At 40.4% G+C, this 134,946-nt stretch overlaps 12 protein-coding genes and 1 pseudogene across 28 annotated transcripts; 11 read left to right on the forward strand and 2 right to left on the reverse strand.

The window, feature by feature from the left end:
- The first annotated feature begins 4,490 nt into the window (after positions 1 to 4,490).
- Positions 4,491 to 11,479, forward strand: LOC4333719 (phosphomethylpyrimidine synthase, chloroplastic). Of its 12 annotated transcripts, none has more exons than XR_001544821.3 (7): positions 4,491 to 4,622; positions 5,729 to 6,021; positions 6,130 to 6,257; positions 6,882 to 7,708; positions 8,528 to 9,203; positions 10,000 to 10,091; positions 10,253 to 11,479. XR_001544821.3 is itself a non-coding variant. In XM_066309015.1 (6 exons), exons 2-5 carry the CDS (start codon positions 5,732 to 5,734, stop codon positions 9,200 to 9,202), a joined length of 1,920 nt encoding a protein of 639 aa, XP_066165112.1. In that variant the 5' UTR covers positions 4,491 to 4,622; positions 5,729 to 5,731; the 3' UTR covers position 9,203; positions 9,898 to 10,208. The 12 variants fall into 12 exon arrangements, 3 of the variants coding, with proteins under 3 accessions (XP_066165112.1, XP_015632972.1, XP_015632971.1); XR_001544819.3 differs by having other exon boundaries at positions 10,018 to 10,091; XR_001544820.3 differs by having other exon boundaries at positions 10,018 to 10,091; positions 10,281 to 11,479.
- Positions 11,480 to 14,764: 3,285 nt separating this feature from the next.
- LOC4333720 (uncharacterized) lies at positions 14,765 to 22,905 on the forward strand. 3 transcript variants are annotated; one of them, XM_026023751.2, is made up of 11 exons: positions 14,765 to 15,405; positions 15,539 to 15,613; positions 16,377 to 16,544; positions 17,495 to 17,626; positions 18,050 to 18,189; positions 18,837 to 18,947; positions 19,366 to 19,485; positions 20,733 to 20,834; positions 22,118 to 22,288; positions 22,375 to 22,454; positions 22,629 to 22,905. In XM_026023751.2, exons 1-11 carry the CDS (start codon positions 15,180 to 15,182, stop codon positions 22,690 to 22,692), a joined length of 1,389 nt encoding a protein of 462 aa, XP_025879536.2. In that variant the 5' UTR covers positions 14,765 to 15,179; the 3' UTR covers positions 22,693 to 22,905. The 3 variants fall into 3 exon arrangements, with proteins under 3 accessions (XP_025879536.2, XP_066165113.1, XP_066165114.1); XM_066309016.1 differs by having other exon boundaries at positions 15,051 to 15,405; positions 18,116 to 18,189; XM_066309017.1 differs by lacking the exons at positions 22,375 to 22,454; positions 22,629 to 22,905 and having other exon boundaries at positions 15,051 to 15,405; positions 22,050 to 22,184.
- An 8,280-nt stretch (positions 22,906 to 31,185) lies between these two features.
- On the forward strand, positions 31,186 to 38,823 carry LOC107275267 (uncharacterized). The gene is made up of 11 exons (XM_066309018.1): positions 31,186 to 31,314; positions 31,460 to 31,534; positions 32,291 to 32,447; positions 33,379 to 33,510; positions 33,942 to 34,081; positions 34,723 to 34,833; positions 35,200 to 35,322; positions 36,676 to 36,777; positions 37,923 to 38,093; positions 38,184 to 38,263; positions 38,486 to 38,823. Exons 4-11 carry the CDS (start codon positions 33,381 to 33,383, stop codon positions 38,547 to 38,549), a joined length of 921 nt encoding a protein of 306 aa, XP_066165115.1. The 5' UTR covers positions 31,186 to 31,314; positions 31,460 to 31,534; positions 32,291 to 32,447; positions 33,379 to 33,380; the 3' UTR covers positions 38,550 to 38,823.
- A 1,959-nt stretch (positions 38,824 to 40,782) lies between these two features.
- LOC4333723 (uncharacterized) lies at positions 40,783 to 47,968 on the forward strand. The gene is made up of 12 exons (XM_015774593.3): positions 40,783 to 40,969; positions 41,145 to 41,213; positions 41,865 to 42,038; positions 42,857 to 42,988; positions 44,240 to 44,379; positions 44,476 to 44,583; positions 44,732 to 44,857; positions 45,079 to 45,243; positions 45,595 to 45,696; positions 47,029 to 47,199; positions 47,283 to 47,362; positions 47,640 to 47,968. Exons 1-12 carry the CDS (start codon positions 40,882 to 40,884, stop codon positions 47,701 to 47,703), a joined length of 1,419 nt encoding a protein of 472 aa, XP_015630079.1. The 5' UTR covers positions 40,783 to 40,881; the 3' UTR covers positions 47,704 to 47,968.
- Positions 47,969 to 49,684: 1,716 nt separating this feature from the next.
- On the forward strand, positions 49,685 to 58,831 carry LOC107276668 (uncharacterized; annotated as a pseudogene).
- Positions 58,832 to 63,182: 4,351 nt separating this feature from the next.
- Positions 63,183 to 64,878, forward strand: LOC136355680 (uncharacterized). The gene is made up of 3 exons (XM_066308503.1): positions 63,183 to 63,295; positions 63,424 to 63,501; positions 64,688 to 64,878. Exons 1-3 carry the CDS (start codon positions 63,220 to 63,222, stop codon positions 64,876 to 64,878), a joined length of 345 nt encoding a protein of 114 aa, XP_066164600.1. The 5' UTR covers positions 63,183 to 63,219.
- A 1,093-nt stretch (positions 64,879 to 65,971) lies between these two features.
- Positions 65,972 to 73,458, forward strand: LOC4333724 (uncharacterized). Its single transcript, XM_066308968.1, has 9 exons — positions 65,972 to 66,098; positions 66,703 to 66,842; positions 68,533 to 68,643; positions 68,922 to 69,047; positions 69,444 to 69,596; positions 71,569 to 71,682; positions 72,391 to 72,561; positions 72,649 to 72,728; positions 73,157 to 73,458. The coding sequence occupies exons 4-9, from the start codon at positions 68,997 to 68,999 to the stop codon at positions 73,293 to 73,295; spliced, it is 708 nt and encodes a 235-aa protein (XP_066165065.1). The 5' UTR covers positions 65,972 to 66,098; positions 66,703 to 66,842; positions 68,533 to 68,643; positions 68,922 to 68,996; the 3' UTR covers positions 73,296 to 73,458.
- A 788-nt stretch (positions 73,459 to 74,246) lies between these two features.
- On the forward strand, positions 74,247 to 81,298 carry LOC112936131 (uncharacterized). The gene is given in 10 exon segments (XM_066308504.1): positions 74,247 to 74,376; positions 74,532 to 74,693; positions 75,054 to 75,185; positions 75,904 to 76,043; positions 76,776 to 76,886; positions 76,967 to 77,065; positions 79,659 to 79,751; positions 80,517 to 80,687; positions 80,772 to 80,851; positions 80,999 to 81,298. Coding segments are annotated over 10 exon segments (1,182 nt in total). The 3' UTR covers positions 81,063 to 81,298.
- A 1,615-nt stretch (positions 81,299 to 82,913) lies between these two features.
- On the forward strand, positions 82,914 to 85,591 carry LOC136355681 (uncharacterized). The gene is made up of 6 exons (XM_066308505.1): positions 82,914 to 83,076; positions 83,206 to 83,274; positions 83,808 to 83,972; positions 84,592 to 84,723; positions 85,347 to 85,486; positions 85,574 to 85,591. Exons 1-6 carry the CDS (start codon positions 83,004 to 83,006, stop codon positions 85,589 to 85,591), a joined length of 597 nt encoding a protein of 198 aa, XP_066164602.1. The 5' UTR covers positions 82,914 to 83,003.
- Positions 85,592 to 88,471: 2,880 nt separating this feature from the next.
- Positions 88,472 to 89,449, forward strand: LOC136355682 (uncharacterized). Its single transcript, XM_066308506.1, has one exon. It carries the CDS (start codon positions 88,472 to 88,474, stop codon positions 89,447 to 89,449), a length of 978 nt encoding a protein of 325 aa, XP_066164603.1.
- A 7,136-nt stretch (positions 89,450 to 96,585) lies between these two features.
- Positions 96,586 to 102,862, forward strand: LOC9268515 (uncharacterized). Its single transcript, XM_066308507.1, is given in 12 exon segments — positions 96,586 to 96,705; positions 97,088 to 97,292; positions 97,443 to 97,574; positions 98,027 to 98,166; positions 99,180 to 99,271; positions 99,273 to 99,288; positions 99,369 to 99,494; positions 99,966 to 100,133; positions 100,997 to 101,161; positions 101,944 to 102,105; positions 102,193 to 102,272; positions 102,486 to 102,862. Coding segments are annotated over 12 exon segments (1,470 nt in total). The 3' UTR covers positions 102,550 to 102,862.
- Positions 102,863 to 103,380: 518 nt separating this feature from the next.
- Positions 103,381 to 106,472, reverse strand: LOC9270221 (BEL1-like homeodomain protein 11). 2 transcript variants are annotated; one of them, XM_026023633.2, is made up of 5 exons: positions 106,370 to 106,472; positions 105,460 to 105,979; positions 104,930 to 105,333; positions 104,096 to 104,156; positions 103,381 to 104,006 (listed from the first exon to the last, which is right to left on the reverse strand). In XM_026023633.2, the coding sequence occupies exons 2-5, from the start codon at positions 105,907 to 105,909 to the stop codon at positions 103,881 to 103,883; spliced, it is 1,041 nt and encodes a 346-aa protein (XP_025879418.1). In that variant the 5' UTR covers positions 105,910 to 105,979; positions 106,370 to 106,472; the 3' UTR covers positions 103,381 to 103,880. The 2 variants fall into 2 exon arrangements, with proteins under 2 accessions (XP_025879418.1, XP_066165099.1); XM_066309002.1 differs by having other exon boundaries at positions 106,318 to 106,472.
- Positions 106,473 to 110,034: 3,562 nt separating this feature from the next.
- Positions 110,035 to 115,864, reverse strand: LOC4333726 (BEL1-like homeodomain protein 7). Of its 3 annotated transcripts, none has more exons than XM_015775514.3 (6): positions 115,662 to 115,864; positions 114,424 to 114,527; positions 112,825 to 113,771; positions 111,692 to 112,068; positions 111,552 to 111,612; positions 110,035 to 111,035 (listed from the first exon to the last, which is right to left on the reverse strand). In XM_015775514.3, exons 3-6 carry the CDS (start codon positions 113,665 to 113,667, stop codon positions 110,388 to 110,390), a joined length of 1,929 nt encoding a protein of 642 aa, XP_015631000.1. In that variant the 5' UTR covers positions 113,668 to 113,771; positions 114,424 to 114,527; positions 115,662 to 115,864; the 3' UTR covers positions 110,035 to 110,387. The 3 variants fall into 3 exon arrangements, with proteins under 3 accessions (XP_015631000.1, XP_066165100.1, XP_025879417.1); XM_066309003.1 differs by having other exon boundaries at positions 112,825 to 114,341; XM_026023632.2 differs by lacking the exon at positions 115,662 to 115,864 and adding an exon at positions 115,205 to 115,377.
- Positions 115,865 to 134,946: the final 19,082 nt, after the last annotated feature.

Below are 134,946 nucleotides of genomic sequence, written 5' to 3' on the forward strand. Positions count from 1 at the left end.
GGGAAAATTTTAATTCTCCCATTATTTCACTTGATTAAATTGATTTAACTTTTATTTAATTTCTAGAAAATGCATTATTTAATGATTTTTAAACCCGAACGAAAATCGGGGCGTTACACCGTCCTCCCCCGTCGCCCGCGGGCGGCGATGTCGCGGATCCTCTGACCTCCCCGAGCGCCTCTCCCCGCCCAAGATTTCGGCGAGAGGGGACGGTGGGGTGCGAGCCCGACGGCGCGGGTTCTGCTCCCCGTCGTCACCGCTAGCGTTCGGAGAGAGGTTGTGCGCCACTGCCCGTTCGGCCATTGGGCTGAGCGGGAGAAGCTTGGCGCACACGAAAGAGGACGAGGGCTTAGAAAGACACGCGCGCCCCCTACCTGGCGCGCCAGATGACGGAGCGTGGGGCTCCTCACCGGGAGACCGCGCAGGCCCCCCTTTGCCGGTTCGGCCGGGGGCGCTAAGTGAGGTTCTTCGCCCTCGATCTGAGGAATGTCAGCGAGAGAGGAAGCGCACAAGACACGGGCGACGTAGACAGGTTCGGGCCGCTGAGAAGCGTAACACCCTACTCCTGTGTTCTGGTGGATCTGTGTGTGAAGGAATTACCGAGAGCCGGAGAGCCAGAGAGAGTTCCGCTCCAGCACCCTCTTTTTCTTCTCTCTTTCTTAGGCCTGGGCCTCCTTTTTATCTGGTTAGGGGTCACCACATGGGCCTCTTACTGCCTAAGAAAGGAAACATGCTTTTTACAATGAGGGCTAGTCTACAGCCGGAAGTGACCTCTGACAAGCAGAGCACACGCCTTCTGCTCCGCTCGTTCGCTCTCCCGGTGGACGCCCGTTTCAACCTTCATTTAATGGCCAGCGACTTCCTTGCTATACTTGCGCTGAAGCCTGGAATGGATCTGACCGGGACTGACATACCAACTCCAGGAGTTAGCACGCTGGCTCCGGCTAGGGACAAGAGCCAGGAAGCTCTCATCATTCCGACGAGACGGGGCGAGGCGTGCGACAGGCCGCCTGTTGCCACCTAACCCGCGATCTGACCGGTCTGTGACCGGTCACACCCTGCGACCGGTCATGGACCGGATAAGCATGCGCTGCGCCGCATTGAATGCGGCGTGGCGCGCGCGTCTGACCCGCTATAAATGCGGTTAGGTGAGCGCCGCTGTGCTCACCTAACCCACACACGTGGCGCCAACACCACAGGGGGTCGGGGCGCCCCAGCCCTCGGGGCCGAAACGGGAGCGGCCCGACCCCTCGGGGAGACAGAGGGAGGGAGGGGTGGCCACGTCACCCTCGGGCCCGACCCCCCCGAGGGGGTCAGGCCACGTGGGTGACCGTGGCTCCCCAAGCCTCTAGTCATGATACCCCCCGGCCCCATGTCACCGACAACGCCGTTCACCGAAATTCCAAAAATCCCTAAAATTATTTCTTTAAATCCTTTTCACCCATTGTTGCACTTTGTGGTACTATTTTCTTTTGGTTGTCTTTATTTTTCTGTTATTTTATTGTGGTGATGATTGTTGCGTAAATAGAAAGCATTGACGTTGGTCCGGTAGTCGGAGCAAGTGAAATCTCCGCGCCAGGAGGAGATGGTTTGTACGACTACATCGAGCCCGAAGGTTGCAAGACATGCACCCTCCCTTGAACAATTTAATCCCAGTAGTTAGAGAGTTATTTTGGTAGCGTACTTGTCCTTTGGAGTACGATAGACTGCACGAATTCTTTTAAATTAATTATATTACTATTATTGCATTATATTTTCTGTTGTTGTTATAAACACCTTAATGAGCCTTAGAGTCTAACAAACTTAGGATAAAATTTGAGAAACACCTAAGCAAATGGTTCATTATTTAACATGCTATTGATTTAATATGGATATTATTATTGCATATGAAAACATGCTTATGGAACTATTTATGGCTATATGCTAAGAACTGTTGACACCGCATGTGAGCGGGTGGTACACATGATAGAGTTCATGTGTTTGGTTTTATGGACCTGTTTATGGTCGTGATGGATATATGGATATATTTATGGTTATTTCTTATTTAAAATTGATATAATAATCAACCCCCTTTGTCAATAAGAATGATATAGTTTCGCCCATCCACAGGATCGATTTGTCGAACCTGGCCGTATATTGCTCCAATTGATTGAACTTCTGCAGGCCTTTCGGTGTACTGGCCATTAGCTTTCAAGTGTGTGAAGCAAAGTGACATGGTTCATGTTTATATGATTTATATATGTAGGCTCGATGGGCCCCGAGAGTTCAGAACTGCCCTATGGGCCCATGAAGTTCTGGGCTGCCCATCGAGTAACGAACAATGGTAAGTGGATGCGGAGGTAGGTTGGTACACACCTCAGACCGGATCACTCCGAGCAACATCCCGAGCATCCTTTAACTTACTAGGTAGAAGGGAGAGATATATGGAGCAATATTACACCTTGTTACTTTTCAGCCCGGCCAGCTGTGGGTATCGTGTGGGTAAAGCTGGGCAAACACTGCAGAGTCGTTGAGTATTCGAATACGCCGTGCTCCCGGTTAATGGAGATGTGTCTATGGGTGATTCCAGATTATGGGCACAAGTTAAACTAAATGGCTATTAATTAATATGGTTAATTTATTTATTACTTGATGTTCTATTCAAGTTATTTATAGGTAACATTTATATTTTTATGCTCGTTATTATTGTTTAAATTAAATGTTCAATACTGTTGTTTATATCAAATGCTTATTAAGATAGGCTCTATGAAATAACTGTTAAGGTTAGGGTTTAAACCTTCCAGCTCTTAATACTGCATGTTTTATATTGCAATTACTGCATTTGCTATCATAAGCATGTTTTGCTGAGTACCTTTTGTACTCATAAATGGGTTCAGATCATGAGGAGGATGCTTGTGAAGATCCTGTTGACCCGTTAGAGTGGGACAGCTATGGTTTCTAGGTCATCCTACGCTCAGGCAGTTCCTGTGGTGAAGTCTAGCAGTTTATCTGTTTGTAGAAATAAGGCTTTATAGGCCATATATGTAATGGTTTGTATTTATGTTGTGTTGTGAATTAAGTGACTTAAGTACTATATAATCGAAGTTTATGCTTTTATATCATTTCATGCGTAACTGAACATCCTGGGCAGTTACGTATTCGTGGGACACCATGACTTTATCGGGTGTCCCCACAATTTCATATTATAAATTATTTGGTTTTTTTTCCTAGTCAAACTTTATTAAGTTTGACCAACTTTACAGAAAAATAGCAACATCTAAAATATCAAATTAGTTTCATTTAATGTAACATTGAATATATTTTAACAATATATTTATTTTGAGTTGAAATACTAACATATTTTTCTATAAACTTAAGTAAAACTAAAAAAAAGTCAAACAACTTAGTAATATGAAATGGAGGGAGTAGTTATTTTCTCATGTATTTCCCTGTATTCGTCACTTGAAACGATGATTTAGACCCTATATACACAGTGAAAAAGGCTTTGTCCATTTCTCTCGGCGAACAAAACAATCCATGTCCCGTGGGATTATATTCTTAGCACAATACCGTCCCCACCGGTACAGTATCATCCGTCATATAGCATATCAAACACTAACATACAACACCCGAGGTTCGGTAGAGGATAGCACGACAATACCACCTCAACCAACGAACAAAGGGTTTGTTCGAATTGGTGCCAAATAAACCTTATCAAAATTTGAAAATTCTAAAATTTTATAAATCGACAATATTATCAAAATTTTGATAGGATTGGCTTAATAATGTTGTCAAAATTCTATACACATTACCAATATTTAGTAACAAACTAAATATATTCATATAATTATCAATTTTACTAAAGAGTAAATTGCAATTTGGACCACCTTTTATTACCCAAGTTTCAAGTTTCAATTTGGATCACCCTTAAACATATCTTTTCAATTTGGACCGGGTAAATTTATCATTATTACGGTTTGAACTATCATGAACAACTTTTCTCGTCACGTCTAACTTCTCTTTTGGCAAACATATGAACCATACATAGAAGAGTTCGGCTGTATACTAGAGCTGATGTGCTTAAGGTCGTTGTTTGTACTGAAAAAATCGTTCGTGGTGGTCCAAATTATAACAATAGCAAATTTATCCGGTTCAAAGTGAAAAGATATGTTTAAGGGTGGTCCAAAATAAAACTTAGGTAATAAAATCTGGCCCAAAACGTAATTCAATCTTTACTAAATAATTGTATGGCTGAAAACGTCATCAATAAACAGGCCCAAAATTAACCGTCCCCATACTACTGCAAACGCCACGCCATCATCCCTCCTGTCCTAATCAATTCTCTTTTTCGGACCGTTGGAAGCGTCCGCTGGCGCAGAGAAAGTATCTGTGGTGGCCGGACAGAAATATCTCCCCTCCCGTCGGCCGTCGCTTTTGGCCGTCCGTTCTCTCTTTTGGCCACCCGTCCGCTATCCTCCCCCCAAATCTGCAATCCCCCGCGCGCCCCCCGCTATAAAAATATCTTCCGCCCTTGCACCCCTCCCCCCCATCCCGCTCACGAGTTCCTCACTTCCTCCTCCGCCCGCGTCGCCCCTCCTCTCCTCTCCCTCCCGGCTCCCGGCTACCGCCGCCGCCGCCCCGAGGTGAGAGAACCTTTCCTTCCGCTCTCCGGCATTCGTTTCGATCAGAACGAACGGGGGATTTGCCTCGTCGGAATCCGTGGGGGATCTCGCGCGGCCGACGGGCCGGGGTTGCGGTTTTGGATGCTGCTTCTAGCGGTAGCATCGTAGGTTTCTGGATGCGTTGTGGATTAGGGGGGTAAGGATTTTGGCTGGTCTCGCTTTGCTTGCCTGCGTCTTTGCGGGTGTGATTTCCGTATGATACGGTTGATGCTTGATAGATCGTGCGCGCGTGGTGAAGGCCTCTGTTGCTACCGTGGTTATCTAGTTCTCGATCGTATTGGTACATGGGGGGCCTCTTTGATTCTGGACGCTAGTTTTTCCACATGGGTATATGCTCTATGCTCTTGTTCGGTGCAGTGCACACGGGAGAGGGGAGACACAAGTTCCACAACTCCTTTGTAAGGCATGTTTCATCTGAGATGTAGAGTAGTATAGAAGGAAGTGTATTTTTGTCCCTCAAGGGGACATCCCATCGTTTTGTGCATAGCGTTCAAAAAGTTATCAAAAAATTTGAAAAGAAATTGTCAAGATAGATCATTATACGATATATCTTTTTCAAACATGCAAGTTAAAATTCGACTTATACAATTTGAAACAAAAATAACAAATTTAACCGTGAATTACACGTTCTATTCATAGTTAAATTTGTTATTTTTGTTTTTACTTATATAAGTTGAATTTGAATATGCATGTTTGTGAAGTTACATATCACATATTGATCTATCTTACTAAATTATTTTAAATTTTTTGATGACTTTTTAAGTGACATGCAAAAATGAGGGGATATCCCCTTAAGGGATGAATAGAGTTCTCCAGTATAGAATTGAAATATGAATCATTTTTTCAATCAAAACCAGTTCATCAGGCATCATGAATGAACTCTGAATATTAAAGGCATCAGAGCTAGAGGGGTTATTTCGACTGCTACATGCATTTGTCGTCATCTTCAGATAGCCTACATGGAGATAAGATTAGGACTGTAGTTTTCTGCAAGTGCAGATATAAAGCTTTTGAGTTGATAGCGTTGCACTGTCTTTAATCATTAATTTTTCTCTACCTTTGGACAGGAAATGGCTGCCCTGCAACCCTCATTCTCTTCAGCAATGGCTATGAAAAGTCTGAAGTTACCCAAAACTGCAGTTTTACCTGGATTTGGTGGTATTGCACGTCCTCAAGATGTGCAGGACAGGAGCGCTAACTTCACTTGTTCAAGGCCTAGAGCAGCTTCAGTGACTGACCAGTCAACAGCAGAGCCAGCAAAACCCAGGCAAAACAAGCACACTGTTGATCCTTCTGCTCCAGAATTTCTGCCACTCCCATCATTTGAAGAATGCTTTCCAAGGAGCACAAAAGAATCCAGGCAAGATTTACATTTCACTTTTCATTAAGAACTGTATTGGAATTACTTACATTCCGGTATGTTAACGCCTCCACTAAAGCTTATGTTGCCTGTGACTATGTTCTTCAGAGAAATTGTGCACGAGGAATCTGGCCATGTCCTCAAGATCCCATTTAGGAGAATCCATTTGACCGGAGATGAGAAGCATTTTGACACATACGACACCAGTGGTCCACAAAACATTAGTCCAAGGATTGGTAACTCACTGACCTCATTTCTCTTGTCAAACTAAACCCCCAAACCAAGCTAATGAACATAACATCTTACATTTTTTTATCAATCCTGCATGAAAGGAAAGATCAGCGGCTTAGTGGAAATTATTTCTTGTTCTTTTATGTTCACTCTAATGCAATTATGATACCTTATATTGTTTTGAACTCTTTTTGTTATTTTTATTTACAAATTTTATTTTTTTTATATTTCTGTACTATTTGCGGAGTTTTATTTTTCATTTATACCAATTTATTTCAAAACTAATAGAAATAATTTCCATAGGGAACATGGACGTATGATATTAGGTATCGTGCAGTTTGATACATGAATGTAATTGCATAGTTAATTTGATAGTACCAAAACGGCCAGTAAAAAGAGATGACACCAGAACAACTGAACTAATACTGTTAAACCAAAATGGTATACAAACCAGTGTTGACATCATGCAGTGCCTAGGCTACCTTTTCTCACATTTTCGCTACATAAGTAACTATGTCCAGTCCTCTCCATATTCAAATAACTATACTGATAGGATGGTTGAGGGTTCTTCCCTCTCTTTCCCCCTAACATATTTGACAATTTGCATAAGCATTTGAATTTTTTTGCAGGACTTCCAAAGATAAGGAAGGAATGGATTGACAGGAGGGAGAAGTTAGGTGGTCCTCGATACACACAAATGTATTACGCTAAGCAGGGAATCATAACAGAGGAGATGTTGTACTGTGCCACACGTGAGAACCTTAGTCCTGAATTTGTCCGGTCAGAGGTTGCCCGTGGACGAGCTATAATTCCTTCCAACAAGAGGCACCTGGAATTGGAACCCATGATTGTTGGACGAAACTTCCTTGTAAAAGTGAATGCAAACATTGGGAATTCTGCTGTTGTGAGCTCCATCGAGGAGGAAGTACACAAGCTCCAGTGGGCTACAATGTGGGGAGCTGATACTGTCATGGACCTTTCAACAGGGCGTCATATCCATGAGACCCGGGAATGGATCCTTCGTAATTCTTCAGTCCCTATTGGGACGGTGCCTATTTACCAAGCACTTGAGAAAGTTAATGGTATTGCTGAAAATCTAAGCTGGGAAGTCTTTAGAGATACTTTAATCGAACAAGCTGAGCAGGGTGTTGATTACTTCACAATCCATGCTGGCGTGCTTCTTCGTTACATTCCTCTTACGGCAAAGAGAATGACCGGCATAGTTTCACGTGGTGGCTCTATCCATGCAAAATGGTGCCTAACATATCATAAGGAGAACTTTGCCTATGAGCACTGGGATGAAATTCTTGATATTTGCAATCAGTATGATGTGGCATTATCCATTGGCGATGGTTTGAGACCAGGTTCTATTTATGATGCAAATGATAGTGCTCAGTTTGCAGAATTGCTGACTCAAGGGGAACTCACACGCCGAGCTTGGGCAAAAGATGTGCAGGTGAGAACAATGTGATCAATTAAATTACAAACTTTATGCATTTCATATCCTCGACACATTGTAATATACTCCGCCATAGTTTAATGTTCCAATTTTTCGTATATGAAACTGAGAACATGTATTGTGAATAAACTTATACAGTTGACTTATTGGTCTCTGATTTTGTCTGTTGACAAGAATATAGAACATCCTTGAAATAAGTATCGCCTGCTATCTATACTGAAACTATAGATGCAAATCCTATACTCGATATGCATATGGTTCTACTAAAAAAATGCATGAAATAAACGATGGCCTGTAGAGTATAGGGTCTCTAGAACTGGTCAGAAAGTAGAAGATATTTGCAAAGATCAGCGCTTAAAACTTATTCTTGTTCAAAATGTTAGTTTGGTGTAAATAGACTACAAATGAATAAATAGTAGAAATGAGCTGATTGCTAAATCTGCAGGCATTAATAATGTCACTTATTTTGGAAGTATTGTATTATACAACTACATGTTCAATTAATGCAATATAGTCTTCCTTAATCATTAAGCTTTTGCAGAAAGTATCTGTAGAAATTTACTTCTCTTCTTGCTTGTTACACTCTTTGTGAACTCATACAGATAAACATATGAGAAGATGTTAGAGATGTGGTTTTAAAACTCTTTATTGTAAATGACATGCTCTAAATGATGAATCGTTTTTGTTTCCCTAATAATTTGGTAGTAGAAACTTTGAACGGTGATGTGCCTGAATGATGATTTGTTTCCATTAGCTACACAATTCAATTTTTTTTAACCTTGTCAAGCAGTGTTTTTGACATTTCTCAATTTTTAGGTAATGAATGAAGGCCCAGGGCACATTCCGATGCATAAAATTCCTGAAAACATGGAGAAGCAACTGGAGTGGTGCAATGAAGCACCTTTCTACACACTGGGGCCACTGACAACTGATATTGCACCTGGTTATGATCACATCACCTCCGCCATTGGTGCTGCCAACATTGGGGCTCTTGGCACTGCACTTCTCTGTTATGTAACACCAAAGGAGCACCTTGGATTGCCTAACCGTGATGATGTTAAGACAGGCGTGATATCCTACAAAATTTCTGCTCATGCTGCTGATTTGGCAAAGGGCCATCCCTATGCACAAGCATGGGACGATACACTAAGCAAGGCAAGATTTGAGTTTAGATGGTTGGATCAATTTGCTCTATCTCTGGATCCTGTGACCGCTATGTCTTTCCATGATGAAACATTACCATCGGAGGGTGCCAAAGTGGCACATTTCTGCTCAATGTGTGGCCCAAAGTTTTGTTCGATGAAAATCACAGAGGATATTAGAAAATATGCTGATGAACATGGTTACGGGACAGTGGAGGAAGCGGTGATACAAGGAATGAATGCTATGAGTGCTGAGTTTTCAGCTGCAAGGAAAACAATCAGTGGGGAGCAACATGGTGAAGCTGGAGGGGAGATATATGTTCCAGAAAGCTATACAGCTCGCAAATAAGGTTGGTCTTTTTCTTATCATGTATAGTTCACCTTGTGGGAGATGTTTGGACTCTTTTGTTCTGAATATGTAGGGTTTTTAACTCAGTATGAAGCAATTAGTCATCTGGAGTAAAATGGTCTAGTGCCGTATTTCAATCAGTTTTACATAAATAAGCCATTAATGTGAGCTTACCGTCTTGAAACAGCTTTTCAGATGCCTTCTCTAGCACTTTTGTTGACCCAGTAACTTCATACATGCTACTAGTTATATAGCATTAGTGCTTGTTACAAATATTTCTGAATTATCTTGACTAAATAAATACTACTCGAGTACTATCTACCATTCAGTAAACATTCTGCTAATCCTTTTACTCCCTCCATCCCGAAAAAAATGAATCTAGGACTGGATGTGACACATTTAGTACAACGAATCTGGACAGAGGTATGTCTAGATTCATAGTACTAGGATGTGTCACACCAGTACTAGGTTGGTTTTTTATGGGACGGAGGGAGTACATCAGAAATTTTTCATAAATCTATGAGAACTGTTGTAATTTTGACTCCACACACTATCTTCAGTTATATTTCTTAAGGGAAAATTACTCTCACAGCAATCCTTTGAAATGGGTTTGCATGTACATTTGAAATTTGACACTAACTGTAATAGCACTGGATAGCTGCTCTGTTTTTATCAACTTCTACTTGTAATTTCAGGGACCTTAATAAACCTTTAGTGGCTTGGACTTGTATGTGCATTACTGCAAAGGCACTAACTTTTATATCACAATAACATGTTCTCGCCTTCTCGGAACTCAGAATACAATCTCCGTGCAGATCGTCTTGGTGTCCATCTACTCCGGGTGGAGCGTTTATCAGCAGCACTCCTCACCATCCTATGTTAGGAGGTGGTAAGCAGTATAAGTGCCTTGAATAAAGCTGGTGTTGCTTAGCTCAATTTGTTAATTCTGTCGTGGCTTGTAATAAAATTAAACTCTATATGTGATCCTTCCGTGTCATATTTTCTACTCTTTGCATCACTGTGGGTTGTTAGTAATGAAAGTTGCACCAGGGGTGCCTGTATTCTCAACGATCTGAAGGCCTCTTGGCCTGGATTGTTGTGAATTGGGCTGAGAAAGTCCCTTTGAACCTGAACAGGATAATGCCTGCGAAGGGAGTGTGCATTTCTACTTTTATGTTTCCAGGGAACTCTCAACACAACCCCTTTTTGGTGGGAGATCGAGCTATCCAATATGTTCCTGAACGTGTGAGCTCAGCAGCTGGATATACCTGTTTCTTACAACTGAGGTAACATGGTAATAATACTTCATTTGATAAGTGGCATGCTGACATTTCTCCAACAGGAGAGGATTTCTGCAGATACCACTTCGTAATGTCCCAGAACTGATTTAGTCATACATTTATTATCCGTGTAAATTTGCAAAGCGTTGGCCATGTCCTATGCAATTGATTTTAAACCATCTATCTGCACATATCTAATTAAAGTATAAAACAATTTATAAACTCTACATAATGGACATTTTAGCTGCATGCCACTTGTCAATTGAGCACACAATATACTGACTAAATTCAATTTAACTTGATCATGATTCATGTGGAAGGTGTTTATTAGGAATTAATTTATTGATATGGCCAGAGACTTGTTTATTTTTAGCTATTTATTTGTCTTTCCCATAGAAATGATCAAATTTTGTACTTGCACCTTGTGTAAGTATAATAGAATTATTTAGTCTGTTTTGGAGCATTCATTAATGCAATGATGCTCAGCCGCTCAGATCTTTGCGTAGCATTATCCAAGAAAACAAGTCTTTTTGTATCCCCTAGATAATTTGAAAGCACCCATACATGCACAATAGCATGTGAAAAAGAACTTTAGCTAGGTTCTGTTGACCGATTATGTTGTAGGATAGGAATCATCTGCCTGTAGAACATAATTTGGGCATTATCTTCTGATGTTATAATCATGTTTTTCTCAGCAAACTATTACTCCGCACTCCATTTTGTGTTTGCGATGTGGAATTATTTTACCTGTGATCCAATCCCATTATTTGACTGACGTGAAACGTTAAGTGAAATGACGTGTGGACAAAGTTGCTCGTGGCTGGAGTCTTTATGCTCGTGGTTAACAATTTGGAGATGAATTTTGCTCTGATTGTGCTCCTGCAATGTGTTTTTAATTTTCATCATAACGGATCTTGACACTATTTTCTATCAGATTGTTACCTGTTGTTCATTCCGAGTTCAGTACTACTATACAATGTCCGATCAAGTTCAGATATTATTATGAGTAAAGTCAATCACCGGTCCCTAAACTTGTACCGTTGTGTCATCCTGGTCCCTAAACTCGCAAATCGACCGTTCAGTTCCTCAAACTTGTTCGACTGTGTTATTCCGGTCCCTAAACTTGCAAATCACTCGTTTAGGTCCTCCAACTTGTTCAGTTGTGTCACCCTGGTCCCTAAACAGTACAGTCTAAAAATTTTATATCAAAAAATAATTCATAACTTTTTCATGTGAACTCTAATGAAGATGAACTTTATATCAAAATTGTAGCCCTCGACGTGACCTACAACTTTGTAGTTGAGAAGTTTTTGAATTAAAACTGTTTAGGGTCCCAAAATATTGTTGCATGTTTATAGATTTTGAAATTTTAATTTTAATATTACATTTTGGGACAAAAAATGACTTAAAACAAAAAAATTCAACTACAAAGTTGTAGATCGCGTCGAGGGCTACAAGTTTGATATAAAGTTTGTCTTCATTAGAGTTCACATGAAAAAGTTATGAATTATTTTTAAATATAAAGTCTTTACCGTCCTATTTGATCTATATGATATTCAAATCCAAGTTTAGGGACCGGAGTGACACAACTAAACAAGTTGGTAGACCTAAACGAGTGATCTGCAAGTTTAGGGACCGGGATGACACAATCGAACAAGTTTGAGGACCTGAACAGTCGATTTGTGAGTTTAGGGACCGGGATAACACAGCGGTACAAGTTTAGGGACCGGTGATGGACTTTACTCTATTATTATCATTAGTTGGTACTGAATGTATGTCTATGTAATTTGTATATGTTCATATTTATTTAACTTTTATGTATCGTTGTCACCTTATTATCATCGGGATTTAAATTTCAATCTCCATAAATATTACGCACACACAAATGTGTATAGTGATGGATGCGCGCACATGCGTTCTGTATAAAAAAAATCTATTAGACGTATTAACTCAGTATTGTCTTTTGAAAATTACATGAGTGATAACCGATTAATCACTCTTTAACTAAGTAATATCAGCACTTAATACCAAATTCTTTTTTTTTACTGTCTAGTACTACCTCCGTTTCAGTTATAAGACTTTATAGCATTACCCACAATCATATATATGTTAATGAATCTAGGCATACACATATGTCTAGATTCATTAATATATATATATATATATATGAAACGGAGGAAGTAGCAAATATTTGCTCAAAATTACAACTATTCAATTAACGGTCATCTCGAAAGTAGAATTTGTGAAGAACTCTAGTGCACGTCCATTACATAGCTACTGCAGAAAAAAATGTTAATATTAGTTCACCATATTTTCTTCGATATAATAATACTACACGTACGAAAAAAAATATTAACATGGGAAACACACACGTTTCTGGCCCACCCCATGCCATTTACGCTTAGGCCCTTCACAGTGTGTTTGCGTGGTGAGTTTCTTTGTGCCGCCAGCTCAAATGAATGCCTACGTGGCGAGTAATTGCGCATCCCTGCAGAGCATCTCACCTCCACGCAGGGAGATGAGTTTTCTCGCTCTTCGTGAGTCCACACATGGCCCACAAACGAATCGTGCCTGCGTTGTTGGGGTCGAGCCTCCATCTCGTCGTCTCCTCGCGCCACATCGAAAAACCTATTCCCAAAATCACCCTCCCGGCCATGGATTGATCCCTCCCATGCCACCGATTCCGTCACTCCCGCACAAACCTCGCCATCCCCTTCGGAGAAACGCACGGAGGCCAACGGAGCACCGTCGATGTGAGGTGGATCCTCGACTTCGCCGCTGGCGGGCTAGATGATGACGACGACTTCCTCTTCCACGCCACGGAGGAGTTGGAGTGGAGCCACTACAAGGCCAAGCGTCGCGCTTCTGCCTCACCGCCGCCGCCATGAGGCGGATCCTCAACTTCGTCGCCGGTGGGCTGGATGACGATGACAACTTCCTCATCCACACAGCGGAGGAAACGGAGTGGAGCCACTATGAGGCCAAGCGTCGCACTTTCATCCTGCCACCTCCGCCGTGAGGTGGATCCTTGACTTCGCCATCGACGGGCTGGACAACGACGGCAACTTCCTCTTCCACGCCCAGGAGACAGAGCGGAGCCATGTGCGGATGACGAGGAAGACGACGACGACTTCCTCTTCTTCGAGAAGTGGTGCATTTGCGGCCGTGACGCCTGGTTGAGAGAGGCGATGGCGATAGGGAGGAGAGAGGCGAAGGAGAGGGAGCTCAGGCGGTGGGCAACAGGTTGAGGGAGGCGATGCCGATAGGGAAGAGAGAGGAGAAGGGTAGCTGGGGGAATTAATTTATTGGGCTGGGGCACCTTCATTGTCTTGGTCACCTGTATTGTGAGCTTTGTAGTCTCGACACTAGCTCGCCCCAATCAAAGCCATGCAAAAGAAGTAACATGCACTGTGGAGTTGAATGGCCTTGGGCTGATTTCGTGTGTCACATAGGCTAGAGACACGCATAGCGTGGCTTGCATAGTTATTGCTTAAAGGCAAGGTCTGTGGCTTCGCAGTTGCAATCCTTTACTATGTGCACGCCACCTACTTACCCTAATCCCCTTAGCCCATATGCATATACTATCTCCGTCTCTAAATGAAGCTATTTTTAGCACAGTGTCTTGTCTCAAAATAAAGCTATTTCTCCACCTACCTCCTATCAACTAATCACAACCATTCTTCTTCAGCTGCTTTCTCTTTTCAACCAATTATGTATTTTCTCCAATTATTCTCACGGTCTCATCTACCTTCTTAATACTCGTGTCAACCTATAAAATGTATATATATTTTGGGACGGGCGAAGTATAAGGAAAGAAAAATCTCCGTACGCTGTTGTCTGGTGACGATCTCCAGTTATCCACTGTATATATAAAAGGAAAGTGAAGGATGAGCTCCACCATTCGGCAGCCTCATCATCATGCGTCTTCTTGCTCGACAAGCACCTTAATTAGATCGTAATCCCTCCATTAAAAAAAAAAGGAGGGCAACCTAGGAGGGGTGTGACCCCTCCCCAACGAATCTACACAAATTGGTTTTTTTTAGGGAGGGAATAGTTATTAGTAGTCACATCTGCCCAAAAAAAACTATTTTTGAAAGACCTGAATTTACAAAGAAAAACTCTGCAGCAAATGATTTCACAATTGGATCACAGAGAGAGAGAATCTTGAGCTTTATCCACTTGAGGAGAAATGCACGGCGAAGTGCAGGGCAGCGACCATCTCGTTGACGCTGGTATATATTTTGGTACACCTACCATTTTACACGCGGCACGTCCCACAATCTCCGCCCTCCGTCTCATGCGAGGCAAGGCCGCAGCTCCCCGCTCCATCTAGGCCGTCCGTACATACACGTGTCGGCCGATCGTGCCACTCCGGACTTTCTCTCTCCCTCCTCTCCCCCGCTGGGTCAGGCTCCTCTACCTTCAAAAGGTCGGTATGTATATGCCTTAGTCACTGACATGTGGTCCCGACGAACCATGGACCCACCTGTCAGTGACTAAAGGCAAGGTGCTTCGGAGGCGGCGGAGAGAGATGATCTCAATCCCTCCGCGCTGCGCTGCGATTAAAGCGGACGAGACGTGGCCACCTTCCTTCATTCTCCTAGAAGCCATCGCCTCGTCTCTCCGCTTCTCGCAAGCAAAACCCACATCGCCCATTCGCCCCCATCCCATTCTGCTCGCCGTGCTCGCTGAGCTCCATGGAGAAGAAGGATAAGGGAAGGCACCGCGGCCGCGACGGCGGAGGCGGAGGCGGCGGCGGCGGTGGTGGTGGTGGTGGTGGTGTGGATCGCGGCGGTGGAGGGAGCGGAGGAGGAGGGCCGGGAATGGGGCGGCGCGGGAGCGATGCGCGTGGCCAGCAGGCGGAGGCGGCGGCCGCGGCAATCAGCGGCATCGCCACCCGCCTTGGCTTCGGGTGCACCATCAGTACGTGCTAAGCGGCCGCTGTCCGCTGCTCCCCGATCGTTTCTGCTCGGGCTGATTCTGCTCTCCGGAAGGGATCTCTAATGGTGGGTTGGGTGGTGTTGTTCGTCGTGCGTGCGTGCGTGCGTGTTTGCAGATGTCGGCGGCGGGATGCCACCGCAGATGGAGTTCCTGATGGCGTGTACGGACGGCGACGTCGCGCGCCTCAAGGGTGAGATCCTACGGCTCTACCCCGCGCCCGTCTTACTCCCGAACTGCTCGTGCTTCTTCCTGGGATAGGGGTTTGGTTAGGGTTTTGAGGGCTTTTTTTTTTAGCTTCCGTGTGGTGGTGAACTGGTGATCGGGAACTTTTTTTCAGCATTTTCTGTGCCGGCTTTGTTGGGGGATATTCTACTCAAATGTGTTCTCCCATCTTTTTGTGCATTTGTGTAAACAATTGGATGAGATGGCTTTTAGCCTCATGCATCGTTTCTGGTTCCGTTACGATATGATCGTGTATACCCCGATCGTGCGTGTTGTTGATAGAAGTGTATGTGTGTTTAATGCGGCGGAGGGTTTTCCTGTCTATTTTTGGTTCAAATTGGTACTAATCTAGTAATCTGGATATGAATTTGTTTGTTTGCCATTATTCTTAATAGGGATTAATAATTACTAATAATACTTCTCTTTATGATGCCATATTTCTGTTAGAGGTCTCTTCCTCTTGGTTTTGTTTTCTTTTGATTAATAATTACTAATACTACTTATCTTTATGATGCCATATTTCTGTAAGAGATCTCTTCCACTTGGTTTTGTTTTCTTTTCTAAGTGCTTAGATGTGATTTTCGTGAGGTACTTGTGTCTCCATTTCTCTAGAACTTTGATCTTGTTTTATGCACATGCACACACAAAAAAAAACAACTTCTGCATGAACTAGAATTACAATTTGTGCAAATTTGCGCCTTACTTTTCTTTTGAAACTTTCGGTATTGAAGAGGTGGTTGATAGCATGGATGAGGATGATCGGCAATCGCTCACCTCTGTGAGGATGGAGGGGTATGAGCCACTGTTTGAGGCAGCAAGCTCGGGAAAAATTGATCTCTGCAAGTACTTGGTGGAGGAGCTTGGGTTCGATGTCAATGCCGAAGCTAATCATGATTCCGGTATGTGCCTTTCCAGGTTATTGCATTGTTTTATTATGCTTAGTGCATCTCCCGTGAGCAATGCAATTGTAATGGGAGCTGTTGTATGTGAGGAGGTTAGTCTTGATAGGGTCAGGAACTGTCTTTACCTTATCATGGAGACATTAACTATAGTGCTGACATGCTGCTATCTGAATTGGCACACCAATGTAACACTGCTATGTGAATAAATCCGTTTAGTACTATAATTTGATTCTTAAGTGTTGTTTCTTGACTAGTCACCTTTTTTAATGAAAACAAACAATTCTGTGGCACCTTTGGGACGTATGAATGTATGATGTCTTGTGAGGTAGTATTTTCTGAGGGAGTACTGCAAGAATTTCCCTGAAGAAAACTCAATTCCTGCACTAATCTAGTAATTTGTTTTTTGTAACGGGCCATAGATAATATAAGAAAACATCATCCAAGAAAGAATCACAATAGCAAAGTGTTGGTGATATGCCTTTTTATTCTTATTTGAAGGATTATCTCCTTCAGCCTTCCTTTTTATATTGCTTTTGCCTACTCTTGATTGGTACAGTTGTGTCTAGACAATGCATGCAGTTCACTTTGTGAAGCTCATCTATTATGCACTTGATTTTTCTTCTAGTTCCTTTTGCGTGGTATATACATGCCATCAAATTTTGGTTCTAAGAACTTGGGAAATGGGAGTTTTGTATAGTTTTAACTATAGTATTATCCTTGTTGATATGAACTTATTAAGTGGTGTTTCTGAATGATTCCATTGTTTAATATTGCATGTCATATAAATGCAGTCTGAGCTATAAGTATTTCATGAAGTGCTCCTTTGCATATTTGGAATTGTAGCAGCTAATATTTGTGCATTTGCAAAGCTGTTATACCACAACACTACCTGTATCGTTTTGTTGGAGTTATCTGATTAAATTTCTTGTTTGTAATGCCCTTGCTAGGTATGACACCTTTGTTTTGCGCTGTGTTGGATGGACAAGAGATTACTGTGAAGTATTTTCTTGACAAAGGTGCTGATCCGAATAAGAAAGATGCAGCAGGCTTTGCTCCTCTTCATGAAGCTGCAAAAAAAGGTAAGGTATCACTTCTTTTACATCTGTGCATGTGTACTACCTTTGTCATGTTTATGGTATGCGAAGCTTGCATTGTATAACTTTCCCTACAAAAGCTAAATGTAAAATCTATAATCCACTTATGTGTCTTATAGTAGGGGAAAACAGCTCAAGAGACAAATCCGCTTATCTGCCTCCTTTTATGTAAATCTTGCCATTTTGTTAGGTTTGTGCTTGCTTAGGTGGTTTTGGTCAATACTCGCAATAATACTTCTGATTTGTGACCTGAGAACACACTAGTTCTGAAACATACACTTTACTTTTGATTCAATATGTTAAGTCAGTTCTGGAATGAACAATTCCAAAATTAAGAATGTCTACAAAAAAAAAATTATTCTTCACTGTAACACAATTCCATGTTGCCCCCCCAACACTTGTTCTCAGGGCACGTTGGAATAGCACGACTGTTGTTATCTAAAGGAGCTAGTGTTGATGTATCTTCTTCTGAAGGGACACCTCTTCATGTTGCTGCCTCTAATGGAAAATCTAGCACTGTGCAGATTTTATTAGAGCACCGCGCAAATGTAAGTACCATAATTTATTTTATTTCATCTTTCCATGTCGTTTGGTTGAATTCAAGGCTCAATTTGTGATGGTACCAACCGCCTAATGTGTTGGTTTAGTTCTTGGCAAAATATGGACCAAGTTTTTTTTGCTCCTGCTGCACCTTTTTTGTGGATATGTAGATTCAACGATCACAAGTTGATGCAAAAAGCTTTCGAAACAGGGTCCAAGTGTTCTATGTACCTGCTTTGGTTTGCTACTGTCTTACCTTCTGACTTCGTTGCTACATTGTTCTTGTGTTTGTCGTTTATGATGCCCATATGTTTCCTAGTATGGGCTGTTCTAGGTCATGCTGGTTGTAAATAGTCGTTAGGCTTCTTATGATGCTTTTTAGATAGTTTATTCATGATTTCATGCCTTGCAATTTGCAAATGAATGTGTTGCATTTTCCTTGTGCCTTACTTCCATGTTCATTATTGTACTGAGGGCTGGCTGATATCTTGGTGACTTTATCTTTGTCCAGATATTGTGTTATGAACTGTTTGTTCTTAGTTTCAGGAATTTATACAGAAGATATTTCTAATTTCTGGATTTGTATTGACTTGCTCCTTTTACCTGCTAATTATATGCATTTACTTGGGAATAACTTTGGTTTCTAAAAATGCAGCCAAACGTGATATTACCAGATTGTTATACACCATTGACCGCAGTTCTTTCTGCCACTCCTGAAATAGTGAATGAATCTGAGTGTTTGAAGTGCATGAAACTCCTTGTGAAGGTTTGATACCCAATCGATCCTCTCTGTATCTCTATTTCCAAAGTCTCACGTGAAAAAAAGTATATCTATACTCCTTTAAAAGACTCCAATGATGGTGCTGAAGGGTGAATCTGCATTCAGCCCTTCACCTATCCCCACTATCTCCTGACTTGTGGAACCATCAAAACTGTGACCAAAGTAATGTGACCTACCGTGTTACACATAAAAAAAACAATAATAAAGTGAGTTATATACAGAGAAAGGGGAAGATACCAAATTCCAACCATTATGTGATTTCTTGAATATTTGAAATTGTAATGATGTGATTTTTTTTTTATAATCCATAGCTACGCACGGGCATTCACTACTAAATTCCTATGTTTTATGTGAGATATTATGTCAACAACATATTGTTGTGTCATGTAACATTTATCTGCAGGCTGGTGCTATTTATAATCTTGCAACTCCTGATACTCCATTGAAGATAGCAACTAGAAATGGCTTAACTGAGTGTGTTGCATACTTGCTGGAGATCACCACAGTTAAACTAAGTGAACATGTGAGTAACTCTTGCTAATTTGGTGCTTTTACTTTGTTTTTCTCCTAGGACTTGTTGAACCTATAAACTTGTGGCAATTATTTTCTTTCAAATGTAAAGGAAAGCTCTCTCTCTCTCTCTCTCTCTCTCTCTCTCTCTCTCTCTCTCTGTGTGTGTGTTTGTGTCTATCCTTATTTGTACTGTTTTATTGGATTTTTTTTCTTTGATCTGTTGGAAATGCCTTCCAAAACCCAACATTAGCACCAGTCACCAGTAGTCTGGTAGAACAAAACTATACCAGAGAGGAACAACACGAAAGCTTTTGGAGTTTGTTTGAATTTGCCTTGTTGGCACCCTGCGAAGGACGAGATAATTTGCATCCCATGTTTTTCTCTTTATGAGAATGAGAATACATTATCCAGGTGTAGAGCTTTACCAGTTCAAATGGTACATTATTACTTTACCAACCATCTAGACGTGGATTGAATCGGCCAGGGTCTTATAATTGATAACATTACAAGATTTAATCTGCTGTTTTCAACAGAACTGTTATCCTGTACTGGTTTTTATGCAATACAAAATAAATGGTGGAAGGGGACAATGGTAGAAACAAGTTTAGGAATGGGACGAGTTTATGATTGGACGTTTGTGCAACTAACCTATCTGTGTTTACAAAATAAGGAAGTATTTTTCCTTCTCCAAATTCTGGTATTTCCTCCAAAACATGTAGAAGGGGGTGAATCAGACATGTACCACCTCTTTAGTCTGTTTGGGACATCGACACAAATTTGCAATACAGATGTTTGATAATTACCTTTTCTAATCCTATATTAATTATTAAAATATAACGGCATGAGAGTGTTTTAATGAAAAATTTAATGTCATTTTCAATTATCAAATCTTAATATTGCTTATGTATTAATGAACTAAGATTTTGACGTTTACCTGAACATATTCTAAATCTAAAACATCGTCTATTTGAAAACAGGAGGAATTATTTTTTAGAACTAGAGGACATTGCACCTTGAAACTACTTTGTTGGTACATAATACATCTGTGTTCTTCACTACATGTATGTAATGCAAGCAACTAAAGGAGATGATTTATTCTCTGTGCTTTCGTTTGTAATCACCATGATTCAGTTCATTGTTAGAATGTTAGTGGTATTGGTCGTAGGAACACTGCATCTAGTATTCTGTCAATTTACAGATTTTCAGCTTCTATGTTTTTTCTCTTCTATCACTACTTATGTTTTCCTAATGATTTAGGACAAAGGAAGTGATGGAGACAGAAAATCTAAGCTGAAATTACATGGTGGAAAAGCATTTGAGGAGGGGGACTATGCTGGTGCAATCATATTTTACACCGAGGTATATAAATGTGCATTATATGATTTTACTTCCTTTTTGACTTATTACTGCTAAGCTGAAATTGCATAGTGGAAAATCAATAGGAATGTGCAGCTGCCCATGCTATCCTCATTATTGCTAAATGCTAATACATGATCTGTTAGCGGACATTAGCTGAAGACAGAACAAAAAGATTATCGCAATTTACAAACTCAGTTACACTGGTTCCAGTTCCTTGCATCTATTACTGCTCAGACCACTATAACTATTGTTTAACTTACGCAGTTTTTATACAAGTAATTTTATAGTTTTTTTTTCTCAAAAAGATAATACACATTTATTCCATTGTTATAGCTGGTTCACTGCAAAAAAAAGTTAAATGTAAACTTTGTGTTCAGCATTTACACTTTCAAGCCTACAGTTATTGATTCTTACGTACTGTTAAAAATAAAAGCTCTAATCCAAGAAATGCCGTTGACAAACACAACTTCCTGAAAATGCCATTCTACAAGCGTCTTTATCCCAGAAATGCCATCGCCGTTAGGTTTCTGTTAGTAGCCCTCCTTTTAAGTGCTATAAAAAGACCATTTTACCCCTACGAGTTGTTGAAAGATGATTAAAACTTATACTCTTTCAGTCAACGTACAATAATTTAGGCTGCGTTCTATTTCTCCAACTTCAATTTCAACTTCCTTGTTTTCCATTAGCATGCTTTTCAAACTTCAACTTTAACTTCCTTGTTTTCCATTAGTCAAAAATGGTCTTTTTATAGCACTTAACGGAGGGATGCTAATGGAAACCTAACGGCGATGGCATTTCTGGGACAAAAGTGCTTTGTATGATGGCATTTCTAGGAAGTTAGGTTTGTTGATGGCATTTCTTGGATTGGGGCGCTTATCAATGGCATTTTTTAGATTTTCTAAAAAAAAAAACCTTGCAATGATGATCACACTTAGTCATGGAACATCCATGGCCCTTGACACTCTTCTGTGAATACAGTCAGCGTGGAGGGTGGTCAAGTGCACTCTGGCAATGGGAAAATTGACATGTTCTTTACAGATATAATTTCTTCAATAATCCAAGCCCTAACTATAAGCAACAGAGATTATCACACGAGAACCCATCTCCACACATGCCACATCACAGAAGCATGACAGTCTCTGCATCCCAGTTGACAGTCTCTGCATCACAGAAGCATGACAGTCTCTACATACTATCATCACTTCTATTGTCTAGGTACTATGGCTGTGTTAACAAGGAAGTGGTGCAGCGCAGGAGGCTTATCACAGTTTGGTATGATGCAGGCAATGAAACTTGATCCTGCAGATGCCACACTGTATTCAAACAGGAGCCTTTGCCATCTGAGAAGTGGTGCAGCGCAGGAGGCTTTGCTGGATGCTAATGATTGCATAAAACTCAAGCCAGAGTGGACTAAAGGTCACTATCGCAAAGGATGTGCCCACATGGCACTCAAGGTCAGAAAAGAAAAAAAAATCCAAGTTTTTCGTTTTGTGATACATCATTTCCCTGTCATTATCTTATCTATGTTTTTATATTCCAGGAATACGAAGAAGCTTGTACTGCATTCATGGCTGGAACAAAGCTCAATCCTTTAAACGATGAAATGCAGGATGCATTTTGGTAATCTTTGTACCTATTTTACTTTATAACACAGATTTTCTTAAATGACCTCCGACACGGTTCCATGAATCAAAATATGCTAATTCATGAATTTTTTTCAGTTACTTGTATGCTGCGTGATATGTCAGTGATTATGCCTCTGACTGAAACCAACCCATATGTTGACATTTGCAGGGAGGCAGCTAAAGGAATGATGTATGAACATATGGCTGGAAAGCGCGTCAGCTCGGTTGATTAGAGGTCATCGGCGTGTTCGTGCTCTGTTCTGTTTCTTTTGGACCCGAATGTCAGCTTGGATGGTTTAATTTCGTGTTAGTACTTGTGTCTATATGATGTTTCTCGTTGGTTAAGGACACAGCGAATTGGTGGTGGAACAAGGGCTCGATTCCGCGTGGAACCGATGTTTTCACATAACATTTCTTGAAACTGTACTTAACGTTACCTGTTTGCATGAGCGTGTTCTTTGATGATTGTATCTTGGTGAGAACCATGCTGTATACGTCTTACTCCCTCCGTTTTAGGATATAATATGTTTTGACTTTGATCAAAGCTAAACTGTTTTAAATTTGACTAAGTTTATAAGAAAAGATAGTAATATTTTCTATCTAAGATAAATTTATTATAAAAATATATTTAATTATTAATTTAATAAACTAATTTGGTAATATAAATATTATACTATAATTTTATACTACAAAATATCTTATAATCTAAAACGGAGTCAAAATATCTTATAACCTGAAAACGTCCGCCGATCCAGTGCATCCCGCGCTCCGCCTCTACCCCCTCTCACCCATGTTCCCATAATAAAAGCAGCTTTGGCCGCGAGGCTTCTCCTGGAAGGAAGCCACTCTTTCCTCCACAAGTCCATAAGGACAGCGAGAAAACCCCAAAAAATTCCCAACCCCAAACCCTAATCCCCGCCGCAAGGAGAGAGTTTGCCCTCCATGCCGAGGGGGCGGAGCCTGCGCGTGCCTGGCGGCTCGACCGCCAACTTTAGCGCCCACCTCATCGCCGCCCAGCTCGGGAGAAGCTAAATAGATGGCCTAAAATAAAATCGAGTTTTATGAAAACAAATATTAGTTATTACTTCGAATGAAACTAAATCTTAGAGGGTAAGCATTTGATGTGGTGTAAGTCGTGGGTGTATGACTTTACCCATAAGGGTTTAAATTTCAGTCTCCATAAATATTACGCACACACAAGCGTGTGTTGTGGTAGATGCGCGCGCATGTGTTCTGTATAAAAAAATCTAATCTGTTAGATGTATTATCTCAGTATTGTCTCTTGAAAATTACATGGGTGATAACCGATGAATCACTCTTTAACTAAGTAAGTAATATCAGCACTTAAAACAAATTCTATTTTTTTACTGCCTAGTAGCAAATATTTGCTCAAAATTACAACTATTCAATTAACGGTCATCTCGAAAGTATAATTTGTGAAGAACTCTAGTGCACGTCCCTTCCATAGCTACTGCAGAAAAAAAATGTTAATATTAGTTCACTACATTTTCTTCGATATAATACTACACGTAGGAAAAAAAATATTAACATGGGAAACACATGTTTTTAGCCCACCCCATGCCATTTACGCTTAGGCCCTTCACAGTGTGCCTACGTGGCGAGTAATTGCGCACCCCTGCAAAGCATCTCACCTCCACACAGGGAGACGAGTTTTCTTGCTCATCGTGAGTCTACGCGCAGTCCACAAACGAATCGCGCCTGCATTGTTAGGGTCGAGCCTCCGTCTCGTCGTCCACTCGCGCCGCATCGAAAAACATTTTCCCAAAATCGCCCTCCTAGCAATGGATTGATCCCTCCCATGCCACCGATTATGTCACTCCCGCAGTCCCGCTCAAGCCTCACCATCCCCTCCGGAGAAACGCACGGAGGCCGATGGAACACCATCGCCGTGAGACCGATCCTCGACTTCACCGCCAACGTGCTGGACGATGACGACGACTTCCTCTTCCACGCTGCGGAGGAGCCGGAGTGGAGCCACTACGAGGCCAAGCATCGCACTTCCATCCCACCGCCACCGTCGTGAGGCGGGATCCTCAACTTCGTCGCCGGCGGGGTGGATGACGATGATGACTTCCTCTTTCACACCGCGGAGGAGACGGAGTGGACCCACTACGAGGCCAAGCGTCGCGCTTTCGTCCCGTCGGCGCCGTGAGGCGGATCCTCGACTTCGCTGTTGACGGGGTGGACGACAACGATGACTTCCTCTTCCACGCCGCGGAGGAGACGGAGTGGAGTCATGTGCAGATGACGAAGAAGATGTAAAATCCCGGGTTTTAGCAATAGTCTTAATCATGCTAATGGCTTAATCACACTAGCTGAGAGCAGTGTTGATTAAGCCACGATGCTGGCTAGGACCTATAAATATATTGATTGCTATTCTATTATGGATCTTAAATGATTTTTTGATCGTTTCCTTGTTATTTATTTATTAAGTCACATCCATGTGCATCATTGATTTATTGTTTGTTAGACTAAACCTGGTGAGGAGTGGGATCATTTAGTTTTGGTTAAATTATAGTGTAGATTAGTCGTCACGAAGCGAGGTACACATGTGCACAGTAGAAATCACACAGTTCTTTATTTACAATTTACCACTGCAGGTTTGCATACATAGATGCATATAATTGTACCCTAGAAATTTTATACAGTATGCATCCCATGTATTGTGCATATATACATGGTGCTTATAGATATAATACCATAAACTGAACCATCTCGTCAAAGATTCAATAATTATTTATTTTTCAGAAAAACTCTTGAGTTTTAGGGTAATTGCACATCAGTCTCTAAACTCATAGTAAACTCCAATTTCACTAAACTTGAGGGACTCAATTGCAAAAGCAACAAACATATCAGACATTACCAAATCTCCATTAATTGGGAAATTAGTATAGAGCTTTAGATTTATTCCACCGAGCATGCAAGAGTGAGGTGTCAAAGCTAGCAGCAGACATGTGGCCCAAGCAGGTGAATCAGCAGCACCAAATGCACTGAGATAAAGCATATCAATGTGAATTATCCAGAGTCAGGTAGAGCCAGCCTTGGTTGCAACGATAGACACCTAGCTGCAGCTAGCAACTCCCAGTAGTACAGCAGCCATAGTAGTAGTAAGATCCCAACAACAGCAAGCAGCCTCGGCTGGAAATCAGTGGAGATTGGGAGAAAGAGTGATAACCAACTAAAAGTTCTACATCTCAACCACACCACAGCTCAACTATAGCATCCGTGGTCAAGCAACCATAGAGAGGGAGGTCAGAGGAGTAAAAGGAGAAGAAGGGGTGTTCAGTTCCTACATGAACAGGGATTTCAGCTCTAGGAGGAGATGGTACTCCAGCTCAAGAAACAAGATGGATCAAGATGGATCAGTAACAGCAGAAGCAGGACAAGAAGAAAGAAATAGAGTAGGAGATGCTTGAGATCCAGGAGAAATAAGGAGCTTCAAATCAAGAAAGAAAGTAGGCAACTGTTGTAAATTGGATTAGGAGGTAAAATCAGCAAGAACAAGAAATCAAAGAAATCGGTAGCAAGTGTGCAAATCAAGTAGGAGGTACTTGAGCTTCAAGAAGAGAGGGGTTTCAGTTTCTGGAGGAGCAGGTGGTGCTTCAGCTCAAAGAGGAGAAATCAGAGTTCCATCAGGAGAACCCTTGAATCAGAGTCCAGAAGAGTAGCTGCAGAACCAGAGTAGGGAACCATATAATCACCTAAAATCATGGCAGGTAATCAGGAGATTGAAGCTGCAGAACCAGAGTAGTGAACCATATATCAGTCACCTAAAATCATGGCAGGTAATCAGGAGATTGAAATGAAAGTACAATTATATCATGAGATGATTCTTGAGTGATGCATATACTAGTATGTGTAGGAGTTGTGAGTTGCATTTGCATCCATTAGAAGATGAACAAGAATATTAAGTAATTTGAGCTGCAGAGTAGGAAGTGTAACCAGTAGGACATAAATATTTTTATTTAACTGATAAGTAAATAGGTTAATTCTAGTTTATAATTATTTGGGGTTAGTAACAAGAAACATTTTAGTTTGTCTAGAATCATTATGTAAATGCATTTAGGTAAACAGCTGCGCATGCATCTGTTTGGTGAATCCTGAAATTATAAATAGTTAGAATTTAGTTATAACTTAAATAAAATAACCTTCAGTACTGAAGAAGGGTTCACCTAATCTCACTTGTTCAGGTTATGTCAAGTAAAACATATACAGATCGTGCTGTAGTAGGTCAGTAAAGGAAATCAAATTGAATTGTTAGAATTAATGAGTAGAGTTATATGTCTCTATAGCAAAGCATCTAGAGCAAATGATTATAGATTAAAACATGGCATATATTAGTTCTGTAAGTATTAATCAATATAAATTGTATCCCACCGTGAGAAACATTAGCAGTCTTAAAAATCAATCAATGCATTTAGTTCTTAATACAAGTGATACTGAATCTATAGGATTAATCTGGATAGCTAGTGTACAAGTATATTTTTAGTTTGAATGAACCTAAACTTATGGGTCTCTACAGCAAGTCATCTAGAGAAGAGCATAATATCATAATCTGTTATAATCTGAACTTTAGTAGTTGATCAGCATAACCTTGCTAAGACCAATACCATAAAACACCATTATTTACTTGTGATTTCAGTAGTTAGTATACTTTGACATCAAGATCAAGATTTATAATTTTTAGGTCATTAAATCCCTTAAGTGATACTACCATGATGCATCATGCATGAATGAAATCATATTAATCCTCCGGATTACTGTTCAGCATGGCAACATAAGGATCTGATCATGTTAGTTTATTAGTTTGTAGCAAATTTCAATATTTCGATGGTCATTGCATAAGCATAATTAAGGATTTAATCATGCTAGTGTGATTTCTATTCATGTCAGCATTCATTCATCATGAACATATAGGCATCATCCATCTTAGCAAGCCAATTTCTCTAGAACCCTAGATCCAGTAAATACAACCCTAAAAGTATAATCATTCGGACAAATTCACAAGCATCACCCGTACATCACCGTTTATAAACAACACCATACAAGAGAGGACACCACACCAGTATATCACAATAGGGATCAGAGCTGGGAGGATGGAATAGGTAGCTCAGCTATGGAGGAGAGGGATGCAGCCACCGGAGTTGCCTGTGTTTCCACCGGCCATCTCCACGGCGGCTGCAGCGGCAGGAGACCGGTGGCTGGGGTTAGCTTAGGGGCAGAGAAGCGAGGAGCCAAGAAACCGATTCAGGCCGGCGACGGCTAGAGGGGTCGCCGGAGTGGGGTGTGGCAGCCGGCGCAGGGGAGAGCGACGGCACTGCCTGGGAAACGGCGGCGCTGGGACTGGGAGAGCGTGAGGGAGAGAAAGAGAACGGGAGAAAAGGAGAGAAGAGGAAGAAGGTGGGTTATGTTTTGTTGGGCTTTTGCTTATGGGCTGCATATGGGGGGAAAATTAAAGAAATTGTGTAATAGAACTATAATACAGGGGAAATCATTATTGAATATTTAAATTGGTTAAAACTCTTCAAAAATAAATTCTTGGAAATCCTGATGTATTATTACAGTCACTGTTTTATTCATTTTATAAACTTAAGTTATAGAATATCTTTGTAAGTACACACAAATACAACTTAACTTTGCAAATCATAATCCAAGTATTTCTTCAAAATATACTTTATAAATTATCTTATCAAGCAAACCTAAATGTATATACTAATTAAATAAATATACATGGATTTTATGGAATAAAATTCTCTCTAGCAAAGCAAATTTCTTCTAAGTAAAATAATTACTCTTTCTTAAAATAAAAGTTTAATAAAAGCAAGTCCATAACCTATATAAATCCAATATGTGCATTCGGGTTATACATATCAAGTGCATTGCATTCATATAAACATTCTTGTATTTAGTTGCATTTTATTTGTTTCTTTCAGTTGGGCGTTTATCTCGGATTTCTTGGAATTTTTCATTGATTTATGCGTCTTCAATTTCGGGTATCTCAGGCAAGTCCAACACCTTCGACTAACTCTTGTTATATTTTCGTAATTGCAATCTATATGTATACATTGCATTAAATTATACTTTCTATGATTAAAATAAATATGTTGATGGATTGGATTGACTGGTAGAGTAGTCGGTCATATTATAGGTGTATTCTGAACTTGCCATGGTGGTAGGGGTTCAGTTGCATATATTTATCATCATAAATTTATCATCATAAGGTTAAACAACAACGGTTATATGGCATTTCAAGAGTCGTAGCGATCGTGTCGACCACATGACCTAGAATGGGACAGGCTAGCTTAGTAGTTCTTTCTTAATGGCTTTATCCTGCGGGCTTAAGAACTTCCGCGAATCCCGTGAGCGTGGTCTAGCGATGAGGGTTGCCATTGTTGCGGAATTCGATTAGATGATGTGGATCGCCGTTGTTGCGGGATCCAATGATTCGCCGTTGTTGCGGGAATCACCCGCAGAGATAATTGACAGATTGGATTGATGAAAAGCTTGTGACCTTAGCCTTGCCGGCATACACCATGAAGTGTGCTTCAAGCGCCGACGGGCGTGGGCATTAAAAGGTTTAAGGCGTTTGTGGTAAGCAACACACATCTGCGGAGTGTATGAATTGTGATATGTCACTCCCTGTTTCGGGTAGAAACTGCGAACACTGCAGTAGAGGAACCTATCGGAGGTTCTAATACCTATGGTGCCTTATATGCAGTAAATTTTATAATTACTTAATATGAGCTTTTATTACATTGTTTTATGAACATGCATATGATTGCTTGTTGGATTATGGGATTTGGAGATATATGTATTATGCAGGTGGATTATGGGCATATATTTGTTGAATTGCTATAATTGGCTGGGGCACCTTGATTGTCTTGGTCACTAGTATTGTGGGCTTTGTGGCCTCGACAATAGCTCGCCCCAATCAAAGCCATGCAAAAGAAGTAACATGCACCGTGGAGTTGAATGGCCTTGGACTGATTTCGCAGTGTCACATGGGCTAGAGACACGTATAGCGTGGCTTGCATTGCTATTGCTTAAAGGCAAGGACCGTGGCTTCGCAGTCGCAATCCTTTACTACGTGAACATTGCACGCCACCTACTTACCTCTAATCTCCTTAGCCCATACGCATATATAAGGAAAGAAAATCTCCGTACACTGGTGATGATCTCCTGTTCTCCACTGTATATATAAAAGGGAACTGAAGGATGAGCTCCACCATACGGCAGCCTCACCGTCATGCGTCGTCTTGCTCGACAAGCACCTCGACCAACTACAACACCAATACAACTAAGGGCATCCACAATGAGGCCATAAGAATTAGCCTTATGACTTTTTTTTATGCTATATACATTGTGGATTTTTTTATTCTAAATACATTGTGGACATGGACATAAGACATTAAATGCTTAAAAACAACTCTAAGCTTATGGTTGAACTTAAGGGATTAAAAAATGATATCTACTAGGGCCTATCTGCATATGGTTGCGGATTGGTGGTATATTTCTTCTTTGATGGGACCTGGCTTATTTCTCACCCAAAGCCATAACCATTGTAGGGATAGATATAGGCCCTGTTTAGTTCTAAAGTTTTTTTTTCCAAACTTCCAACTTTCCATCATATCAAACATTTCATACACACAACTTTTCTATCACATCGTACCAATTTCAACCAAACCTCCAAACTTCAGCGTGAACTAAACACAGCCATAGTTAAAGCCATCTGCACATGGGCCCACCCTATTACTCATTCAGCAACCAACATTGAGGTTGCCCTAATGGCTTCATTTATGAACCGGTCAATACTCACCTTAATTAGATCTCTCCGTCCCATAAAAAAAACATGCATTCTACTACTAACAATCTGGATACTTTGTGTTCATATTCATTGTACTAGAATATATTATCCAATATTTTTTTACGGAGGGAGTAGTTATTAGTTGTCACATCTGCCAAAAAAAATATTTCTGAAAGACCTGAATTTACAAAGAAAAACTCTGCAGCAAATGATTTCACGATTGGATCACAGAGAGAGAATTTTGAGCTTTATCCGCTTGACGAGGAGAAATGCACGGCGAAGTGCAGGGCAGCGACCATTTCGTTGACGCTGGTATACATTTTGGTACACCTACCATTTTACGCGCAGCACGTCCCAAAATCTCCGCCCTCATGCGAGGCAAGGCCGCAGCTCCCCCGCTCCATCTCGGCCGTCCGTACCTACACGTGTAGGCCGATCGTGCCACCACTCTCTCTCTCTCTCCCTCCTCTCCCCCGCTGCGCTGGGTCAGGCTCCTCCTCTACCTTCAAAAGGTGGGTATGTACGTGTCCTGGTCACTGAAATGTGGTCCCAACAAACCATGGGCCCACATGTCAGTGACTAAAGGCAAAGGTGCTTCGAAGGCGGCGGGGAGAGATGATCTCAATCCCTCCGCGCTGCGCTGCGATTAAACCGGACGAGACGTCGCCACCTCCTTTCTTCCTTCCTTTCCTTCTCCTAGAAGCCACCGCCTCGTCTCTCCGCTTCTCGGCTCTCGCAAGCAAAACCCACATCGCCCCCATCCCATTCTGCTCGCCGTGCTCGCTGAGCTCCATGGGGAAGAAGGGTAAGGGAAGGCACCGCGGCCGCGGCGGCGGAGGCGGAGGCGGGGGTGGTGGTGGTGGTGGTGGTGGTGGTGGTGGTGTGGGTGGGGATCGCGGCGGTGGAGGGAGCGGAGGAGGAGGGCCGGGAATGGGGCGGCGCGGGAGCGATGCGCGTGCCCAGCAGGCGGCGGCGGCGGCGGCGGCAATCAGCGGCATCGCCACCCGCCTCGGGTTCGGGTGCACCGTCAGTACGTTGGCTAAGCGGCCGCTGCTCCCCGATCGTTTCTGCTTTTCTTTTTTTGGCTGATTTGGTTTCGTTTCTCTTCGTTGGGGTGGTGGTCTCTAATGGTGGAGTGGTGTTGTTCGTCGTTGTGCGTGCGTGCGTGTTTGCAGATGTCGGCGGCGGGATGCCACCGCAGATGGAGTTCCTCATGGCGTGTACGGACGGCGACGTCGCGCGCCTCAAGGGTGAGATCCTCCGGCTCTACCCCGAGCCCGTCTTACTCCCGAACTGCTGGTGCTTCTTCGTGGGATAGGGGTTTTGTTAGGGTTTTGAGGAGGCCGCGCGGTGGAGGGCTTTTTTTTAGCTTGTGTGTGGTGGTGAACTGGTGATTGTGAGTTTTTTTTTCAGCATTTTCTGTGCCGGCTTTGTGGGTAGATATTCTACACGAATGTGTTCTCCGATGTTTTTGTGCATTTGTGAAAACAATTGGATGAGATGGTTTTTAGCCTCATGCATCGTTTCTTGTTCCGTTACAATATGATCGTGTATGCCCGATTGCGCGTGTTGTTGATAGAAGTGTATGCGTGTTTAATGCGGGTGGAGGGTTTTCCTGTCTACTTTTGGTTCAAATTGGTACTATTCTGGATAGGAATTTATTTGTTTGCCATTATTCGTTATAGGGATTAATAATTACTAATAATACTTCTCTTTATGATGCCATATTTCTGTAAGAGATCTCTTCCTCTTGGTTTTGTTTACTTTTGATTAATAATTACTAATAATACTTACCTTTATGATGCCATATTTCTTTAAGAGATCTCTTCCTCTTGGTTTTGTTTTCTTCTTCTAAGTGCCCAGATGTGATTTTTGGGAGGTTATGTCTCCATTTGTCTAGAATTTTGATCTTGTTTTATGCACAAAAAGAAACTTCTGTAATAACTAGAATTGCAATTTGTGCAAATTTGAGCCTTACTTTTCTTTTGGAACTTTCGGTATTGAAGAGGTGGTTAATAGCATGGATGAGGATGATCGGGAATCGCTCGCCACTGTGAGGATGGAGGGGTATTTTGAGGCAGCAAGCTCGGGAAAAATTGATCTCTGCAAGTACTTTGGAGGAGCTCGGGTTCGATGTCAATGCTGAAGCTAGTCGTGATTCTGGTATGTGCCTTCCTAGATTATTGCATTGTTTTATTATGCTTAATGCATCTCCTATAGGCAATGCAATTGTAATGGGAGCTGTTGTATGTGAGGCTAGTCTTGATAGGGTCAGGAACCGTCTTTACCTTACCATGAAGAGTTTAACTATAGTTACAGCACTGGGTACGCTGATTTCTTGTTTTTTTTATTACACACATTTGTAGTGCTGGCATGCTGCTATCTGAATTGGTAAACCAATGTAACACCGCTATGTGATTAAATCCGTTAGTACTATAAATTGATTCTTAAGTGATGGTTCTTGACTAGTCACCTTTTTTATGAAAACAAACAATTATGTGGCACCTTTGAGACGTATGAATGTATGATGTCTTGTTAGGTAGGGTTTTCTGAGGGAGTACTGCAAGAATTTCCCTGAAGAAAACTCAATTCTTGCACTAATCTAGTAATTTGCTTTTTGTAATGGGCCATATAGGATTATATCCTTCAGCCTTTTTTATATTGCTTTTGCCTACCCTTGATGGTACAGTTGTGTCTAGACAATACATGCAGTTCACTTTGTGAAGCTCATCTATTATCTATTATGTAATACTACTTGATTTTTCTTCTAGTTCTTTTTGCGTGGTATATACATGCCATCAAAATTTGGTTCTAAGAACTTGGCAAATGGGAGTTTGTATTGTAGTTTTAACTATACTAGTACCCTTGTTGATATGCACTTATGAAGTGGTGTTTCTGCATGATTCCATTGTTTAATATTGCATCTCATATAAATACTGTCCAGGCAATAAGTATTTCATGAAGTTCTCCTTTGCATATTTGGAATTGTAGCTGCTAATATTTGTGCATTTGCAAAGCTGTTATACAGCAATACTCCTGTGTCGTTTTGTTGGAGTTATCTGATTAAATTGCTTGTTTGTAACGCCCTTGCTAGGTATGACGCCTTTGTTTTGCGCTGTGTTGGATGGACAAGAGATTACTGTGAAGTATTTTCTTGACAAAGGTGCTGATCCGAATAAGAAAGATGCAGAAGGCTTTGCTCCTCTTCATGAAGCCGCAAAAATAGGTAACATATCACTTCTTTTACATCTGTGCATGTGTACTGCCTTTGTCACGTTTACTGTTGGCGAATTTTGCACTGTATAACTTTCCCGACAAAAGCTAAGTGTAAAACCTATAATCCACTTATGTGTCTAAAATCTATAATCCACTTTTGTGTCTTATAGTAGGGGATAACAGCTCAAGGGACCAATTTGCTTATCTGTCTTCTTTTATGTAAATCTTGCCATTTTGTTAGGTTTGTGCTTGCTTAGGTGGTTTGGTCAACACTCACAATAAATACTCTGAACACACTAGTTCTGAAACATACACCTTACTTTCGATTCAATATGTTAAATCAGTTCTGGAATGAACAATTCCAAAATTAAGAATGTCTACAAAAAAAAAGCTTATTCTTCACTATAACACAATTCCATGTTTTCCCCCCCTTGTTCTCAGGGAACGTTGGAATAGCACGACTGTTGTTATCTAAAGGAGCTAGTGTTGATGTATCTTCTTCTGAAGGGACACCACTTCATGTTGCTGCCTCTAATGGAAAATCTAGCATTGTGCTGATTTTATTAGAGCACCATGCAAATGTAAGTACCATAATTTCTTTTATTTCATCTTTCCATGTCGTTTGATAGAATTAAAGGCTCAATTTGTGATGGTTCAGCACCCTCCCTCCAAACACCTAATGTGCTGGTTTAGTTCTTGGCACAATATGGACCAAGTTTTTTTTGCTCCAGCTGCACCTTTTTTGTGGATATATAGATTCAACGGTCACAAGTTGATGCAAAAAGCTTTCCAAACAGGGTCTAAGTGTTCTATATACCTGCTTTGGTTTGCTACTGTCTTACTTTCTGACTTCGTTGCCACACTGTTCTTATGTTTGCCGTTTATGATGCCCATATGTTTCCTAGTATGGGCTGTTCCAGGTCATGCTGGTTGTAAATAGTCGTTAGGCAACTTACGATGCTTTTTAGATAGTTTATTCATGATTTCATGCCTTGCAATTTGCAAATGATGTAATGCGTTGCATTTTTCTTGTGCCATACTTCCATGCTGATATCTTGTTGATTTTTTTCTTTGTCCAGAAACTGTGTTATTAACTGGTTTTCTTAGTTTCAGGAATTTATACATAAGATATTTCTATTTCTGGATTTGTATTGACTTTGCTCCTTTTACCAGCTAACTATATGCATTTGTGAGGAATAACTTTAGTTTTGAAACAATGCAGCCAAACGTGATGACGCCAGATTGTTATACACCACTGACTGCAGTTCTTTCTGCCACTCCTGAAATAGTGAATGAATCTGAGTGTTTGAAGTGCATGAAACTCCTTATCAAGGTTTGATACTCAATTGATCCTCTTTGCATCTCTGCTTCCCAAGTATCATGTGGAAAAAAAAAGTATATCTATACTCCTTTAAAAGACTCCAATGGTGGTGGTGAATGGTGAATCTGCATTCAGCCCTTCACCTATCCCCACTATCTCCTGACATGTGGACCATCAAAACTGTGACCAAAGTAATGTGACCTACTGTGTTTTATAAAAAGCATAATGTGATTTCTTGAATATTTGAAATTGTAATGACGTGAATATTTTTTTTTAAAATCCATCGCAGCGCATGGGCATTCGCTAGTAAATTCATATGTTTTATGTGAGATATCATATCAACAATATATTTTTGTGTCATGTAACATTTATCTGCAGGCTGGTGCTCATTATAAACTTGCAACTCCTGATACTCCATTGGAGATAGCAACTAGAAATGGCTTAACTGAGTGTGTTGCATACTTGTTGGAGATCAGCACTGTTGTTAGACTAAGTGAACATGTGAGTAACTCTTGCTAATTTGGTGCTTTTACTTTGTTTTTCTCCTAGGACTTGTTGAACCTATAACTTGTGGCAATGATGATTGCTCTGTGTTATCATTTCTTTGAAATGTAAAGGAAAGCTATATATATCCTTTTTTGTACTGTTTTATTGGATTATTTTTTTCTTTGATCTGTTGGACGTCTTCTGAAACCCAGCATTGGCATCAGTCACCAGTAGTCTGGTAGAGCAGAACTATACTAGAGAGGAACAACACGGAAGCTTTTATATAGAGTTTGTTTGAATTTGCCTTGTTGACAGCCTGCCTTTAATGCGCTATCTTGCTTTGTTATATGTAAAGTACTGAGGAGAATTCCAAGGTCTTGTGAAGGACGACATAATTTGCATCCCATGTTTTTCTCTTTATGAGACTGAGAATAAATTATCCAGGTCTAGAGCTATACCAGTTCAAACGGTACATTGTTACTTTACCAACCATCTAGACATGGTTTGAATCGGCCACAGCCTTATAATTGATAATATTATAAGATGCTTACTCCAGGATTTAATCTGCTGATTTCAAACAGAACTGTTATCCTGTACTGGTTTTTATTCAATACAAATAAATGGTGGAAGGGGCATTGCACTTGTGATTTTTGTACTGTTCCTCTGCTTAAGGCATTTTTGGAGTGGCAATGGTAGAAACAAGTTTAGGAATGGATGAGTTTATGATATGGACATTTGTACAACCAACCTATCTGTGTTTGCAAAATATGGAAGTATTTTCCTTTTCCAAATTCTGGTATTTGAAGTGGTGGTTGCTCCAAAGCATGTAGAAGGGGATGAATCAGACATGTTCCACGTCTAGTCTCTTTGGGACATCGACACAGTTTGCAATGCAGATGTTTGATCATTACCTTTTTCTAATCATATAATAATTAATAAATATATAACAGCATGAGAGTGTTTTAATGAAAAAATTAATGTCATTTTCAATTATCAAGTCTTAATATTGCTTATGTATTAATGATCTAAGATTTTGACGTTTACCTGAGCATATTCTAAACCTAAAACATCGTCTATTTGAGAATGGGAGGAATTATTTTTTAGAACTGGGGGACATTACACATTGAAACTACTTTTTTGGTACATAATACATCTGTGTGTTCTTCACTACATGTATATATGCAAGCAACTAAAGGAGGCTATTTATTCTCTATGCTTTTGTTTGTAATCACCATGATTCAGCTCATTGTTAGAATGTTAGTGGTATTAGTCGTAGGAACATTGCATCTAGTATTCTGTCAATTTACAGATTTTCAGCTTCTATGTTTTTTCTCTTCTATCACTACTTATGTTTTCCTAATGATTTAGGACAAAGGAAGTGATGGAGACAGAAAATCTAAGCTGAAATTACATGGTGGAAAAGCATTTGAGGAGGGTGACTATGCGGGTGCAATCATATTCTACACTGAGGTATATAGATGTGCATTATATGGTTTTACTTCCTGTTGGTCTTATTACTAGCTAAGCTGAAACTGCATGGTGGAAAATCAATAGGAATGTGCTGCTGCCTGTGCTATCCTCATTATTGCTAAATGCTAATACATGATCAAGTGGACATTACCGGAGGACAGAACAAAAAGATATATCTCAATTTACAAACTCAAGTCACACCTGTTGCAGTTCCTTGCATCTATTACTGCTCAAACCACTATAACTAAGTATTGTTTAACTTTTGCAGTTTTTATGCAAGTAATTTTATAGTTTTTTCTCAAAAATATATTAACACATTCATTCCTTTGTTATAGCTGGTTCACTGCAAAAAGTTAAATGCAAAAATACTTCAGCCAAACATTGTGTCCAGCATTTACACTTTTAAGCCTATAGTTATTGATTCTTACGTGCCTTTAAAAAAAATAAATCCTTGTGAGACAAATACATTGTGGAATTATAATACCTGGATGATGATCACACTACTACATAAAACATGCATGGCCCTTGACACTTTCTGCTATGAATGCAATTAGTGTGGAGAGTGGTCAAGTGCACACTGGCAATGGGAAAATTGACATGTTCTTTACAGATATAATTTCTTCAATAATCCAAGCCCGAACTATAAACAACAGAGATTAGCACAAAAGAACCCAACTCCACACATACCACATCGCAGAAGCATGGCAGTCTCTGCATCCCAGTTGACATCTAGGATACTATTATCACTTCTATTGTCTAGGAACTATTGCTGTGTTAACAAAGGAAGACTCAGTTTGAATTTCCAATGGCATTGCCATCATGTGGGGGATACACTTGTAAGTGGAGATGGTCTTGCCAGTTAAGTGTGGTAGGACAGTAGTCTATCTCTTAAGCCTAAAATAGATTATGAGATGTAGGTTGGTCGCAACCAATGCCAAGTAGTCCCACCTGTTGGTGAACTTAGAGTTGGAACTTGGGAGGCAAATTCCCTCTGTTGGTGAACTAGAAGAGTTGGAACTTGGGAGGCAAATTCCCTCTTCACGTCAGTGTCTGTAGATCAAATTGCGATTAATAGGGAACTGTTATTTTGTCTAGGTTAATTCTGGAATCACAGATTGGTCTTATCACAGTTTGGTATGATGCAGGCAATGAAACTTGATCCTGCAGATGCCACACTGTATTCAAACAGGAGCCTTTGCCATCTGAGAAGTGGTGCAGCGCAAGAGGCTTTGCTGGATGCTAATGATTGCATAAAACTCAAGCCTGAGTGGACTAAAGGTTACTATCGCAAAGGATGTGCCCACATGGCACTCAAGGTCAGAAAAGAAAAATAAAATTTTCCAAGTTTTTCATTTTGTGATACATCATTTCCTTGTCATTATCTTATCTATGTTTTTGTATTCCAGGAATACGAAGAAGCTTGTACTGCATTCATGGCTGGAACAAAGCTCGATCCTTTAAGCGATGAAATGCAGAATGCATTTTGGTAATCTTTGTACCTATTTTACTTTCATTTACTTTATAAACACAGATTTTCTTAAATGACCTCCGACACAGTTCTATGAATCAAAATATGCGAATTCATGTTTTTTTTCAGTTACTTGTATGCTGCGTGATATGTTAGTGATTCTTTTGCACGGAATGTTTACAAGAGAATAGTAAGCCGATTATGTCACTGACTGAAACCAACCCATGTTGACATTTTCAGGGAGGCAGCTAAAGCAATGAAGAATGAATATATGGCTGGAAGGCGCGTCAGCTCGGTTGATTAGAATCTAGGTCATCGGTGTGTTCGTGCCCTGTTCTGCTGTTTCTTTTGGACCCGAATGTCAGCTTGGATGGTTTACTTTCGTGTTAGTACTTGTGTCTATATGATGTTTCTCCTTGGTTAAGGACGGCGAAGTGGTGGTGGATCAAGTGCTCGATTCCACGTGGAACCTTTGTTTTGCCATAACAGTACTTACTATACTCCAGTACTTAACGTTGTTACCTGTTTGCCTGAGCGTGTTCTTTGATGATCGTAATTCGGTGATCTCTTTGGTGAGTCATATTGTATTGCGTCTTATTTCGTTTAGGTAGCCTATTGTACTACCTCTGTCTCATTATATGTCTCATTATAAGTGTGCTATAATTTGTTGTGTCCAACGTTTTGATTGTCCGTTTTATTTTTTAAAAAAATATTAAAAAATAAAAGTAAAGTTACGCATAAATTACTATTCATATTTTATCATTCAATAATAATACTAATATTAATCGTAAAAATATTTTAAATAAGACAGATGGTTAATTCATATTTTATCATTCAATAATAATACTAATATTAATCGTAAAAATATTTTAAATAAGACAGATGGTTAAAGTTTATTATGGGAGAACTCTCTCCAATAAAAAAAAAAGCATGTGACTCTTCTAGGACAACGAAGATCAAACGAAGATAAGAGCCAGTTTGGTTATAGATGTCTAGTTAGATGGAACGTTTGAGTAATATCCCTTGAAAAGTCTGTTGATGGTCTATATCATTAACTATGCTGATGGTTTTGATAGTTCAAGCAAAAGTATAATGTTTCGTTGTTTGAGGGGGCAAGCCAAATGAAATTCATTATGCCGCACACTATACTTCTAACCAATTTACATGTTGCCATTTTGTTTGATTTTACTTTCTTTTTAGAACTAATGATTTTAACCTTTAGAGGGCACACTGCCGTTCCTATATACTAGTCACTATTTAATTTATGTCATTTTGATTAGTATATCAATCAATACTTAGATTAGTACGTACATTTACTCCCAGTTTTGTTTTGAATTCGCCACTCATCAATTTTGTTGTGCTTGTACTCAATATTTCGAGAGGTACTTTCATTCCTAATTTTTAAATGTGCACGGATATTAAGGAAATATGTGAAAATGATAGGAGAAATGTTTTGTGATTGGTTGAGAAGAGAAAAAAAGATGAATAAATTAAATGGAAAATGATTGTGATTAGTTGAGAGAAGATAATAGGTGAAGAAATAGCAATGGTACAAGATATTACGGGCTTGTCTGGTAGAGCTCCAACTTCTAAATGTAGCGCCAGGAGTTAAGTCTGGAGTGGAGTTGTAGAGCTGTCGGGCTTGTCTGGTAGAGCTCCAACTCCTAAATGTAGCGCCAGGAGTTGGGTCTAGAGTGGAGTTGTAGAGCTGTCTAAACCCAGCTCTAACTTTATAGTTCATTATGTGAGAGAGCTGCACTAAGGCCTTGTTTAGTTTCCAAAACTTTTTCCCCAAAAACGTCACATCGAATCTTTAGATACATGCATGAAGTATTAAATATAGATAAAATGAAAAAATAATTGCACAGCTTGCATGGAAATCGCGAGACGAATCTTTTTAACCTAATTAGTTCATGATTAGCCATAAGTGCTACAATAACCCACATGCGCTAATGACGGATTAATTAGGCTTAATAAATTTGTCTCGTGGTTTCCAGGCAAGTTATGAAATTTGTTTTTTCATTTGTGTACGAAAACCCCTTCCGACATCTGGTCAAACGTCCGATGTGATACCCATAATTTTCTTTTCGCAAACTAAACAAGGTCTAAGCTTCGCTCATATTTTAAGTAGAATTGAACTTGTTTGGCTGATCTCCAACTCCAGGAAAAGTGAAGCTGGAGTTGGAGCTGTGCCGAACAGGCTACATTGTGCTAGAAATAACAAGGTTTACTTCGATATAATCAAACCGCGGCGAATAAAAAGAGGAACCTCCAGAAAAAAAAAACATAGACACAGCAGAAAGCAAGTTGGGTACGCGTACCAATTTCCGCTCCAAAACCGAGGGAAAGTAGCACGCGTTCACGGGTGCCGCGTAGCCGGAGGCTGCCCCCAGGTGGATCACAGCCGTCCGTACCGACACGCGTCCGCCGATCCAGTGCATCCCGCGCTCCGCCTCTCCCCTCACCCACACGTTCCCGCCTACTACCTCCCCCATCCCATCCCATAAATAAAAGCCGCTTGGTCGCGAGGCTTCTTCGCTCTCCAAACCAAAAGCAAAAGCTTCACTCTCTCCACAACGACAAGGACAGAGAGAAAAACCCCAAATTCCAATCCCAAACCCTAATCCCCGCACGCCATGCCGAGGGGGCGCGTGCCCGGCGGCTCGACCGCCAACTTCAGCACCCACCTCATCGCGGCCCAGCTCGGGATGCAGTGCCGCATGGGTACGTGCTCCGATCCGGGGCTTTCTTTTCTTTCCTTTTTTTTTCATTTTTTTGATCCGGTTTTCTCTGTATTCTGGCTGCTTCGCGCTTCGATCCGTCACGGGTTGGGGTTTCCTGCTTCGGAAAATCGCCTAATTTTGTTGTTGTTGCTTGCCGTGCCATGGCATGGATGCAGGTCCCGCGGCGGCGGAGCAGATGAGGCGCGTCATCGCGTCGTCGGACTGCGACACCGGCCGCGTCATGAGTGAGATCACCACCAGCCCACGCTCTCCTTTCCAGCTCCCGCCCCGGAAAAAGGGCTCCTTTTTTTATATAATATATATTTTTAAAAAAATTTTGGGCTAGGGTTTTGCTTGGGTTTTTGGCTACTGGAACATTTTGGCATGGCATGGGTAATGTTGGAGTGGTTTTCTACTTCCTCATGGAAGATTAGCGCGAAAGGCATGGTTATTTTAGGCTCCACTGTTCGTTTCCCGATCAGTTCGGATTTGGAAGATCGTGTTAGTAAGCACGCATGCGTGTTTGGTGGTTGGTTGAGGCCGAATCCTCGTGCCTGTATTAGCTAGTATTATAGGTGTAGTCCGATACTGTTTTGGGGGAAAAAAGAGTTTTTTTTATTCGTTCTAGTCAATGCTGGTTTACTATTCATATCATGCATCTAGTGTAGCTTGATGATATTGTAACCTCGTTGCTCGTTGTTCTGTCCCTTTGGTGAAACATTTTTTGTTCTCATTTTGTAATCAGTCAGTAGGCCTCTGGTGTGGTTTAGGAAATTCCCCCTTCTTGGCGACCTATTTATATCTTGGTTTACTCCATGGCATGTTGAGAAAAGATAATTAGACTGTTCAGCGATTATTTATCTTACTGTGTTTCTTCTTAAAATGGCTTGTTGAAGGGATGTTTGGTGCCATGGAAGGTGGCGACAGTGATTCTGATTCTGATGACTCTGCGGAGACGGAGAAAGTTGGGCCACTTCATGAGGCAGCAAGCGCAGGGAAAATGGATACTTGCAAACATTTGGTGGAGCAGCTTGGGTTTGACATCAATGCTGAAGCAAGTGATGATTTGGGTATGTTCCATCGCAGTTTACAACTTGAATGCTTTCATGTTTCTCCTAGGTACTATTTTGTGCACCATCTAATGTAAGCTTTTAGATGCAACACAAAGATCATTTGCGATGTAAATTGTTAACGAACATCATGAAGGGACCTTACCTTAACAGCTCCAGCACCGGAAGCTCTGGCTTCAAATGCCACATGGTTTTTCTTGTGTATTGTGATCATTTTATGATCATCAATGGTGTGCCAACATTGATGAAATCATAATCAGCTGATGTAATACCTTTGTCTTTATTTTTTCAAGAATATCTTCTCCCATTTTGTTTGCCTCGTCTCCGTGTTTTTATCTGATGTTTATTGGTCGTGCAAAATTGTGTCTCTGGCTACTGGTCCTTCACTCCTGGTGCATATGTTTTCCCATGCCACTTTGTTAAAGTGTATGCTATTAATTTGATATTTGTTCTGCTTCTATCACATAATATAAACATGTGTGGTGATAGCCAAATATGTTCCGAGAGGCCCAAGTAATTGGGTAACGAATATGACTGCCAATAATGTTTATTTTTTTAGGCTGGTCATATTGCATCGAGCGCATTGTCCAGATAAACCGGGAAGCTAGTGCCTTTCATTTGTGCATTTAGTTTTGGTTGATATGCATCATAAATTTACTATTTTCTAAAGCGGAGGGTCCCCTGTTGCATGTTGACTTGACGTATCTTGTGAATTGTTGCTATCTGCATATAACTATTATGTGCTTTGTTGAATTATATAACTTTTATGCCCCATGTTTTGTTGTGACTAAATTGCTTGATCATAACACTCATGGCAGGTATGACACCTTTGGCTTGTGCGGTGTCCAAGGGAAAAGCAATTGCTGTGAGGTATTTTCTTGACAAAGGTGCTGATCCAAATAAGCAAGACAACATCGGTTTTACTCCTCTGCACTATGCTACAAAAGAAGGTGTCCTTTTGCACATGCTGGCATTTATATTTGCAGTTCTTGTACCGATCTGTCGCTGCATGAAAGAAATGAATTACAAATGCATCCACATTATTTATCATATTTTCGTAATTTTCTTATCTGGTTATCATCCCTAACTTCCTACCCACTCTATCCCAAGATATAGCTACCTTTTACCTATGAATCTGGACAAGTGCTTGGCCAGACTCATAACGGAAGGTAGGTATATCTTGGGACAGTGGAAGTTCCTTTTTGGGATAATAATAGTAGCCAATTTTTGTCCTAAAGCCTTTCTTGAGGATCAGTTTGGTTTCTGAAAATTGTTGTTTGTCCAATAAAGTTATCCAAAATTGGTTTTTTGGTTCAGAATGATCCTTGAACCCACTCGAAGTGCCACATGGGCAATCAAACTGCTGAGCAGTAGTCCGTGGTTGGCAGCTTCCTTGTGAAAATATATTATGCCCTTACGTCTCACATAAAAAAGAAAGGAAAAAGTGTTGCCCGAAACCTTATAGTCCTCTCTTCATGTTTCCCTTAAATTATTTATTTTTAGCTCCTACTTCTTGAACTTCATCATCTTCTTTCTTTCTTTTGCTATGGGAGACATGAGTGGCATAATATATTTTTCAGAATGGAGCTTGCCACAAAGTAAAAGCATTAGCTGAGTTGGGTTTCCTAAATGGTGCTTCAGGTGGGCTCAACGACCATTTTGAATGAAATGCCAAACTTGGAACACTTGGGCAAAATTCGATGGGCTAAATTGGTCATTATCCTTTTGTTTCCTTATGACATTCATTGTAGCTAACTTGAGATGGGAGTGGGGAGCCTCATATTATATCAATATCTTAGACATGGATAATTATGCTGCATGATTTTCATATTCAACATTTTTCTCCACTCTGTGTTAGCATGGTTATGTTTTAAGTTTTATACTTAGTACAAAATATATGTATACTTTTGAGTCAGATCTTGTCATGGTTATGCTTTAGGGAAATTTAAGAATCGTAGAACAAAGTAGTCAATATTGGCATATTGCACATGGGCTAATCCAAATCTTCATCTATATGTGTCTTCACTGTCATCGATTACTTATGCTGATACAAAAATCACCCCCATGCATATTAAGCACTTTGTTTTAAGGTTTCTAAACTTTCCTAAAAGAGGTGCACGGAAGCAACGGAATGTCGAATATCCAAGTTCTAAAATTCTTCACTGGAGTACGACCCTATCTATATTACATTTTTTTTACAGGGTATGATGGACTGGCACGACTACTGCTGTCTAAAGGGGCTAGTGTTGATGTTATTTCTTCTAAAGGCACAGCCCTGCATCTTGCTGCCTCCAGTTGGAAGTCTGGCATCATGAAGATTCTATTGGAGCACAATGCAGATGTAATGGGTTATTTAATGTTTTTGTCTGCACAACTACTTGTCTACAAAGTTCTATTGTCCACCACATGGCTAACCTTTTCATTTTGAAAATCGTAGCCAAACAAGGTCTCCGCAGATTCAGAGACACCATTAGCTGCAACACTTATTGCTTCTGATGGACTGAATGAACCTGCTGTGCTGAAGTGCATAAAGCTTCTTGTTAAGGTCTGTTACCCAATTCAGAATGTTCTTTACCTTTAAATCACCGGGGGGGATTGTATTATGTGATGTGCTTCTAATTAGATCCATATGCTTTATTTGAACTATGATATCCACATTTTTTTTCTTCATATTATGATGTCTGTATACACAGGCTGGTGCTAATTTGAACCGCGCTATTCCTGATACACCACTGGTGATAGCAACTAACAAAGACTTTGTTGAATGTGTTGAGTACTTGTTGGAGGCTGGTGCAAACGCCAATATTCCAACTAATAACGTGAGTTCTAAACTCTTTTTTATTGCGATCCTTATTTGATTTTTTGAGTGTGTGTATGCTTGCTGTTGGGGGGCTTGCTGCTGCTGCTGCTTTAATGTAATGTGTTATGTTGTCAACATGCCATCTAGATGGTGCGCAAGGGCCTATGTCTTCTATTACGGAGTATTACTTATTACATATTGTGAAATATTTTTCTCCATCTCTCTTTTGATACGCAATAGGGTGGTAAGACACCAATAGAAATAGCCGCGAAGTCTGGAAGAAGGAAGCTTGTGGAGATTCTATTTCCTTGCACGTTGCCAATTAAAGGTGTGTCAAACTGGACTGTTGAAGGAATCATCACCCATGTGAAATCAAAAAAATCAAAGAAGAAAGCATGCGCTCAGGTCTGAACGTCTGAACTCTCAGCTCAGTGTTGTATGTGCGATTATGCATTTCTTTGTTGTGTATCTTCTGTAGTCTGTAACTTTTTCCCTGCTTCTGAGATCAGAGTTAAAAATGCATGCTATCTCTATCTTGTGCTTCACCTGCCTACCTGCTAGTAACAAACATGTACTAGTTCATCTTTTTACCTACACACTGACTCTGTTAGTTAGTCAAGCCGTGGTCTGCATAGGTACTTGCAAGAATTGTACTGCATTCCTATCAGAAAGCCATCGTCATGCGTAAGAGTAAACAAGTAGTCAACAAGAGGCTTTAATTTGGAGTTCTCAGTTTAAGTTTTCTTAATGATTTAGGATAAGGAAAGTGGTACAGACAAAAAGGCTCAGTTGAAATCATTGGGTGCAAGTGCAGTTCAGGGGAAGGACTATGTTGGTGCATCCAAATTCTACAGTGAGGTATATTTTGTGCATCATATCTTCCCATTGGAAAGTTCTATTAGTTCCTACTCCCTCTAATCCCAAATATAAGTCATTTTGGACTTGTGCTGTGAATTAAGAAGATAACTCAAATGACTTTGTTGCCCTTCATTTATTACATTGGAATTTGTAAAAGATGAGGGTGAGAGGAGTAGCAACTGGCATTTCCTTGGTGAGGTTAAACATGGAAGAGGATGAAAAAGTGCCTGGAAGTTCTAATACCAGTTACATTTAGGAAAGAGTTGACTTACCACATTTGGAATTCTGCTATCGTTACTTATACACCTGTTGTCTTCACTACAGTAATAATACTTTATGTTTGATTAGTTTTTCTTTAGGCATATTTAGTAATTTCCTTGGTATATACTGGCAAATGGCATATTACCAGAAATTAGCTGGAAGGGGAATGGCTAAATGTGAAGTCTTGTTTCTGTGTGCAAAAAATATTATGAATGCTTTTTGAGCCATGGTTGGATGAAACCTGATAACTACAGGACAAATAACCAATGTGTTGAGTTTTTTCCTCTCTTGTTTTCAAACTAGACCTGATATTCCACTGACCAAATAGACCAACTTATGGTTGATTTTGTTTGTTTCCCAAGCTCTTCTTTTGTATCTTGTGTGCTTAAAAACGTTATTTTAGAACTGATAAAATTGGCATTTTACATATCTGGTTTGGTACTTGGTATTGAACTGGTTCTGTGTCATAGTTAGCTTGTTTCAATTATGAGCCTCCTGGAGACTTTCTCAGAGTGAATAGTTGAAACCTTGGCACTCAGATTTATGTTAACAAGTGATCTTTTGGAATTGGATTTCCCTGTGAAACAAGTTTGATTTTAGCCACAGAAATCAAAGCTTGTTCATAATTGGAACTACTGGATACCTTGAGCGTTGCAGTGTTAATTTATAGATACTTCAAAAAAAAAACATTTGAAGATGCAATACAGATTGACATGAATTGGAAAATAGTAAAGAGATAATATTCAAATATACCAATCACAAAGTAAAAAATAAGCAAAAAAAGAACAAGAAAAGTGATCGAATAAATAAAATGTTTGGAGTAACATGATCATGGGAGTATCCAAAGGCTCTTGTTTTCTGTGATATGTGGCATGTTGAGTTCATAGCAAGGGTTAATAAGTGGGTTCCAATTATATAGGAATTTTATGATTCATCAAGCATGACTATTGTATTGTTTCCAAGTCAAATCGATAGAAGAAATTATAATTGATAGACTATTGGTCTTAGGTTGGTTTATGTTGTGTGATCACAGATTCACATATTTTCCTCTTATTGCTTGTTTTTATGTAGGCCATCCAGCTGGATCCTACCGATGCAACATTGCATTCAAATAGGAGCTTTTGCTACCTAAAAAGTGGTGAAGCACGGGAAGCTTTGGTTGATGCTAAGACTTGCATAGGACTGAAACCAGATTGGCCAAAAGGTTACTATCGGAAAGGAGCTGCCCTGATGTCGCTCAAGGTGAACTAAAAATGCAACTCCTGTCTTCAGCTTCTTTATACGTCACAACCTGTAGATAACCCGCTGCACCTTTTTATTATTAGGAATACAAAGAAGCATGTGATGCATTCATGGATGGAGTGAAACTGGATCCTGCAAGTGGGGAGATGCATGAAGCATTTTGGTACTCATTTCTATCCATTACCTTTCTTTCTCTTCAACACAGTTCTGAACTTCTGAATGGCCTTTCACACCAAAATGACCCTGTCCCACAAAACGGTACCTGTTCTTATGAATCATAATGCTCATATGTTATCTGTGTTAATGAAACCGTGAGCCTGATCATTGAATTGTTTACCATTCTAATAGTAGCAGTTTTTTTTTTCACAAAATAGAATAATTGCATGGTAGCTTGAAGCCACCTAGGGATTTTCTAAAAAATAATGTTCTTACCCTTTCAGGGAGGCAGCCGCGGCATTGAAGAAGAAACATTTGGCTGGGAAGACTGTCAGCTCATTTGATTAGGATCTGGTCGATTTCCTGCTTGGTTCAGGGTGTTTTTTGGGGGACTTAATCTGTACTCGTCTGAAGAGAGTAGTACGCCCTTAATTAGATGGTTTCATGACTTCAAACTTCCTAGAGGTGGTCTCTTTTAGGTGCCAGCGACTGGCGAGCAATTAGCTGCTAAATACATTGAGATGGATGTTTCCTGGAGTAATTTGTCATGAAAACGCTACTTGTTGCCTTGCTTAGCTTGTTCTCGCATTATATGTATGCGCTGTTTCTATTAGTGACTTGGTGCGCTTTAGTTGCCCTGTTCTAGATATTTATTTTTGCCTTTGTGCTCAATACGCTGAGTTTTGTTGTAGCTTTCTTGCTGGTGTTCCCAGGGACCTGCACGCGATCTGATTCGATAGATGCGCACTCTTTAGGCTTGGTAAATAGGTGAGGTACATCCGTTAAATTTTGGTAAAGTAAGGAAAGGTAGTTTACTGTCAAATGTAAGCCAATATCTTGGTATGACTGCTTAGGTACTCTATATTGCTTGGTTTGTTTCATATTATAAGTCGTTTTGATTAGTTTGTTTCATATTATAAGTTGTTTTGATTTTCCAGTTAAATTCCTTTAAGTTTGACTAAAAAATATAACAATATTTATGACATCAAATTAGTTCAATAAATATTACACCGAATATATTAGGATAATATGTTTGTTTGTATTGAAATATTGCTAATTTTTTTATAAATTTTGTTAAACTTAAAAAGTTTGATTAAAAAAATCAAAATGACTTATAATATGAATATATGTTAACAATGTTTTGTATATTGATCATACAATTCGATACGAGCATCACCAAGAGATACCCAATAAATCAATTCCCTAAATGACTTTTTAGAGATTTCATAATAGGATTTAGAGGGCTGCTATATACCGGTATATCGTTCGGACGGTACATGCCTACAAGCAGTTAGCCGGACGATTCCTTTCGTTCCCGTTCAATTAGTATGTCATGTGTATCGTCATCGTGTCTCAAAAGGTGTGTCATGTCACCCCCATTGACCCATCGTTTGTCATTTTGTCCACGTGTATACGCACAAAAAATCTTCATGTGATAGCCAAGCTAGCTAGTTCAGTATAGCAAGTAGTAGCCTACCTAGCTACCAGGTGTCAAATCTGATACTGGGTACGTATCACATCTGATACCGGGTGATCATCAAGCCTATTATCAGGTATCACGTCTGATACCGAGTGGGTGCCATGCCTTATAACAGGCATCGTGTGTGATACCGGTTGGTATCAAGTACCAGATAACCAGATGGCCAAGTATCATATTTGATACATGGTGGGTATCGGTCTCGATAAACGATACCTAGTGGTTATTAGTCCCAGTATCATAGCTACTATATACCGCAATTCCATTCAAAAACGATATGATACCGGTTAGATATCAAGTCCTGATATCTATCAGGTATCATGCGATTCTACCACGTATCAGGTGATACTTGCGAGGTATCAGATAATACCTATCAGGTATCATGCGATTCTTACCACGTGGTGGGTGATGCTTGCGATGTATCAGGTCCTGATACCTAGCCGGTATCGGGTGATACCTATCAAGTATCATGCGATTCTTACCACGTGGTGGGTGATGCTTGCGATGTATCAGGTCCTGATACCTAGCCGGTATCGGGTGATACCTATCAGGTATCGAGATGATACCTATTAGGTATCATGCGATTCTTACAACGTAGAAGATAATACCTATCAGGTATCATGCGATTCTTACCATGTAGAAGATAATTCTACCACACTCCACAGCCAACCGTGACCAGGTCAACAAGCTCTTTGCACCCCGTCTTGTCTCTTTGCTCCCCGAAGCGGCAGATGGATAGGATGAAGGCCTGGATTCGCAGCGGGATCGACGGCCAACGACGAAGGCGGCGACTGGAGAGGGCCCGTGATAGAGTTGGGGCGCTGGCGGAGGGCGCGCCGGCTGGCCACGCGGATGGAGCCGGAGGTGGGCGTTAACGGCGGCGCCGTGGATGGCGATGGCGGTGCTGGAGCTCCAGGCAACAATCCGGCGACCACGTCGTTGTCGGCCGCATCCTCCGTCGTCGCTCCCCACGCCGGGCTCGTCGCCGCGGCCACGTCCTCCGCCGTCCGTGCCTCACGCCACGCGGAAGCTCGTCGCCGGAGTCCGCGATGCTAGGGGTTCGTCGGGGGCGGCCGCGTCGGAGCTCGTCGCCGGCGACCGCGTCCTCCGTCATGCACACCCATGCCACGCGGCTCGTCGCCACGGCCACATCCTCCACCGTCCGTGCCTCACGCCACGCTGAAGCTCGTCGCCAGAGTCCGCGATGCCGGGGGCTCGTCGGGGGCGGCCGCGTCGGAGCTCGTCGCCGGTGACCGCGTCCTCCGTCATCCACACCCATGCCACGCCGGAGCTCGTCGTTGACTTAGTTGCAGCAGCGCGCGTGAGAGAGATGTTGTAGAAAGAATAGCTAGGTAGAAGAAGAGTGGATTGGTTGGTGTCTATCCTATCCCATCGGGACGGTATACCGGTAGTTCAGCATTTCCGTAGGATTTTAAGGTTCTAAGATATCCTCTTTTCCAACAGATTACGTAAGGTAATGATGACTACGGGTGGAGCCCACCTGTCAATCCCTATTTCCTTTCTTTTCTTCCTCCTCTGCATCTTCTCTCTCGTTCGCTTGTTCTCCCGCACATGAGCTAGTGGCGGCATGAATGGGTGGCCGGTAGCGGACGACCTCGCGACGGCCGGCGACTGCAGCAATCGGGGGCCGGTGGTAGACGAGCTTGCAACGGACCAGCGCGGTACAAATCGGGGGCCATTGGCAGAACAAACGAGCTGGCGGCGGCGTGAACCAATTCGTCGACGGACGAGTCACGACAGCTAGCGGCTGACGAACTCGCACACACGGCCGAGCAATGCAGCGAGACGCTTTGGCACCGGCGGAGGAACGAATCAAAGGCGCGGTGGACGATCTTGGAGACCAGCCACAGCGTGAAGTGGATCTCACCGGAGGCGTGAATCGAGGTGGTGGCGGGACGAGCTCGGAGGCCGGCCGCAGCACGAAGCAGGGCTCACCAAAGGCGCGAATCGAGGCGGCAAAGGACGAGCTTGGGGGCCAGCCACAACGCGTCTCAGGGCGGCGATAGACAAGTTCGGGGGCCGGCCACGGTGCGACTTGGGCGGACAGCTCGAGACGACCGTCGGCGGCGCAATTCGAGGGCTGGCGACGCCATGAATTGAGGATCGACAATAGTGCAAATCGAGTCAGTGACGACGCGAATCGGCCGTCGGTTGTCATGTGCTGGTGGTGGATGACCTTGCGATGGGCCGACGACGTATAAGCTCTGGACTGCAGCGGAGCCGACGGCGGTGCGCGCGAATTTCCTGTGATCGACAGATTGGGAGTGAGTGGTCTTCTCTACGAGTGGAGAACGAGAATAACGGAGTTGGGATTTCTATTTTTTTGGGATGTTGATAGGAGGTCTGTTGGAGGCAATTTTTTGTGCAAAACTCTAAAATTTTAGGATTGGGAGTAGTATTGGGTATCTGTTGGGCATGAGTACTTAACTCTATCAAGTTCAAACAATCCTACGCTGGCTTAGTTCGAACCTGCAAATCAAACGAGGCAAGTTATTAGCAATTATTATAAATTTTAAAATGAGTTTATTTGAATTTAGAATACCATCTATATAAAAAGTGTTTATTCTTTAAAAGAAATGGAACCTTACAATAGTATTGTGATCGTGAATTCCTGATATTGGATTGAGCCCGAGAAACCAGAGAGCGCCCGTATGCGTAGTGCCATAACAATGGCTCTGATATGTAGTAGTTTGTTGATACTAGGTTTACCAAATTGTTTGGGGTGGGCGGTGGGGTTACCATCACCTTACGGATTAGCGGATACCGTGGTAACTGCGAGGTGTACCATGGTTTTAAAATTGAAAGGGCTACTGCATATGATAACCGCGATAACAATATGCTTTTGTAAACGGTTGGCATTTGGCACCCAAAACTCCGATAGTGCTTCGACGCCCGTCCACACACAATAGTAGTACGCAGTCACACTCCAAAGTACCAAAATGCAAAACAAACCAAAGTACTCACTGTTATCATACCATGCTTTGCACCCTTGCACCGGTGCAACACCACTACTAGAATTTCTTAGAAATAATATTTCTTAATAGAGAATTGCAAAAATATAATCATATACTCAAAATCACAAGTTTAGCACTATATCAAACAAACAAAATTCGACATGGTGTTTATCAAAATAACGGTTGTTCAACAGGTACCCTTATCAATAACGGTTGTTCGACATGACAATATAATCTTTTTGGATTCTTTATATCGTCCGTGTTTAGTTCGTGTGCCAATTGTTTTTTGAAGTATACGGACACACATTTGAAGTATTAAACGTAGATTAATAACAAAACAAATTACGGATTTCGCCTGTAAACCGCGAAACGAATTTATTAGGCCTAATTAATTCATCATTAGCAAATGTTTAATGTAGCATCATATTGTCAAATCATAGCGTAATTAGGCTCAAAAGATTCGTCTCGCAATTTACATGCAAACTATACAATTGATTTTTTTCGTCCATATTTAATATTTTATGTATTTGTCTAAATATTTGAGGTGACGGAATTTTTAATTTTTAGTTTGAAGGGAACTTAAACACTGCCGATGTACTCCGTATGTGTGCATGGGCTACTGTGAAGCAGGGACCTGTCGAGTGTCGACCACCCGGCGTCTGACATGCCATCCTACATGATGTGGCACAGTGGTAGGACCAATTAAATGTGTCGTCACGCTCACATTATTTTTGACGGTATATTTCTGTCGAAAAAAAGTTTATATCCTGAATATTTTTGAGGAGTATATTTTTCAAATTTAATTCATGCCCAAAGTGCTTGTGCTTAAGGTACTTTACCCTCGTGCTGCTACGCCCACGCGGAAATCACGCTCCAGTGCTCCACAGTCCACACACAGCAGCAGGTGCCGCGCGTAGCCTATCCCACGTTCCTGCCCCCTCGCCGAAATCTCTCGATTCCGCCTCTTCCGCTACTTTTAGATGAGAGCCAAGTTGTTGGTAATCTCACAAGGTACTTGTTTTGATTGTTCTTGACAGGTGCAACAGCTTTGTGTTCTGCCGCATTGTTGGGAGAAGCTGATGCTGTGAGATATCTTTTTGACCATGGGGCTGATCCTAATAAGATAGATGAGACAGGCTCTGTTGCTCTTCATCGTGCTGTGAAAAATGGTCTTTCTCTTCATGTCTACTATTATTTTTTTCCCCATTTTATGACTGTCTTGTTGAACATGTACTAATGGGTTCAAAATTTTAACCATCAAATCAAGAACCATTTTTGGTTTAATTGTGAAAAAAGTATAGTTAGTATTCATTGTTGTGACTGTTTGTTCAGGCTAGTTTTTGCACGTTGGATTAGCACTCCTATATTCTTTTTATGCTTGACTAGTGTGTGTTACCCACATGACAGGTAATCTACAAACCATCCTGCTATTTGAAGTATTCCTGTCTAAAATATTACTGTCGTTATTCTTTGCAAAGTAATGCTAGCTATATTGGTATTACTATTTATTCAACTCTTTCCCATTAGCGATGATTTTCCTGTTTTCATGTGCAGTATTATAACAGCAATTAGTTAATTGTTTAGCTAAGCACCTCTTAGACTAAGAGGCCTATAATTTCCTAAAATTTTTTTAGCTATGGCAAGATGGGTGGTTGGAAGGATCTATTTAGCACAAATGCTACTTTTACCTAAGGATCTTTTTAGCACAAATGCTACTTTTACCTAATTATGTAGTATGCTAATAATACATGTCCTTTTTTTTGACAGTACCATATTGTTTGTTCATTTTGTTTAGGGTATGAATAAGTAGTGCGTCTCTTGTTATCCAGTGGAGCCAGGGTTGATATAGCTGTTGCTCATGGGACACCACTACATATCGCTGTTTCCTATGGGAAGACTGGTGTTGTCAAGATTTTATTGGATCACCATGCAGATGTAATAAGAAATTTTGATTGTTTTTGTCATTTTCACTATCTTGATACAATCTGAATGTGTTTGTGTTCATTTGATATTTCACGCCATCGTAATTAACTGGCTATTAACATATTTTCTGCTGATAAGTCCAATAAATCATCCATAATATTGTTTTAGGTGCTTATGGTTGAATATTTTAATTGTTAATTTTCCTGGGCTATGAAATCATGACAATTTTGTTAACTGTATTTCCAAGCACTGGGTAACATATTAGTCTTAAACAGTTTAATTTTAACAAATACATACGAGATTGTTGCAAACACATGGAAATGCAGAGAAATATATGGTTGTTTATGTTTGTTCTGTTTTATCATTCTGCAGTCACATTTCTGCAACCAGTAGGGAGTGATTGTTTTTTATTAAATTAGTAGCCAAACAACACTTCAGGAGTTTGGGGTACCCCTATACTTACGGCTCTTCATTCTACTAAACATGGATTGGATGAATCTGATTGTTTGGAATGTGTAAGGCTGCTTGTCAAGGTCTGGAATCTGCTTCGCCTTTGTTTCTTCATATTTTCTTCTTCATCACTTCCTCCGTTTCACAATGTAAGACTTTCTAGCATTGCCCACATTCATTTAGATGTTAATGAATCTAGACATATATATGTGTTTAGATTCATTAACATCTATATATATGTGGACAATGCTAGAAAGTCTTACATTGTGAAACGGAGGGAATAGTTGAGAGTCTACTAGATTATTGTTATCCGTAGCGCTTGTATTCATCTCTAAGGGCTGTAGGCGTACATGTGTAGGAAAATTAGGAAACCCTTCATACAAAGGAAAATACAGAACATATATGTTTATTTAACAATTACATGGATTTTTGTGTGAAGCGCTTCTATATTGTGTATATTATAGTATAATTGCACAGGCTGGTTGTGATGTGAATTATGCTAGTCCAGGCTGGTGCTGATGTGAATTATGCTTATCCAAACACTCCCTTGGTGGTGTCCACGACAGCTGGCTTAACTGACTGTATCAAGTACTTGCTTGAGGTTCATGCAGATCCTAACATTCCAGATAAACAGGTGTGCTTTTGAGGCCCTGCTATTCTTTCTAAGTTGCTGTTCGTCTTAGTGCATGATCTAATACATGTGACTTTGAGTACTAAATTACTCTATAGGCTATTCTTTTTTTTTTCTATTCACGGGTATGTTAAGTATGTGCTCCTGACATGGTGTTCCATTCATACACTTGTGCATCTCTGTGTGCACTGGTGCACACCATGTATGATTCAATTTTAACCTGAATTACTTGTTGTAATCCAGTCAACTTTTTATCATTGGCTAGCCTTTCGAATTTAAGTCAATTAATACTTCAAATAAGTTAAGCATTTTTCTTTTTGAAAGTATTCTGGTGGGAAACCACCTCTGCAAGGTTCTTGCTTATTAAATAATCGTGCTCTCGATTCTTATATATGTTGATAAGTTTATCGTATAGGTTTATCTTCTTTCTTCTGTTACTTTGCAGAGCGGACTTACACCTATAGAAATTGCTGCAAGTGTTGGAAGAAGAGATCATGTGGAGATTCTATTTCCTTTCACTTCCCCTGTCAGAGCAGTAACAAACTGGACAGTTGAAGGAATTATTGCTCATGGGAAATCGAGACGCTTGATTCCCAAGGTTTGGCTTGAATTAGAAGTTCTTGGACCGTTCTATGCTTGTTCAGCTTGATGATTTGAACTATGTGTATATCTCTAATTTATCAAAAGTCATTCTTTTTCTCCTTTTCATTTTCATTTTCTTAGTTCCAAATTCTGAAGATAAAACGGTCACTTGATAGCTCTGGTCATGATCATTTGAATCCCCATTATTTGTGAGCTTTCATCATGCAGATTGTAGACTTGGATTCAAAGTTACAGTACCAAACATGAGCGTGTCCAGATACATAGCCAAAATCCCTTATATTTTGGGGCGGAAATCATATCTAATAAAAGTATTGCATGGTTTCCGCTTAAAAAAAGGATATGGTAACAGAACTGATACATATGATATAGTAAGAATCTGCCCCTTGTCTAAATAGGATAGTTGTGGCCTCTGCAAAGTTTTCTTTTCCTCTTGGAATTGTTTGTGTAGATGGATTAGACAATCCCTCCATATTGTTGTGTATATTTAAGCAGAGCAGTGTTCCCTGGTAATGAAAACATGCTCTGTAATCGTTGAGTGCCACCAATATCTTTTTAAATATTTTAGATTGGGCGTATGGGAGATGCATGTGTAGTTCCAACCCTCGCAAGCCTGTTGGATCTATTTGCACAAGCAAAAGGATTATTGGGGAGTTTTGTTCAATATACCTGTCTATCCAAACTAACCCCCACCTTGGTGTGCTTTTCAACTTTGTCTACGCTTGTGTTCCGTTCCCACGGGGATGCAACTTGCCAGCCAGTTGTTAGCACCTGGATAGCGCTCCATTTTTAGAACATTATCTATGAAAAGATGAAATGTTGCTCTTGCATTTTCAGCTTGCAGGTATTGACAAAATATGCTTATACTTTTATTTCAATTAATGACCTTAATTTGTTTTTCTGAAACAAAAGCCGTTTTTTATACATGTGTACTGTGAGCACTTATTTTCCATCTTTTTGTGAAGTTCTTAAACCATGTATGTTGCGTATTTTGTAGTTTGCGAGGCTTAATTTATGTTTATGGTTTAGGGTGAGTCATGTAGCAAGGTCAGTGACAGAAAGGCTGAGCTAAAATCACAGGGAGAAAAAGCCGTTAAGAGAAAGGACTACCTTGCTGCATCAAAGATCTACACTAAGGTATGCTTGCATCTTACTTGTTCCGTTATTTTGATGTTGTAGTGCTCTTGTGTGCATCACTGGTTCAATCTTCCTTGTGCTAGTGTGTAAGGAACAAAATAGTTTAACTTTTAAGAGAAGGGAAAATGTTCTGCCAAACTGTATTTTGTGCTTCTTATGTACTTTACTTTTATCTTCTTGGGAATGGCTCTAATTAGCTAAATCAGATGGCTATTTCCTATGTCTGATTATGTCATGGACACTGGACACTTTAAAGTTTTTCTGCGCCTAAGCAAATTGATCAGTTGACGGTTTGTGAGTACAAGTCTTAACCAAATTACGAACCAGTGTTGGATAAAATCTATGGCCTTCTAGATGTGTTGAAGTTGCTTTGTTAGAAAAAAGAATACATAGGAGGGACCATGCATCTTTGATTCTACGGAGTGGGGACTTCAACCCTCGTAGCCATTTTACAAATAACCTAAGAGAAAAGAAAAAGGAGAAACTAGACTGAAAGATTTGCATAAATAATATTTCTTTGTCTACGTGCTACTATGTTAGACAGCTAGTATATGGAAAGTTGGACACTACTAGCTACGGTAATTTTTGAATGGAAACTTCAGCTTAAAATGAACTATTGGTGGATGCATTCATCTGTAATAAAATTTCCCTTACTGTTTCACAAATTTGTTTTGCACATATTATGCAACTTTATCTTCAATTTGATGCAGGCGCTTGAGCTAGACTATTTTGATGCAACCCTGTATTCAAACAGAAGCCTTTGTTACCTACAAATTGGAAAAGCACAAAAGGCTTTGCTTGACGCAAAAAAATGTGTAAAACTGCGGCCTAAGTGGATGAAAGGTCACTACCGGGAAGGAGCTGCTTTGATGTTGCTAAAGGTCAGAAAAATTATTCCAGTGTGTTAATCACATGTTGCCCTTTACATCAGCTTGATGTCAAGCATCTGCCCAATTTTCTGCCCGCAGGAGCACAAGAAAGCATTCGAGGCATTCTTGAACGCGCTGAAACTGGATCCTGCTAATGCCGAGATTGAGAAAGTGATGTGGTAATGCTTCTGTCTATGATGTTTCGTACTACACCTATATATGGTTTTACCTGTGGAGTTTGGACGACAAATCACTTTCTTTTTTTTATGTAAGCAATGTGATTATACACGTATATACATATTTTGGCTGCTTGCACGTGCCAAGTTATTGATAAGCTTTGCTGCCCGGAATAGTTAGCCATAATCCATTGCATATAAATTGTAAATTATCCGGCCTACGTGTTACATTGGTATATGAGGCTTATTTGTTTGACATCAGGTTGTTCAGTGAATCAGGTAGTTGTTAGTATGAATATATCCTCAGAAATATGGATATTTAGAAAGTCTCGGTCTGCATCTAGCACCAAATACGTTGTAGCCCCTCTTTTGAGCTTCTTAACGTCATTTGGTTTAGAGTAAATTTCACGAGACTACATGCATTTTGACCAAACTACAGATTTAAGGTATTGTATCACAAAACTAAAGATTTAGCACTACATTTATCACAAAAGTACAGATTTAAGGCCAAGTATCATAAACTACATATTTAATGTTGAAGTTACCGTAAAACTATTGATTTAGTTTAAATAATTAGCACCATTGTTGGAGCTATAAACATTATAGTTTTATGACTAACTTGATTCCGGACCTGTAGTTTTATGATATTCTTTTGCTAAATATATAGTTTTGTGACACTCCATCTTAAATATATAGTTTTGGGATAAATTTGATGCCAAATCTATAGTTTTGTGATAATTTGGTGATAGTATATGTAGTTTTATGAAATTTATTCTTTGATTTACTTGCGCAGGGAGGCAGTTGAGGCGATGAAAAAGGATGATGCCGCTGAAGATAAAACTTAAGTCGGTTGATTAGATTGCATGTGCATATTTACTATACTACATGCTCTCATGCTGGGTTTGAACACTTCCAAGGGTCTGATCATATCGCATCTCTTGCAGAGAACTTAGTTACTGTATGCTTCTCTGTCCACCTTGTGTAGTTGTGTGGAGTTTGATGGCTATGTTCTGTCTAACATTCGCCGTGTTTAGTTTCAAACTTATTCTTCAAACTTTTAACTTTTTCATCGCATCAAAACTTTCCTACACACGTAAACTTTCAACTTTTTCGTCACATCGTTCTAATTTCAACTAAACTTCTAATTTTAGCGTGAACTAAACACACCCATTATATGGAGTAGTATTTCTCAATAACTAGTTTGAACTGTCTCTGACTAGTACGCCCTTGGATGGTTTCATGACATCAAACATACAGCGAGGTGGTAGCGATTGGCGAGACTCTATATTGAGATGTTTCCTGGAGTGATTTGTCATGAAAACTCAACGGACCTGCTCGCGATCTGATTCTTGGATACGCACTCGGCTTGGTAAATAGGTTAGGTAAATCCGTTAAATTTTGGTAAAACAAAGACAAGTGGTTTACTGTCAAATGTAAGCTAATATTTTGGTACGACGTCTAGGGCTATTTGCTTGGTTTGCAACAAACTAGGATAAGAAATAACCTGCATTACTTAAAGTTTGGTATTAAATGAGTTGGTCAAATTGTATCGATTCGGCGTCATCATTTCCATTTTTTTTTCAAATATAGCATAAACATAGACGCTTGTATATACGTGTGCACATTCATCTTAGAGCATATGCCTAATGTTTGTTACCGAGCTCGGTAGAAATGTGGTCCGGACAGCACGCGGTAGTAGCAGGAGATGAAGTCCATATTGTTTTGCAGGATGGTATGGTATAATGTACGTGGGGCATGTAAAAAAAAACTCACCAATCCCTTGGCTCCCGTGACTCCTTCCTGCGAGAAAAGAACCTGTTGATACTCATGGTATCGGAGGGTGAACTCCTTTAGCGGGGGACTGTGCAGCCCCCCTGTGTTAGTTCGGCCTAGGGGGGCAGCGAGTGAACGTTGAGAAGTTGGAGAGATGGAAATAGATGGCTATGTCGAGGGGGTCCGGCCCTCAAGATGGGTGAGACACAGCCACACAGGAGGTTTATACAGGTTTGAGCTGCTGAGAAGCGTAACACCCTACTTCTGTTGTATGATTATTTTTCTGAGCTTACAAAGTCTTTGAATCTCTAGTGAGCTAGAACTCAACCTTCGACCCAGTGTTTTTGGGATCCAACCCCCTCCTCAGCAGGTCTGAACCTCCTTTTATATCTTAAGGGGTTACCACATGCGCTCCCAAAGCCGCCTAGAGAGGAGGAAAATATTCCGTATATTAAATGTGTGTCTTGTGCCTTGGCTTGGAAGTCACCCATGCGTCGGCTGCCGTGCGGGGCCCATCAAATCATGCCGGCTGACATGACACGAGGGACGCCCCTGTCACTCACCATTTAATGGACGAAGACTTAAGGACGTGTGTACTGGGAACACAATCTAGGGCGCATCCGATGCAGTCATGCCTACTCCGGTTGGGATGAGTGGCTCAAGGCCCCCATCATCACGATGGGACAGGGCATACCTGCCACACGCCGCCTGACACACGGTCAGGGCATGGGCGGCTCGCCGCCGTCCCATCTGTCATTTGGCCTGCGACCGGTTGGTGACCGGTTGTTGGCCTGTCAGGTACGCAACATGCCGCATTTAGTACGGCGTGGTGCGCTTGCTCTGCCCGCATTAAAAGCAGTTAGGTGGGTGCTGGGCCGCGCTCACCTAACCCCATCCATGTGGCGAACGCGGGGAAGGGTTGGGGCAGCCCGACCCATCAGCTTAGAGGAGGTGGCCGCCACCTATCCACGGGCCCGACCCCCTCGTGGGGGGGGGGGAGCGCCACGTGGACACTAGGGGCGGCCTCTCCCTTCTAAGCTTGGTACCCCTGGACCTATATCGCTGACACATGGGTGTTGTGCAAATAACATAATTTATTCCTTATTGTAGGTAGTAGACATATAACCAGGTAGTAGTTATTTATCACTCTCACAATGCTTCTTGCTAGGTACTCCATGTTATAAGTCGTTTTGAGTGTAGTCAAAGTCAATCTGCTTTAAGTTTAACTAAGTTTGTAGAAAAAAGTAATAATGTTTTTAACCCAAGACAAATATATTATAAAAATATATCCAGTTATAGATTTAATTGAACTAATTTAGTATTATAAATATTACTATATTTTTATTGTTTTTTAAAGGGTATTTTTACCCGGCCTTTATATCCAACTGGATAAATGCAATCATTTTAAATTAAGAACTTAGCCTATCAAATAGGGAACTTAGCCCTCAAATAACCTAATTTAAAATTTACTCCTATAGAGATTTGAACTCGGGACCTTGGGGTGCTACTCAGGTCACTGTAACCACTAAGCTACATGCCCTTTCACAAATATTACTATATTTATCTATAAAACTTGATCAAATTTAAAATAGTTTGACTTTGACCAAAGTCAAAACGACTTATAACTTGAAACGAAGCGGAGGGAGTAACAAGGAAACTTACTATTGTACCTAGTTTTTATACAATATCTATAAAGCAAATCACTCTATTTAGCTTCTCTTCCTCACTTATCATCTCCTTGTGAGCAACGTTGGATACTATTATCTTGCCAAGGCATAACGATCTTGATCATAGCGTGTATCCTAATTTTTCGTACTATTCGATCCTACGTAATATCGTAACAGATTATACGATCTCATGGGATCGGTTAGGATTTTGATAATACATTCCCACGTAAGAAATATTTAAAATTAAGATGGATTCAGTCCGCTCAAAATTAAAAAGATCAATTCATTTTACTAACATCAATTGGGGTTTCTTCACTTTGAAGGAAAAACAAATGATTTGGATTTATAAGGATTAATTCCTATAAGTGTCACTTGGTTTGTACGGATGAAACATATAAAACGAAAGGAAAATTTCCTTTCCTACAACATATAGGGAGAGAACAAAAAAACATCTATTCTAACCTTTTGGAAAGTTTTTAGCTATTGATATGTGTATCAGTGTATGTATTCTTATTCTTACATGTTGAAATTTCTCCAAACTGAGCCAGCTCTTATAAACTCTATTTTTACATTATATCAGTACGAAATTTAACAAAAAAAATAAAATTTGATAATATCAGGAAGGTTGGTGAGCCCTGACGCGAACGTGGCGCTAAATTTTTTACATGGAGCGCTCGGGTTGAAAGCCAACACATCGCCTCTGTGAAAGCCCGTTGAGCGAAAAAGTTTTTAGCTAATCTCCTTTGCATATAGGTGCATAGGGCTGTCAAAAAAGCTCGAGGCTCGTGAGCTACTCGAGCTCGGCTCATCCTAGGCTTGATTCGAGCTCGGTTCGATCCAGACAAGCTGAGCCTGAGCCTTTCCCTAAGCTCGCGAGCTTTGTCGAGCCGAGCTCGAGCTTCTAACGAGCCTAGTAATATATGATTTTTGTTGTTATTTAATAAATTAGGAGATCAAATATGTTATTTGTATGTCTTATATTGACGTCATATATTTATTTTGTTCTTTTTTTCCTTTTCTATTAATACGATGAACTAGAAATTAATTATTTTTTTAAAAGATTATCTTTGAAATATATATTGTGTTACTTAAAAATCAAGCTCGGTAGTCGAGCTCGAGTCTAGGCAGATGAGCTCGCTCGAGCTCGGCTCGTTGACAACCCTATAGGTTCACACCGTTTGCCATCTTGTCCGGTCTACAGTCTGCTTGTTGCCACCCGATCTCCTTCCAGTGTTATTCAACACCCGTCCCTATAGCACACAGTAGTACTACCTTTATTTTTTAATATATAAACGCTATTGACTTTTTTTATAAATGTATGACCATTCGTCTTTTTTTTGCAAATATATAAAAGAAATAAAGTCATGTTTAAAGAACATCTGATGATAAATCAAGTCACAATAAAATAAAAAGTTAATTTCATTTCGAGCATGTTTTATTGCCAAAGTTTCACTTTGGACCATGCAGTCCAATCTTTACACTTTGGACTAGGTAAATTTACCTTTTATCACACAATAGACCACCCGAAACCACATCTTCAACACTTCAATAACTTTAAGCAAATTGTGAACGACATGCATGCTGGTGAACTTGTCATACCTTTATGAAGGAGACGCTAGACATGGCTAACGAAGATAGTTAGGGTGTCTATTATACAACAAAGATAAAAGTTACTTTGTTTAAAGTGAAAAGATTATGTATAAAGTGATCCAAAATGAAACATATACAATAAAATATAGCCCAAAGCGTAATTCACTTAAAAATAAATGATATTACATATTATTTTAAAATAAAATGAATGGTCAAATATATATTAAATGACGGAGGGAGTGTACTCGTCACGTCATATGCTTCGCACCTGTGCAAGCTGCAACACCAACACCAGTCCGTCGAATGCGACGCGTGCGAGTGCGACTACGGCCACACGGGACGGAGACCGCTACGCACGCTGGTTCCCTTTGGCCCCGCCGGCGTAGGCGCGTCGCCTTGTTTTCTCTTCTCTCCTCTCTCTCTGTTCCCGCCCCTTGGCCAAAATCTCTCTCTCTCTCTCTCTCTCACACAGCCTCACAGGCGGTTCCGCCTCTTCCGCTTCGGCTTCCTTCCCCTCGAAGCCATCGCTCGCTCAACCCCCCCCCCCCCCCCCACCAAAAACCCAAACCCCGCCGCGCCGCCGCGGAAGCCCACGGATGGATCCGCCGTCGCCGCCGGATGTGCTCAGCAGGTCCGACGTCCTCTCCTGGATCGCCGACCGCACGTCAATCGGTCAGTTCGTCGTACACCTCCCCGGCCACCGCCTCATCAAACCTAGCTAGTTCGCATCTCAATTTGGTTAGTATCTAATGGCGTTGCTTCTGCTTCGGTTCTTCGTCTCCTCCTCCTCCTCCCTCCAGGAAGCGGCGGCGGCGGCGGCTCGAGGGAGAGCGCGTTGCTGGAGGCCGTGGCGGAGGGGAACGTCCGCCGCCTGAAGAGTGAGTGCTCCTCCCTCCTCGTCTCACCGCCCTCCGACGCCGCGGCGGGTTTGATTTCTTCTCGTCGGGATTCGGCGCGGCGCGCGTGCGTGTGTGTGTGCGCTCGCGTATGTTACGGTTGCTCGTCGGCCTGCTTGCTTGTCCGTGTACGTGCGAGCGTGGCTGTTTCGATCGGTCTGCCTACGTTTTTTTTTCCTTCCGCGCATGTCACTTCCAGGGGCGGAGCCAGTATTTTGAGGCACCGGGGTCACACTAGCTAGTCTAAGCTAACGCCATGTTTAATTAGGCTCTAATTCTAAGATCATTTTTTTAATCTACAAATCTTTAGAGCCAAAAGATATTGGAACTAAATTAATTGTGGATTGAGATAATTTCGATGAGATATCATTATCTTAGACTAAACATAAAGTGTTAAATCACTTTAGTTAGTTATGTAGACATAAAACTCCAAATTTGGCAATAATTTATGAGCTAAAACTATATAATAATTGACAAACTACGCCTAATTATTTTGGGCACAAAAACAGGTCCCCAGAGTTGTTTATTAACTAAAAGGCCTAATGTGTAGTGTAGATGATTAGTAGAATTACTAGCCTAATTGCATGTATAAACACACTACATAGAAATAGCTAATTTGTTAAGTGATGAAATATGCTAATGGGTTAGCTGTGCGGTGGTGGTGGGCTGACGACACCATAACAAAGATGTTGGAAGATGTGATGAGCAGTTCTGAGCGTTTAGTCTATGAGCTGTTGCAGTTGAGCGGGCCAGGGTCAACAAGCATCGGGTTATGGGGTCACTTCTCACATATGAAGGAACACACTGGTTGGTTAGATATCATCAGTGTCATCTAACCCGGGTGATATAACGTAGTTCTGCCCCTGGTCACTTCGCAGGTTGCGCCAAGCTGCTAATGAATTAAGATCCTGCGGTAATCTGCTTATCTCTGATGGGCAATTATAGTATTGCTTGCATCGCGGTTGGATTTCGCTATGCTTTACAAGCTGGAAGTGCTTCACACCTTCAGCTTGGGATGTTTTCATGCTCTACAGTTGTGCTTGGCGAGATATGGTTTTGTGATTTGATGTTACTTTCCAATTATGACCCAGACATGGTAGTTTAGAATTGAATTTTTGTTGCACAATCTTTCACCATATCATGATTATCATTTTCTTCTATGAAACAGAAATGGTGAATAGAATGGATGAGAAGGACAGGGAAAAGCTTACTGATATGCATATAGATGGCATTGGGTTAATGCAAGTGGCAGCAAACCTGGGAAAAATTGAGGTCATCAGGTACCTTGTGGAGGAGCTTGGCTTTGACGTCAATGCTGGTTGCCTCTGTGGTGGTGCGCGCATTTCTTCCAGTAATTAATTGTATTTATTTATTTTTGGATTGTTTTATTAGTTTATTCAGAAATTATGTCAACCAAGCTGTTGCGTTTTACAATATTTAGTTCATACAATGCTACATTCTTTTATGTTTGATTGTGACATGTTATAAATAGTAGCAGCATAAGAAAGTTGGGCTGCTTTAGTTAGCAATCTGCTGTGATTGATAAAAAAATGTATTTTGGATTTGAGGTCATTTCTGAACTTGTACGCTACTTTCTAGATTTCATTCCATATATAACATAAGGTTCCATACAGGATCGATATATAGCATCCCATAATTCAGTGAGAAGCAAGCTGGGACATATAGCCTTTCCTAAAATGCAAACAAATGCATGCATCTACTCCGTGCAATGTGCCATTTTGTGGCCATCCTATGGTGAGATGGTCTTTTAGAAGGGACTATCTACATGCCATTTGACAAATTTTTTATTCAAAATCACCTGGATTTTTGAACCTCTCCATTATCAACTCCTAGCTTACATTAGAGCAATACGAAGAAGAAACTCATTAACAAGATTAAAAAGAATAAGTAGTTTCATTAGAAAATACAATATGATTAATTTTTTTTTGATAAATTAGAATACAAAAAGTTACATAGAAATCTAAAAAGTTAAAGCGTGTTAAAAGTAGTGTAAGAGTAATATTTACATTGTAACTTAGACTATGGTTTCTCTTTGTCAACATTGCCTTCATCTCTCTCCCGTGTTAAAGTCGAGTTGTCATCCAATCATATTATTGGGTAGTGGAAAAGGTAAAGGCTGCATGCAAAATATTTGCCACCTATGCCCTGCACCTGGGGAACGAGTGAACAAGAAAACTTGGTTGTGCCTGCTGCCTGGGGATGATGAGGCCAAAAAAAAAGGGACACATATCTCGAGGTATATCGAACGGTTAAAAAATGAGTAATTTTATGCTAAAATTCTGTCGAAAGATTTATAGCAAACCCGCTTTCAGAAATCGTATTATTTACCATGCTACTAGGATTTCAGCTTGACCGCTGAAATCTTTTGGATGAGAGCCAAGTTGTTGGTAACCTCACAAGGTACTTGTCTTCATTGTTGTTGACAGGTGCTACAGCTTTGGGTTGTGCCGCATTATTTGGAGAAGTTGATACTGTGAGATATCTTCTTGACTGTGGGGCTGATCCTAATAAGATAGATGAGACAGGCCATGTTGCTCTTCATTGTGCTGTGAAAAATGGTCTTTCTCTTCATGCCTACTACTATGTTTTCTCATTTCATGACTAAGGATGTCTTGCTGAACATGAACTGATGGATTCACCGCAAAATTTAACCATCAAATGAAGAACCATTTTGGGTTTAATTATGAAAAAAATATATTTAGTAATCCATTTTTGTGACTGCTCTCTCGGGGTAGTTTCTAAACATTGGATTATAACACTCTCCTATATTCTTTTTTGCTTGGCTAGTTTGCTTGCTGTACTCTCCTATACTCTCGTACATTGGATTAACACTCTCCTATTATTTGAAGTAAAGCTGTCTAAAATATTATCCTCATTATTCTTTGTAAAGTTCTGTTAGCTATATTTTTTTTACTGTTTATTCAACTATTCCCCCACAAACGATCATTTTCCTGTTGTCCTGTGTAGTATTATAAAAACAAGCAGTTAAGTATTTAGCTAAGCACCTCACCAAGAGGCCTATAACTCCTGCCATTTTTAGCTTTGGCAAGAAGTTAGTTGGATCTTTTTAGCACATATCCTACTTTTACCTAATTATGTAGTGTGCTAATAATACTTGTTCTTTGTTATGACAGTACCATGTTGGTTGTTCATTTTATTTAGGGCATGAAGAAGTAGCACGTCTCTTGTTATCTAGTGGATCCAGGCTTGATATAGCTGTTGCTCACGGGACACCACTACATATTGCTGTTTCCTTTGGGAAGACTGGTGTTGTCAAGATTTTATTGGATCACCATGCAGATGTAATAACTATTTTCACGTTTTTTTCATTTGCATTATTCTTGTAGCTCGATACAATCTGAATGATTTGTGTGCTTGTGTTCATTCGGTATTTCATGCCTTCGTAGTTTACTGGCTCTTAACATATTTTGTGCTGATAAATCAAATAAATCATTTCATAATATTGTTTCAGGCGCATTATATATATATATATATATATATATATATATATATATATATATATATATATATATATATATATATATATATATATATATATATATAGAGAGAGAGAGAGAGAGAGAGAGAGAGAGAGAGAGAGGAGCTGGATAATATGAACCTTGGTTCATATGCACCTCACTCATTTGGGTGACATGTGTACACATTATAATCACTGTAAGATGTACCTATCTAGCTTTGTGCCCTTATAGTGTGAGCAGGGGTTGGTACATGATCTAATTGCCAAGACCAAAAATGCCCTTGAAGTAGTACTCCACTCCTATTGGACAATGGCTCATCACTCACTCACAATTCTCTGTTAACCCATGCGCATGATAGTGCTAGAAGGTAGAATCACTTGATTAAGTCATATCATTAATAACCGTTGCTAGCACTTAATTGGCTAAGTATCTGATTTTTATGTTTTGACATTTCACCTCAAATAATTTCTTTTGGTGATTTTGATTTCACATGAGCTCTCATAATGTTTTGCGTTACATCAATTGTTTAACAAAAAAATGTCAACCCGTGTATATAACAAATCGATATTTCATTTTGTAACTGCCTTTTTTGGTGAATGGTGATATACTGTTCTTGTAAATGTAGATATATAGATATGTTGAAATTTTATTGTATGTACATATATAGATCAAACTTTCTTTTTGTAAAATGTTATAATGGTAAATTGACATGTATTATTTTCTATATTACATTTGTAGGTACATCATTTAATGTAAATCTAGCTATATGTCATTATTTCGAATATGTATGACATTTCATATGAATTTGAAAATATGTATAAAATTTAAAATGCACCACAAAAGTATCACGTGAGTTGTCCCGGACCTCTTTATTGGAGTAATGTACACGTTGCATAATCTTATAATTCATATTATCTTATATATGCACGTTAGATTTTTATTCAAAAATGATATAGCTGCAAATTTTCTCCTGCCAACTGCCATAATATCCTTCCTTTGGTGGATCTTAGCTGAGGTATTATTTACATATTTCATTTAGTAAAAGATCAATTTATTAGGTGTATATTAATTATGTAGTTATAGAAAAAAGTATGGGTACTTATTTCTGAAAAAAAAGTACCATGCACAGTTGCACACCGTGGGATGAAGAACTCAAAACAACACTTAAAAAAAGTAATATTAACTGTGTGTTTAGCATGAAAGAGAGCTATAATTTAGCTGAGGGGTAAAGTTGGAAGATTAGAAAGTGAGGTCAGGAGGCACAGTGACATTCGTACCACTCCTCTTTCTTTGCCTTCACAGCAAGCCTTCACAAGTACAGAGCAATGAATATTTAGGTAGCACGCATCTTAAAGCACACCAACGATTCAGATTTTAGGTGCAAGTGAACCTGGGTATGTATATATATGGCTGTTAATGCTTGTTCTATTTTTACATTCTGCAGCAACATTTTTGTAACCTGTTGAGTTATCTCACTTGTGTAATGATTTTATTTTCTATATTAAATTTGTAGCCAAATAACACTTCAGGAGTTTGGGGTACCCCTATACTCACGGCTCTTCATTCTACTAAACATGGATTGGATGAATCTGATTCTTTGGGATGTGTAAAGCTGCTTGTCAAGGTCTGGTATCTGCTTCACCTTTGTTTCTTCATAGTATCTTCTTTATTAGTCGGGAATCTATTAGTTACTATTATTATCAATAGTGCTTGTATTCATCTCTAAGGACTGTAGGCCCTAATATATGCATGTACATGTAGGAAAATAAGGAAACCCCTCAGGGAAAATACGGAACATAGTATATGTTTATCCAACAACTATATGGATTTCTGTACGAAGCATCTCTATATTGCGCATATTAATTGCACAGGCTGGTCCTGATGTGAATTATGCTAGTCCAGGCTGGTGCTGATGTGAACTATGCTTGTCCAAACACTCCCTTGGTGGTGGCCACGACAGAGGGTTTAACTGATTGTATGAAGTACTTGCTTCAGGTTCACGCAGATCCTAACATCCCAGATAAACAGGTGTGTGCCTTTTATGCCCTATTATTCTTTTTAAAGTTGCTGTCTTCTCAGTGCATGATATAATATAATTGATTTTGAGTACTAAATCATTCTATCAGCTATTCAATTTTTTTTTTCTATCAGCTATTCACATGCATACGCTTGTTCATCAATATGTGCACAAGTGCACACCATGTATCATTCAACCTGAATAACCTGTTCTAATTCAGTTAACCTTTTATTATTGCCTTTTGAATTTAAGTCAATTAATACTTCAAGCAAGTTAACGTGTCTCTTCATGAGAGTATTCAGGTGGAAACCACCTCCACAAGGTTCTTATTTTATAATCATGCTCGCGATTGTAATTTATTTTTGTAAGTTTATCGTATAGGTTATCTTTCTTCTTTTACTTTGTAGAGCGGACGCACACCAATAGAAATCGCTGCAAGCTTACGAAAAAGAAATCATGTGGAGATTCTATTTCCTTTCACTTCCCCTGTTAGAGCAGTAACAAATTGGACAGTTGAAGGAATTATTACTCATGGGAAATCAAGATGCTCAATGCCCAAGGTTAGGCTTGAACTGAAAGTTGTCAGACCGTTCTATGGTTTTTTACCTTGATGATTTAAATTACACGTATATTCTAGTTTGTCGAAAGTGATTCTCACTCTCTCTTATTCACTTGTACTTTCTTAGTTCCAAATCCCAAAGATAAATGATTCAGCTGATAGTTCTTGCCATGATCATTTTCCCCATATGTGAGCTTTCATCATTCAAATTTTAGTCTTGGATCGGAAGTTTGCAACAGTACCAACCTAATCTATATTTAATTGTCACTTAATGTTATTGTAGCTTATAAAAGAATTGCATGGTCTCTGCTTAGAAAAATAAGATATGGTAAGAAAACTGTTCTGTATGAAATAGTAAGAATCTGCCACTTAAATGTTTACATAAGAGAGTTGTGCCTTGCAAAGTTCTCTTTTCCTCTAGGGCTTGTTTTTGTAGATGAGGATTAGACAATCCCTTTGGATTATTGAGGTTTTTTTAAATTCCTTGGTAATGAAAACGTGCTCTGGAGTCTGGATACCTATCAAGTGAAACTTCTGAACCTTTCAGTGCCACCAATATCTTTTTAAATATTTTAGATTGGGCATATGGAAATGTTATGTGTAGCGCCAACAAGCCCCCATCTATCTATTTGCACAAGCAAAAGTATCATTGGGGATTTTTGTTCAATTTACCTTTCTATCGAAAAAGGCCCCAACTATCTAAACAAGCCCTTGTGTGCTTTTCTCCTTTGTGCAATCACTGCTGGGAACCCATCTTTAGTCCCGGTTCGCAACCCCCTTTAATCCCGGGTATGCAACCGGGACGTCCAATCTAGGACTAAAGATGCTCATCTTTAGTCCCGGTTGAAATAACTGGGACTAAAGATGGATCTTTAGTCCTGGTTGGTAACATCAAACAGGACTAAAGTTCTTTTTTTTCATTGTTTTTTGCAGTTTGCATATTGATTTAGAGCCAAACTCACCAACATCACAAATTCACATATCGAATGAACATATTCAAATTGACATCACAAAATCACATCATAGATCAAATTGACATCACAAAATCATAGATCGAACGAACATCACAGATCAAATTGACATCACAAATTTACAGATTGAATGTACACCACAGATCAAATTGACACCACAAATTCACAAAAACATCTAAACAACAAGAACATCACATATCAGATTGCCCGCCGCCTGCCTCCTCCCCTCCCGCCAGATCCGGCGGAAGGAAGGGCGCCGCCGCTGCCCTCTGCCTCCTCGTGCGCCGCCACTGCCCGCCGCCTGCTCGCTGGCTTCCTCGCTCTGCTGCCCGCTCCCTGACCAAATGGATGGATGGATGGATGTGGGGGGGTCAGATAGAAGAGAGATAAATGATTTCATATATACAGCTTGAGGGAAGAGATAGGAGGAAAGGGAGGAAGAAAAGATGAGGACGGAGTTTGCGAGGAGGAGAGGACACTTTTGTCCCGGTTGGTGTTACCAACCGGGACTAAAGATAGTGGGGGCCTGACACTTTTTGAACCGGGACTAAAAATGATCTTTAGTCCCGGTTGGTGTAAAGGGTCGTTGGGCTTTTGAACCAGGGTTACAGATCTTCTTTAGCCCCGGTTCCTATTCGAACTGGGACTAATGTGATTTTTGTAATCCCAGCAAAGATCACTTCTCCAGTAGTGAATTGTGCGTGCTTGTGTTGCTGTTCCCATGAGGATGCAACTCGCCAGCCAGTTATTAGCATCTGGAGAAGGCTCCATTTTTAGAGCATTATCTATGGAAAAGAAAATGTCGGTATTGCATTTTCAACTTGCACATACATATTGACAAAATATGTTTACGCGCTTATTTCAACTAATGAGCTCAACTTTTTTTCTGAGACAAAAATCATTTTTTACATGTGTATTGTGCACATATTTTTCTGTCTTTCTGTGAACTAAACCATATAAGTTGCATATTCTGTAGTTTGTCAGGCTAACTTTATGTTTCAGATTAAGGATGAGCCATGTAGCAAGGTCAATGACAGAAAGGTTGAGCTAAAATCACTGGGAGGAAAAGCAGTTAAGAGAAAGGACTACCTTGGTGCATCAAGGATATACTCTGAGGTATATGCTTGCATCTTGTTCTATTTTAATGTTGTATTTGGCGCTATCGTGTGCATCATTGTTTTCAGTCTTCCTTGTGCTAATAAGGAGCAAAATACTTTTTAAAATAAGGGGGATAATATTATGCCAAACTATGTTTTCTGCTTGTTTTATGGCTTATTACTATAGTTTCCAGTTTGCTAAATTATATGGCTATTTTCCTACATCTAATTGTGTCGTGGACACTAGACACCTTAGAAATTTGTGTGCCTAAACAAATTGACCAGTTGGCTGTTTTCAACTTCAAATATTTACCAATTTACTAACCTTTGTATTGTGCAAACTATGCGGTGTTGGATAAAATCTAGGGTAAAATTTATGAAATCTTCTAGATGTGCTGAAGTTGTTTTGTTAGAAAAAGGAGGAATACATGGGAGGGGCCACACATCTTTGATTTTATGGACTGGGACTTCAACCATCATAGTCATTTTATGAATAACCTATGAAGAGAAGAAAAAGGAGAAACTAGATTAAAGGATCTACATAAATAGTACTCCATATTTCCTTTTTTGGGTGCTACAATGTTAGGCAGGTTGTATGTGGAAAGTTGGACACTACTAGCTACGGGCTCATGATGTGCCATTCATCTGTAACTAAATCTTCTCTACTGTTTCATTCTGTTATTGGGCACGTACTCCATTATGCACCTTTATCTTCAATTTGATGCAGGCACTTGAGCTAGATTATTTTGATGCAACCTTGTATTCAAACAGAAGCCTTTGCTATCTACGAATTGGAGAAGTGCAAAAGGCTTTGCTTGACGCAGAAATGTGTGTAAAACTGCGACCTGAGTGGGTGAAAGGCCACTACCGGGAAGGAGCTGCTTTGATGTTGCTGAAGGTCAGAAAAAATGTTGCAGTGTGCTACTCACATGTTGCCCTTTACGTCAGCTTGATATCAATCATCTGCCCAATTTTCTGTGCACAGGAGCACAAGAAAGCATTCGAGGTGTTCTTGAATGCATTGAAACTGGATCCTGCGAATGCTGACATTGAGAAAGTGTTGTGGTAATGCTTCTATATGTCATGTCTTATGTCGTCTACGGATTTTGTCTATGGAGTCAGGACGACAAATCATTTTCATCTTCATGTAGGCAGTGCCGGTTATTCTTTTATATACATATCGGTGGCTGCTTTGCACGTGCGAAGTTATTGATAAAGCTTTATTACCCGAATTAGTTTAGCTACAATGCATTGTTTGGTTCATAATAATAAATGGTAAATTATCCAGCCTCATGATAAAAAAATTATCCAGCCACTGACTTGCTATATTCGTATGAGGCTTATGTATTTCATCATCTAAAAAAAAATGAGGCTTATGTATTTGGCATTAGGTTTGTTCGGTGAATCAGGTAGTATGCATATTTCCTCTACCAACGTTTTAGCTAGCCTCTGGGCTTTTCGGCTTACTTACCAATTTGATTTAACTTGCGCAGGGAAGCATTGGAGGCGATGAAAAAGGATGATGCTGCTGAAGAGAAAACCTTAAAGTCGGTAGATTACACGCTCCATTTGCAGATGCATATATGCTGTCCTGCTGGGTCTGAAGTGAACGCTTCTTTTGGGGTCTTTTGACCATATCGCATCGCTTGGGTAGAGAACCTAGTTACTGTATGTTAATGCGTTCAACTTTTGGAGTTTGATGGTTGTGCTATGTTTTGTCCAACATTTTATCTTTCTCGATTACTCGTACGAACAGACTCTTGGTATGTTCTGCTTAGATACACTGTGTTGCTTGCGTTCTTGTGCACTCTTGTATGATCTGCTTAGATCGGTTGTTTTGGTGGTGTTGGGCACGAGCGCCCTCATTGTGTATAGCTAAATGTGCTTTAGGTATTCCATGTCAAATCCCGTGTTTTCATTTTTTAAAAAACAAAAGAACTTTAGGTGAAAATCTTCTCGCAATAATCGGTGTATGAAAATAATTATTCCCTCTGTTTTTTTAATATATGATTTTATTGACTTTCGAGATATTTTTGACAAATCGTTTTATATTTTTTAAAAAATATGTAATTATTATTTATTTTATTGTGATTTGATGTATAATCAAATGTTTTTTAAGCATGATTTAAATATTTTTATATTTGCATTAAAATTTTGAATAAGTCGAATGATTAAACGTTGATAAAAAAAATAACTACGCCATAAAAACGGAGGTAGTATTTGCTATAACTATCAAACTTGTATATTGATGAAATCTGTCATCTCCAAACGAAATGTAACCAGTAGTGATTTCGTTTCCAAGATATTGTTCTGGATATCCCGGGCTGTGGAGATTTGAAAATACGGTTATTTGGACGTGGGATTTCATTCAAACAATCTTTATCCAAACAGCTTGTGACCGTGAGACGCGCAGCCAGGCGCCTTGCTATATAATCGCGCAGCAGAAAGCGAGTGGCGATTGCGCCGGACGCACCACGCGACCAACCACGAACCACGCCACACGCTCGCCGACTTCTTCGCCTCTCCAAAAGTCTCCTCTCCTCGCGAAAACCCTAGCTGGCGCTCAAGGCGGCGGCCGCCGCCATGGCCGACCCGAGCTTCAACTTCCGCGTCGGCCTCGCCCTCCGCCGCGCGCTCCCGTACTACAATGACGCCGGCCCGCAGAGCGAGTTCTTCGAGGCGGCCACCCGCGGCAACGTCCGCCGCCTCAGGGGTGAGCCGTGAGCTCGCTGCGTCCTTTCCCCCCTGCGCGATCTCCGCTGCCGGCCCTTTGCTTCGCGTCTTACTCCTGTTTTTTTTTTCTGGATTTTTCTTTCTTTTTTTTGATTTTTTTACGCATTTTTTGTTGGATTTGGTGTGCTACTGAAGAGCTAGCGAGCGGCAAGGACGCGGAGGGGAAGGCGTGGCTCGCCGACATGGGCTTCTCGGGCATCGGGCCGCTCCAGGCTGCAGCGCGCTTGGGGGAAGTGGAGTCTTGCAGGTGCATGGTGGAGGAGCTCGGCTTCGACATCAATGCCGGCAGCCAGCTTGGTACGTACGTATGTTGTATTGTTGTTCCTCCTATGTAGAGCTCTGCTCTGCTTCCTTCGTAGTGATTGCTCTGCCGTATCCTTCGATGGAAGTAAATTTCAGTCTTGGAACATTGCTCATTTTGTGTATGCCCCCCATTGAATTCATCTCATCAATTGAACATTGCGTCATCTTGATATGCACTCCGGTTTGTGGTTTATGGCTCTCTAGTCGCTACTCAGTCTTAATGACCATGGATCACTTACTTAGGTCGCAACTAATTGCATTGGAGAGTTTTTGTGTAAATCCATCCTTAGTTTGGAGGGGTGCCGATAATCTCAAGTTCTCAACAGTTACTTGTTTTTTTATGGTTATTCCCAGGCATAACAGCTTTGGCTGCTGCTGCGTTGGATGGAAGACTGGCTGCTGCAAGGTATCTTCTTGACCATGGGGCTGATCCAAATAAGAAGTGCAATGCATGATCTGTTCCTCTTCACTGTGCTGCAAAAAATGGTTATCTTTCTACCTTCATTCAGCTCTATGTTGACCAGTTAATCTCTTGATTGATAAAAAGTTGGAAAAAGTATAGCAGGGTGCTTCGTTGTGTGCCGGAGCAGTTTCTGTTTCTGCCATTTAGACATTTACGCCTCTCTTTTTTTTTCATTTTACGTAATTCCCATAGATCTAGTGAAGGTAGTTTGAATATCGAGGTATATAAGAAGGATGATTGATTTGACTGATTTTCCCTAGTCCCTGCTGGTCCTTGGTGATGTGCAGAGTCCAGACCTGTAATGCCGATTAGCATCTCTGTTCTGTTTTTTATGCTACTTCTCTGACAAGCTAGATGAGCTCACTCACATGTTTTGATTTTTTTTCTACGAGTTGGTGTAACTTATACATATTCCAGTTTTACTTATTTTCATTATGAATGTTAGTACATCCTGGAACTTCTATTTGCCTTGTTATAATAAAGTGGGAACAAATATATTCTTGTTCGTGCGATCAGTTTCCCGAATCATCGTATTGGATGGCATCTTAAATAGTTAACTTCAGCCAATAGCCATCAAGTAAAAGATGCATGCTTTGGTGTCTAGGTAGGACAGTAAAAATATTATTTTTATGAATCATGCATCTTTTAAGAATATATATATTTCTGTTGTTTAGCCATCTGTTTGATAAATGCTTATTTTCATGGTAATTTTGTCATGTTATTTTTGTGCATCTTGTTTAGGTCATGATGAAGTAGCACGACTGTTGCTATCTAGAGGAGCTAGCATTGATATAGCTTATTTTCATGGGACACCACTACATATTGCTGCTGCATATGGGAAGGCTGATGTCATGAAAGTTTTATTGGAGCACCATGCAGATGTAAGAAGTAGATTCCATGTCTTCTCATATTAGCCTTTGGTGCTAACTTGGTACAATGCAAATGCATTTAGTTTGGATCACAGTTTTATTTAGTATTTCTCTTGTGAACCTTGCCACTCAAGCTGGTGGGGTGATAAATCTTACCCATGCCATGAAAAACGTGTTTTTTTGGTTCCAATTGATCAACACACTCCATATACATTTGTGTTGATGAAAAGCTGTTGTTGCAGTTGACACTTAGCCATGTATTGCAAATTGCATAGGACTAATGATTTTGTTGCCTGTTTTCTAAATAAAATATGGAGGTTCATGAGAAGAGCAGATACTTTTTAGGGAATGCACAAAAGGATTGCCCATATTTGTATTAAGAAGAATAACTGCATGCTCCTATTTATATTTTGCAGGATATAGTTTGCATCTATATTTATATCCCAACATTTAATATCTGGCATATTATGTAATAAATGTAATTCAATATGTTTTCACTAAAGGCTTGTTCAGTTTGCTATCATTTTCAACCTTACCAAGTTTTGGCAAAATTACCAAAAAAGTGGTTACATTTAGTTTGTTGCCAAATTTTAGTAAGCACATATAAAATCTTGCCAAAATTTGGCAACCTTGCTAAAATTTTGGCAACCTTACCAAAATTTGGCAATGCCAAAACTTGGTAAGGTTGAAAATGGTAGCAAAGTGAGCAGGCCCTAAAGGCAGTATTTTTTTTCCCCAATTTAGCCAAACAAGGTTTCAGAAGAGTTGGGTACACCGTTGGTTGCAACTCTTCATGCTACTTCTCAAGGACTAGCTGAGTCTATTTCACTGAAGTGTGTAAAGCTACTTGTTGAGGTAACTTGAATTCACTTTATGGGATCAATCTGTTTGTATGAACAGTGGCATTGATAATTTTGTGTGTTTCATACAAATAGGCAGGCGCTGATGTTAACTTCAGTGATCGTGACACTCCGTTGGTGGTAGCAATTACTAATGGCTTGACTGCCTGAATTAAATACTTGCTAAAGGCTGGCGCAGACCCTAATATCCCAACTTGTGATGTGAGTTTTTGTATTCTTTTGACTTCCTCATTTCCTTTTCTTATCCAAAAAGTTGTGACCAATGCTAGATATGCCCCCATTATACATAATTATGGCTTATCACCTTAAGCCCTTGGGCCTTGACTGTCGAGAATTTGATCTGACTACTAATATGGGTAGCTAAAAGGTTGAAATTTTTTTTAATCGTGCTTGTACAAATAATTAAGTTCTTTTGCGAGTATGTAATTGGTTTTTGGGTTGAGTGATGTTTAGGCTTCTACAAAATGTAGCTCAGATGACATTTAAAGTGAAGCTCAGATGGCATTTAAATTGCAGCTGAAAATGGCATATGAGTGGGCATCAATAACTCCACATATTTTGTTTCGAAAAAAAATATATCCATCTATTTGTGCACATTTCTTCTATTTATAATTGGCTTATATACTTCTGCTGTTATTTGTATAATGAATGCTTGTGATATTCCTGCCTTGGTCGATATTGCTTTTGAGGTAGTAGTTATATAATTGTTGTTCTGTTACTTTGTAGTGTGGTGCCTTGCCAATACAACTTGCTGCAAGCTATGGAAGAAGAAAGGACGTGGAATTACTGTTCCCGTTAACTTCCCCCATTTGAGCTGTGTCAAACTGGACTGTTGAAGGAATTCTTGCCCAGGCCAAATCGAAACATGCCAAATCAAAATGTTCAAAGCCCAAGGTGTGAGTGAAAACAATTTGTTGAGACTGTTCTGTATTTCCTTATGTGCCTGTCAATTTTTTTATAGTTTAAATATTCGCACCTATGCTTTGGGTCACATGAATGTATTGATGATATTGTTTTCTCTAGTGCATATTACTCCCTTCGGTTTTATATTGCTATTATTGAGGTTCAAGTTGGGATTGTAGAAATATGAGCTGCCCCTATGAAATGGACCCACATACACCTAGATTCCTATTATTATGATCGAGAAACAAAGAAACACATATTAGCATATTAGGTCTCGCTTGATCAAGTCTCCTAGCTAACGGGATAGGCCTACCGTCAACAGAATCTGGTATGGCCTTATCCTAGTCTTTGGACCCTTATGCTTGGGTATTGATTCATGGATATGGTACAAATTCCAAGACTAGGATGGAGGTGGAATTGCTCTCATCAATGGTGAGCTTCCCAAAAGCTAGGAGGTTGTGATCAACCTAAGTGTTTGTTGATTGCTTGATCGTAATAATTGCATTGGGTCCCTTTCACATGGATGACTCAGGATGCTGTAGTACCTGTGGGACTGCTCATGTTAGCTTGATCCTCAATATTGGATCCTTACATTCCTTACCAATTAGAAATTTTGAATACACACAATAACTAATCCCAATGTTAGGAAAGTAATCAATTATTTATTCATTGAATATTCATATTTTGATAAGGAAACCCTTAATCCTGATGATAGGTATATTCTGTACTGTTTGAGCTGTACAAACACACATAACACAGAATGTCATAATCTTATCCCATCATGCAAGGAGAGTAGTTTTTTTTTTCTAGATTCCTTTTGTACTAGTCAGGGCAAGGAAAACTGCCAGAGAGTTCGGTATGGTTTCTACTATTTGACATAACAGAAATGAAGAGACTCATTATTTGTTGTTTTAGTTTTATTTGAGAAATGCTTGATGTGATGTTATTTGGTGATACATAAGATTTGCAGAAAATCTTAGAAAAATTGGAGTTTGCAAAGAATTAATGACCAGTAACTGTCTAGGTATTGACCAATGGCTACACATGTGCTCCAAAAACATAAGCTTAGAAGTTTAAGGTTCAGTTGCGGTTATGTACTGCTATGCTTGGTGTTAAGCTATTGTTGAATTCAGTTGAAAGTTTTTTTGTTTGTTAAGAAATCAAATTAAGTGTATACAAATTGTGTAAACTGAATGTTTTTGTCACAACTTCTCTTTCTTCGAAGCATGATAATTCTTGGCTTGCAACTTGGATGAAAAAAAAACAATTGGCCACACATCAATTTTAAACAATCAGTTGTGCTAAACGAGGTTGTTATAATCAAGCTTTATGCCAAAAGTAATCTAACCCAGATCAGTTGATCATATTGGTATTACGAGTAAGCTAATTCATGGTATAAACTGTGGTGTTTGGTTCATCATCACTGTTTTCTAGACAGCATGGTGTGGCCTCTATTATTTGATCCATGGAAATGGTGTTGCCTTTGTAGCACCTATTGGCTTATTTTTGTTGCACCTGCGTAGTAATTAGGACCAAATTTTTTCCAACTATATGTGAATGAGATATCAGGTAGAAACTGATATCACCCTTGTGTTCTATTTTGAAACATACAAGAGTGGGTTATTGTCTTAGTTTGCACCTTATATATTGTGGTTTCATTTTTAAATAAAAATTCGATATGCCTTATATTGCTATATAAAATTGTTTCATTAAATTATTTTTTATCTTCAGAAGATTTTTTATATGGCTTTTATTGCTATATAAAATTGTTTCATGAAATTATCTTTTATCTGCAGAAGATTTTGTACATTTAATGTTGGTATATTGACTAAATTGGTTTGTTTTCGTGACGTAGGACAAACAGGATGATCAGAATGAAAAGGCTCAGCTCAAACTATGTGGTGAGAAAGCTGTTAAGAGAAAGGACTACCGTGGTGCCTCAAATTTCTACAGTCAGGTATGATGATGTGAGCAAGCCTCATTTTTTACATCATAGACAGTATGGTCTATTTTGGATATATCTTCTTTGCAACACATGTGCATAGATATAGAAAAATACTCTAGTAAAAAATATTTATGGTGTTTGACGTTTTAGTCAAACTTTTGAAACTTTGACTATCAATAAATTTTAAATTATTTAGTTTCAAAACATAGAATTGGTATGTTTAGATTTGTTTTGAAAAATAACTTCCATAAACTCAAACCTTTTAGGGTCTATTCTGTTTAGAGGAATTAAACTATTTTGGCCCCCTTTGATTTGAAGGAAAAACATAGGAGTTTTATAGGATTCCAGTCCTATTGGATTTTCTCCCTATATCGCCTATTTAGTTATAGGTCTGTGTAAAACCATTTCACACATTTACTATGATTCTGTCTTATTGCAAGTCTGTCTAATAATGAGCCAAAGAGCACTGTGAGTGCATTTATATTTATTGTTGGAAACAATAGGAATCCATTCATGCAAATCTTCAGCAACCCCTTAGAATAATGTCCAGAATGTGGGATTGATGTTTCTCTTCAAAACTACCGCGAAGCTTGAATATACCCCTCTGTTATCGTTAATAGGCATGCTATTATGGGAACTAGTGTTTTCTTGTGAATTGGGGTGTTGCTCTTCCAGCGCATCATAACTAGGACGTTGTCAGCCTTTAACAATAGAAGTTCTGCCTATTTCCGCAAAGGAACTTTGTTGACTCTTGAGTAATTCTGTGTTTTGATGCAGGCAATTGAGATGGATCCTACTGATGCAACACTCTATTCGAATAGGAGCCTTTGCCATCTTCAAATGACCGAAGCGGAGGCAGCTTTGTTTGATGCTGAGTTTTGCATACAATTGCGGCCTGAATGGATAAAAGGTTATTACAGGAAAGGAGCTGCTCTCATGTTGCTGAAGGTCAGATAAAATCCTTATTTCTTCACCTTGCACTACTTTGCTTGTCACTTCCCATATGTAATCTGCCCGCCTTTTTATCCATAGAAGCACGAAAAGGCATGCGATGCTTTCATGGCTGGACTGAAGCTGGAACCTGGAAATGCTGAGATGGAGAAAGCATTACGGTAATCCGTCTTAAACTAAGTTCCATTTCTAACTTGTTGGACAATTTCTTGCATAAGATTGCACATCACTATTATGCACATTTTGTTTCAGGTTAGTCTAAACAAAACGTGGAACAAAGTTTAACCAACTTCATTTGACGCTTGCAGGGAGGCGATTGAGGCGATGAAGAAGCATCATGTCGCTACAAAGAACTTCAAGCCATCCGATTAGATAAGTTTAGGCTTTGGCTGCACGTTTTGTGTAACATATTGTGCAGAAAACGGTCGTAATGCTCTGAGCTGGAGCGCTATAATGTATTACCAGTACCTCGTACACCTTTTGGATCACATAGCTGGTCGTGCGTAGTACCACTTAGGCCTACCATGTTTGGAGAGATGCTTTCCTCGGTGTTTCATTACTCGAGTATCTTGATATCCTCTCGGACTCCTTATCATTTCATCGCCTAATTGCAATCTTTAGTATAGGAGTAAGTTCACTTGTGATCCCTCATCTCTACATCTTTACATCGAGTGTTGACATGCCTAAATCATAATACTCGTTCGTTCCTTGCGCTAGGGATAATCTCCCATGCACGGAAAATGGAGTGACTTATTAATGTATAATTAATTAAGTATTACTTATATTTTGTTAAAAAATAGATTAATATGATTTTTTAAGTAACTTTCATATTAAAAACTTTTTGTAAAAAAAATTATTTAACAGTTTGAAAGGTATGCGCATGAAAAGTAAGCTGCCGAACATAGTCTTAATTAAACCCTTTACTTGCGAAACCAAGTTAATTAAGTCTTGACAATTTAGATGGCAAGTTTCGATGGTGTGGCAAGTTGACTTGGTCGATTAGGTTTTCTGATAGTTTAGATGGTGGGTTTCGATGATGTGGCAGGTTGATTTGGTTTGAATTGGGTGTTTACATCGATAAAAAATAGGCCCCACATATCATCCACACTCTCAATCTCCTTCCTTTTCTCTCGTCTCTCGAGTGGTGCACGTGGCCTGAGCTCTGGTAGCGTGAGGAGAAGGAAGTTGAGGCGCAAGTGCATGTGGATAGGGTTCGATGAGGAGGGGCGAGAGGCGGCGGCGGTGGCGACCATGACAACGGCTGTGCTCCCCTACTCTGCTCTTCCAATGGGTAACGGATTGTAGCAATGTGGTTGTGAGCCATGTTCCCGATCCACGGCTTACCTAACCTCGCTTACTAGACGCATCACCTCGTTGCCCCGGTCCTCAAGTACCTTGACAATGTTCCCTTTGCCATCGAGGAGCGCGACGAGGGTGCACATCCACATGCTGACCATCTTCCTCGGCATCCACAGCTACGATCGCTTGGTGAACACCTCCTACACCGTCGTCCTACCGCTGCTCAGCAGCTCGTTGTGTGAAACCCTGGCAAGTCAGCAAACACCTCCACTTAGGGGTGGTAATGGGCCAGGGTCTATGGGCCCTTTCACAAGCCAACTCAGCCCTTAGATATTTTAGCTCAAAAATCTATTAAATCTTAGCCAAACCCATTTTGGGCCCAGCTCTCACATTTTGTAAGCTATAAAACCTTAGTCTCATTACCAATCAATTTTGCTATATATTTATCGATAAATTTTTTTTCTAAAAACTTGACAGATATAATTACAATACAATCGTAGTGTAATTACACTGTAACTATGATGTAACTTTCAAAAATTTCTCCGTAACATGTTATTTCAGTAAAATGGAGATTATGGAACAAATCCTTTCACATATGTGTGTGCTGTGATTTTTTCTTCCTCACCAAAACAAATCTTATAATAGATCTAACAATTCGAAATTACGTGAAACTTACATACAAGTTACAATGTAGTTACATGCAAGTTACAATATAATTACATTATAATTGTACTATAATTACATCTATCAAATTTTTAGAGGAAAATTTATCAATAAATGTATAGACAATCACTTTCTTTTTATTTTCTTAAAATTAGAGTTTGCTATGGTACCTGCTCTTACCCGCATGGCGCAAGGCGGTGCCGGCGTGCCGCGTAGGCTATTTCCCACGTTCCCGCCCCGTTGGCCAAATCTCTCTCCCTCACTTCAGTTCCGCCTCTTCCGCTTCCGCTTCCTTGTTCCTTCCCCTCGAAGCCATCGCTCGAAACCCCCAACTCGCCCACCGCCGGAATAATGGATCCGCCGCCGCCGCGGGAGGCGTTCGTCAAGTCCAAATTCGCCTCCTGGCTCATCGTCCGCATGATCGGTTAGTTCCCCCGCCTCTTCAAACCCTAGTTTGCCTTGCCATGCCTGCTTAATTGGTTAGTACGAGTACTACTTTAATGGCGCTGTTTTTTTTTTTTGATTCGGTGTTCTTCGTCTCCTCCTCCTCCAGGAAAAGGCGACCCGAGGGAGAACGAGTTGCTGAACGCCGTGACGGAGGGAAATGCCCGCCGCCTCAAGAGTGAGTGCTCCTCCGTCCTCCTCGTCTCCGACGCCGCGGGCGGGCGGGCTTGATTTCTTCTTGTCGTGCTTGTGTCTGCGTTGCGCCGTGCGTACGCCTTTTTTTTTTTTGGGGGTGGGGGGTGGGGGGGCTCTTGCTGCTTGCGTGCGTGCAATGTTTGGATTGGTACACGTACGATTTGTCGATTTCTTTTTTCTTTTGCGAGCATCGATGCTCTAATGAATTAGGATCATGTTGTTTTCTACAATTCTACTCATGTCTGATGGGTGACTATTTTGTTGCTAGCATCGCGATTGGATTCCGCCATGTTTTACATGCTGCTGGAAGTGTGCTCCACGCCTTCACCTTGTGATTTTTTTTCTCATGCTGTACAATTGTGCCTAGCCAGATTTTTGTTTTTTTGTGATTCACGATGTTACTTTAGTAATTGTGAACCAGACGCAGTAATGTAGAATTGCATTTTTTTTTGGTTGCACAATCTTTTATCATATCATGATTATGATTTCTCCCCTTCAAAATTTTGGGTGTTGAAGAAATGGTGAATACAATGGGCGAGAAGGACAGGGCAAAGTTTACTGATATGAATATAGATGGCAATGGGTTACTGCAAGTGGCAGCACACCTGGGAAAAATTGAGGTCATCAGGTACTTCGTGGAGGAGCTTGGCTTTGACGTCAACGCTGGTTGCCTCTCTGATGGTGCGTGCATCTCTTTCACTAGATCAAATGCATTTTTTTTTGGGAATGGTTTATTAGTTTATTCAACAGATTATGTCAAGCAACCTGTTGTGTGACACAACATTTAGTTCACACAATGCTACATTCTTTTATGTTATAAATAGATGCAGCATGAGAAAGTTGGGCTATTTCAATAAGCAACTTTCAATAAATAGATGCTTTGATTGATTAAAAAAATGCATTTTGGATTTGAGGTTATTATGAACTTTGTGTGGTACTTTCAAGATCCAGTTCCATACATAACATAAGGTACCATTTAGGTTCCATATATAGCATTCCTAAATTCTATTAGAACCTAGCTGGGGCATATAGACTTTCCTAAAATACTAAAAAATTTAAATGCACACCAGTGCATGCATACACACCGTGCAATGTGATATTCTGAGGCCATCCAATAGTGATGTGTTCTTTTAGAAATCATGCAAACTGTGTATTATTTAACATGCTACTAGGAATTCTTCCTATGGCAAATGCATGTATGGTGTAAAATTTTTTGATGAGCTTGAGGACTGTAATAATTTAGAGGAGAGCCAAATTGTTGGTAATCTCACAAGGTACTTGTTTTCATTGTTGTTGACAGGTGTGACAGCTTTGGCTTCTGCCGCAATGTTTGGAGAAGCCTATGTTGTGAGATATCTTCTTGAGCATGGGGCTGATCCTAATAAGACAGATGAGACGGGCTCTGTTGCTCTTCATTTTGCTGCGAAAAATGGTCTTTCTCTTCACGTCTACTATTATTATTTTTTCATTTTGTGACTACAAATGTCTTGTTGAATATGTACTGATGTGTTCAAATTTTAACCATCAAATCAAGAACCATTGGACTTAATTGTGAAAAAAAAAGTATTCAGTAATTCATTGTTGTGACTTTTTTTGGGGTAGTTTCTGCAGGTTGGATTAGTGTCCCTATATTCCTTTTATGCTTGACTAGTTTGTTGTAGCCACATGGCGGGCAATCTACAAACCATCCTGCTATTTGAAGTATTCCTGCCTAAAATATCACTGTCATTATTCTTTGCAAAGTTATGTTAGCTATATTTGTTTTACTATTTTTCAATGCTTCCTCACTAGCGATCATTTTCTTGATGTCCTGTGTAGTATTATAACAACACGCAGTTAATTGTTGAGCTAAGCACCTCACCAAGAGACCGATAACTCCTTATTTGTTTTTAGTTATGGAAAGATGGGTGGTTGGAAGGATCTTTTTAGCAGAAAAGCTACTTTTATCTAACTATGTAGTGTTCTAATAATGCTTGTTCTTTGTTATGATAGTACCATTTCTTTTTCTCGAACAAGCAGGTTATGACAGTGCCTTTTTTTTTTCATTTTGTTTAGGGTATGAAGAAGTAGTCCGTCTCTTGTTATCCAGTGGAGCTAGGACTGGTATAGTTGTTGCTCATGGGACACCACTACATATTGCTGTTTTCTATAGGAGGATTGGTGTCGTCAAGATTTTATTGGATCACCATGTAGATGTAATAAGTAAATTTGTTGTTTTTGTCATTTGCATTAGTCTTATATCTTGATACTATCTGAGTTTTTATGTGCTTGTGTTCATTTAGTATTTCACGCCTTCATAGTTTACTGGCTCTTAATATATTTTGTGCTTGATAAGTCCAATAAATCTTTCATAATATTGTTTTAGGCACTTACGGTTGAATATTTAATTGTTACATGTCCTGGCAGTGTTTCCAAGCACTGGGTAACGTATTAGTCCTAAACAGTTTAATTTTAACAACTACATACAAGATTGTTGCAAACACATGGAAATGCAGAGAAATATATGGGTGTTTATACTGTTTCTATTTATTATTCCGCAGTCACATTTTTATAACATGTGAGTTATCTTACTTGTGTGTAGGGAATAATTTTGTTTCTTGCATTAAATTTGTAGTCAAACAACACTTCAGGAGTTTGGGGTACCCCTATTCTTACGGCTCTCCGTTCTGCTAAACATGGATTGGATGAATCTGATTCTTTGGAATGTGTAAAGCTGCTTGTTAAGGTCTGGTAACTGCTTCACCTTTGTTTCTTCATATTATCTTCTTTATAAGTTGAGAATCTATTAATTGCTATTGTTATCCATAGTGCTTGTATTCATCTCTAAGGGCTGTGGGCCCAAATGTATACATGTACATGTAGGAAAACAAGGAAACCCTTCGTACAAAGGAAAATACAGAACATATATGTTTATTTAACAATATATAGATTTCTGTACGAAGCACTTCTATATTATGCATATTATTGTATTAATTGAATTGGCTGGTCCTGATGTGAATTATGCCAACCTAGGCTGGTGCTGATGTGAACTATGCTTGTCCAAACACTCCCTTGGTGGTGGCCACGACAGCTGGCTTAACTGACTGTATCAAGTACTTGCTTGAGGTTCATGCAGATCCTAACATTCCAGATAAACAGGTGTGCTTTTTAGGCCCTGTTCTTCTTTCTAGAGTTGTTGTTCTTCTTAGTGCATGATCTAATACATGTCACTTTGAGTACTAAATTATTACTCTATTGGTTGTACAATTATTTTTTTCTGTTCTCGGGTATGTTAAGTATGTGGTCCCGACATGGTGTTCCATGCGTACGCCTGTGCATCACAAGTGCACACCATGTATGGTTCAACCTGAATTACTTGTTCTAATTCAGTTGACTCTTTTATTATTGGCTTATTGCCTTTTGAATTTAAGTCATTTAGCACTTCAAATAAGTTAAGCATTTCTGTTCATGAAAGTATTCAGGGGGAAAACCACCTCCACAAGGTTCTTGCTTATTTAATAATCACGCTCTTGATTCTTATTTTTTTGTTAAGTTATCGTACAAAGGTTATCTTCTTCTGTTACTTTGCAGAGCGGACGTACACCTGTAGAAATCTCTGCAAGCGTTGGAAGAAGAGATCATGTGGAGATTCTATTTCCTTTCACTTCCTCTATCAGTGCAGTAACAAATTGGACAGTTGAAGGAATTATTGCTCATGGGAAATCGAGACGCTTGACTCCCAAGGTTTGGCTTGAACTAAAAGTTTTTGGACCGTTCTATGCTTGTTTACCTTGATGATTTAAACTATGGCTGTGTTTAGTTCAGCGCAAAGTTTGGATTTTGGTTGAAATTGGAGATGATGTGACTGAAAAGTTGTGTGTATGACAGGTTGACGTGATAGAAAAGGACTGAAGTTTGGATCCAAACTTTGAATCTAAACACAGCCTATGTGTATATCTCTGATTTGTCAGAAGTCATTCTTGTTTTCTCTTATTCATTTTCACTTTCTTAGTTCCAAATTCTGAAGATAAAACGGGTCACTCGATAGTTCTCGTCATGATCATTTGAATCCCTATTATATGTTAGCTTTCATCATGCAGATTGTAGACTTGGATTCGAAGTTTGAAATAGTACCAAACATGGGCATGTCCAGATACATAGTCAAGATCCCTTATTTTGGGATGGAGGTAGTAGCTTATAATGACAGATTAAGTCTTGTTTTTACTATATGCTTTTAACATCTATTTTTGGAATAATAGTTGGCTGCCTTAGGATGTAAGCCACTAGTAGTTTTCCTTAGGATGTAAGCCACTCCTAGTTTCTTAGGATGTAAGCCACTAGCCTATATATATGTATCCAACCAGCCATAGTTGATTGAGTGGAGAATAGAAATTAAACTAGCCCCAAAACCTGTGTTCCTTTTGCTAACAATTGGTATCATAGCAAGGTTTATCTGAGTTCCATCGACTCCCCATCCAAAAATGTCTCTCCACTCCATTCGTTCCCCCTCTCTCTTGTCCCATGCCTCAAGCACTTCCAGCGGACGAGGCAGCAGGCGGTCGGCGGTCGACGCTGAGGGCGATGGCTATGCGACTGCTGCTGCGCGGGTTGCGCAGGAGGCGTGAGCGGCTGCGCAGGAAGCGCGCGCGGCGTGTGAGGAAGCGGAGGCGCGGCTGCAGGCAGCCACGAGGGCGGCACGTCTCGTGGCGGCAGACGCTGAAGCAGCACGCACCGCGGAGGCGGCCAGGCAGGCTGCAGCTGCTGCTGCTACTTTGCGAGCTGAGGAGGAGCGGCGTGACTTGGAGCTGGCAAACGCGGCCTGCGTGCGACGCGACGCAGACCGGGATCGACACGTAGGCCGACGTGATCGCGACTTCAGCCCCCATTGCGGAGGATCAGATCTCCACCGCGATGAGGAGTGGCATGATCTATGGCGCGATCCTTGGATCGACCGCGCTCTGGAGGCCCAGCGACTCTGGGAGCAGGCAGCGGCGATTGAGGCACAACTGGACTTCGACCGGGAGCAGGGTGGACGGGACATTGGCGCACGAAGCCCTCGCAGGCAGCGCGCCTCCCCTTCCTCGGACCGGCACCGTGGTCGCCGTGGACGCTCCGGCTCTCCTCCCGTTGTGCAGACCATCGTCAAGGATGTTGGCGGCGCATGGCCCATGCTCACCAAGACTAACTACGCCGAATGGGCGATGGTGATGAAGGTGAAGTTGCAGGCGCGCCACATGTGGGACACGGTCTGGTACGGCGATGTCGACTACGGGGAAGATCGGCGGGCGTTGGAGGCGCTCCTTGCTGCTGTTCCGACGGAGATGCAGTCCTCCATCGTGAACAAGCGGACTACCAAGGACGCCTGGGACGCCATTGCTTCGGCACGCATCGGCAGCGACCGCGCCCGCAGGTCCACGCTTCAGAAGCTGCGTCAGGATTGGGAGAACCTGGCCTTCAAGCCGGGTGAGGACATCGATGACTTCGTTCTCCGCCTCAACTCCTTGCAGCAGCGGTTGGCGCAGCTCGGCGACACCACCATTGACGAGGAGAGAGCCGTGGAGAAGCTCCTTCGCGTCGTCCCCGAGAAGTACACGCAGCTGGCTCTGTCGATCGAGACGCTGCTGGACTTCACCGAGCTCACAATCGAAGAGGTGATGGGTCGCCTCAAGGCCGTCGACAACCGCAAGCAGCTACCTCCCTCAGAGCCGATCACCATTGGTGGCAAGCTTTTCTTCACCAAGGAGCAGTGGCTCGCCCGCCAGCAGGAGTGGAAGAAGGGGGAGGCCACAGGCTCTTCGGCTTCGGGATCGTCGAGCAGCCGCAAGCGTCGACCACGCAAGTGGGAGAAGGCGCGTAGTGGCGCTCTTGGCGACGCCAATGGCGAGCACAAGGGCAGCCGCGACGACACCTGCCACAACTGCGGGAAGACCGGCTACTGGGCCAAGGACTGCCGGCAGGCGAAGCACGGCGGTCAAGCACACGTCGCTCAAGCACAGGAGGGTGACGAGGTGGCTCTGTTTTTCGTACACGGAAGCATCGAGCCGCACTTCACTCCCGCATCGGACGCTACCGCGCCCCTCCACCTCGACGAGCCGCGGCCCACGTCTTCCTCAGCAACGGATCATGCGGCGACAAGATCGACGGATGGTGCCTCGACACCGGTGCCACTCACCACATGACCGGGCGGCGGGAATTCTTCTCCGAGCTTGACTCCAGCGTTCAAGGCTCCGTCAAGTTTGGGGACGCCTCCACCGTGGTGATCAAGGGCGTCGGCTCCATCCTCTTCACTGCCAAGACCGGCGAGCACCGGCTGCTCACCGGTGTCTACTACATCCCCGCGCTAAGGAACTCCATCATCAGTTTGGGACAACTGGATGAGAACGGCTCGCGCGTGGAGATAGAGGACGGGGTCTTGCGGGTTTGGGATCGCCATCGTCGCCTTCTCGTCAAGGTGAACAGGGGCGCCAATCGCCTCTATGTTCTCCATGTACAGGTAGCGCAGCCTGTGTGCCTTGCAGCCCGCCGCGACGATGATGCATGGCGGTGGCACGAGCGCTTTGGGCACCTCAACTTCGGAGCCTTGAAGCAGCTCGGCAACAAGGAGATGGTGCAGGGCATGCCGCGAGTCGAGCACGTGGAGCAGTTTTGCGACACCTGCGTCCTCACCAAGCAGCGGCGACTCCCCTTTCCCCGCCAAGCAAGTTTCCGCGCCGAGGAGAAGCTGGAGCTCGTGCACGGTGACCTCTGCGGCCCTGTGACTCCGGCCACACCTGGAGGCCGGCGCTTCTTCCTGCTGCTCGTCGACGACGTGTCCCGCTACATGTGGGTGGTCCTGCACGACTCCAAGGCAGCTGCTGCAGACGCCATCAAGCACCATCAAGTTGCTGCGGAGAAGGAGTGCGGCCGCAAGCTTCGGGTGCTACGCACCAACAACGGTGGCGAGTTCACGGCGGCTGAGTTCGCGGCGTACTGCGCCGACGAGGGGATCCAGCGCCACTTCTCCGCGCCATACACCCCGCAGCAGAACGGCGTTGTGGAGCGCCGCAACCAGACAGTGGTGGCCACTGCCCGCGCCCTCCTCAAGCAAAGAGGGATGCCGGCAATCTACTGGGAGGAGGCGGTGATGACTGCCGTCCATCTCCTCAACCGCTTGCCCACCAAGGCCCTTGACGGCAAGACGCCGTACGAGGCCTGGCACGGGCGCAAGCCGGTGGTGAGCCACCTCCGCGTCTTTGGCTGTCTCGCCTTCGCCAAGGAGCTCAACCACGTCGGCAAGCTCGACGACCGGAGCTCGCCGGGAGTCTTCATCGGCTATGCGGAGGGCGTCAAGGCCTACCGCATCCTCGACCCTGCGACGCAGCGTGTCCGCATTTCTCGGGACGTCGTGTTCGACGAAGGGCGAGGTTGGGCTTGGGACAAGGCGGTGGACGACGGCTCGACTTCGACTCTCCGAGACTTCGTCGTCGACTACGTCCACTTTGGGGGAGCCGGGGGAGCTAGCAGCTCATCTTCACCGAGCTCGTCCACCTCGGCACCCGGCTCGCCATCAGCTCCGGCGAGTCCTCCACCACCTACACCACCAGCGACTCCTCCATCACCGGCTACGCCCTGCTCTCCTACACCAGCGCCCACACCACCGGTGGAGTTCGCCACTCCGTTGTCCAACGACGAGGATCGTGTTGATGCGTACCACGACGACGAGCCTCTGCGCTACCACACCGTGGACAACATCTTCGGTGATCAGCCCGTCCTTGGACTGGCGACGCACGACTTCGAGGCCGAGCTGCACCTGGCGCATGAGGACGGCGAGCCCTGCTCCTTCGCAGAGGCGAATGGAGATGTGGCATGGCGCACTGCGATGCAGCACGAGATGGACGCGGTCGAGCGAAACCGGACGTGGGTGCTGGCAGATCTTCCTGTCGGCCACCGCGCCATCACCCTTAAGTGGGTCTACAAGCTCAAGAAGGATGAGGCCGGGGCGGTGATCAAGCACAAGGCGCGTCTGGTGGCGCGCGGCTTCGTTCAGCAGGAGGGAGTCGACTTTGACGACGCCTTCGCGCCCGTTGCGCGAATGGAGTCTGTTCGTCTCCTCCTCGCGCTGGCGGCCCAGGAAGGATGGCGTGTGCACCACATGGATGTCAAGTCCGCCTTCCTCAACGGAGACCTGAAGAAGGAGGTCTACGCCCACCAGCCGCCAGGATTCGTCATCCCCAGCAAGGAGAACAAGGTTCTTCGCCTGCGCAAGGCCCTCTACGGCTTGTGGCAGGCGCCCCGAGCTTGGAACGCCAAGCTGGACTCCACTCTCAAGCAAATGGGGTTCCAGCAGAGCTCTCACGAAGCTGCTGTCTACCGGCGGGGCAAGGACGGCAATGCCCTGTTGGTAGGCGTCTACGTCGACGACTTGGTGATCACCGGCACCAAGGAGGCTGAGGTGGAGGCGTTCAAGGAGGAGATGAAGGCGACTTTCCAGATGAGCGATTTGGGCCTTCTCTCTTTCTACCTGGGGATCGAGGTCCACCAGGACAGCTCTGGCATCTCTCTTCGCCAGACCGCCTACGCCAAGCGCATCGTCGAGTTGGGCGGGCTCACCGGCTGCAACCTAGCCTACACTCCCATGGAGGAAAGGTTGAAGCTGAGCCGCGACAGCACGGCTGAGGAGGTTGACGCCACGCCGTACCAACGTATTGTGGGCAACCTTCGCTACCTTGTCCACATGCGGCCAGATTTGGCATTCGCTGTTGGCTGTTAGCCGGTTCATGCAGCGACCAACGACAGAGCACCAGCAGGCTGTCAAGAGGATCCTCCGTTACGTCGAGGGCACCACCAACTACGGCTTGCACTACCCGAGGTGTCCCGGTGCGCAGCACTTCATTGGGTACAGCGACAGTGACCTCGCCGGCGACAGCGACACGAGCAAGAGCACCAGTGGCATGCTGTTCTTCCTCAGCAAGTGCCTGATCAGCTGGCAGTCGGTCAAGCAACAAGTGGTGGCCCTGTCCAGTTGCGAGGCGGAGTACATCGCTACCACAACCGCCTCAACTCAAGCTCTCTGGTTGGTTCGGCTGCTGGGAGATCTCTTGGGAAGAGACGCTGAAGCAGTGGAGCTCAGGGTGGACAGCAAGTCTGCTTTGGCCTTGGCAAAGAATCCCGTCTTCCATGAGCGCAGCAAGCACATCCGCATCAAGTATCATTTCATTCGGAGCTGCTTGGAGGAGAGGAGCATCAAGGCCAGCTACATTAACACCCAGGATCAGCTCGTCGATCTTCTCACCAAGTCCCTCGGGCGGGTCAAGTTCCAGGAGTTTCGCGCCAGGATTGGAATGGTTCAAATTCCCCAAAAGGCGCCACACAAGACTTAGAAGGAGAATGACAGATTAAGTCTTGTTTTTACTATATGCTTTTAACATCTTTTTTTGGAATAATAGTTGGCTGCCTTAGGATGTAAGCCACTAGTAGTTTTCCTTAGGATGTAAGCCACTCCTAGTTTTCCTTAGGATGTAAGCCACTCCTAGTTTCTTAGGATGTAAGCCACTAGCCTATACCTTATGGTGTAAGCCACTAGCCTATATATATATGTATCCAACGAGCCATAGTTGATTGAGTGGAGAATAGAGATTAAACTAGCCCCAAAACATGTGTTCCTTTTGCTAACATATAAAAGTACTGCATGGTTTCTACTTACAAAAACAATGATATGGTAACAGAACTGATACATGTGATATTGTAAGAATCTGGCACTCAAATATCTAAAGAGGATAGTTGTGGCCTGCAGAGTTTTCTTTTCCTCTAGGACTTGTCTGTGTAGATGGATTTTAGATAATCCCCCAGATTGTTGTGGATTTTTAAGCAGACTGTTCCCTGGTAATGAAAACATGCTCTGCAATCATTGAGTGCCACCAATATCTTTTTAATTATTTTAGACTGGGCATATGGAAGTTGTATATGTAGTTCCAACCCTCGCAAGCCTGTTGGATCTATTTGCACAAGCAAAAGGATTATTGGGGAGTTTTGTTCAATTTACCTTTCTATCCAAACAAGCTCACCTTTGTGTGCTTTTCAACTTTGTGTGCACTTGTGTTTGATTCCATTGGGATGCAACTTGCTAGCCAGTTGTTTCTGTAGTTTATGTTGCATATTCTGTAGTTTTGCCAGGCTTAATTTATGTTTCTTATTTAGGACGAGTCATGTGGCAAGGTCAATGACAGAAAGGCTGAGCTAAAATCACATGGAGAAAAAGCAGTTAAGAGAAATGACTACCTTGCTGCGTCAAAGATCTACTCCGAGGTATGTGCTTGCATCTTACTTGTTCCGATGTTTTAATGTTGTAGTGCTCTTGTGTGCATCATTGATTCAACCTTCCTTGTGCTAGTATGTAAGGAACAAAACAGTTATAAGTTTTTTTTTGAGGTAAATCTCGAGGAGGACAGGGAGTTACTGTTTTATATTAAGAAGATAAATAGTTTAACTTTTAAGAGAAGGAAGAGAATATTATGTCAAACTGTGTTTTGTGCTTCTTATGTACTTTGATTTTCTTGTGAATTGGCTCCAATTTGCTACTCCCTCCGTTTCAGGTTATAAGATGTTTTTGACTTTAGTCAAAGTCAAACTGCTTCAAATTTAATTAAGTTTATAGACAAATATAATAATATTTACATTATCAAATTAGTTTTATTAAATTAATAATTAATTATATTTTTATAATAAATTTATCTTGGGTCGAAAATATTACTACTTTTTTCTATAAACTTGGTCAAACCTGAAGCAGTTTGAATTTGACCAAAGTCAAAACATCTTATAACCTGAAACGGAGGGAGTAAATTGTATGTCTATTTTCCTATATCTGATTATGTCATGGACATTGGACACTTAGAGTTTTTGTGTGCCTAAGCAAATTGACCAGTTGACAATTTGTAACTGCTTCCTCCGTTTCATAATGTAAGACTTTCTAGCATTATCCACATTCATCTAGATGTTAATAAATCTACACACATATATATGTCTAGATTCATTAACACATGTGAATGTGGGCAATGCTAGAAAGTCTTACATTATGAAACGGAGGGAGTACAAGTCTTAACCAAATTACAAACCATTTTTATAATGTAAACTACATGGTGTTGGATAAAATCTATGGCATCTTCTAGATGTGCCGAAGTTATTTTGTCAGAAAAAGAAGAATACATAGGAGGGACCATGCATCTTTGATTTTATGGAGTGGGGATATCAACCCTCATAGTTATTTTACGAATAACCTATAAAGAGAAGAAAAACGAGAAACTAGGCTGAAAGATTTGCATAAATAATATTTCTTCGTCTGGGTGCTACTATATTAGACAGCTAGCATATGGAAAGTTGGACACTATTAGCTACGGTGGTTTTCAAATTGAAACTTTAGCCTAAAATGAATTCCTGATTGATGCATTCATCTTTCACCAAATTTCCCTTCCTGCCTCACTCTTTCATTTTGTACATATTATGCACTTCTATCTTCAATTTGATGTAGGCACTTGAGCTAGATTATTTTGATGCAACCTTGTATTCAAACAGAAGCCTTTGCAACCTACAAATTGGAGAAGCACAAAAGGCTTTGCTTGACGCAGATAGATGTGTAGAACTGCGGCCTAAGTGGGTGAAAGGTCACTACCGGGAAGGAGCTGCTTTGATGGTGCTAAAGGTCAGAAAATTTGTTGCAGTGTGCTAGTCACATGTTGCCCTTTACATAAGCTTCATGTTAGATCATCCCCCCAATTTTCTGTCCACAGGAGCACAAGAAAGCATTTGAGGCATTCTTGAACGCGCTGAAACTGGATCCTGCTAATGCCGAGATTGAGAAAGTGATGTGGTAATGCTTCTATCTATGATGTCTCGTACTATTCCTATGTATGGTTTTATCTGTGGAGTTTGGACGACAAATCACTTTATTTTTTTATGTAAGCAATGTCGATTATACACGGATACAGATATTTTGGTTGCTTGCACATACCATGTTATTAATAAGCTTTGCTGCCCATAATAGTTTAGCCACAATGCATTGTTTGGTGCATATATTAAATGGTACAAACTAATCATCCAGCCTACGAATCCTCTGTTTTACACTTACATTCCTATCAAAATCCTATGTTTTTCCTATTCCTACGTTTTCTCAATCCTGCGATTCAAAGGAGCCCTAAGAGTATCTGCGCTATGGTCGATCTATGAAAACAAATCATTGCGGATATATATATATATATATATATATATATATATATATATATATTATATATATATATATATGCTCTGCTATCAGATTAACTTGTATGCGGAAAATTTCTAAACGAAACATTCGAGCCAATCGCTATATTGATGTGTCTTTTTTTGTAAAACCTTTTTATATAGTATAAGTTTCTTTAAAAATTCAAATAAACCTATATTTAAAGTGTGTTCATAGTTTATTTTGTTTAACTTGCTGGTGAAAAGCTAAATCAAGCTGAAGATTTGGCCTTATTATGGATATCCAGGGCGTTGGAGATTTGGAAAATACGGAAAATGATTTGGTTTCATCTCACGAGGGATTTCATTCTAGTAAGGGCAAGTGTTATAGTAGATGTAACTATCTCCTCTAAATTTATCTATATTATTCACTTATGAAGAGACAACCCATACAATATATCACCTCTAGTACATAAATACCAATATCTCTAATACGCTCACATCCTTGTTGAAATTTGTGTGAAGGTTTGCCTTTTAATTTAGGGGTGGCTCATATTATCTCTCCTCACTTCTCTCCTCCACCTTATCACTCAATCCAATGTGACACTCTTAGAGGCAACATATGAAACATTATAGTATTTGTCCTAATCTTTATCTAAGAGCAGGTACAAATTGTACAATAGCAAGCTATAAGCCAGCTGCAGATTTGTAGCCAGCTGTAGCACGAACTCCAAGACGCGGTGTGTGTATGATAGATAGGACCAGGTATTAATAGTGTACTAGTATATAACTATTGTATGGATGAGCTATTAAATTGACTATAAATGAATTGGAGTTAGTAGTTGGCTATACTATTAAAATTAAACTTGCTCTAAACGGTCCGTGAGAGGGACAATATATTGAACATTAGTACTTGCCCTAATCTTTTTATCCAAACGGCCCATGAGAGTGTGAGACGCGCAGCCAGCCGCCTGCTATATTAACAATGCAGCAGAAGGTGGCGATTGCCCCGGACGCACTACGCCCATCTCTCGGACGCGATACACCAACGCTCGCGTCGCGACGCCTTCTCCTCTCGAGGCGAAAACCCTAGCTAGGCTGCTCGTGTCAGCGGCGGCGGGCGGCCATGGGCGACCCCAACCCGAGCTTCGGCTTCCGCGTGGGCCTCGCCTTCCTCCGCGCGCTCCCGTACCTCAACGACGGCGGCCCGCAGAGCCAGTTCTTCGAGGCGGCCACCCACGGCGACGTCAGCCGCCTCAGGGGTGAGCAGTGAGCTTGCCCTCCCTCCCTCCCCAACTCGAACGGCGTCCATTTCCCACCTGCCGCTTCTTACTGCTGTTATTTTTCTGGAATTTTTTTTGTTTTTGTTTTGCTGGCGGTGGCAGTTTTTCCGTTGCTTCTCTTCTTGAAGACGTCGTTTTGGCATCCCCTAGGGAGCGATCTCAGCTGTGTCCCTTTGTTGGTCTAGTGGCGGCTGGTCACGCTTAGCGGCGGCCGGTCCGGTGCTAGCCTTCTCCTGGGCTTGTGTGTTGGCGATGTCGGTGTGTGGGTGGTGGGTTTTTTTTCTTTTTCCTGGTTACGACCCTCCAGGGTTATAATCTTGTAATTTTTTCCTGCTTTATTAATAGAACTTCGCACCGTCTCGTGCGAGTTGTTCAAAAAAAAAAGAGTTGGCGAGCGGCGAGGACGCGGAGGGGAAGGCGAGGCTTGCCGACGACATCAGCTTCTCGGGCATCGGGCCGCTCCAGGCCGCAGCGCGATTGGGGGAAGTGGACGCGTGCAGGTGCATGGTGGAGGAGCTCGGCTTCGACATCAATGCCGGCAGAGAGCTTGGTACGCGCGATGTTCATACGTAGAGCTCTGCTCTGCTCTGCCCTGCTCGCATATTTGCTCATCTTGTGTATTGCGTCATCTGGGAGATAATCATGTGCCGATGATCTCTAATGTGGATTTTTTGCTTCTGATGCTATCCGGTCCCCCCAGGCATAACAGCTTTGGCTTCTGCTGCGTTGGATGGAAGGCTGGCTACTGCAAGGTACCTTCTTGACCATGGGGCTGATCCAAATAAGAAGTGCAATGCAGGCTCTGTTCCTCTTCACTGCGCTGCAAAAAATGGTTACCTTTCTACTTTCATTCAGATCTACGTTGACCGGTTAATTTCTTGATAAAAGAAAGAGGAAAATACATAGCACGGTTCTAGAAGGAATGATTGATTTGACTGATTTTCTAGGAGATGGTATAACTTGTACATATTCCAGTTTTACTTATTTTCATTATGAATGTTTGTACATTCTGGAATTTGTATTTGCCTTGTTATAATAAAGTGGGAATAAATATATTGTGTTCTTTCAGCTACCCATATCATCGTATTGCGTCACATCATAAATAATTTACTCCATCAGGTAAAAGATGCATTCTTTGGTGTCTAGGTAGGACAGGAAAAATATTATTATTACGAATCATGAATCTTTGAAGAATATATACTCGTCTGTTGTTTAGCCATTTATTTGATAATTCCTTATTTTTCATGTCAATATTGTCATGTTACTTTTGTGCATTTTGTTTAGGGCATGATGAAGTAGAACGACTGTTGCTATCTAGAGGAGCTAGCGTTGATATAGCTTATTTTCATGGGACACCACTACATATTGCTGCTGCATATGGGAAGGCCAGCGTCATGAAAGTTTTATTGGAGCACGATGCAGATGTAAGAAATAGATTATATCTCTTTTCAAGTGAGCTTTTAGTGCTAACTTTGTATAATGCACATGCATGTAGTACTTTGGATCTCGGATCCACTGTGATCTTTCTCTTGTCCTTTTTATTGTAATTGTTACTCCCTCCGTTTCATGTTATAAGTCACCTTGACTTTTTTCTAGTCAAACTTAGTTTATAGAAAAAATTAGCAACATTTTAAACACTAAATCAGTTCCATTAAATCTAGCATTGAATATATTTTGATAACATATTTGTTTTGTGTTAAAAATACATCTATATTTTTCTATAACCTTAGTCAAACGTAAAGAAGTTTGACTAGGAAAAAAGACAAAACGACTTATAATATGAAACGGAGAGAGTATTATTCATCTCCTATAGTATTTTGGATTACTATGAATTCAAATATTGAAGACTTAAATGCCTTGCATGTTTTATTGTTGATGTTGTGTACCATAGCCCTTGCTCTATGATCTTCCATCATTCACACGTAATTGACAGATATTAGGTGCTAATAGTGTTATGGATTTGCATCCCCCCTATCTTAGTGCAGGAACACGGTAGATTTCTTAGATACTCTGTGGGGTGCAATGGTGGGCACACAAGGTTGTGAACCTTGCCACTCAAGCTTGAGTCTCCTTTTTACCTTAACTTTTAAGTGTGGAGTGATAAATCTTACTCCATGCATGAAAAAACTGTGTTTTTGGTCCAATTGATCGACACACTCCCATACACAATTGGATTGAAAAACTGTTGTTGCAGTTGACACTTAGCCATGTATTGTAAATTGCATAGGGCTTATAATTGAATAAAGTATGGAGGTTCATGAGAAGAGCAAATGCCTTTTAGGGAATGCACAAAAGGATTGCTCATCTTTCTATTAAGAAGAATAACAGCATTTAATTTGCATCTATATTTATATCCCAGCATTTAATATCTGGCATATTCTCTAACAAATGCCATTCAGTATGTTTTCACTAAAAGCAATATTTTTTCCCAATGTAGCCAAACAAGGTTTCAGAAGAGTTAGGTACACCGTTGGTTGCAACTCTTCACGCTACTTCTCAAGGATTAGCTGAATCTGTTTCACTGTAGTGTAAAACTACTCGTCGAGGTAACTTGAATCCTCTTTATGTGATCAATCTATTTGTATGAACAGTGGCATTGACAATTTTGTCTGTTTCATACAAATAGGCAGGTGCTGACATTAACTTCAGTGATCGTGACACTCCGTTGGTGGTAGCAATTACTAATGGCTTGACTAACTGCATTAAATACTTGCTAAAGGCTGGTGCAGACCCTAATATCCCAACTTGTCATGTGAGTTTTTGTACTCATTTTTACTTGCTCGTTTCTTTTTCTTATCCAAAAGTTGAGATCAGTTCTAGCTATACCCCCATTATATAATTGTGACTTGTCACCGTGACCCTTTGGGCCTTGACTATTGAGAGTTGGATCTGACTACTAATATGAGTAACTAAAATGTTGGAATGAATTGTGCACGTGTAGAAACAATTAAGTTTTTTGCTAGTATGTAATTGGTTTTTGGGTTGACTGATGTTGAGACTTCTATAAGATGTAGCTCACAAGACATTTAAAGTGAAGCTCAGATGACATTTAAATTCACCTGAAATGGCATAATAGATCCATCTATTTATGCACGTTTCTATTTATTAATTGCCTAATATACTACTTATGTTATTTGTATAATGAATGCTTGTGATATTCCTGCCTTGGTCTAAATTGCTTTTGAGGTAGTAGTTATATAATTGTTATTCTGTTACTTTGCAGTGTGGTGCCTTGCCAATACAACTTGCTGCAAGCTATGGAAGAAGAAAGGATGTGGAATTACTGTTTCCCTTAACTTCCCCCATTCGAGCTGTGTCAAACTGGACTGTTGAAGGAATTCTTGCCCATGCCAAATCAAAGCATGCCAGATCAAAATGTTCAAAGCCCAAGGTGTGAATGTGAATAATTCATTGTGATTGCTCTGTATTTCCTTATGTATCTGTCAATTTTTTATAGCATAAAAAATTTGCACTGACATGTTGGGTTACATGAGTTTATTGACAATCTTCTTTTCTCTAGTTCATACTATTTACTTCCAAAGAAACACAACAGTTTTCCAGCTGAGTTTGTACCAACAAACTTCTAACATAGTGCTGTTTATTTTACTGTTTAGAGCAGGAAACATATATAGTTGTTGAGAAGCAATATCAAGTAGTTGAAAAATCTACTTGTTTATTTTTATATCAATATAAAATGTGAAACAACTTTGTAGAGAAAAATTATAGGAGGGTGATTATTCTATTGTTGCAATTAGGAACTTAACCCATGCTTTGAGGCACCTACCCCCTACACGAGGGCCTGCCCTTCATAGGTCGATTCTTAACACATATTTTTACGAGGGGCTAGCGAGTTTAACTAGAGCTGAAATTCACTCCTGTGGGGAGTCAAACGTAAGACCTAGACGTGCTACTTGAGAACTATAACTGCTAGGCCCTTTCACTTGGATTGGTTTATGTTGCACCTATGTACTAATTAGTACCATTATTTTCCAACAATGCGAGTGGGATATCAGATAAGAGATTGTATCACCCTTGTGTGGTGTTCTGTTCTGAAACATACAAGAGTGCAGGTCATTGTTTCAGTTTGCACCTTATATTGTGGTTTCATTTTTAAATCAAAATCCAATATATTTTAAAAATGCCTATGACTTTTGTTGCTATATAAAATTGTTTCATCGAATTATTTTTATCTTCAAAAGATTTTGGACATTTGGTATCGGTATATGCCTAAATTGGTTTTTCTTCGTGATGTAGGACAAGCAGGATGATCATAATAAAAAGGCTCAGTTCAAACTACGTGGTGAGAAAGCTATTAAGGACAAGCATGATGAGCAGGATAAAAAGGCTCAGCTCAAACTACAGGGTGAGAAAGCTGTTAAGAGAAAGGACTACCATGGCGCCTCAATTTTCTACACTGAGGTACGATGACATGAGCAAGCCACATTTTTTTCCATGAAAGAAAATCCGATTTGTTGGCTTGGATATATCTTCTTTGCAACATATATGGAATTATGGATAGACATAGAAAAATACTCTCTCTAGTAAAGAATATGTCATTTGACTTTTTCTAGTTGATCAAGAAATTATAAAATACTTAGTTTCAAAACATAAAATTGGTATGTTTGTATTTGTTTTGAAAAGAAGTTTCATAATATCATTAACTTTTAAGATTTTATGATCTTATTCAAAGTTGTACCTCTGCTTGTGAGTACATTTATTATGAAACATAAATACATAAATATATTTTCGACTGAATGGAGTAGCCTCTGCTTGTGAGTGTATTTATTATAAGCCTATCTTATTATAGGTCTGTCTAAAATTATTTCACACATTTATTATGATTTTGTATTACTATAGCATGCCTAATTATTTAGCCAAACAGCACAGTGATTGTGAGTGCATTTATTGTTGGAAACAATTCATACAAGCTTCAGCAAACCTTTTAGAACAATGTCCAGAATGTTTCGAGAAGTCTACTCATGTTTCTGTTCAAAACTATCACGGAGCATGAATATACCCCTGTTATCATTGATAGACATGGGAACCGGTGTTTTCTGTAATGTGGACTGTTGCTATCTTCCAGCGCATCAAAAATAGGATGTTGTCTGCCTTTTATGATACGATAGAAGTTCTGCCTACTTTCTCAAACAAACTTCGCTCTCTTGGGTAATTGAGCATCTTGATCCTGTGTTTTGATGCAGGCAATTGAGCTGGATCCTACTGATGCAACATTGTATTCCAATAGGAGCCTTTGCCATCTTCAAATGACCGAAGCTTTGTTTGATGCTGATTATTGCATAAAATCGCGGCCTGAATGGTTAAAAGGTTACTACAGGAAAGGGGCTGCTCTCATGTTGCTGAAGGTCAGATAAAATCTTTGTTTCTTCACCTTGCACTATTTTTTTTCTTGTCACTTCCTTTGTGTAATCTCCCCAATTTTTTATCCATAGGAGTATGAAAAGGCATGTGACGCATTCTTGGCTGGACTGAAGTTGGATCCTTTGAATGCTGAGATGGAGAAAGTATTCCGGTATTCTGTCTTAAACCGAGTTCCATTTCTATCATGTTGGACAGTTTATTGAATAAGATTGAACATGTTTGTGTATTATGCTCTCGATTCAACTAATTACTTTATAATGGTGTATGCATTTGAAATATCTCTCAAGCTGCACCTTTTTTTCCGTTTAGTCTAAACACGTGGAACCAAGTTGAACTTGTGGCTAACTTGATTTCACACTTGCAGGGAGGCGGTCGAGGCGATGAAGAAGCATCATGTTACTACAAAAAGCTTCAAGCCATCAGATTAGATAAGTTTACCAGCACTGGCTTTGGCTGCACGTTTTGTGTAATATATTTATTGTCCAGAAAACGGCCGTAATGCTCTTGAGCTAGAGCACTAATACAGTACTAAGTATCACCTTTTGGATCGCATAGTAGTAGCATACTACCGTGATGCCTGCGTAGTGCCCCCTTAGGCCTATCATGTTGGGGAAAAAATTGTCGCCTTAAGCTCTCCTTGGTGTTAATGCCAGTGTTCTCTGCTCATGACATGACATCGTCTAGAACTCTTGTCATTTTCATCGTCTTATTACAAATCTGATCTTTAGTTTAGTTCCCTTATGTTGTAGACATGGTGCATTCGTGTCTTTGGGGTTGGCTGGGAGATTCTGTTTGCAGGGCCCTTACGTGGGCTTATTTTATATGTTTCTAGTTGGGATTGTCATTCTCTGTTTGCCAAGAAGTGGACTTTTATACGTAAAGGCCCATTTGGTTTTTAAGTGAACCGATTAGAGGCCCAATTAAGTCATAAGTAAGGCCTCTTTTGTGTGTCCGGACTCCGGAGGAAGTAGACTTCCTCTCTCTCTCTCTAAAGCAGAATTTATACGTATATTTTCGTTTATAATGAAGATGAGGTTAGGCCGTTAGGGCATAGAAAACAAGAAAACCATTAGCATATAATAAATTGAGTATTAATTATTATAAACTTAAAAATAAATTTATTTAATATTTTAAATCAATATGAAACATATTATCTAGTTGTTTAGCGTTTTGAAAAATGTTCTAACGGGTAAAATCTATATCTAATCAGAAAATAATGTGGCCTATCTTGGTCCTCATGGAGCAGCCAGCAGTAGAAAGAAAAACCCAAGAAGGGCGAAATCTCAAACTGATCGATGATGAGAATGTCCAGCCAATTTGGGATTCAGAACTAGAGGATAGTATTCCCAACAAAGCTACTAGTAGCACTGTTTCATTCGCATCAAAAGCTTGATCTCTTCCAAATCAAATCAAAGAAATAGTAAAAAAGAAGAGTAGAACAAACCCAATCCCTTTCCTAGCTTCAGAGCTGCAAGCCTGAATTACTCCTCAGTCCTCACTACTACAAAGGTGCACTCACCCACGCTACCACAAACAAAGAAGCTTCTGCATCCAATAACTCCTCCAGAAACAAAACTAAACGCAAAGTTTTTCGGAAACATGAGCAGAAATCTCAGAAAAACTAATGCTTAGAACGATTTATATAGGCTCTGATATGATGCGTCGATCGGCCACCCGATCCATTGGACTCTTGCAAAGTTGCAAGCAAGCACGCATATTCCCCATCATGATCAAGGATGAACTCCGGCCGGCGAGGAGCTCACGAGGAGGACGAAGCGCCGCCGCCGCCGCTGCCGGCGTCGTCGTCGTCGAACTCGTCGTTGTACATCTCCTCCACCATGGGCTTCCACAGCCGCACTCGCGCGTTGATGAACCAGTTCGATATCTATATATGATTATGCAGCAATGTGTCAGTGTTAGCACGCAGAATATTGTTTGATTAATCAATGAGACGGTTGTTAATTAATCTCGTACTTGGGTTCTGCTTAGACCCGTAGCCACGGCCAGCATGAGCTTCTCGTTGTCATTCGGATACCTGCAGAAATTTATTTAAATTTGAACTGTGAGTGTAGTAGCTTGGTTTAGCATTTTGATCTCCTCTTGATCAAGGAGTTTAGTTTCGCTATTCATTGATCATCTTGTTTACCTAACATTTCACCATTGTATACATTAGACGTGCCCAATATTAAAAATAACTGCAGCTTTAATATATTATTTTTCTTCATACTGGTAAGGATCCGTACTAAAGTAGGAGTTTTTTTTTCTCAATTTTAAGTTGAAGTATTGTTTGTTAGAAAATGTATTACTGGTTTTGAAAAAGATGATCATAGATAGGAAAATATAAATCACATGACAAATAAAATACTAGCCTCAAAAGAGTTTGGTTAGAGCTAAAAATGAACTTTGTTAATGGAATTTCACACTCAATTGTTTTTTTCTCTGATCAAACTTCTTTAAACATGGATAAAAAAGTAGTAACATTTACAACACTAAATCAATTTTACTAAATCGAACATTAAATATATTATTATAGTATTTTTATTCTGTGTTAAAAATATTCCTATGTTTTTATATAAGCTTGATTAAACTTAAATAATTTAAGTTTAGCTAAGGAAAAAAAAAATCTAAGTGACTTACAATATGAAACGGAAATATGAAATGGAGGGAGTAACTGTTTCCTTAATCTTCACATGACCCATTTTCAAATAACTTTTAGGAAAAACTATTTGATTAGACATAGTTTTATTTGCAAGACACTATATGATCGCAGTGTGAAACAGTGAAAGTGAGATTATTTGGACGGCTTACGGGTGGAGGAAATGGTCGAAGAGCCATGCCCGGAGCACGCCCACGGCGTCCTCCGGCAATCCCCGGAGCGGCCTCCACGCCTGCTCCGCCCTCGCCGCCGCCGCCTGCTTCGTCCGCCGGACCACCCTGTTCACCACCTCCTCCTCCTCCTCGCCGTCGCCCTCGTCGTCCTCCTCCATGGCGTCCCGGGCCAGCCGCAGCAACGCCGACCTCGTCCTGGCCGCCGCGGCGGCGTGGAGCCTGAGCTTGCGCAGTATGGCGCGGCGCAGGCTGCCGAAGTGGTGCGACATGGCCTGCGCCATGAGCGCCGTGTACCCGGCCGTGGCGCCGGCGCCCAGCGCCGGCTCGAACGACGCCGACACCCGCCTCAGCTCCCCGAAGTAGTGCTCGTGCCGGCTCTCCAGCTGCAGCGCGCGGGGGGCGAATCGGCGGCGAGAAAGCGCCATGGGTTAGCCATTATTACTCGCTCGATGCCTCGATCCAAATTCCATGGAGGAGAAGGGGGAGGGCTTTGCATTGTAAGTACGGACCTCGCTGAGAAGGCTGAGGAGCTTGGCTTGGACGCCGCCGCCGCCGCCGCCAATGCCGGTGCTCTTGCCGTCGTGCGGGAAGCTCGCCACCGCCTCGTCGTCGTCGTCGCCACCTCGCGCGCTGGCGGCGGCGGCGGACACCGCCTCGCGGAGCAGCTCCTGCGCCGGCAGCAGGTACCTCGAACCACGCAACGCGGAAACCATCGTCGCCGGCGCGGCGCCACCGGCACCGCAGCAGCAGCGCGAGCGGCCGCCACCGTCGTCTTCAGCCGCCGCGGCGCCGGACCCGAGGGTCAGCACGACCATCGGACCAGCGCCGCCGCAGCCGCTCGACCCGTCCCTCCGGTGGCTCTCGGCACCGGCGCCGGCGATCTCCTCCGGCCGGTGGTGGTGCAGCTGGCAGTAGTGGCCGCCACATCGCTGCGAGTGGAGCTGCTTGCTGGCCACCATTGTCAGTCTCACCTTGCAATCTTCAGTTAACTACCTGCAACAAAACAACAGCAACAAAAACTGCAAGCACCTGATTTCAAGTCAGGTGACCATGTGAGTGACCTGAAACCACTTTTATTTTCAGTGCAAATTATTAATGGTAGTAGTAAAACTTCTGAATCATTTGACAAACTGGTAGTAAAATGGTAATGACAACAAAATCACCCTGATTAAAAGATCATTACACTGATACTTTACTTTCATCAGAATTAGGAGATGTATTGACAATATGTAGTACTTCCTCCGTTTCACAATGTAAGTCATTTTAGCATTTTCCACATTTATGTTAATGTTAATTAATCTAGATAGATATGTATGTCTAGATTCATTAACACCAATATAAATGTGGAAAATGCTAGAATGACTTACATTGTGAAGCGGAGGGAGTATTTGACACTTGACAGGCAAACAATGTGCATACCTCTTGCCTTGGATGAGCAACTGAATCAGCAGCAAGAAAGAGGTAGAGAGAACCAAATGGTTATGTGTACATGCATATGTGCCACAGAAAGAGGTATGCTACTGATGAGAGCCTTCACAACTGCATATATATATAAACACTGATGAGCTTGAGCTAGCCATACTACTACTACTGTATAGTGCTGCATATACTGCCACTCGGTAGTAGCTGGCTAGGTTGGCCATGGCCACTGTGCACCTTGGACCATCATCTTTGCATTGAAACAACACCAACCACATGAGTGAAGGTATTCAAACTTTGCAACTTTAGTGCTACAATACTAGTAGTAGCTCATTTGTTTTGTCACCATCCTTTGCTATTTCCCCTGTCACTATACTTGCTAGTTGCTGCTCCTGCTACTACAATACTACTGCTGCTACTCAGGAGGAGTACTGTCCTGCCTCCTCTCTACCTATCTACTATACTTCACTACCCTCTGTTTGGTACTAGCTTTTTCTTGGAGACTGCATATGCATTAGCTCAGCTGATCGAGTTGAGCTCCCTGTGTGTGTGTTGTGTGCTGGCTAGCTGGACCTGCAAAGGCATACACTGATACACACTACTACTACAATCTCTCTCTCACACACATACACACACCATGACACTATTGCTGTCTAGAGTGTGGATGAGAGGAAGGTAGATATAGACCATAGTATGTGTTGTAGAATCTCAAGAAAGGGCAAGCAATGCACACTATGCATTGTGTAGCTGCCCTAATCTATGGAAAGACCAGAGCCTTTTTCCTGGGGTGCCCACTGCATCTTCTGTTGCTGGCTGGCTGGCTGGCTAGCTGCTGAACAATGCTTGGAGAGAGTTGGAGAGTGCACATGACATGCAGAGAGCTGATGAGAGCCTGTGCATGGAGCCAAGCAAAGCAGCAACCACTTTGGTCTTGCTGCACACACATATGTGTGGTACTTGCTGGATCATGCATGGTAAGGGTAACCAACTAACAAGTGTGGCATGCACATAAATGGATAGACAGCACAGACACATCACACATCAACAGGTGATCAGTTCCTCTCTTTTAGAGAGAGAAAGATATAGTACCACTACTCCTAGTAGTAGATGCTGAGAGAGAGAGAGAGAGAGAGAGAGATGTGAGAGTGAATAGGAGGAGGAGGTCAAAATACAGTTTTTGGGAGGTGTCATTGAGAGGAGCTGTCCATTGATTTGATTGGACTGATCCTAAGAGGAAGAAGAGGAGTGCTGTTTGTTTGTTTTTCTTTCCTGGGGCAGTGGTGCCTTTTTGGTTCAGGTGATCTCTACAGTGCCGTTCAAACTGGCCTGCCTCGTTTGTGCTTTGAACTGCCCACTTTTGACCAATCCACGCACGCCTATCACCCTTCCAAATGTTTTTTTTTTTCAATATATGCTAGCTCATAATACTGTACAATACAATGCAATGTTTGGTTTTTCCTTTTCTCTTGAAAATAAATACAGTCTGGATTCTACTGTGAAATAGAGAAGTACTGTACTTGGAAATAACTGGAGGATTGGACTGATGCCTGATATAGTGATATTGATATTGCTAAAGTAATGTATGCAGTGAATCTAATTTGAGATGCATTTAAGTATAAAATAAATACAGACAGATGCCAGTTTTAACCATTGGATAAAAGAGTTATTATCCCTTTTTTCAGCTGTGCCTATGCGCAGGCTGAACAGAGGTGCTATGTGGAGTTGTGGACACAGCAAATCAGTAACAGAGAAGACAGTGAAAAACAGAAAAAATATATATATACACGAAAGGACATGAAAAAATATCATCCAATGTTCATTCTTTATTTCTGCAAATAATAATAGTAAATCATATGATTATAGGAAGCCAGTGCTGATTTAGGGGCTGTCCAAAACATCAGTCTTGTTCGGATAAATTTCTTATTCCCTCCTGAAAGGTTATACCATTCTTTTATTTCATTTCTAAAAATTTACTCATTTTATTATTTTCTCACCATTCTCTTAGTTCATAGCCCATATAATAGTGGGACATTAGGGCAAACTTATTTGTTTGTTTTGGAAGAAAAAAGCAATATGTTATTGCAAATATACCTAAGCCTTTATTTTAATTGAGAATTTAAGTTCATAATTTTAGGTTAAGCAAGATGTTTGGCAATCGGCACTATCGTATACTCCCTCCATTCTAGAGTAAACCAACTTTTATACATGAATCCGAGCACACGATTTATTTTGGGACAGTGGGAGTAAGCACATTTAGGAAACGAGTCTAGCTCATTTAGTGGAAGGTGTGGTTGTACACCCTTATCAACCAAGGTAATCTACGCTCAAATTTAGGTGTCTCATTCCTCTTGTAAACATGTCATTGGAAAAAACTCTTTCGGGAAACATTGATACTAAGTTCCTTGACAATATGCTTTTTTAAGGCAACTAGCAAATATGCTCGCATGTTGTTACGGAATTTAAAAAATCACATCAGCACATTGCAAAGAAGAAATTTATTTTGAATTTTAATGCTTAATTTTAGAATTAAATATTTATTTTTATTTTTTATATTTTAGCTGTAAAATATTTAAAGCGGACTCAATTAACTTATCTTTACTGTAATAGTTCCTTCCCTTAAAAAAGTTCATGGACTCAATAAGCTTGTCGAGTCTCTTCCCTTAAAAAAAGTTCATCATCGACGACAATCCGTGAATTCAATCGTATGTTTGGAGGGCACTGGTCCCACATGTTTGAATTTTGGAGAGTCAATGGTGAGGTGGTGGCAAACTCATCACCACCCTTTTTTAAAGAAGTATAGATATAGATAATACAAGATCCCTTTGATTCACTTTGGCCTCCACTTCCTATGCGTTCGGCAACGCATGAAAGGGAAAAGATTTGTTTCTTTTTTCGCGTGCACACTTCTCCAACTGCTAAACGATTTATTTTATGAAAAAATATGGAAAAGTTGCTTTTAAAAATCGTATTAATCAATTTTTCAAGTTTGAAATAATTAGTACTCAATTGATCATGCGCTAATGGCTCACCTTGTTTTGTGTATTTTCTCAAGCTTCTTCTTTTCTCTTCTCTCAAATACACCCTTAGACGTTATGACAATTAGAGTGGGCTGTTTCTAATAAGTCGGAAAAACTTCTCAATCCATACCAACCAACCATATATACAATTTAAACAAACCACAATGATCAAAGTCCTAACTGCAGGAGGTGAGGTCGCCTTAACAATTCACAAAGCCAGCTCAGCCGGTTCCTCAATAATTGACAAGTGGTGGTTGTTAAAAGCCTTTGGGTTTGGGGTCATCGAACCCACAGAGAAGCCATAGTTCCCGGGCCCACATGACAGCAACAGGGCGCATTTACTCGTACAAAAAAAATGCATGAGCCCAGTCCCTGGGCCTGGGGCAGCCACACTGCAGCTTCAATCCTGCAGCTGCTCCTGCACCGGCAAGGGCTGCCAATTAGAATTTTAAATTGTAATGGAAATGAAATGAGATGAAATGGCAAACAGTGCATGGACCGACAAATTAAACCATCTCCACAGAGATAAAAGAGGAGAGAGCAACAGCTGGTGCTCAACTCCAGTAACATAAAGCCTGAAGCATCAACTTGCAGATGCAGAACAGAAAGCTGAAGATTCCCCAGCGATCTGTCCATTGATCTTCGATCTTTTCTTTTCTGGCTTTCTTTCTTTTTTTATTTTGTCAATAGGCTGAACAACATATACCTGGATGATAAGTAGTCATTACAGGTGTGTTTTTTTTTACAGAATGGTTCTGAAAATCATAATCTTTTACATGTATGATGTATTCCATTTTTACAGGATTCTTTACCCCCTATAAACCCCCACCTGCTAAACTTAATTATATTACATTTCATGCTATACCCCCCTCTTCTGTACCAAATGCAACTACAGCTAACAATTTCCATGCTTTCTGAGGCATGTTATTCTGGCACTACAAATTACAAATGCTCCCCCCAGGCAAATCTTGCCTCCATATATTTTTGGTATTTTGAGCATCTTAGGCCACAAAATCATGCATTAGAGGCGATGGTTCGAACCGTTGCCTTTGATCTATTTGGTTCGTGGATTCGTAGTCCGAAGAGGAAGCTGCAGCGACACCGAGAGAAGCGGTGGAGTTGTAAATTTCTTCTCCAGCACCGGCGAAACCTGGCTGATGAGTGTTCTGTACCGAAAGCCTGTTGTCAGGATGCTGTAAGCCAAGTGTCAATGACACATTGCTGTTCCCGTATCTTCCGAGCCCCGACAAATGGTAAGCCATGAACCGAGCGTTCTCATCGGAATGATGGGCGACGGCATCATGGAGGAGGCTGCCTTCGGCTTCGCCCGGCCTTTGGTCCTTCAGCATTAGGTTCATGAAGCTGTCATCCTGGTTGCCTTCGTTGTGGAAGCCGGCTGGTGCCCCACCAAGGCTCATCATCCCGATGTTGGCTTTGGATTCACCTAATTGGCTTGGTTGATAAGTCTGGCTCATAGAGCTTTTCAGATCTTCCTTATCTTCAGATGTTGCTATTTTGTCCTTGCTCCTTGGTACGTTGTCGGAGGAGGAGTTCGAGTCGAGATCCGCCTCCCCAATCTCTTCTTTATACATGTCTTCGATCATCGGTTTCCACAGGCGGACACGGGCATTTATGAACCAATTTGAAATCTAGGACAAAGAAGAATATTGGTGAGTTCAGCAAACTAATTCTATCCAATGAATTGATGCAGAGTGCAAAGTTCTGCAAAAAGAAAGGTAATTTACAAACATTTGTACCCATTCAAATCCAAAATTGTATTAGCATCCAGCGTTACAACATAGTATGATTCCAGAACTGATGAAACAGGGTTTAATAGATTTCAGACCTATTCTGAGAAAAAGGCCGATGTGCATGCAAATAATAAACAGTTGCCCAGTATCATGGCAGAGATTTTGCAGCACATGGGTATACATCCGGATGCATTAGCAATACCAACACGTGGCCATCTATTTTAACTAGATAAACACATCCCAATGATTGCTAACTACTACTTTGTCCCAAAAAAAAGAAGCAAATTCTAGCTACAAATCTGGACACACATGTATCCAGGTTCGTAGTTAGGATTGGACTTTTTTTTGGGACGGATGGGGTATGTTATTATGATAAGATAACAGGTTGTCTTTGTATGATAGGAAAAAAAATACCTGACTTCTTGTTAAGCCAGTTTGTCTCGCTAGCATCAGCTTTTCTGAATCTTTTGGATACCTAAGAAAGCAACAAAATGTCATGACAACAAAAGAAAAAACAGGCAAATGAAAATGAGTGTATAAAGAAAGTCACTTACGGGTGAAGGAAGTGTTCAAAAAGCCAAGCACGAAGAATTGAAACTGAGTTTTCGGGCAGTCCCCTCTGTGGCCTCCAAGCATTTTGCTGTAACAAACCATACTGCTGGAAAGCGCGCTGTTGTCTTAATTGCTGGTCAATATAACGGAGGCGCGTTAATTTTCCCTCTTTGCCAGATGAACTCTCCTCCTCTCCAAGTTTCTTCCGGATAACATTGATCTGATCGTTGATAGCATCTTTCAGACATCTGAAATGTTTTGAGATTGTCTGAAGGGCCACTGCAGTATAAGGCTTGGCAGCTCCAGACCCAGCAACCATATCAAAAGATGAGACTACAATTTGCATTTGATGATAATAGTGTTTGTACTTTCGGTCCACCTGAAAATTAAAACAAATGGTATGATTACAAACCAGCAAGGATATCATTAGCTTGCCAGTAAAACCACTACTCATCTTATTGATAATGCTATCAGTTTGACTTCTCGAAAGAGATTTTTATTTTTAGTTCCTGCAGCTACTGGACACTTCAATAGAACATGTGACTTTCTCAAACTTGTTTGGAGGGCCTTAAGATAAAAACTTGAGCATTTAGAAGATAAAGGCTTTTCCCATGTAAGACTATAGGCAGCTAAGCTTTCTAAACCCACCTAGACTAGTTACCTTCGAGGCTTTGACCCATCTCTCTAACTTCTGTAAGAAGCCCAACTTATGAAGTTCTTGTTAGAAGCCAAAACATTTCTTTTAGCAATAAGTCAAAACAGTTCTGAACTGTGGATCATGACCCATCTATGCTAATAGTGAATACTAAGGTCATATCTAACACTGATTTGGTGGAGATTCCAGTGTCCAACCAATACTTTTCTAGGAAGACAACGGAAGGCAGGACAACGCAATTGACTTTTGGCACACGAGAGAATAAGCTGCAACTGCTACTAGACAAGTATTTGTTTCTGGAGCTTTACTTTGGAGTATCTGGATTAAGCCTGCTCATATTAGTAATCTTTGTGCAAATTATTGGTATGAATTTAGCCAAGCACAAACAAACCATTATGACACTTCGATTTCATAGCGAGGTATAGGGAAGGGCAATATAATTTTTGTTTTAAGAAATAGAAGGGCAACAAATTCACACACCTCATCCAACATGGCCATAAGTTTTGCCATCTTATTCTGGAGCTCTTGTTTCTCAGCAGCAGAAATCTCTGGTGCAGCATTGGCAGTAGACTCCTGTGGGTTGGAAGATACCCCCTCACCTTTCGAACCCCCCTCGGCTTCTTTGTTATCTGATTTTCCTGCTTCAGCCTGGTCTTTCTGAGCCTTCTGCTTTATACTCTTCCAAACACTGACGACCTCATCAAGCAATTCTTGTGCTGCTTTCAGATACTTTGAGTTTCTGATTGCCTGTGAGGCCTCAGATTGCATATTCTTCATTCTGTTGTCATCACCATGGTAAGAGTGTGGTGTTAGCAACTCTGTTTTCGCAGACCAGTATGGATACGAAGGCGCCAGGATATGCGTGTTGAGGCTCAGAGACAATCCTTGGCCTGGTGCTGGTGCAACGCTCATCGAATTGTGGTTGTTCAATAGGCCAAACTCAATCTGCGCGCTGCTATGAGTGTCATTGTGGATGAGATCAGCACCAGCATTATGTGCTCCATCCATCAGATGCATCAACATCTCATTTCTCATATCTTTGGCAGGTCCAAAAGAGCGCTGATCCATGTACGACGCGACCATGTTAGGTTCCCGTGACGATGAATCTTGAGAGATCGCAGTTGGATGGCCAGGCAGCTCCATGAAATTCTGCTGATGCTGGATAATGCCACTGAATTCCGTGTATGGCCCAGAAGACCCATTGCCAGGATATAACATGTTTCCTATTGCTGATGGCACAGGATATGATGAATTGCCTGAATCCGCTGGGTACATAGCTTGCGAGTCCCTTTCATTGCCAGGGCTCGAGTAGTAAGTAGCCATGTATGCAGCTTTGACAACTCAATTAGCAAGATTGCTGCAAAGGCATGGATACTTGCAGGGAATCAATTACAGAGTTCACCAAACTCAAATTCCGATCGAGTTGCCTGTCAAAGGGGGAAGGAAAAAGGTTCAACAAAACAATGACAACAAAAAGGTACAGTTAGGAATTATATATGAGACAATCAAATTCTACACCACATAATGAAATAGTTAAGAAGAAACAAAACACACTATAATCACCAGATCTTTCTTTCTTTTTTTTTTTTGGGAAAGCAAGTACGGTTCTGTTACTATTGCAAGGACACAAGATACACACAAAGGCCAGTCACGAGTGAGTGAGGCTCAGACCCACAGCTTTGGCAGCAGTTACCACCTCTGTTTTGTTCTTTTCTTTCTTACTATATTTGTAGGGAAGAACACAGGTTATATGCTCAAGAAACAAGAGAATATAAACTATGAAGTGACAAGGTAAGATGCCAGTTTGCTGGCTAAAGGTACAGAACTTCAGGTGGTCCTTCATCTGAGTTTATAGCTAGGTTATTGGCCTTTTGCTCCTTCCTTATCAAGATAATCAAGACGGCGAGAATGTGGCTATAAATTCTTCCTATTTCATCAAGATTAGGCGACCTTTCAAGAACCCAATGAGATAAGTGGTTCTATACCACATACAAGAACTGCAAGGCCACAGATAAAATTGTAGGGTTTTTTTTTCTTGAGAAAAAGAAAGAACTTATAAATGGAATACTATTTCAATACCTTGTTGGATCAATTGATTGATGGCAGAAGAATGCATCCGAGTCGTCAGAGCTCCTTCATCAGCTCAGCGACGCGGTAGGAGGGTTCCTTGCTTTGTAATCACACTGAAAGACGAGATAAAATGACCTGAGATGACTAACTAGAGAATAGAGACCAGCAAAGAGAAAATAAAAGTTACTTCTTTTTTTTTACTTGTTTACATCTCAAATTTTCCACTTGTTTTTAACGATATGAAAGAGGTGGAAACTAGGAGAAATGACCAAGGCAAAAACTTTGTTGCCACGCACAACAGAATACGAGGCACACCCAAATTCTGATGAGAAGAGAGCTAAGAATTCGATTACAAGAGGAATATGAGATAGCAATCCAACACAAGAATCATTTCCACAACAGAAAAGAGAAAAAGGAACAGGGCTTTTTATGAGCATATGGCTTTCATGCAGGCATCCACAGAGATTAAAGATTCAAGAACACAAGCCACAAATCAAAGTAGGACTCCACTGTAATCAAGCTCAATTCTGTCATCTCTCCCAAAAAAAAGCCAGCTCTACCGGTAGCTGGAGAAGCAGCTGCTAGAAACTCAGAGCTCTTCTCCCAACACCAAATGGTGGTTGAGCCACCAAGAACGCCACAAAAACCCAGAATTCAAGAACACAAGCCATGGATTCTGAAGCCAGCAAACCAAGCTCAGTTCCTCCAAGCATCCACACCACCAGAGAACAACTTTTGAGGTGAGGATGTAAAAAGGAAACACCAACTAAAACTGCAGAAAACACCATACCTTCAGTTCATCCATGAACCAACCCAAAGAAACACAAAATTCCTGAGACGGAGCCTCAAGAATTACAGATCCCCAAGTCAATTAAACACGCAGAAACACCAAGAAAACCTCGCAATTCATCCAGAGACGCTAAGCTCCACCGCTATCAAAGAAAGCAAAGCAAACCCCGTCCCGTGCACACATAATTCAGACTCTCAGAGAGACAGAGACCAACCCAATGATTGAGCTCATGACAACACCACCCCTCGCGGGAATAACAAAAAGGATTAGTTGCACCCACCAAAATCAGACAACACAAATCCAGAAGCAAAGCAAAGCAAGAAGAAGAGCAAATCACGTGTCCTCGGGGGAGGAATATGCACACAAAAAAAAATAGATTTTTTCTTCTGCTGCAACCAACAGAGACCAAATGATGCAGATGGGGTGATAAAAAATTCGAGCAAGATGGAAGGGAGACCTGATGGTGTGCTCCTCATGGGAGGCAGAACCAAGCAGCAGAGATTGCTGTCACAGCAGAGATTTGGTCAGCTATGAGGAGGAGGATGATGAACAATAAGAGTGGAACAACAAGAAGAAGAACAAGAAGAGGAGGAGAAAGAAAATCAATCCCTCCTCTCCTCTTTCCCTCCCAGTATGGGGACAAAAATCAGATCCCAAGATAACAATATGAAAAAGAGAAGAAAAAAAAAAGGCAAGAGAGAGAGAGAGGAGCTTCTCTCCTCTCTTCTTCTACTTCTCTCTCTCCTCTTCTTCTTGTTGTTGCCAAAAATAAATAAACAAATGGAATAAAAAAGAAACACCATCCACTACCACCAACAACCAAAATAAAATAATTGTGGAGGGCCTCCAAAAGAAAGAAAGAAAAAGGAAAAATTGTGGGAGGGAGTATTTAATTTTCTTCGTGTTTATCATTAAGGAGGAGGATTATTGGGTGGGGTTTGGGGGGTTTAAACCTACTCATCAGCTGTGGCCGCCGGTTGGAGGCATTTTGGCCTTCTTGGCTGTTTGTCCACCACATCTTCCAGTTGCTTCTTCCTTCACGATAACGCGTATTATTAATATATATTGAGTATATATTTTTTTTATTCGCTTGCACAATTTGTGCTCGGTCCAGTTCATCCTTAGAAAAATTTGAGATGGGGGCCCCTAAGTCTAAACGCCAATTATGATACTAGATCTATTTTCTGTAGATGAGAACAAGGGGAAAAAAGTCTCCAGTGTACCAACTTTGTTTTTTTTAGCAATGGGTATAAATATTAGTTTGCTATCGTTTGGTACGCCTTAAAACTCTTACGAGTACACCGTGTCTATCGTTTCATGGAAGGGCGTTGTGATCAATCCGTGCACTCAGACTTGACTCGTCCTGAGATAAATTTATTTTCCGAGAATTAAAACTTAATTAATTATATGTTAATGTTTTTTCTATGTCTTAACTTTATCTTCATCTTCGGTACAAATGAACATCACCAAAATCTTACAAGCTTTGCATAATTAACAAAATCATATCTAAATACCGGAGAGTTATATTATAGCAGTGTTAATAACACTAAAGTTAACTTACGACTCTGTTGTAGGCTGTGTTTAGTTTCCACCTATTCACAACTTTCCATCACATCATATCATATTAAAAATTTTTCTACACATGTAAACTTTTAACTTTTTTTTCAAACTCCTAACTTTCTTCAAACTTTCAACTTTTTTCAGGAACACAGCCGTAGTTTAGCTCGACAATTTTGCAGAAATATGGTGTAACCGATGGTGGTAGAACCGAAATCCCATCTGGTGCTAATAATAAATGGATGGGGGGGAGATAGATTTGCTCTTGCTAAATTCCATATCTGTCAGTATGCAATGCACCACCAGACTACAAAAGCGCAATAAATGGCAGCACGCTGGACGCTTTGCTCTACGATGCTACGCCAGCTAACGCAGAGATATGCAAGATCATCAAATCATTTCTGGACAAAGACATGGGCAGAGGATTTATCACATGTGGCATCAAAGTCCCGAGGAGAAAGATGAGGGGACCTCACCACACATAAAAGGGAAAACGCTACGCCCACGAATAAAATCATGTTACTAGAGGCTCGTTTGAAATGCAGGATTTTATTCCGATGGAGTGAAATTTGTATGCTCCCTGTCTTAGGGTGGTTCTTTTTTTTTTGTTAGTAAGTACTCTGTATGGTTCGAAATTAAGTTGGAGTAGTAGTCTTTTTCAAGCTCTTTTTTTAAGGTTGTGTTCGGAAGTTCAAGTCCCAACTTCACTGTCTCATTTTCACGCTTATATTCTCCAGACTGCTAAACATTTTGTTTTTTTAATATTTCTATATTAAAAAATCATATTAATTTATTTTTAATTTTTTAGCTAATACGTAATTAATCCTCTACTAATGAGTTGTTCCGTTTTACGTGATTACTTCCCAAGATCCTTTTCCGAACACAGTCTAAATCATCAAACAACTTCGATGCATTCCCATTGTGTTCTTTATGTTTATTTATACCTAGAACATAAAATATTGCTACATCTTCTTTTGAGAAACAAATATTCCTAGATTTTATACTCACATAAGTATTAAATAAACTCTAGGTGCTAAGTGTTATAGGTGTTTTCAGGTGTTTATTGTAGCTTTTAGAAATGATCTCAAGGTGTTGTAGGACAGTATTTTAGATGTGAACCCTTTTCTCGAAAAGACGCGGAGCTTTTGACTTTATTATGATTTAAAAGAAGTACCAAGTCTTAAAAGTTAAATAAAACAACCATGTTTTTTTTTGCGATGAATAAAACAACCATGTTCTATTAATATAAAACAGTGAATGGTGCTTGCAGGGAGTTACAGTCGTGTTCTATTGAAAGGGCAAACTAGAGTGCACATCCTGTTGGTACGCGTAGCAGTTGCCGTCAGTCTGAAAAATTAGGAGTCGTTGTTCGTGTGGTCCACGGCGTGGGGAGCCGCGTGTGTGATAGATTGGGTCACCCGTTTCTTTTTCGCACCAAATGGACGGATCCATCGATTGGCCTAACAATCAAAATTTAAATTTTCAAACTTAATGTTAAAATTATTTTAAGATATTTTTAACGTATTTTCCTATATTGGCTTTCAAATCCCTATGAACACATATATAAAAAGTTTACCATAAATTAAATTTTTATTTCCTAATAAGTTGTTTTCACTTTATTAAGAAATATGAGCACAACCGATGAGAATAGCAAAGACAAGTCGAGCCAAACGCCTCGGTGCCTGCCTGCCTTCACAGACGGGGATCTCACCCCTCACCGATCGATTGTCTCTCTCCCCGCCCGTAAGATTACAGGGCTAACTGCCACACGTCGCAGGTGATCTTGATGAGGTCGCGTCACATTAGGTTGCTCGCCGGTGTCGGTGGCGGGGCAAGTGGAGGAGATGAGTGGGTGATCGAACTTATTACCTCGCACGATAGGTGATTGCAAGTGCACGGAGCAGTCGTTCCGCGTGGTGGTGAGTGGTAGGCGGCGGCCACCGCATGGGTAGTCGTGTTGCCATCGCCTCGCTCTCGCCACCGAGGGCATCGCCGTGGTCGCTCTTGCTCGGAGACGGCAGCTGTGGTTGTTGGAGATTTGGAGGTGATCCATCACTCGCTAATCGAGGAGAAGATTGGGGGTGCATGTGTCGTGGCAAGAGGATGTCTGCGTGGGTAACGGTAGAGTCGGAAACGCTGAGCCGGCCAGAAAAAGCAAAGCTAAAATTTTAATTCTAATACTTAATTTTGAAGTTAATTTTAAGCTATTGGCTTTTAAGTTCTAAGAACACGTATATAAAAAATTTACATGTAAATTATTTTTTATCGCTAATAAGTTGTTATGGTTCATAATAAGATTTTACACAGCCGATGAGGTCCGTTGTTGTTTGGGTGGAAAAACTCGGAAGTGTTCAGAGTGGAAACGTTGAGCCACCACTTTATCCAACAAATAGTAAGAAAAAGATCCCTTAAAAATAGAAATAAAAAACTAGCACTATAAATCAGTAGGAATTTTCAATATTTTTTTAATCTCTAGCTATTGTTTCACTTTCATTTTTATTCTTATTCTAAGTTTTGATATTTTTTATTTTCTCTCCGAATTTTAGTTTCTCTTTGTGATTTCCTTTATTTTAAAACCTTTTCTATTTTCCATTTATTATCTGTACAAATAGGATAGGAAGAAAATATGAGTAGGAGATAGGGCGAGACGGGCAATCCTGTAATATTATCTGAAAAAAAACCGCCAGTATGCATTTGATCTTAAACTTTTTTGAAACAGTCCGCTGACGTACGAACTCCAAGTCTCAACTCAAAATACCGGATAAAATTATTTTAATCAGAATTTGATCGTTGTACTGAACCTATAGCAGCGCCTCCAAATTTAATCCATACCAAAAGATGGCCTATTCCTACTTCACTTGATAGAAACAATGTCCTAGTATTGTTATTACAAACTGGAGTATATTCCATTGTTAAGATTTTAGTAAATTCATTTTTAGGACTTCTAAATTAAATGAACTGAATCCGTGCACTTGGAGTGTTTTTTTACTGCTGTGCTCAAATTGCGCCAAAGAGGTGAAGTGACGGCATCAACCTTTTCCTCATTGTGCATGCGCATGGCACGGGGGTAACCTGTTCTTTTTTATCATCACCTTAGCACACGTGACACATACTAGCTACTAGTACCACATGCTTTTTACTAGTACTCTCTCTCTCTCTCTCTCTCTCTCTAAGCCAACAAGGATTTAGCCCAAATCATAATTAATACTAACTATGCAAATTAGTACTCCATCCGTTCCAAAATATAAGACGCAACCACCCTTAATCCAAAGACCAAAAAATAATTATTATCACCTTCTAATTTGTATCAACCTGATAAATAAAATACATACATCCAATAGAATTAGAGATATTGAGGGTGGAGGATTTTAAAAATTATAATTTAATAAAGAAGATGTACTAATTAATTGCATGCATGTATACGTCTTATATTGTGGAACATCGGAAAAAAGAAGTTGTGCCTTATATTATGGAACGGAGGGAGTAGTAGCAGCAAACAGGTACATGCACTTACTTACTTGTGCCTATTTAAATTTTAAGAGGTGCACAATGCACTACTGCCTTCTTGCCATCTCTTCAACTCAGAAGTGTTTTTATAGATCTATAATGTATGTGTCGATGATGTGTCTAAAATTTATATAGAAGTTTTTCCGATTTGCTTTAGAAAATCATATTATTTTTTCGAAATAACTGGGTTCTAATGGGGCTTGATGTTGTTAATTGCATTGGGAGTGGTCCTTCTCCTCCGTATGGTAGCTTCAAGCCATCGCATCGTGTAAACTTCGCAATTGCTTCTTCTAGTAGAATAACATACGATCATTTTGCGCGTTTAAAAAAAAAGAGTGGTCCTTCTATTAGGCATATGCATGCTTCCCTATAATCAAGCAATTAAAGATAGATTATGAAGTGGCAACAAGAAGGTGGACCTAAAACCCTTGTTGGCTCTGGCTTTAAAAGTCACAACTTGATCTCCCTTTTTATCCCCATTCCAGCCCAACCAGTGCTCTTTCTTTTCATGTAACCACATTTGCATTGCACCCACTGAAAAAAATATGTGCGTCAGCTTTATGCACTTTCTGTTAGCCTGCTTATGTTGCAAGTGATGAAACTACTGTACATGCTTAATTAGTTGATGCTGACACCGCTGTTTACACACTTTTTTTCGTTAATTTTAATTTGTACATGCTTTAGATATACAGTTAATTTGCAGCCCGGTATGAGGGTAAATAGTTTGTGATTATTTCATATGTGGACAACGATATATGCCTTTATATAAAGCTCAAAAATGCCCACTGACTATTAGTTAATTATGAGAGATCATATATATATGACAACCCTTAGTTCTTTTCAGTACTGCTACAACAAATATACGTACTTCTGAAAATGTTAAGATAATTAATAGCTATCCGTAGAAAGATATATTTTTCTTAGGAGTTGGAAAAAATAACAAGTATAATTAAATTGCGATCGGTAGGACAAATATGCCGTTGACTTTGGAAGCAAGGGAGATATTAATTAGAATTCTTTATTTTTGCCTTTTCTCGATTGGAGTTTGAAGCTAATATACTGATATACTAGTAACATGGTAATATATAGGTTGTGTTTAGTTCAGCGCTAAGTTTAGATTTTGATTGAAATTGGAGATGATGTGACTGAAAAGTTATATGTATATAACAGGTTGATGTGATGGAAAAGGACTGAAGTTTGGATCCAAACTTTGGATCTAAACACAAACACAGCCATAATCCCCTTTGTAATTTGGACTTTGGAGTTACTACTAGTATCTGCCTCCCTATTGGGCCTTGGCTGATGTAACAGTGACGCCGCGTCTGTTGAGTATAGTGAAGAGGTCGCTGTCTTAATTTCCATTTTTGAATTTAGTTCACGAATGACTTCTCTATAGTTGCTTGATTATTCAGCAACCGATCGCTCAGTAACCTATTTATATTTCCTCTACTTTTCCCTCGAGAAAAAAAATATTTCCTCTCACTGTTCTACTACTATACTCTCTCAATTCAAAAGTGTTAGGCATATTTCATTTGTGGATTTTTTATAAAAGAGACGGTTATATTTATAGTCTCCATATACTATACAATTAATTGTTATCCGGAACTCAAGAAACAATCTTAATAACTATTATTTACATGCATGCGAAACACCCAGGGGTCTTGATGGGCCAGACGACCTAGATTTAAAGCCTCATCCCTTCTAATTATTTGATATTAATTAGTTCATTCCTTAGTATCCACGTCGTTATTAGTTACATGCATGTATAAAATTCCTTTGTTTGGATAGGAAGTGAGTTAATTTTTTTTGTCTTGATGATAAAAGAAATATTTACATTTTAGATGAAGGGAGTAAGTTAATAGCCATTGTATTTACGATTTTTTTTTCTTTTTTTCCGGTTGGTCGTGTTGGGTGCTCCATGGAATTAAGTTTATTTTTTCTGCATTATGTGGGCTCGACGCGACGTATATAGGAGTAGTATGACAGGAAGATTCGACGTACTACGTGTCAATTTGTTTGAAGCTTGGTCCAAGTGGCCGTTACTTTTTTTTTCACACCACGCTCGCAGGAGGTACTTCCCCATTTTTCCAACCCACCTATTTTTCGTGTGCACCCTTTTTAAACTATTGAATGGTGTGATTTATGTAAAAATATTCTATATGAGAGTTGTTTTAAAAATCATATTTATCTATTTTTTTAAAAAAAATAGTTATACTTAATTAATCATGTAATAATACGAGTTTCGTTTTACATACGGAGTCCCGAACACAACATAAGTCGGTAACAAGAAATTTATAGCAAGGCCAATTTTTTATAATAGAGAGATTTCGAGTTTTTTTTTGAAGGATTTAAATAAATCCTTAAAAACCACGTAAAATTCTACTATCAAAAAAGCTGTAGACTAGAACGCCTCCAACCGGCCAGCCTAGCCAAGTAAGTAGCTCCCTAAATTTAATGGGCGGTGTTTTCTTATTTCCTCTCAATCGTGTATTCTCATGTATATATACATATATATATATATGTATATGTATATGTATGTATATGTATGTATGTATATGTATATGTATATGTATATGTATATATGTATATGTATATGTATATATGTATACATGAGTTCAATAAAGCTTTTTTTTAGGGAAAAATGTATATTCTCTCCTAGTTTTTCATGAATTTCAATTACACACACTTCATTATTTTTGTAAGGGGAAAGAGAAGGGGGTGCTTAATTTGCATCTTCCATGAGAAAAAAAGAACTCCAATATTATCGGTAGGCCGCCCAGTTTGACATCATGTCATCTGGTAGTAAACACGAGTGATGTGCAATCTGGGACGACGCAGACAGCGGCCTAGCTTGGTATCAACATCTACTAACGGATAATTAAGCTGATCCAAAGCTAACTATTTCTACACACTAATAATTAACTAACCCAGTGGATCGCCATCGAACTAAAGGAGCCTACCCTTTTGCTATCTCTCCAAAATCTCCAATAATATGATTATCACCCAAACAACATATTTTATAATTTTCTAGATAATGACATGAATTCCTATATTACTAGTTACATGTTCATACGTTATAACGGATCGGACCCATAAAATTAGGGAAAGATCAAGAGCCCATAAATCGGGCCATACCTGTATACGTATGTATTGCGCATGTTAAGAGGAGTTGTTAGAACGAAGATGACTCCGTTTCTAAAATAGTATAGATCGATATATATATCCTATAACCAATAACTGAGATTTAGGTAAGCAGAAATTGTCAGCCATTGGATTAAATCCTAATCATATAATTAGCCATTTGATCATCCAATTTTATAAGAAAACGATGTCTTGTGCAGTGCTGCGAAGAGGATTGGAATGAACGGTCTAAACAATGCATTATATGTATCTTATCCTTGTTTTTAGTTTAAGCAACCCCGGACGACCGGCCGACTTGGGGTACTGTTTCAAATGCTGATTAAATCGTGCGAAACGTTGGATAGTCTTTGTAGTATATAGATGTATAGTACTAGATTAATTACTAGTAGTAGCATCTCGCAAGCAAGATCCTTAAAAAAAAAGAGGATGTGAATTGCTCCTGAAGTTTCACATAATTGTTTTTTCATGTGTAATACACCGGTCTTTCGCACGGCGTACGTGCGTGTATGATGTATATACATATTTATCCTCCTTTGGTCGGGTCAACATCGACAAGCTTATCATTGATATAACGCCAAGTTCGTTGCTTGGTGTGAGAAACTCATCCCTCACTCACATAAAACAAAGAATAATGCTACATATACGACTACCTCGTCCGACCGAGGCGTACGATGATGCATCTCCACCGTAGATTAATCCGTACCCATGGCCCTATGCCCTGATGGTAGTACGGGGTGCATTAGATGTATGAGTCGGAATGGAGTCGTACACTAAGGTCGTATGTATAGCACGATTGTAAAACAAAATGACTCATTAACACATAATTAATTAAGTATTATCTAATTTTTCTAAAAAGGATTAATATGATTTTTAAAACACCTTTCACACACACACACACACACACACACACACACACACACACACACACACACACACACACACACACACACACACACACACACACACACACACACACACACACACACACACACACACACACACACACATATATATATATATATATATATATATATATATATATATATATATATATATATAAACCGTTTAGTAATTTGATAAGCGTACACGTGAAAAATAAAAAAGTTAAATTGGGAACTTCATACACACACTGCGTCTGTTAGTGTGTCAATTTAATAACTAATAATACAATAATTACCTATAAACATATACTACATTATTTATATCTAGTTCCACATATCATACACACATTGCGTCTTGTGGTCCGTATTGCAGCTGGCTACAAATCTATAGTCCGTTGCTCTTCTATCTCTTATTTTATCTTCTCAATATATGTTTATAGATGGCTTACTCTGCTATTGTACCTGCTTTAAGTATATGATTTGAGCACTCCCTCCATTTTAAAATATAATTATGTTTAGCATCTAAATGATTAAATCTGTCTCAAAACACAAAGATTTTTTTGGGACTTCTAGTGTTTCAATTCGACAGCCATTTATGGCACCAATATACTAATTTGCTTGGAGTTTATGTAAATCTCATTAAAACCAACCATTTTATGGCGTGATTTAGCCCAACAGCCAAGAATTATGATTAGTTGGTTTAAATTCTAGTACTACTAATATCTTACACACTGTGTTTTTTAATGTAAGTTTTTCAGATAAAAGGAAAGAGCCAGCCAAATATTCTTACAAGGAATGTATTGTGTGTAGTAATAGACCGTCAAATTTATCTGTACTCTCACCGTTACAAATTACTTTACAATTTATATATGTTCTAATAACAATTTTAATATTTGATCATCAATTTCTATGAATACATATTGTTTAACATCATACAATTTATAAGTTTAGATATACCATCAGAAAATACTAAATACACAGATTTATCCCTTCTTTCTATAAAGTTAAGGCCAAAAGCTCAAATCTCGTGCTTCCACGTTATCATTAAATTGTGAACCGTTGGATGAATGTATTATATTGCTTCTCAGACGTTGGATGGAATGCAACATAGAGCCCAACCCATCAATCACCGACTGGGTGAGTCTCTTGGTCTCCTCGGTGCCAAATGTAGCCCACATGAACACATTAGCCCATCTCCACACACATCTACATGTATCCAGCCCGTTAATCCGTATAAAAGAGCTTTATGGCTGAACGCTCCTTTAGTTGACATGTGCTACCTAAATTATCTACAAATTTTTGATAGGGCTGCTAAAAAAGAATTTCTTCGAGAAAGCTATTTATTTCTTCTGTTTCTTCTTGAGATTATACCTCTTATCTAACAAATTGATGTTAACCAAGTCCTGCAGCAACACGCGGGGCATACTCTAGTAAATATTAATGGTTAAAGGCATACTCCTACATGTTTAATTTATGACAAATCTAAACGACGAGTAAATTTGAAATGGAGGGAGTAATTTTATAACCAGTTTGTTTCATGCATGGACGTGTTAAAATCATGTGAAATAACCTTCAATTATCACAGCCAAATTAGTTTGTCACGTGTAAATAATTTCGTTCCAAACCGAGGCCGGACCGCCGTACACGTAGTTCATGTATGTCTTTAACCACTAATATTTAATACACGAGATGGACCATAGCATGGACGACAGGGTTCAATTTTTCTTTTTCAGCATTTGTATCAGGTACCAATATGGCCAAACTTTCTGAATTTTTGGTTATTTCAGTTTGAAGTTGTTTGATATTTTTTTAACAAACTTGGGTTAAATTTAAACAAATATTGCGAAATTAACAAAAAAAAATATTCACAGAAATAATATCGTATCGGGGGAGGGGCGATTGAATTGGAAGTTCATTTCGAAATTTTGTACCCTACGGACGACATGGTAAAACGAAAAAACAATATAAGTAATTTATAGATAAAACTTATATACACGTGAGTCGGACTGGAAAACAATGTCCAAAATCAATTCTAAAATAAAATTTTTGTTATGATTGATAAACTAATAAGCGGAACATAAAAGTAGTAATTAGCTACTCCATACGTCCTAAAGTATAAGTATTTTTAGACTTCGACATAATTTTTAATATGCTATTTTGACCAATAATATATATAAAAGTAAGATATTTTAAATAAAAAGACTTGTATATTATGATAATTTGTTTAATGATAAATCTAGTAACAATAAATTTACATGATTGTTCTTTTTTATTTTTTTATTGATATTCAAAAATTAAAAATGTTTGACTTAATATTATTTTAATAATAATTATATTTTAGAACAAGATAGAGTAGTTGCCTGTTTAACCTTGGAAATGCAGGTCACTCTGACTTGGAAATTTCCACATGATTTGACGCATGGAGACTGTATGCATATCAGCGTACTGTACGATACTGTGTACTATAAACACAAGGAAATCCTAGCAATAGCATATTGCTATCGATCGAGCAGTGTGGCACAGTGGTCAAGTAGATCGGAGGCCGACACAGAGGTTGGGACCGACGACGGGATCGAGCTAGTGACCCATGACGACACTTGCGACCGGCCGGGACGGAAGTACGGAACGGATCCATATATCTATCCATGACCCATCCTTCCTTCCAGCAGGGACACCCACATGTAATGTGATAAGAGGAGCCTACCATTTCTTTCTCCCTTTCATTCTTTTAGGAGTAAAGTCCATCACCGGTCCATAAACTTGTACCGCTGTGTCATCCCGGTCCCTAAACTCGCAAATCGACCGTTCAGATCCTTAAACTTATTCGACTGTGTCATCCCGGTCCCTAAACTTGTAGATCACTCGTTTAGGTCCTCCAACTTGTTCAGTTATGTCACCCCGGTCTCTAAACTTGGATTTGAATATCATCTGGGTCAAATAGGACGGTCTAAAGACTTTATATTTAAAAATAATTCATAACTTTTTCATGTGAACTCTAATGAAGACAAACTTTATATCAAACTTGTAGCCCTCGACGCGATCTACAACTTTGTAGTTGATTTTTTTTATTCTAAGTCATTTTTTTGTCCCAAAATGTAATTTTAAAATTAAAATTTCAAAATCTATAAACATGCAACAATATTTTGGGACACTAAACAGTTTTAATTCAAAAACTTTTCAACTACAAAGTTGTAGGTCTCGTCGAGGGCTATAATTTTGATATAAATTTTGTCTTCATTAGAGTTCACATGAAAAAGTTATGAATTATTTTTTGATATAAAGTTCTTAGACCGTCCTGTTTAGGGACCGGTGTGATACAACTGAACAAGTTAGAGGACCTAAACGAGTGATCTGCAAGTTTAGGGACCAGGATGACACAGTCAAACAAGTTTGAAGACCTGAACGGTCGATTTACGAGTTTAGGGACCGGGATAACACAGCGATACAAGTTAAGGGACCGGTGATGGACTTTACTCTTCTTTTAGCCTACCATTTCTTTCTTCTTCTTCCATTCATTCATCCAGTAAAACAAGGAAAAACTTCATGGGACCATCACTATTAGTTGGCATGCATACACTTCACTATTAAACTGGTAGAATTTTTTTCTAGGTTTGATTAGTGATAATATGTACTATTATCTCCATACTAAAATATAGCAATCCCTACTATGCCCCTGTTTGGGGAGCTAAGATTCTGAGAAGCAGCTGTTTGTTGCCAGCTTCTCAGAATCTGAAAAAGCTGAGTTTCTCATCTTCTAGCTTCTAATTTATTTCCTAGATTCTACAACTACAGCTTCTCAGAATCTGGATCAAAAGATGTACTGTTTGGGGAAGCTTCTGATTCTAGGAGAAGCTGCAGCAGCTAGAAACTCCCCTAAACAAGTCCTATATTAGACACTACTATATACTATTACTACCTGAACATCTCAAAATATAGTGCGATTAGATATTGATGTCCGCTAGGTGATATATAGTAATCTAGTGGAGTACTAAGGTTGCTATATTTTACAACGGAGGGATAATAGATGGTTATACTACGATAATTGGATGCTTAATGTTTATGCTTAGGATACACTAAATTGTAATAATATGATATCTTTTTTATGTATTTATAGAATTTTTTTATAGAAAGGAGTAGTTAGAATTTGAATATAAATAATGTTGTCACGGTATTTAGAAAGGGAGAAAATACTATAGGAGCAGCAGTCCTACTATTATTGCAGTCGTAGGCATATCCGCATACTATATGGCTAGGGAGTGGTAGAGTGGTCGTATACATTTGCCAAGTTGCCATGTGTCTTGGCTGAACGTAGTCGGTACTGTACTGTATAGGAATAGTCAGCAGTACAACAGTAGTTATTCCAGCCTCGCTATTTTAAAGTTATTTTTTTATTATCTCATTATGCTTTATTTTAAAAGTTTTACTTACAAATTATATTTAAGTTAATAATAAGCCTTTCGGATATACACATATATAAAAAAAATGGGGCAATGTATTTTCTGGTTGTCTACACTGAGTTACCAGTAATTTCCTAAAGTAAGTTACATGTGGAATCCATGTACATTAAAAATATTAACTTTATTTTAAAATATACGTTGATGTTTACTTTTACCCATACATTTCATTACCGCGTTTTTGTAGTATAGAAAATAGACCCTAGTTAAAAAACCCAAATTTAAAATAAGTTTAAATTTTATATTACGACAACAGTTAATAAAGCCAGCAAGCAGATAATGAAAACCACATGCAAGATGTTTCATGGAATAAAACGAAAGAAGACATGAAGGGAATAAGATATTGACAAATACTACTATGTTCTAATGTTCTAAAGTATAAGTATACCTGAGATTCAAAATTTGTAATCCATCTGTCCCACTGAATAAGGTGTATGTATTTTAAGATTAATTCAACTCTTTAAATATTTAATCAATAAATATTTTATTATAAATTAAATTTTATTTGATAAAACTAATATCATTTGATTGCCATTTGAATTACTTTTCTATTATTATGATTTTGTTGCTATAAATATTGTAGTATATGAGAAATTTATAATAAAAGTAGTATTGGAGACATTAAATTTGACCACGATTTATTCAGTGGGAGGTAGGAAGTATCACAATATAAATATTTATAGTCACTTATTTAAATGCAAGACAGTCTATACATTTTTAGCCAACGAAATTTTGAGAAGAGAATCTAATCAATTCAAAATTTAAAATCTGACAACAGAAGTGACTAAAAGAAACTATTTTCGTCAATTTTAGTTTTTGCTTAAATAACTTTAAAATGCCTATATTTTAAAATAGAGGTAGTATATCATTTTGCATCATGTGGTGACAAATTAACGAATTTCTAATCAAGTATGCGGCAAAAGACTAGGAGCTGTTTGGTTGCTATCCTGAGAAGAAGTGGCCTGACCTGAGACTAGCCTGGCACATTTTAGATGTTGTTTGGTTACCACCCTGAAGGTTCTTTGCCCTTGCCTGACCTGATGCATGCTGTGTCGTGATTAGCCTGAGTCAGGCGACCAGGGTCGCCTGAGCTTCAGGCGTAGCAGCGAACGTGTATTATCCTCTTTCATGTAGCACAAAGCCAATGGGCCATCGCTATTTGTTGCCGCCGTCGTCGCACGGAACACCAGCCTCCGTTGGCGTCGTCGTTCGCGCACGACCTTGCCTCCTCCGCCGCCGCCATCGTCTCACGAAATCCCAACCTCTGATGCCGTTGTTGTCGCGGACACTCGGAAACCTTCGCTGCCTTCTAATTCGCTCGAAGCCTCGTCTTTGCCGGCGCCGTCGTCGTCAGATCCGGCACAGTGTCACACGAAGCTACTGCGTGGTCGCCGGCCGGGCCCATCTTCAGCACGAAGCAGCAGTCGTCGCCGGTGTGCCCAAGCGATTTGATGAATGCTTGGATCTGGGGGATTTCTGTCCTTGCGTTCTCTTCTCCTGCTCTCTTTTAAACTTATGCAATTGATCTATCTTATCTAATTATGTGATTGATATGTCTATAAAGAAAGACATATAGTAGATGGATTTGGGGATTTTTTTTCCTTGTGTTCCGCTTGTTTTTCATCCTTGATATATGCAATTAGTTTGTTCATGAATATGCTAATAGTGTTTCTTTCCTCTCAGGCAGCTGTGCACAACCAAACAGGCAAAATGTTACGCTGCCTTCTCAGGCATGCAAATTTTTCAGGCTAGATGCCCAGGGCACGAACCAAATAAGCCCTAAAGCCAACATAATAACTCGAATAGGGCAAAAATGAACGAAGTACTTAGGCCTGCATGTTATCTAGTGTGTATTAGCATATGGGTGGAGTACTTAGGCCATCCCAACCCTCCATATCATCTAGTGTATATAACATTAAATATATTGTCACGTAAACAAAAATCTGATGTGAGGAGAGAGAGGCAAAAAGATAAAGAAACCATCTCTACAAAGAACAAAAATGAGAACAAGAGGAAAGGTGGATAAAAAGAGAAAGAAGAAGAGATGATTAGATGAAAATTTAATTTGGAGACACTATCCATTAGATATATAGTTTTTATACATAGTGTCTATATAACATGGCATGTATAAAAACTACTCCCTCCATTTTAGGTTATAAGACGTTTTAATTTTAGTCAAAGTCAAATTGTTTCAAATTTGACTAAGTTTATAGACAAATATAGTAATATTTATACTAAATTAGTTTCATCAAATCAATAATTAAATATATTTTATAATAAATTTGTCTTGGGTTAAAAATGTTACTACTTTTTCTATAAACTTGGTTAAACTTAAATAATTTGACTTTAACAAAGTCAAAACATCTTCTAACCTACCATGGAGAGAGTAGTTGATAGTTTCTGAGTTAAAATGACCTAGCTATACATAGGCAAAAGCCATAAATTTTTTTACCCTAAAGGTCATCACCTATATTTGTCGACGACCCTAGCTACCATCATCGCCCGTCGCTGTTGTAACATTAGGCACAACACACGAAACCAGGTCCTTAATGATTAGTCTCGAGAAGATTCATTGATTCCACGATGATTATGGGATGAAATTGGCTGTTTGGTTTGCGTACGTGGATCATCTGCAGCCACGCTAGACAGATCGTCTCGTCGACCAGGCAACGTCAAAATTCAAAAAACTCAAAAAAGTAATCAAGGCAACGAATTGTTCTCATCTCGTCATCCTTCGATGACCCATGCTCTTAGCATAATTATTAGTACTCATTAAAATCCGCTGTGAAAAAATATATCTTAATAGTGTATTTATTTAATATCATACCACATGTTAATTATTTTCTCCATAACTTTGATCAAATCTATCTATTATTATATTATTAAGACAGCTCGAAAAGAAGGCACCACGTTCGCCGTGGAGGCTAGAAATTCCCATGTTAATTGAAGAAAAAGAAAAGAAGAGTCCAAGTAGAAATACAATCTAAAAATAGCTGAAATTCAGAATTAAAAATATGTAATATGGAAAGAGAAGTCCATATAGGAACCCAATACGTGATTAATTAAAAATCGGGATAATAATAAAATAAATATCAAAATTAGAAAAATAAAAAAGAAGAGTTCAAGTAGGAATACAATTTATAAATAACTGAAATTCGGAAATAAAAATAAGAAATATTGAAAGAAGAGTCCATACTAGATTAATTAAAATTCGGAATAAAAAAAATAAAAAAAATCAAAATTAGAAAAAAGAAAAGAAAATAAGAGTTTAAGTAGGAATACAATTTAAAATTAACTTAAATTCGGAATTAAATATAATCAATATTGAAATAAGAGTACATATAAGAACCCAATAATAGATTAATTAAAATTTAGAATAATAAATAAATAAATAATCTGAAATTAGGCAAATTAAAAAGAGAGTTAAAGTAGGAATACAATTTTGAAACAACTGAGATTGAAAATAAAAAATAAAAATATCAAAAGAACATAATAATAAATAAAATAAATTCTGAAATTAGAAAAAGAAAAAAATTTCAACTAGGAGTACAATTTATAAATAACTAAAATTGGTGATAAAAAAATAAGACTATTGAAAGAAAAGACCATCTAAAATACATGACGAGATTAATTAAGTAACAGTCCTATAGAGGAGCAAAGTGGTGGCGGTTGATGAACTTCTAGAAAGTAAAAAAATAAACCCCAATGATAATCATATTTGATTTTTAAAATCTCAATTACAATAAAAATGAGAGACAGCGGGTGGGTCGTATAGGAGTATAATGGTAGAGCCGCCGATGATTGGTGGGTCTTCTACAAAGTAAAAAATGAATTCTAACGATAGTTATGTTTGATTTTTACAGTCCCAATGACAATAAAGATTATGCGACGGACAGGTCATAGAAAAGTATAGTGGTAACAATTGACGGGATTTCTAAAAATTATAAAAAACATAAAACCCAACGAGACAATAAAACTCACAATAAAACTCAAAACAATAAGATTCAAATTTTAAAGGTTCGGGCTTATAAAAGTAAAAAAAAACCCCAATAATAATCATGTTTGATTTTAAAATCTCAATAGCAATAAAGAAGGGCGGCAGCGGGCGAGCCGTAGAGGAGTATAGTGACAAAGTCGCCGACTTTTTGGCGAAACTTCAAGAAAGTAAAAAAATGAAACTTCTAGAAAGTAAAAAAATGAATCTAAACGATAATTATATTCGATTTTTAAAATAGCAATGACAATAAAAAGAAGATGCAGTGGACGGTTGTAGAGGAGTATAATGGCGGCATTTAACGGGACTTCTAGAAATTATAAAAAAGAAACCCAACAGGACAATAAACGCTATAAGTTTTTAGATCCAATTTTTAAAGGTTCCAAAGATAATGAACAAAGCTAATAAAAAATAATATAACAGAAGTAAGGGGTAGCAACTGATGTGTCTTTAAAAACTATAAAATTAGAAATAGGAGGATGATAAGGTTTGGTCTTTCAAAATCTTAAGACAACGAGATAACTATTTAATAATTTTGAAGTAAAATCATATTAAAAAATATATAATTTTATATTAGTGCTAGCTGCGCAATTGCGCAGGTCACCCAGCTAGTTTAAATAACTAAAACACTTTTCCATTTGAAAACACAGGGGAGTATCTATCTCGTAGGGCTGTGTAATTGTGTATACCTAGAGATGGTAATATGTCTAGTAACTTTTTACACATGTAAGTAAAATAGGGTGGATTGAAATTGTATACATCTTTGACCCAAAATATATGTGAGTTAGGTAGAACTGTGAGAAAAACTATGGGCCTTAACCCATTATCACCTCTAGGTCGGACTAGCTCGTAAAGAAACAAGAAATACATTATGGATAAAGCGGTTTCTAGATGGACAATCATGCTGTCTTTGCACTTTGCATGGGCTTTTGCACTCTACGGCCCAGGTATATGCTTATCTGGGCTCACTCTCTGAAGTGTCTGCCTACTGTGCTCTTGTCACGCAGTCGGAGCAGTGGGTGGAAAAAGTACACTGAAGGTCCCTCAACTTGTCATCGATCTACAAAATCATCCCCCAACAACAAAACCAGATACCGGGTGTTCCTCAACTAACAAAACCGTTTGCTTGATGTTCTTCGGTGGTTTTGACCCCGGTTTTGTCCGACGTGGCGCTGAGTCAGCGTGGAACCCACGTGGGCTCCACATGTCATACTATCCACGTCATCTCCTATTCTTCCCTTCTTTTTTTCTCTTCTTCAGCGGGTAGGCGACGGGCCAAGACGGGCGGCGGCGTGAAGCTCAGCAGGGGGCGGGCGGCGACGGGGCGCCAACAGCAGCCGCCGACACCGTGCTCGCCTGCCACCGCTGCGTTCGCCCACCGACACGGCGCTGTCTTTCGTGATCTGCAAGGCCGGGTTGGCCATCTCCAATCAGCTGGGAATCCAGGGCGGCACCCTGCCGTGCGTGACGGCGCTGGTGGTCGTGCTAGCGACGGCGCTCCCGCGGGTGCTGGGGAAGCTGGCGCCGTCCGGCGGCGAGACCATCGCGTTGATCCTGATGCAGGTGTTCTTCCTGGTGGTGGGCGCCAACGGCAACCTGGTGGACGCGGTGACCAAGGCGCCCAGCGTGTTCGCGTTCGCGCTGGTGCAGGTGACCGTCCACCTCGGCATCGTGCTCGCCGCCGGGAAGCTGATGGGTTTCGAGAGGAAGCCGCTGCTCATCGCGTCCAAACGAAGGCGGGGGCGATGGCGACGACCAAGACGTGGGGTGGAGCTTGCTGATCGTACCTGGGATCCTGGTGGGCATGTTCGGGATCTCCATTGCCACTTTTCTTGGCATCGGGTTCGGCATGTTTGTGCCCAGGAGGATCTGCGGCGCCTAGAGTAGAGTAGTAATTAAAGAAAGGAGATAAAAGTTTTGCAGATGATCGATGGATTACAACAAATCAAGGTTCTGAACCGAAAAATCAAGCTCGTCCTTGTGCTGCTGGTTTCCACAATGGAAATTGGTTGGGTGCAGTAAACGGATAGGGGGACAGAAGGCACAGTCGTCGACATCGTAGGTGGTGGTAGTTAGCTGCAGGGTGCAAGCGTGGACGAAGCTGGGGGCGTCGAGGAGGTAGGGCGTAAAGCGGAGCTCGGCGAAGAGGACGCCCGCGCCTTCCCAAGTTCCCATTGACGATGGGGGCGAGGTCGACGGCGATTGGGG

This window comes from Oryza sativa, chromosome 3 (assembly GCF_034140825.1).
Source record: "Oryza sativa Japonica Group chromosome 3, ASM3414082v1".
NCBI lineage: Eukaryota > Viridiplantae > Streptophyta > Magnoliopsida > Poales > Poaceae > Oryza > Oryza sativa.

Excerpts from the sequence above, each read along its gene's own strand:
- LOC4333719 (XM_066309015.1), top strand. The coding sequence starts at position 5,732 with ATGGCTGCCCTGCAACCCTCATTCTCTTCAGCAATGGCTATGAAAAGT. Across the intron at positions 6,022-6,129 it reads AGGAGCACAAAAGAATCCAG|AGAAATTGTGCACGAGGAAT; the intron begins GCAAGATTTACA and ends TATGTTCTTCAG. Across the intron at positions 7,709-8,527 it reads CTTGGGCAAAAGATGTGCAG|GTAATGAATGAAGGCCCAGG; the intron begins GTGAGAACAATG and ends CTCAATTTTTAG.
- LOC4333720 (XM_026023751.2), top strand. The coding sequence starts at position 15,180 with ATGGAGAAGAAGGATAAGGGAAGGCACCGCGGCCGCGACGGCGGAGGC. Across the intron at positions 15,406-15,538 it reads TGGCTTCGGGTGCACCATCA|ATGTCGGCGGCGGGATGCCA; the intron begins GTACGTGCTAAG and ends GCGTGTTTGCAG. Across the intron at positions 19,486-20,732 it reads CAGTTAAACTAAGTGAACAT|GACAAAGGAAGTGATGGAGA; the intron begins GTGAGTAACTCT and ends CTAATGATTTAG.
- LOC107275267 (XM_066309018.1), top strand. The coding sequence starts at position 33,381 with ATGACGCCTTTGTTTTGCGCTGTGTTGGATGGACAAGAGATTACTGTG. Across the intron at positions 35,323-36,675 it reads TTGTTAGACTAAGTGAACAT|GACAAAGGAAGTGATGGAGA; the intron begins GTGAGTAACTCT and ends CTAATGATTTAG. Across the intron at positions 38,264-38,485 it reads GAAATGCAGAATGCATTTTG|GGAGGCAGCTAAAGCAATGA; the intron begins GTAATCTTTGTA and ends TGACATTTTCAG.
- LOC4333723 (XM_015774593.3), top strand. The coding sequence starts at position 40,882 with ATGCCGAGGGGGCGCGTGCCCGGCGGCTCGACCGCCAACTTCAGCACC. Across the intron at positions 41,214-41,864 it reads CGACACCGGCCGCGTCATGA|GGATGTTTGGTGCCATGGAA; the intron begins GTGAGATCACCA and ends GGCTTGTTGAAG. Across the intron at positions 47,200-47,282 it reads CTGCCCTGATGTCGCTCAAG|GAATACAAAGAAGCATGTGA; the intron begins GTGAACTAAAAA and ends TTTTATTATTAG.
- LOC136355680 (XM_066308503.1), top strand. The coding sequence starts at position 63,220 with ATGGATCCGCCGTCGCCGCCGGATGTGCTCAGCAGGTCCGACGTCCTC. Across the intron at positions 63,296-63,423 it reads CGCCGACCGCACGTCAATCG|GAAGCGGCGGCGGCGGCGGC; the intron begins GTCAGTTCGTCG and ends TCCTCCCTCCAG. Across the intron at positions 63,502-64,687 it reads GAACGTCCGCCGCCTGAAGA|AAATGGTGAATAGAATGGAT; the intron begins GTGAGTGCTCCT and ends TCTATGAAACAG.
- LOC4333724 (XM_066308968.1), top strand. The coding sequence starts at position 68,997 with ATGAAGTACTTGCTTCAGGTTCACGCAGATCCTAACATCCCAGATAAA. Across the intron at positions 69,048-69,443 it reads CTAACATCCCAGATAAACAG|AGCGGACGCACACCAATAGA; the intron begins GTGTGTGCCTTT and ends TTTACTTTGTAG. Across the intron at positions 72,562-72,648 it reads CTGCTTTGATGTTGCTGAAG|GAGCACAAGAAAGCATTCGA; the intron begins GTCAGAAAAAAT and ends TTCTGTGCACAG.
- LOC136355681 (XM_066308505.1), top strand. The coding sequence starts at position 83,004 with ATGGATCCGCCGCCGCCGCGGGAGGCGTTCGTCAAGTCCAAATTCGCC. Across the intron at positions 83,275-83,807 it reads AAATGCCCGCCGCCTCAAGA|AAATGGTGAATACAATGGGC; the intron begins GTGAGTGCTCCT and ends TGGGTGTTGAAG. Across the intron at positions 83,973-84,591 it reads CGCTGGTTGCCTCTCTGATG|GTGTGACAGCTTTGGCTTCT; the intron begins GTGCGTGCATCT and ends TGTTGTTGACAG.
- LOC136355682 (XM_066308506.1), top strand. The coding sequence starts at position 88,472 with ATGGTGATGAAGGTGAAGTTGCAGGCGCGCCACATGTGGGACACGGTC.
- LOC9270221 (XM_026023633.2), bottom strand. The coding sequence starts at position 105,909 with ATGGTGGCCAGCAAGCAGCTCCACTCGCAGCGATGTGGCGGCCACTAC. Across the intron at positions 105,334-105,459 it reads TCCTCAGCCTTCTCAGCGAG|CTGGAGAGCCGGCACGAGCA; the intron begins GTCCGTACTTAC and ends CGCGCGCTGCAG. Across the intron at positions 104,007-104,095 it reads CGGGTCTAAGCAGAACCCAA|ATATCGAACTGGTTCATCAA; the intron begins GTACGAGATTAA and ends AATCATATATAG.
- LOC4333726 (XM_015775514.3), bottom strand. The coding sequence starts at position 113,667 with ATGGCTACTTACTACTCGAGCCCTGGCAATGAAAGGGACTCGCAAGCT. Across the intron at positions 111,613-111,691 it reads TTTGAACACTTCCTTCACCC|GTATCCAAAAGATTCAGAAA; the intron begins GTAAGTGACTTT and ends TTGCTTTCTTAG. Across the intron at positions 111,036-111,551 it reads CTGGCTTAACAAGAAGTCAG|ATTTCAAATTGGTTCATAAA; the intron begins GTATTTTTTTTC and ends TCTTTGTCCTAG.